Genomic DNA, 137,545 nt, shown 5'->3' with positions numbered 1-137,545 from the left:
GCCTCGGAGTGAGCTGGCCAGGCTTGTGATCGGCACCTGCTCTCTCTGAGTCAGAGTGGGACAGTGGGACTGTGAGCTCCCTGAGGTCAGGGACTGGTCTCCAGCTTCCTGAAAGGAGCTTGCTAAATGGGGGCAGGCTGAGTGCAGAGCCCAGTCTGGTCCTAGAGGGCAGCGGATTCAGGCAGGAAGCTTCAAATCTCAACATCAGGGTCTCCTCATCTGTGCTCTAGTCCTAGAGAACACACAGAAACTCAGAAGATTCTCCAGATCCTCTCCCCCTTTCCTTTGTTTGCTCTGCCCTCCTCAGCTTGACTAGGCTGGCCGCAGGACCTCCCCATCTCTGGTACCCTCCTGGACCGCAAGTCTCCCTGCTTGGTTCCTGGCAGCTCCAGACTCCTGGTCCCTGGGGAGGCAGGGTCTAGGGTACATAGGCCGGCCATATTGGGCCACCTGCAGAAGTCCCCAGAGCTTTGTACAGGAGCCTTCTTCCCCAAGCTGGCAGAAGGGCAGGCAGTAGCCTACATGCTGTCCTCCATCCCTGAGCCCCAGCCAATTGGTTGTGCTAGGTCCATCTTGGTCAGTGCCCCCTCCCCTCCTACCCACCATCATCCATCTTGCAAGCACGTCCTTGCTTCAGACAGATGTCTGAGCATAGATTTTTCCCTAAGAAATCCATGCCCTACCCTACCAGTTTCTGCCTATCCTGCCCTCTCTCCCTCCTATCCCCACACGCCCCCTCCCAGGCCACTGGGCTTACAGCTCTGACCCATGTGGAGGGCCAGCCCTTCCCCAGCCCAGGGAAGGGCCTCAGCAGAGGCAGCAGGGATGGCGCCACGACACATCTGCCCCATAACCTGGCATGCTCTGTGTTCCACCCAAACCACCCTCTTCTCTGTCCCTGTTGCCTGCCTATGCCATCTCTCAAGGCAGCAAGTTCGTTAGGTCTGTTTCCCATTGTGTGGGCGAGGATGTGGTCTCTCTCTTATCGGATGCCAAGACTTGCTGCAACCCAACCCTGCAGCAGAAAGAGCTGTCATCAAGCCCAACCCTCAAGTTCATACTCTGTAGTCTAGAAGGAGGCTCTCCCAGAACCTGTCAGCTTCAATCCCTGTCCCTACTTTACACATCTTTTTGGCCAGGTAGCTTTTTTTTGTTTAATGTTTTTGTAATTGTGGTAAAAATACAGAGAACATAAAATTCTCCATCTTAACCATTTTTTAAGTGCACAGTTCAGTGGCATGAAGTAATTCACATTGTTGTGCAACCACCACCATCCATCTCCAGAAGTCTTTTTATCTTCCCTCAAACTCTGTACCCAATAAACAATAACACTTCATTCTTCCGTTCCCCCCAGGCCCCTGGCAACCACCATTTCACTTTCTGTTACTATGAATGTGGTATCTAATTAAAGTGGAGTCATACAGTATTTGTCCTTTTGTGACTGAGTGGTTTCACTTAGTATAATATCCTTAAGGTTTATCTGCATTGTAGCATGTGTCAGAAATTCCTTCCTTCTTAGACTGAATAATATTTCATAGTATGTATATACCACATTTTGTTTCTTCATTTGGGTAGCTTTTTTCTTAACTACTAAATTAAGACAATCAAAGGAATATAGTCTCAGGGTAAAAAGTCTGAAGAGTTCAGAAGCAGATAAAGTGAAAGTGCACCTCTGTCCTACCTTGTTCTGCTCAGAATGAATTCTCGAAATTTCTGAAGCATAGGACAGACAGGCGTATATCAATTTTTAAAGAAATAGTGACATGCTCTTCACCAGTACTTCTGAAACGTGAGCATGCATCAGGATCCTCTAGAGAGTGTGTTCAAACAGACTACTGGGCCCCAGCCCCAGGTTCCTGACCCAATTGTTTTGAGCTCCATCCCACCCTCTGCCCCCCACCAACCCCTGAGATTCTGGGTCTCCAACAGGCTTCTCAGGATATGATGCTTCCTGAAGGTACACCCTTTGTGGACTAGTCCCGTCCGAGCTGTCCTGTCACCTGCTTTCCCACTTAGTGAATATCAACATATAAAGCTGTACCTCGTCCTTTTTAATCACAGCACACCACTCTGGCCTTTGGACGCCCCAGAACATAGCTAATCTGGGCCTTGTTAATGGACTTGATGTTGCTTCCAGTTTGGAAATAAAACTGCCATGAAGACAGTTGTACGTATACTTTGAACACTGGTAGCATTTGTGACAGTGTATCTGATAAATTCCAACCCCTGAGCCAATGGTTTGTGACTTAATTCTTCTCATGTAATTCCACCCCTTTCCCAGGTGTAGTTGACTTCCCACCAATTCTGAGGATGCCAGTGTTCACCAAACAAGGGCGTCTCCCATTTCCACTGTTGTCAATCAGAAAGAGAGAAAAGAGAATGTTATCATTTCTTAATTTTGATTTCTTGTATTTTGACTGAGGGCAGGAATTTTTACATGTTTACCAGTCTTTATTATTCCCTTTCCTGTCCATGTGCTTTGCCCATTTTTCTGTTTGCTTCTTTTTTCCTTATTGACTTGTATGAACTCATCTATCATATATTTTGAAAATATTTTTTTCTGGCCTGTTATTTGCCTTTAGACTTTAAGATATTACATTTTTATGTAGCCAGTTTTTTTTTTAATCTTTCCCTTGGTAACTCCTATATTTTGTGTCATACTTTCCCCAATTCAAGAACAAATATTTTTTAATTTTTCTTAATGTTTGTTCTAGTAATTGTATGGTTTCTTTTTTATATTTAAATATTTAATCTATCTGGGACTTATTTCAGAATAAGGAATGAAGTGGAGAACCAATTTATTTTTTCCCTAAACAGCTGGCCAGTTGTCCAATTTAATTGAATATTTCATCTTTCTCCTCTGACTTAAAATGTCACTTTACCATATATTCAACTTCCATTTGTACACGGGTGTGTGTCTGGTCTCTGTTCTGTTCCTTTGATCTGTCTGTCTGTGTGCCAGTACCCAACTGTTTTATTACTGGAAATTTGTACATTTCAGTAGCTCTCCTTGCCCCTTATAATGCCTCTTCTCCAGAATTTTCCAAGCTCTTTTTGCATGTTTATTTTTCCAGATGAATTTTAATATAATTTGTCAAGTTCAGAAGATCTTATTGTTTTTTGCATCTTCTAACAGATGTGATTTTCTGATTTCTCAGCCCACAGCAGAATCGAAACAAGTTGAGAAGAATGAGGTGCAGCAGTGGTCTGCCTGAGACCATGATAGTGGTGAAAGTGACAGCTAATAGTGTGAAAGTTGAAGTGATGAGAATCCCTTATAAATGTAGATGCAAGAACTATGAAAATATAGCCATCATGGAATGGGACTTTGGTGTGGGGTCAAAAGACCTTGGATTTTCACTGTATTACAACCAGGATCGTGATGGACACTTGAAACCACAACTCTGAGTCATAAGGACTCACATGTTCTATAACCTCTGATTTAGAAGGCAGGAAAGTGTGTAATAGCCAGTAGTGACTTCCATCCAAAATATCTCTTTTTAAGGTCTCAGATATTAATGTCTGGAAAACTAGTATGAAATGGTTCATTCTTGGATGATGACAGAAGTATGACATATTACTGGTTTCTCTATAGTTTTTGCAAAACCCACCTCCAAATTCCAAGGAGCTCTGGGATTTGAATTTAGTCTACCCATGGAAACAGAGCTGAAGGAAATGTCCCCAGCCTTTCAGCCAGTCCATACACAATAATAAAAAAATTTTTTTTTAAGATTTAGCTCTTACTTAACATCTGCCTCCAATATGTGAGGCATGTTTTGTGCAGACCACATTTTAATCCTCAACAGTCCCACTAGGTGAAGGCTGTGCTCCCGTTAGACAGGAGACTGAGGCTCAGGGCAATCAAATTTGGGCAAGGTCAAGTTAACATGTGACAAAAAACCCTCAATCACCTGCACCCCACATGCCACTAACTAGTCCCCTTCAACTCAGTTCCCCTCCTCAACAGGAGGCCCAAAAGGGGACCAATTCTATTCAAACACCCCTCTGCAAGACCCTGCACTTGCCCTGCCCAAGTCCCACACAGACCAGAGAGGCTTCATCCGATGCCTCACAGTGGCAGGGAGGGTAGGGTGAGGTGTCAACCTAGGCCATCTAGGGAAGGAAGGGGCAGCCTCCAGGCCACTTATTTACCAGCCGCCAGATCAGGGGTTCAGAAAGTCAGGAGGGTACCCTGGGGACGCAGGAGACACTTCCAAGATAGTACTGCCTGCCACAGGCTGGCGTGGCCTCCTTGCACTCCCTGGTTATCCCAAGACACAGACTCTGTGTTCACCATACCACACCTCTGTCAGTGGTGTAGGCAGAGCCCAGTCCTGCCATCCAGGTGCAGGTGACATACAGAGGGAGGAAGTGACAAGGAAAGGCACTCCCTTGGGAGTTCCCCATCCCAGCGGAGATAGAGGTCAAAGAACTCATTTATTTTTCCTTGATAACCATTTGTCAAGAGCCTCTAGGGGCCTTATAGGGCCTGCCCTGGGTTCAAGAACTGAGGGGTCTGAGGGTGAGGGCCTCCAGGCTGAGAGCTCCTAGCGCAAAGGTGGGACGATAGGATTAAGAATCTAGTCCTCAAGGGACCAGAGTTTTCAGTCCTCTGTGACCCCCAGCCCAGGACCCAGCCGACTGTGGGGCAGTGACCCAGAGGAGAAGGGCCAGGGCATCAATTTATTCCAGCACCCAGTCACCATGAAGCGCCCACTGCGCATGAAGGATGTGCTTTTGGGGTGGATGATGAAGAGTCCTGGGTAGAGGTGGGCTTCACTGGAAGGTATACAGAGTGCCACAGGAGAACCCAGAGCGGCGGGGGCCCCCACCGCCAAGCATCCCCAACCTCGGAGCGCCAAGGAGCCGCGCGCTCTGGAGCTTGGCGGGCGCGCTCCGGGCCGGCGCCGCACGCGCACGCGCACCCGCACCCGCTCCCCCGCCCTCGCGGCTCCGGCTCCCGCGCGCGCGCACTTGAGGCCTCCCTTGTGCGTCTCCTCCATTCGCTACGTGCAGAATGGTCCGTCGGCAGCAGCTGCAGCGCCGGGTGGGAGGGGGAGGAGGAGGGGAGGGGGAGGCGGCGCCCAGGTCTGGAGGAGGGGCCGCGGCGGGCCGGGCCGGGAAGATCTGGGGGTAGAGGGGCTGGCAGGGTAGCCCAGGTGGGCGCAAACGTTTCTTCCTCCCCCCTCTCCGTCGCTCCCTACTTCAAGGCCATTCCCGCCAGCCCCCTGTTCCCTGACCGGGCGTCTCGGAACCTAGCTGACCAAGAGCGTTTTTCTCCGAGTCGTCCCGTCCCCAAAACCTAGAACCCAAACCCAAGACAGAACCACTCCTGCTGTCTCCTCTCCCCTGTTCCCGTCCCAGTCTCATTCCCAGGCTTTTGTGTGAGATGACCCAATAGCAAGCCGTTCCCTGGTCCGCCTTTCATAGGGTGGGATCCCTGAGAGTTACTGTAGCCTCACTCTCCTCTCTTACCCACCTGGAGGAAGGGGAATGGACAGGATGGACACTAGAGCCTATTTTCCAGAACCTCCACAAGGGGAAGCTCAGCATCTCACACTCTCCGATAGGATGGCGGAAAGGTCTGGTGGCCCAGAAGAGTAGGCTGCTGCCCAGGACCCTAAGTCCACAGGCAAAGGAAAGAGTGTCAGGAAAGGAAGGTTCCCCACTAGGTTGCATGAATTCACTCACATTACAAGGCTGTGTCCTATACACCTGCATGTAAAGAACTCCCCAGGAATATAATGGTGAGAGACCACCAAGGAGTGGGTCCCTGGGTGATCCCAAGCAGACCAGCTCCCCATCCTGCCAGAAATCCAGATGTGGCCCAAAAGTCCACAGCAGCCCTTCCCACAGGGACACCAGCCATTCTATGCAGCCCCTCCCAGCCCTTCTCCCAGGGTCAGGGGAGGAAAGCTGGTGACCTCCAGTGCCCCTTACTCATTTGGACTGCTGGAAGGGGGCAGTTCCCTCATCCTCTCCCTCTTGCCTGGGGCCACCTGGGTTCAACCTGTGGTATAACCTCCAGCCCTCTGCTGACAGGTTAAGTCTAGATCGCCAGGAAAAAAGGTGTCTGGGTCAGTTTCATTTTACACAAATGAACCCATGGGTCTGGGCTTTGCACAGTACCTGGATCCAGGGAAGCGGATTCCCTCGTTTTTCTCCCTAGTGCTTCCCTCCTTTTGGAGGCGCCCTCTGCTGGCCACTGGGAAACGCAGGAAAGAACAGAGTCCAGATGCACCCATGGAGGGTCTGGAGAAGGGGATGAGAGTCAGAGGAGCAAGTGAAAACCAGCAGCCAGCCAACTGGCCACAGATAAGAGAGGCATGCTGAAGGTGGGGAGTTTTGAGCCAGCTTTCAATGGGCAGAGGAGGGCAACCAAACTGGCAGATAGGGACTCAGGACACTCTAGGGGCAGCCCTGCCTGTGTGCAGAGTCCTGCTCCTGCCCTGGATGGCTCACACCCCCCACTGACTCTGACGGCTGCTGTGGCCCGCCAGGGGGCCCTCCCTCACTGTCAGCCTCTGCTGGGGTGATGTGCTAGGAGCAACAGCTGGGGCTGGAAGCTCTGAATCCTCTAGTCATGGCCGGGCCCCTCAGGGCTGGGAGAGAAGCTCCAGAGGGAAATCTGCAATTGACAAATCCACCCCACCCCCCACCCCCCACCCCACATATACAGGTCTTTGGGAATGGCAGGGATCAAGGTGGGGTATAAGCCTGAGTCACAGCCTGGTGTGGTACTGCCCTGTCTCAGGAAAGGCCAGCCTTTCAAGAGGTAAGACATGGGTCAACAGCCCATCACCCTGCCTCTGGACACCAGGCATCCTCCCCATCACGTCTCACACGTGGGGCCAGGGTGGTGCCAGGGTGGTGCCAAGGAGGTAACAGGGCAGTGCAGGCTGTGCTGGTGCTGGGGCCTGTGCCTCAGGGCCACGGAGGGGCACGAGGAATAGAATGAAGGGGTTCTCACTATAGCAGGAGCAGGGTTAAAGAGAGAAGGGACTGGATGGACCCCCCAGGCATTCAGAGTCTCTCCTGGTGTGTTGGATGAGGGAGCAGCAGGTGCCACCAAAGACTGATAGCTTCCAGAACCTGCCCCTCAAGTCCTCTCCGTGGAGGGTTGCCCACAGGGCCTCAGCATCTGCCCAGGGCTTCACCCAGGTCTTACCGCCGAAGGCATCCCCTGCTCCCCGCCTTCCCAGGCCCCACAAGGGCCCAAAGAAGGCAGGAGGCCTAGCTGCCCAGGCCACTCTCCAGAAGTAAATGGCACTGTGAGCCTCTTCTCTCCCACCCCTCCCTGTTCTAGTCACTGATTCACTGACTTCCACCTTATTGGCCAGGCTCCCTTCCAGACCAGCCAGGGTGAGGAGGACTCCCAGGGGCGGGGATGGAGGCCCAGGAGGGAACAGAAAGCATGGCGCTTTAATTAGAGGTAATTGGTTAATTTACTCTGAAAGCAATGGGGGATGGGAAGGGATAGAGTCTGTGGCCTAATAGGGCTCAGACTCTCAAACTGGTGAGTCTCTTTCCACAGCAGAGCTGACCTAAGCAAACCCACCCACCCAGGACACCCATACTTTGGCCAGATCAGAGTAAGGCCCAGAGCAGACTAGGGTGGTCCTGCAGAAAAAAAGCAGGTGCCCTGGGGTGGTGGGAACAGGCCTGTTGAGATTAGGCAGGTGGAAACTGGCATGAGAAGGACTGCGGAGGTGCAGGGGGTTCTAGGGTGGGAACTGGTCCCTCTCCTCCCCTCTCATTATACTTCCATCCCTCCCAAGGTCATTGCCCCAAACCCCACTCCTCCACCTCCGCCAAGTTAAGGGCCCACTGGCCTTCTGTGGTCAGTGACCTCCCAGGGCTGCGCATCCTAAGGGCAACAGGGCCCAAAGGCTAACTTCACACCCTCCTGCTTCAGGAAATCATTCCAATCACCAGGAAAAGGGACACTAGAGGATAAACCCCTGCCAGGCCCCAGGGGGCGTGTCTCGGCCCGACGCGTCGCCGCCAGCGGCGCGGTGGGGACTCTGGCCGGCAGTCTCCCGGCCCGGTCCGAAGCAGCTGACCCGTTGGCGGTGGGCCAGGTCGCGGCGGGGCCGGGAGGCAGCAACGTGCGGCGCGGCATGTCGCGGGCGCAGCGGCAGGGAAACGTGGGGGCGGGCCGGCGCGCCACCCCCCACCCCCGCCCCACGCGGGCCCATTCATAAAACCCCAGGCGCTGCCCGGGCCTGGCAGCCTCTGTTCCTAATTGCAAATTCATTAAGGAGTTTGCATCTTATTTGCATGGAAATCATTTCCTGGCCCTAAACAGAGAAGCCCCCCTTCCTTCAGCCCCCTCCGCCCTGCTCTACCCATCCATCCACAGTCTGGGAGAGGAGAGGGGGCTTGTCTCTGCCCAGTGCCCGCTCCCTTGCCCCACCGCCCCATTTCCCTGGTGAGGAGTGGGAGAGTGGGGTTGGCAGAGCACCCACCTAGCTGGGAGCCCTGCCTGTGCCCCAGGTGAACCAGCCCTGCCCCAGTGGGCCCAAGTGAGGGGAGGTGCCAGCCAAGTCATTTGCCCCCCGGCCTGGCCATGCCCAGGGAAGGGAGGAGGCGGATGGCGGGCAGCCGCAGCAGCTGGTTATACCTGGCAGGAGTAAAGCTGGTAGGTGAGGCGGTTCGTGCCCAGCCTCACGTACTTGCCCAGCCACAGGCCATGCCCCCACCCCCACACCCCTCACCCCACAGAACAAGCACCCAGTGAGTGCAGAAACAGACACCCAGTCACGGCACACAAAGGCACCCAAACCAGGCCAGACAGATGCCTTCAAAAGCCATTTGGTCTTTCTCCAGCACAGGGCCAGGGTTGGAGGGAAGGGGGCTTCTGTCAGACTTTTCTGAGTAAGGGAGCCTTATAGAGGGGCTCAGCCTCTTATCCCTCCTCTCCTGAAACTCCTATTCTTGTCCCCCAAGTGCTGACCCTACAGGAAGACCTGCCCAGGCAAGGAAGACACAGGGGCTTCCAACCCAGGAGGGGCAGTAGAGGATGAAACCCCTCAGGAAGGGGCACCTAAGTTCCTGCCTCACTGGACTCCATCCTTCCTGTCCCAAGCCTGTGTGGTGGGGGGAGTGCTCCCAATGCCGGTGGGGGATGGGTTGTTGTTTAAACTGTTGGAAACAGAATAGAACTACCTGAAAGACATGAAATCAGATAACCACCTAGAACACATTGTCCTGGTTCTATATGTCCTGGGACAGTGGAAAAAATAATCAGAAAACTTTCAGCATCAGGCTGTAAAATAAAAACCTGCTTCTTGTCCAGGTCATCAGAGTCCCTCCCCGACATGGCCCTGCTTATGCTTGCTGTCTGCCCATACTCCCACCAGCTGTCCCTGAAGTTTCTCTCTTCCATTGCTAGGGTATGAATGGGTGGGCAAGGATGTTCTAGAATACTGACCACACTCCATCCTGAGCGGGTTTGGACTGACTCTACCCTCCCGTTTCCTGGAACAGTTGGATCTAAAGTGTTGTGTGTGTGTGTGTATACAGAGATGCAGGAGGAAAATATTAAGACATCTACTTTTTTCATCTCATCTTTTTTTTTTCATTTAGTATGAGAGTGTTTACCAGGTAAACTATGAAAATATGCTTACATTACAGATGTATGCTTGGGGGCAGGATCAAAAAATCTTTACGGGTGACTGATCTAAGCTTAAGGTGTGGAGGGCAGGTTGCAGGTAGGGGATGGCTTGCCTTGTACATCTTAGTACCTGACCTGAGGAGTGGTCAGCTTAGAGCCTGGCCAGGAGCAGGGACAGGGTGTTGGATAAACAAAGTTCACCCTTAGAATTGTCAAGTGAGGAAACTGAAGTAACTCTAGGGTGGAGAGTTTGCTCCAAGGAGCGCATGAGCTGCCAGAGAGAGCCCCTCATTGTTGCCAACAGGCCTCGATCCTTGTCCAGATGGGTGTCCTTGGCCCCAACACGTAATTGCTATGAGCCTTGGTTTCCTTATCTGTAACATGGGGCTATCCATCATACTTACTATCCCAGGTTGTCGTGAAAATTGAGTGGCCTCCTTTGTGTACAGGGTCTGGCACGGTGTGGATGTTCAGGAAGATTCTAACCTCCCCCTGCCCCACAATCCCAAGTGTGCAGCAGGTGCCCCATAAGGAACCTGTTGAATTGTGATTTACGATCAACATGGGAAGGAAAATTCTGAAGGCAAACAAATGAACCTTTGCAGAGCACATGCAGAGCACATTCCCATGGAAATTAGCAGCCACCCCAGCAACCTCCAGCCCTCTCCGAGCTCACCCACTCCCTGGAGGGGGCAGCGTCCTCCTTTTCTCCACTCTTTCCCTCTTTCTGCACCACCTTCACTTCAAGCCTGAGCTGAGGGTGACACCTGGTGGCCACTCCTATATCTGCAGGACCTAAACCAGTGACACCAGCTAAGGAAGGCATGAAGTTAGGTGAGGGAACCATTCTTTCCAGCAATTCCCCTGCACCTCCCAGTTCCCTCTCAGTGTGCAGGGAACTTCCAGGACGGCTGCTACCCACTCCACCCGGGAACAACTGGAGCTCTGAGGGTTGCACCTGCCTGATGGATGATAAGACGGAGGCCTCTGCCCAGACACTGGCCCCAGGCAGAAAGCAGGGCAATGGCTGCCCTTCCCTCATTGCTGCTGGGCATCATCTCCTTCAGTTCTTATCACTAGGGCCTATTTTCACCAGGCACAGCAAGATTAAGCCACTTGTTTAGGGTCACATAGCTCCTAAATGCCCAAATGATTAAATGAATGGGACACCCGGCAAGCCTCTGGTGGACAGAGAAGCCCAAAAGGAAGTGGCCTGCCACAGGGTTAGAAGCCCCAAGCTCCAGCGCTGTCTTGCCCAATTAGTAAAGTTACCTCCCTCAAGGGCCTTCTGCTGACTGAGCATCAGCCTCATTGACAGCACCATGAAGCATCAGATGGAGCAGCGATTCTCAAACTGGCTGGACATGAGAATCACCTGGGGAGAATTTTTTAAATACTGATGCTTGCCCCAGTAAAGTTCAGCTCCCTAGGGCTCCCACCTGCCCTGAGGGTGAGGGCTCTCCAGAGAAACCAGCCCTCCCTCTCCCAGCATTCCCAGGACATCTTAACTTGTCCACCCAGACCACCAAGACTAGCTGCCTCCCCACACCCTGGACACTGGACAGGCTATTAACCCTTCCCAGAGGGGGCCCAGCATGGTTCAGCCTCCTGAATCTCTGACCTCAGGCCTGGCCTCTGGTGTGGGGGCAGGGGAGGCCATGAGAGCTTAACCCCAACAGGATGAAGGCGCCATAATTAGGGTCAGGCGGTTGGCTCAGCCTGCGGAAATCCCCAGCTTAGTAGGGCTGGGGGGCTTTAGCCTGGGAGGGGGTCAATGCAGAAGTGAGGGGTCAGGGGGGCCCAGGCACGTGGAGACCCCAGGGCCCCTAGCCCCTGGCCACCTCCCGAGAGGGCCCACTAGAAGCTAGGCACAGTTCACCCACACCCTGGGATCACTAACCCCCCAGGGAAGGAGGGAGGGAGGGACTGACAAGCCCCCTGACCCCAGAGGCCCTGCTGCTCTCCCAGGCTGGTCTGTGCCAGGATCAACCCCCTTCCCCAGACTTTGGCAAGAGAAGGAGGAGGGCACCGGTGGGAAAGGGCTATGTGAGCGTTCCCAGGGCAACCCAGGCTTCCCTCCAGCCTGTAATCCTCAGGCCTTGAGTGAAGGATCACTTTTCTCTGTGGAATGTAACACCAAGGGGACAAAATGGGGCAGAGGGACTTGGAGGGGGTGGGCAGGTACCAGAGAGTGAACTTTACTGGGGGTGCTTTCCAGCTCCCAAAAGGCCCTCCAGGAAGTGGTAGCTGGAAAAAGAAAAGAGCTCACCCCAGGGCGCAAGGTCTTGGGCTGGGCTGTAGCTCCCGGTAGACACACCCAGAGCTCTTACACTGGGGGACCTGGGTGATCACTTTTGCTAACCACTCATTTACAGGGGAGGAAACACCTTCTGAGAGATTAGAACTGGCCAAGGTCATGCAGAATCAGAACCACACCTAGAAGCCCCAGCTTCCCAAGAGACTGCCCAGAGTGGGCCAGCAAAGACTGAAGCCTGAGGGATCTAGAGTTCCCACTCACCTGGGCCAGAGCCCCTCTGCCCCCATAGCAGGGCACCCTCCCTCTTGCCTTCCGGGGTCAGAGACTGTGCATGGCAAGTGGAGGACAGTTGTATCCTAGTCATCACAAGTCTGGAATAGCTGAAACCAGGGGCCAGCCCAGTGGCTCTCACATTGAGATTCAACACCAGTTCCTCCAGGAAGCCTTCCAGGCTGATCCACAAAGCACCAGCATTTCCCCTCACCACACCCAGCCATGACCTCCCAAAGGATGTCCGCCCCTCCTCAGCCTCACCCTTGGCCCATGATGGAGGCCCTGCACAGGCTTCGGTTCTGCTCGCTGTGGGCTCTTCTTGACCCCTAAACCCTGGGGGCAGGACCATGTAAGCACAGAAAGTACTGTGCCCAGCCCAGCACTAGCCGCAGGGAGGCTTTGGAGTGAACGGCTCTTGGAAAGAGGGCAGAAGTCAGCTCAGGTCACAGAACCTGGAAAAGACCTGCAGTAGGAAGTAACCTCACAGGTCGTCTGGTCCAGCCCCCATGACCTCCCAGATGGGGGTCAGCCTTCTGTTCTGTCTCAACACCTGCAGAGATGGACATCTCTATTTATTTATTTACTTGTTCATTCACCCAGTGGACCTTACCCAGTCAGTTTCTACATCTCAGGGGCCAAGGCAACCCAATCTATTTCCAAGGGCATGGACTAAATCCTTAACAGATGGAGCTAGAGGTCCATCGATCGCCCTTCCTGGGCCTGGCACAGCACTAAGTAGAAGTAAAAAATGCTCTCCAACAACCCTGCACACATATGTCTATGTCGCATGGCAGCATTTACACAACAGTGAGCAAACCTCAGGTTTCATTTCAGACTCCACAACATCCCAGGGAGTAATGATCCTCCTTGATGAGTGGCAGCTGACTCTTAGGGAGGAGGAATCACTTTGCAGCTGGAAGAGCAGTGGAGCCAGGACTCAGCCTGGACAGCCACACTCCCAGCCCAGCACTCGCTACACACACACACACACACACACACACACACACACACACACGGTCCCAGCTCTCCACCAGCTGGGGTTTCATGTGAAAGACGAGCTTTGCCTAGGGGGAAAGAAAATGTGATTTAGGCTCCTAACTATAAAATAATAACAGCAAAGACAGGCCAGACGCCTGCTGGGTCCCAGACACTGCGCTGTTTGTTAAATGTAGGGGAATCAAGTGGCAAACCGAGAACTCCCACCTCCCCTCCTCTGGGGCCAGGCTGGCGCAGCCGGCACAAGCACGCACGTACACACACACACACCTGGGTGGCGTGAGTCCCTGCACGTCCCAGGAGACGGGGTGCCCCAGCCCCTTCATTCCCCTCTGATAAGCCAGCAGCTTCCAGCAGGACAGGCACGTACTCTTCAGGCTGGCCACATCAGGCACGTGCCAGGCCAGCTGCCAAAGCCCAGGTCCCCAGCCCCTCTGGGCCCTAGAGGGTGACCTCCTCCATGGCTGACCCAGCTCAACCTCAGGAAGGGGGCGATGCCCCAGAATGTGAGGCCCAGAACCCCTACCCAAGTGCCTCCTCAGCCTGTGCTATAGGGCTGGGGCCTAATGAAGAGCCTCAGGCACCTTTTGTGGGCACCCGGTCCCTGGGAACACTCTAGGGAGATGCAGAGAAGTGAGGAGAGACTCAGGAGGTGTGAGGGGGCCAGTGGGGCTCCAGCAGGAAAGGGGGTGACAGAGCAGAAAGTAGGAATGAGCCTGGGAAAAGTGGAGGTGTCTGTGTGAGGTGGAGGTTTGGAATCAAGGAGATGGATGGAGAGGACTTGGCCAAGGAATGCTAACAGGGCAGCTGGAATTTACAAAAGGGAGGACCTGTAGGGGTGTGGGAAGAAGTGACTAGGGAACAGACTCTGGAGCAGGTAGAGCTGGGTTGGGATCCATGTCCTGCCACTTATAAGCTGGGTGACCTTGGGCAGGTGCCTTAGTCTCTCTGAGCTCCTCAACATCACCAGCAAAAAGTGGGTAGTAATTGTACCCAACTCACAGATTTGTAAGAAGTAAATGAAATCATGGGTATAAAATATCAAGCACATGCCTAGGTCACGGGGCCTGCTCAGTTCACAGCAGCTGCCATGAGGAAGTACAGGAAGGCTCTGAGGGCAAACCCCAGGGCTGTTAGAAAGGGGATTTACAGAGCAGAGGGGCGGTGGAGGGCCTGGGGCCACGTACCCTGGGCAACCTCTTTCCTTAGGGCCCCTTGAAGGGTACGGAGGAGCCAAGAAGAGCTAAAGACACCACTGCAGCTGTGCCATCAGCACTCCCGGGGTTCCAGAGGGTCCTGGGAGAGCTGTTCTCCACCCCACACACCATGGCTCACAGGAGGGGACAGGGGTCCAGAGAGGAAAAGGGACTTGCCCAAGGTCACTTGGAGAGCAAAGATAGATGGCAGGTCTGCTAACCCCAAAGCCAGCTTCCTCTTTCCTGTGAGGTACCCTGGCCCCTGTTAAGGAGAAGCCAGGGGCAAAGACCCCTCAGCTCCATGAAAGGGAAAGACCTAGAAGACATGTTCCCTGGAAACAAAGATGAAAGGCTCATACGTACCCACCCAGGCTTGAACAGAGACCTTGCTGAGGCCTGGAGAACAGTCATGCTTCCTTTAAAGCCTGGACCAAAGGCACCTCCTCTGGGAAGCCCTCCCTGCCCAGCAATGGCAGTGGTCCAAGACTGCGTCCTGTAGTGTCCTTTCTGCAGCTTCAGCATAGCCACCACCCTGGGCAGGCATTTTTGAGGCCAGGGTCAGGATCTCAACAAAGCTGGAGGCCCCAGGTACAAGGGTGATCAGCCTAGCACTGGTGTGTGTGGAATGAAGGCGTCCTGACCAGTTGGGGCCAGAGGCCCTGACCAAGGAGCTCCAGACATACGCCCTGGGGCAGCAGCCGTCCTGCCCTGGCCCATCCCTCCCCCATGCTTCAGCCCAGTGCTATAAGCAAGTTTCTGGCACAGACTGTACCCTGTCCCGGATGCCTGGCATTTACCAAAAGGGCAGAGACAGTGAGAAGGGCCTCACCTGTGCCATCCGCTCAGAAAGGAGCCGGGTGGCGGGCAGGAGGGAGAGGAATTAGGTTTCAAAGTGCCTGAAGGTGACAGAATGATGGCGGATGGTCGCCATGTCAGAGCGACAAAGGATTAATATCTAAACTGGATGATACGAGGAATGCCTGCAGAGCAACAAGAGGACAGCAGCCCGACTCCAAAATCAACAAGGGACATGAACAGGCAGTGCAAGGAGACATAGGCTCCCAAAGCTAACAAGTCTAGGAGACGCTGAAAGTCACAGACATCACCTCTCATGGACAGGCAAAAATGAGGAAGTGGGGTGAAGCCCAGCCCCACAGGGATGTAGGGGCACAGGGGCCCTCTGCCCTGTGGTGTAGGCTGGTGGCCACCGTGTATGGGGGTTGGCTGTGCTCAGTCAAGTGAGATACAATTGTGCCCTGGGACCCAGCAGCTCGGCTCATGATCACATCCTGGAAATTTCAGCCCATCCCTACCCAGCAGGTAGGGGAAGTCGTGGCAACTTGTTCTTGAGTGTGGTGGGCAGAAAACTGTGGGGCTGCACAGCATGGAGTACAATGCAACAGGTGGAAGCAACAAGGCTAGACTTTTACAACAGTGCTGCTTGAAGAAGGTCTATCACATTTACCAAAGTAAAAAAAAAAGTTTACAAAACAGCAGCTCCCATTTGCAGGAAATGTACCAACAGAAAGATGGACATCAAATACTATGAGGGGAGAGGGGAAGGCTGTGAGAAGGGAATGAAAAGGAATAAACACACACACTAAACAAGGAAGGCCAGTGATGCCCACGAGCCTGCCAGGAGCGGAGTTAGACAAACTCTGGACCTGAGGCCCACGAGGGGACGGTGCCCGAGGCCTGAGGTGAGCACAGGCTCACAGGTGCGGCCAGAACCTCAGCGGTGGCTCCTTGCCCCCTCCTCCACAGGCAGGTGAGGGGCTTGGCCAGAGTCAACCCCCTGCGCACTCGGAGCCCAGCCCAGCTTGTGCTGCTTTCGTGCCCTTGAGATGGAAACAGAAGGAACCTCAAACCTGGAGCCATGGGGCTCCGCTGAGCTGGACTTGAGGAAATGAATGAGGAGTGGGTTCTTGCCTTCACAAAAGTCTCCGGAATTAAGGGGTTTTCCTTCTTTTCTTTAAGGAATGTCCTTATCTATAGACTTACATTCAAAAATGTTTGTGAAGTGCTGTGGTGTCTAAGGTGTGCTTCAGAGTAACCTAGCGGTGGGGGCGGGGAGGGAGGGGGATTGGCCATGAGCCTGGGAACGAGCTCATTATGCTTTGTTCTCCACGTATGCATGTGTTGGAAAGTGTCTATAGTACTTAAAAAAGAAAAAGTTTCCAGGAAGAGAATCTCTCGTGTGGGGAGACTAGCACTAGACTTCAAGGAACTCCCAGTCTAAGAGGGGAGACACAGCCCTCTGCCCTCTATGTGGCCAAGGCCTCCCTGCCTCTCCTCAGCCCCTGCCCTGACCCTGCCAGGGGCCCTGAGTGGGACAGAGGCATGGTCCCAGCACCAGGGACAGAGCCCCTGGACCTGGCTGTCATCTCTGAGGCCCAAGGTCAGGCACTGGAACCACATCTAAGCAGATCTGGTTCCGGGTCCAGTTCCACCTGCATGTGGCCCCAGACTTCTCACTTTAACAGCACCTGCCTGGAACAGAGGGAACACCCAGTGCGTCCAGCTCTTTTCAGTGGGGAGGAGTCTCCGCCGGCCTAGCCCTTCCCAGACCGAGTCTCTGTCCTTTTTGTGTGTGGTTACTCACCTTCCGCTGCCTCTGCCTCTGTGTCTGTGTAAAAGGACAATCACAGGGTTTGTGGCTGGGAGGTTTAAATGATGCAGTGTTTTATAAATGCTCATACTGTCACCAGGACCAGGGGAGGGAGCTGGCCAGGGTCACACAGCCAGGTAGTGGCTGAGCTGGCTTATTCACAGGTGCAGGACACAGAGCCAGCTGCCATCCACCTCCACCTTCCCCCACCAACCTGCCACCATAAGGTTTGCAGGCTGGTAGATAGAGTGTCTGAATTCAGAGTCCAGGGTGGTGTCCCTGGGACTATGCCCTCCAGCCCCCAGTCCCACTCCTGGAGCCTCTCAATCAGAGGAGCACCAGGAACCCTGTGGGGGCAAGATGCAAGCCAGGGAGGGGAAGCCTGGGGAGAGAGGGAGGCAGAAGCCTCCATCCTGCCCCCAGGAGCACAGAGGGGTCCAGGGACATCCGTCTGGGAGTGTATCTAGACTCAGAGCTTCTGTCAGGGGCTGCTGGGCCAGGAGTCTTAGGCGGGCCCAGACTCTCCTTTCACAACGATAGTAGTTATAATAGTCAACACTTGTATAGTCCTACTACATACAAGGCAGTATTCTATCCACCTTGTGTGTATGATCTCATTTAATTCTCACAACAGTCCTAAGAGGCCAGTTGTTGTCCCCACTTTACAGAAGGGGAAACAAGGCACTAAGGGGTTAAATAACTTTCCCAAAGTCACTCAGCTTGTAAACAGCAGAGCCAGGATTTGATCCCAGGCCGTCTGCCTTGAGTCTGGGCTCTTAATCAGCCCAACACACTCTCAGAGGGCCACAGCCTGGCTTCTCCTGAGCCAGTGCTTCTGGTTTTCCAGGGGTCCAGTGGTGGTTGATACGGGCCAGGGAACTCAGTCACAAAGGGGCACAGGCCATGCTTCCTTCTCCCATGGGAACCTGGGGCATCCAATCCCCATCAGCCTCCTGGGAGCTCAGACGGTGGGGAGGCCAGACAAGGCAGCAGCTGGCACCCCATGTGCACCAGCATGTGTAGGTCAGGGTCCTCACACAGGGCAGCCAGTGCCGGCCCATGGCAGGACCTCCACCCGTCTCTTGCTCAGGAAAGCCAGGAGCAAGTGAGCAGAAAGTGATAATATCAAAGGGCTGGGCTTGAAATCTCTTTCCTTTTTCTGTCTTAATCTGAATCATTCCCACAAAATTAACAAAGGTCCGTAACAAATTACCTGTGAACACCCTCACAACAAGTCACAGCATAGCCCTGGAGAACTTCCCTCCTCTGTTACATGGGAGCAGCTAGGCAGCTCCTCCCTGCTCCCCACCGAAGCTTGTCTCTTTCAAAGAAATGGCACATAGTACAGTGGTCAGGAGCATGGTCTTTGGAGGCAGACAGAGCCAGGGTTCAAGGTGAATGCTGCCACTTCCAAGCTGTGCAACTCTAGACCACACATTAGCCTCTCTGGGCCTCGGTTTTCTCATCTGTAGAGTGGGGATGATAACAGCGTCCCCTCACAGACTTGTTACAAGGTTTAAATGAGGGAAAGTATGTAAAACATTCAGCCTGGTGCCTGGCACAGCATTACTGCTGCTCTCAGCACCAGCCCCAATCAAGCTGTTGGCTCCTTTGAGGAAGGAAATGCATCTTGTTGATCTTTGTCTATCTTGGCATTTTCCCAAAGGGCTTGGCACCGTAGATGCTCCATGTCTTGAGTTCGTTCCCCAGAAGCAGATTCAGAGAGGGTGTTCCGGCTAGGAAATTTCCTAAGGGAATGTTCCCAGGGGACAAAAGAGGGACTGGGGAAGCAAGATGGGAGAGGAGGAGGCCAACAAGGATGCAGAGGGTGCCTTCAGTCTGTCCTGCAAGGGGACTCAGGACTGAAAGTTGTCCCCATGCCAGGCAAGGAAGCTGGGTCTTTCCACCCCTCCACCCCAGTCATTGGGTCAGAGTCACCTTGTGGGGATGAACTTCACGCAATTCTGCTGCTCCAGGTAGTCTGCAGGGTAGTCTGCAGACAGCACGCACAGAAGGGAAAACGCACAGAGGGCAGAGCGTGCTCAGAAATGGAAAAGGGGTTCCAGGGGTCTGCTCTACTCCATAATTGTCTTCTGGGTTGAATGTAAATCAGCCTCCACCCAGCCTTGAAGGGTCGTGGAGCCCTGTGGAGCCCTGGGTGGTCGAGGCAGAGAAGAGCAGCTCTAACTTATCCAGAATCCTGGCTGGTCAGAGCCAGGAGGGTCCCCCGGAGCGGCCAGCCTCTCCCCTAGCCAAGCAAGGGTGGGCCTGGGGCTGCCTGAGATGGTCTAGGAGCCCCTACAATGTGCCCAGCATGGATGGTCTTTGGCTGGTTCGCTCTTTTCATCTTCACATCCTCCTTAGATGTATCCTGATGTAGACATGGAGAGAGGGAGGGACCTGCTTCAGGCCCCCCCAAGATTCAAGGGCAAAGATGACTAATGTCATTAGTCATTAGGAAAATGCAAACAAAACCCACAATAAGACACCATTTCACACCTGCTAGGATGGCTATAAAAAGGAAAATAACAAGTATTGGCAAGGATGTGGAGAAATTGGAACCCTCATACACGGCTGGTGAGAATGTGTAATGATGCAGCTGCTGTGGAAAACAGTTTGGCTGTTCCTCAAGAAGTTAAACATAGAATTACCATATGACCCAGCAATTCCACTCCTAGTAGGGACCAAAAAAATTGAGAACAGGTGTTCAGACAAAAACTTGGACACAAATGTTCATAGCACCACTATTCATGATAGCTAAGAGGGAGAAACCATCCAAATGTCCATCAGCTGATAAATGAATAAACAAAATATGGTCTATTCATACCACAGAATACTATTCAGCCACGAAAAGGGATGACTTGCTTCAGTGTGGATGAACCTTAAAAATCTCATGCTGAGTCATGTGCTAAGCCAATCACAAAAGGCCACATATTGTTCGATTCCATTTATATGAAAAGTCCAGAACAGGCAAATTCATAAAAGACAGAAAGGAGATTGGTGGTTGCCAGGGGCTGGGGGAGGAGGAACAGGGAGTGACCACCTAGTGGGTGCAGAACTAGACAGTGGGAAGAGGTGCACAGCACTGCGAACACACTAAATGCTACTGAACTCAGTATACATCAGTGTACCGAACTGTACACGCTTAAATGGTTAAAATGGTAAATTTCACGTTATCAATATTTTACCACAATTTTTTTTCTTTTAGTTAAAAAAAAAAGTGACTGAAGGGTAAAGCCTGGACCAGACCATTTTGTGAGCCTTCCTTCCACAGGTCTGGGAGTGGCCAACACAGTCAGCGGCAGTGTTTTGGGATGGACAGAACAAACTAAAAAAAAACAAGTCTACTAGACGCTATGCCAACACAGATACAGGACTCAAGTGGTTTTTAAACATTTCTGTGCCCTGGTCCACTGGAGAAATAAAGCTCCAGCCTTGAGTTCAGACAGACCTGGATTTAGACACTGGCTCCAACGCTGGCTGTGTGACTTTGGACATACACTCTTCCTTTCTGGGTCTCAGTTTTCTCATCTGGAAAATGGAGAGAAGACGGCGCTCTCCATGTTGTTGCAAGGATTCCATGGGTTAACACACAGGAAAGGTGGGACGAGAGTGCCTGACACACAGTGAGGGCTCAGCAAGGCTGCCCCTTTCCTCCCTCTCCCGTCCCCACACATGCCCTTGACATTTGTCCCAACCAGATTTCACCTGGACAGACACTGTCCTGGAGGTCATACACACACACAGCACTTGCCCTGACTGACCCTGCCCATGGGATCTGCACCTTCAAAGAGAAAACTAGTTAATCCACAGAAACCTAAATGGTACAGAGAAGTGGAGGCTTTCTGGACTCATCCAAGAAATATTTGGGATGCGAGAAGCACAGCTTCTTCCCTCCAATCATACCACTCAGACAGCTACCTGCTTCCATGCCATTTCCCTACACACACACACGCCCACACACTCCCACACTCACACACATACACACCCCCAAGCCCCTAAGCCAACAATTCTCAAGAGCTGGTCCCTGACTCAAAATGTCGGCATAAAAATGCTTATCAACCCTCTGGGGAAAAACTATTTCTTATTTCTATTTTTTGGTATTAAAATGGTCATTGTTTGAGGATACAACAATAGGAATTTTTTTTAATTATTCTTATGTCTTTCCTTAACAAAGCAAGATGCCATCAACCTTTAGATCAGTTCCCAAAATGACTTTTTAACATTTTATTAATAAATCTTCAAATCCAAGGAGCATGGCTCTCTCTGCCTAACCACACCTCCTCCCTCCAAGTCTCCCTCATCCAGCAGGGGTGAATCCTGCCCCACTTGCTCAGTGGGTGGGTACAGAGCAGGGCCCTGGGGTCTGTCCCTGCCAGGGTGGCTCTCTCCAGCCCCTCCCCCTCATCCGCACAGCAGCCGACTGATTCCAGGCTGGGTGCCACAGACTCGCGGGCCAGCCCCTGCATACCAACAGACTGGCTCCTGCTTCCTGGTGCCAGAGGCTGTCCTCCAGCAGTGGAGTGGGTGACATGAAGCCCTGGCATTGTCCCATTTACCAGGCCTCTGGTTCAGCTTAAGAAAGGACAAGCCATGTTCAGGGACCAGTTTGCCTCTGAACCAAATGAGGCTTCATTAGACTGTGCGGCCCCCTCTCAGCCTGGGCGAATCCCAGCCCAAGCTCCCCAAACTCAGAGGGGCCTGTGGGCATCACTGGGAGCTTCTTGCCTCTCCAAGTCCCTCAGGGTTAGACCAGACCATTCTAGGTCACTGTCCTACCACCCAAGGCCTCTAATACTCAGCTCCGGAAGGAAACCCCACTTAAAATCCCGTGTTTGGCTTGGAAGCAAAGTAAGTGGCAGAGACCTGAGCTTGCCTGGGACACGCCTACTCTGGGAGATGCCAGGCTCAGCCTAACACACAGTAGAAACCATCAGGGACCACGAGCTATGAAGGGGAAAAGAAAGGGGAAGAACAAGGCAGCAAACACAGGCTAAGGCCCTCTCTGGGTCAGACCCACTGCTGCATGCTAAGAATGCAAACATGAGGGAGACACACCCTTGCCCTGAGGGGCTCCCCTTGAGCAAGTGTGACCAGAGGAAGAGGCGAGGCCTGGACTGACACTTATCAAGTATGTTCATCTCCCATAATCCCAGAGACAAGCACCCCACTCTCAGCCAAGTCAAAACGGGGGAATATTACAGCTTGGGATAAACCGTAGAAGGTGATAAACAGTGAGACAAAGCAGAAGTGGCGGGGGGGTGTAGCTCAAGTGGTAGAGCACATGCTTAGCATGCAAGAGGTCCGGGGTTCAATCCCCAGTACCTCCTCTAAAAATAAATAAACCTAATTACCTCCTACTCTTGCCAAAATAAAATAATTAAATAGTGCAATAATCAGCAAATAAAACACTTTTTTAAAAAAAGAAAATGGGGTGGTGATTTCCAGGGTGGTTGCAGAGGGCCTCTCTGAGGAGGTGACACTGGAAATGAGGAGGAGGAGGATGAAGAGTTTTCTACATAGAGAGTGGCAGGTGCAAAGGCCAGGGGCAGGAAAGGACTTGGCACATTCAAGGAAGAGTAGGAGGGCTGGTAAGGCTGGAACATGGGGAGCCTGGGGGAGAGAAGAAGCAGACAGTTCAGGCAAGGCCTTACAGGCTGTGGTGAGGAATTTGGGTTGTGTAATAAGAGCTTTACCCCCATTTAGCAGATACAAAAACCAAGACTCAGAGAGGTTAACCATCTTGCCTAAGGTCACCCAGCTGGTGAATGGCCAAGCTGAGATTCCACCACCCAATCTGATGTCACAGGCTCCACGTTTTCTTTCCTCCACCCACTAACAGCACTGGGCAGGCTGTTCATGGGTGACTGGTACTCGATTCATGACAACTGATTTAATGGCAGGGCTTGGGAGTGGCCAGCTTGCGGGAGATGTCTTTGTGGAGGAGCTGACGACTAAACAGGCCTTTATGAGTGAGGAGGACTTAACCAGGTGGAGAAATGGGAGGAAGAGAGTTCAAAGTAAGGGACACTCAGATTGTTTGAGGGGCAGCGGGGCCACGAAGCATAGAGTCATAGGAAGTGGGCATGAGAAGGCAGGATGGGTTGGGTAATAAGGGACCCCAAATGCCATCAAAGATGCCTGAATTGACTCACAGGCAATGAGAAGCCAAGGCAGGTTCTTGAACAGGCTCAGCTATTCTGTCTTTAGGAAGATGATTCTGGTGCAGGAGCCAGGAAAGGCTGAAATAAATGAAGGAACAGAGCCTGGTGGACAGGCGAGAAGGAAGAAGGAGAAAAGAGGTGAGCCGTGAACTGCAGAGGGAGGTGGGGGGCAGGGTGGGGCTCCTCAGGCCCCAGGGATAACAGCACTGCTGGGGGCATATTTATCCTGATCACACATTACCTCCACCACGTGGCTGGTGGGCATTCAGAGAAACAGAGGAGCTCAGGCAATAGATAGAGAGATATTTCTGCAGATTCAGAGAGTTGGGTAGCACAGCCTGGGACCCCACCCTGCTTGGCTCTGCCTGCCAGGACTGGCCTGGTCCATTCCTGACCCCTGTCGGCCCAGGGCTTTCTATTCACACCCCACAGCCCCCAGGCCCATCATCGTCCCTCAGAGCCCACAGTCCCCATTCCCTGGGAGCATGAAGGATGGGGTGTCCGTTTCACAGGATTGGGTGACCCTTAGCTACTGATAGCATCCAATTCTTAACAGCCCTCACTTTGGGAGAGGCCTGTTGTTTCATTTTTACTCACTTCACATGCACAACATCCCGACAAGATAGATATAATTGTGCTCCAAAGAGGGTGAACTGAGGCACAAGGGATTCTCTGTGCACGTCAACTCTCCTCTGTGCTGGGTCTCCAATCCGTCTACCCTCTTCTCTCCTCGTTGCTCTCGTGAAGATCCTGCCAGACACTCGCATTCCTGCCAGGAGCAAGAGCTCTGTGTTGCGATGTGGCATCTGGGTCTCGGGAACCACCTTCTTGTCTGCAGTGGGGAGGAGCTCTCCTGACGTGGGAAGGCCCCTCTGGGAGGCAGGGCAAGCCAGTCTGAACCCTCCCCACCCCAGACCTGGAAGCTGGACCCAGAACCAACCCTGGCCAGCCCTCCCCTCTCCAGGGCCCAGCCAGGCCCTGCCGCCAGGGTGCTGGGAGCCCTGCGCCCACTAGGTGGCAAGAAGCGCACAGAAATGTGGGCTTGACTGCCGGCTGCCCCTCTCACCGTAGAAGGACCAACTTTTCACTACATGCCCTTTGTATTTATCTCACTTCTATCCCCATGCCTCAGCCCCACCCCACAGTTAACCACTTGTATGTGTTCTTGCAAAAATATGAGTGTGTATTTTCTAGTGTCATGCTTAGTACATTGTGTCCATTCTCACTTTGCTCACTCCACACCGTGTTTTTAAAACCCATTGGTGTTGTACGGGTGGGTGCCCTCTGCATCTATTTGCCCATCTATTTGCTCTGAGGGAGACGGGCACCCACATTCCCTCCAACCCCCCTCAGCCATCCTGCATGAGCATCCTTGCAGATGACCACCCCTGTAGCCCCTCCAGAGAACCCAGGGAGCAGAATTGCTGGGGCACAGCGTATGTGTTGCTTAATTCAGTGCAGCACCACCAGCTGGCTCTCAACTCACCCAGTTCTTGGAAGATTCTTGGGAAAAGGCTCCCGACCTCCTAGGACCACACAGCCTGGCATCCTCCCTGTGGGCTGGCCCAAATCCTTTCCATTTGGGCCTTAGGGCAATTGAGGGGCTGCTGATTGGCGGCCTCTGTCAAGAGCATCCTGTGATTATAAGACCTTAAGTCCAGCTGTGCCCCTGGGCTTCCTCTGCCCACCTCTACCATGTGCTCACCAAGGCTATGCTGGCATGTTACCTGGCCCCCATCCCTGTCTTCAGGAGTATTTCTGGTGCCAAAACCCATTCGTTCCCTCTTTCTCCTCTCATAGAACTACCCCAGTTTTCTGCATTTGCTCAAGTTCTCTGTCTCAGCCCATCCCTTCAATGTGATCAGTTCTGCATTTCCTAGCTGTGTGTCTATGGGCAACTTATTTAGACTCTCAATATCCTTGTCTGTAACATGGAGATAGTAATATTACTACTGATAACAGGCACATAGGTATGATCCCTCTTGGCCACTGCACACAGCCTTTTGACTCACTGCTGCCCTGCTTCCCACACTTTTAAGCAGCTTTAACTCCTCCTCCTCCTCCAGCAAGTCACCTCTGATTGAACCAGATATAGTCCTGAAGCCCTTAACCCAACTGTTACCTGGTAAGAGCTCAAATATTTTGAGGGCTGAGATTTGAAATAACAATAATGGCTATGATTTATTGAGCACCTACTGTGCTAGGAGTTCTTTATCCTACTTCATCCTCACAGGAGCCCTAAAAGGCGGACATTATCACCCCTATTTCACAGAAGAAGTTGGAGCTCAGACAGTTAAAGTGACTTGCCCAAGGTCACTGGCAGGTAATTGTCAAGGTCAGAATGCAGGGTTGTGACATGAAGGCTCTCCCCTACCCTACCCCACCTCCTTCAGAATTCTTTCCTCTTGCCCTCCTTCCCCCGTATACCCAGTGTGTGTGCTGCAGTTGAAAATTAGTTTTAAGTATACACATAATACAGGGATATAGTCTCTTTAGAAAAATTTTAAAGCACTACAGTTAGGGCTGTGTCACCTGGGACCAGGACCACCTACCCTCCCTCAAAGGACCCGGCTATTAGCAGCACCCTGGATGTCATTCAAGTCCCCGTTTCATGCACTTATAGGCATTTTTCGACATGTGTGAAAAATAAGTACTGTTGAGTGATTTTGTTTGATTTTACGTCAGTGGTGTGTGTGTGTGTGTCACTCTTCACCACGCTGTTTCCCATTCAACAGTGTGTCTGAGGGAGCTGCATCTGTTTAGAACTACGTCCTCCTTTCTTGGAACTAGCATGTGCCATTCTGTGGCAGGGATGGGCTCTACTTACCGAGTTGCCCACTACCGACGGCCATCCAGCTCTCATGATGAAAAATGAGGCTGAAATGCCTGTCCATGTACAGGTGTCCTCGTGTGCTGTGGCGTGTCCAGCACAGGCTATGGACGGTCACCACTTCTTGTCTGTCACACTGCCAACGAACAAGTGCCACAGGGATTCTCAACCTAGGAGCCACCGGAGGCCTTGGTGGGGGGGCCCAAAATCCCACCCAGAGTTCTCTGCATGTGTGGACTGTGCTGGGGAGAGGGTCCATAACCATCACCGGGTTCCAGATTTCCAAAGAGCCTCGTATACGCTCAGAAGCGCTGACTCATGCTGCCTTTTGCTCGCAAGGACAGGGCGGGCAGCAGAAGGCCTCTTCCCTCCCAGCGGCTTTGCCGGCAAGGATCCCATCTAGTGCTGAGAGGACCTTTTGAGCCAGGCCTAGGCCAAAATTCTCACTCCACCCCTCGTTGTAGGCAACTTAAGTAACATGCAAGCCTGCTTGCACTTTACAAAGCGAGATGAGTAATACATGCTTCATGAGGGTGTTGTGAAGAGAGAATGATGCCAAGCATCCAGCCCCTCCCAGCCCTACCCTCGGGGCCTCTGTCCCTCAGTCCCCACCGCCTCCGCCTCCAGCAGCACTGCGGAGGCTGAACACTCCAGCCCCACTGGTTCCTGACCCTGGCACTTTAGACAAGCACTTCTCCAATACAAGCTTCAGTTTTCACCTAACACAGGGCAAAACCCACTATGACTGACAGATCCTCCCTCCTAAGGCGTTGGGAAGATGAGGCAGCAGCACGTGGAGCGATGAGAAGCAGGCTGGCGGGCAGGCAATGGTCCTCAATGTGCCTGCTGATTCTCAGGCCCCTGGGCAACACCCTCAGACTCTGCAGGGCACGAAGGCCCCAGTGAGTGATCTGGGTGATCAGGGACGCAGAGGCCAGAGGACAGCACCACGTGATTGCCTGCTCTCCCCCATCGAATCACCTTTCCATCTAAGTCAGATGAACCCCCAAATCCGTCCTCCCTGGGTCTCCACCCAGAGCCCTGCTCTCCATCAGGCAGTTTTGTCCCATGGTCTTGTGGGAGGTCAGCTTCCGTGGGTCTTCTTGTGCTGCGAATGCTGACCTCTTGGTACTCGCCTTGCCAACATCTTCTTACCAAAGACCCCTCACAGCATGGGGAGAACTCGCATCCACAGAGTTGTTCAGGTCTCTCCATCCTCAAAAGCTCCTTGTGTCGCCCTCTAACTGCAGCCACCTCTCCTCTTGAAGAAGTCCTCCATGCTCTGGGTGAGCATCCCCTTGCTCCATCCCCTCCCCACCCCAATGTGGGCTGCCTCTGACCCAGCTGTCCACCAGTGACAGCCAGAGACCCCAAACCCTCTCTTTCCTCTGGTCCTTTGAGCTCCTGCTGGTGCCCCTACTGGCCAAACCCAGCTGGAAATCAGAGGGCCAGGGACCCCTGGTACAGTCATACAGGTCAGCCTCGTGGGCACAGAGAAGGGTGGAAGAGGCAAGTTAAGAAGGGGGAAAAAGTGTCTGTAGATCGGAATTCCACTGACGAGATGTTTGAGGAGGTTCCATAGATGCCTGGCTGCCACTCCAGGAGAAAAGGACATTCCAAGCCAAAGACGGGCGCAGGCAGAGCTATGGGCTCAGCATGGCATGTGCTGATGGAAGGCAGCAGTCTAGTGGACCAGGCTGGAGAAACAAAGTGAGGAGTGGTCTCTGGGTGGGACAAACCCCACTAAGGGACAGGCAGGCAGGGCTGCCTTGGCCTGGGTTTTCTAGCTGAGGAGTGGGTTTGGAGAAGCAGAGACAGGTTTTTCTGGGGGCGAGGAAGGACCCATGCTCTCCATCTGGGAATCCATCCAGTACTGGGTACCGAGGGCTGTGCAGTGAGACAGGGCACCACCAGGGGGCCCACGGTTGGCTGGGCGCAGAGAATGGAAGGCAGAGGCCTGTCTCCTTGTCCAGAGCAGCCATCCCAGGTTGCAAGGGACAGGAAACTGCTGATGACAGGCAGGGAGCGGGCCTCCTGCAGGAGCAGGAGCACTGCCCTTGGCTGGCTGGAGGGAGCTGACCTGAGAGGCAACTGGAAGTGACTGCGAGTGTCCGCAGTGCTCATCTTGCAGCTGCTTCCGGAAGACGACTTTAATAGCTGAGAGAGGGCACCTTACCAAGAAATATTTCCATCACAGTCAGTGCGGCAGAAAGAGCAGGAGCTACGAGGTCAGACAGGCTGACTTCAAAGCCCAGCCTGCCCTGACCGCCTGTTCCCTAACTCTTCTTGGCTGGGGTTTCTCACCCACACCTCAGGCGCAATGATCTCGGTGTCGTCAGGGGGGCGTCTTGGAACAGAATGTGTAAAGCGCCTAGTACAAAACTGGCCCAAAGCAAGCCCCCAACACATTGCTTTCTCCCCAGTACATGGGTGTCTCTTCTTTGCTCCTACTAGCATGCACTAGAGGCCCCAGGGTGAAAGATGGGATTTCTACCCTGAGAACTGCCTCTGGTGGGCGACTGGATTGCACAGTAACTAGGCAGCCATGTGCAGGACTGGGTTGGGGCCCTGGGGATGGAGGAGGAGGACCACTGCGCTGTAGGAGAGTGGGCAGCACTTTGTGAAAACTAGAAATGGACAGGGAACAGCGGAAGAACCCAAAAGTGACTCCAAAGTTGTGAGATTTGTGAAGTAGGAAGGTTGCTGGGACCACTGCTACGACAATCACAGAGAAGGAGCAGGGGCAGGAGCCCGAGCTCTGGGAAGAGGGACTTAACAAGGCGACCCAGCTCCACGAGTGGCTGAGCACGACCCCCAGCTCGGCGCCCCCTGTGTGGACTGAGTCCCTCCACCTGCACGCTGTGAGCCAGGTGCCCCGGTGCTGACGGCTGGCCTAGTGCTCGACCCTTCCGTACTTACTGCAGCCTTCCGGAGTCCCCATCACCTGCTCCACATTTAGGGCTCAAGTTGGGGCAGTGGGCAGATAAACAGTGGTCAAGTGCAGAGTTTCATGGATTCCAGTGAGGGTTTTATTCCTATAATTCTACACTGTTATTAGGAACCAATGTTTTACAATGGCTCCCGGGCGTCCTCTGTCCCCCAACACACAGCAGGTCCCACCTAGTCTTACCCCAGGGGTTTTTGCCCCTTGGCACTATCCCATCGACATTTGGGGCCAGGTGGTTCTTTGCTGTGGGGGCTGTCTTGTACATTTGTAACATGTCTAGCAGTGTCCCTGGCCTCTAGTCACCAGATGCCACCCTAAGTGGTGACAACCAAGTTAGTCTCCAGACACTGCCAAGTGTCCCCATTGAGAACCACTGCCTTATCCCTTGGACAGCTTTCGTTTCTCCTAAACATGGTAAAGATTAAAAACTTAGTCCATTAGAAAACTCATTTATTCTACATCCTTCTGGGTGGGGGGAAATGGGGGAAACAAGACAGGAAGGTGGAAAAGCTTTGCCAAAAAGAAGCAACCGGCAGCCTGGACAGTGATGAACGCAGAAGCCACGGTAGGGGGACACATCACTTTCCATCACGTGCATCTCTCCTTTCTTTTCTTCTCTTACTCCCTGTCTTTCTGTCCCCTGCCTAAGCCTGGGGACTGCTGACTGCCTCCAAGGACATCATTTAAACCCAAGGATTGAGCTGTGCAAGTTCATCTTCCCCCTTCCATCCATCCCCCAGATACTCACCAGTCCTGTTACCCTCAGAACCCCACAGAGACTACTGCCTCCTAAGCTGCTTTGTAACCTTTTGTTGTTGTTGCCTGAGCATTTGAAGGTATTAAAAATTCTGTGTGATTGAAAGTAAATTTAGGACAAGGTATAGTATTTTATTTTTTGGAAAAGAAAGAAACTAAATTCCAGTTAAGGGCTCCTTATTCAGGCCTGGCTAGGTCCCAGTAAGAGATACCCAAGGTATGGCCCAAAGCCACACCTCATCATGGGTTTTCTCCAAGACACCACACATGGATTCTTTGGACATGAATGTGAACTCTAGTTTAATGGGGTTATCAGTCCAGACTTGGCATGGGAAGATATCCTATGAGCAGGAAACACTGGGCATATGACATGGGGGGTGAAGTTCACTGGGTAAGGATCTACCCAGAGATATGCAACTGTGCCCTGTCCTTGGAAATACACCCTAGAATGTCTTAATTTTTGCCAACTCCTGTTCTACACATCTGTACCACAGACTCCTAAACTGAGACTCCAAATTTTAACCTTTGAACTCTCAATATTTTTTGTACATCTACTGAGAACCGGGGACACAGCCGTGAACAAAATAAGACACTGTTCCTGAGCCCATGGGGATTACCGATTTTAAAGAGGTGTGAAAAGTGTGGGGAGGTACCAGGCCCAGCTGGGGCTCCACAGAGTAATAAAAAGAACGCTGGGCCCAACTCCACTGCACACTGATTCAGTTCTCTATCCATAAAATAGGGACCTCAGCCCTACCTCCCGCTCTGCACTGTCACCAAGGCTGGAGGAAGCCTTAGCAGTGGGCTTGAGGGGACATCACAAAGGCGGGAGCACCTGTGCAGCCAAAGGACCCTGCAGGGGATGAGGTTTGCCTGCAGCAGTGTTCAGAGACCACGCGGACCCCAGTGAGGAAGCACCTGCTATCCAGGAGGAGGAGAGGGTCATGAGGTGGGCTCTGAAGCCCTCGGACCCAGTGGGGAACTAAGGTCAGAGGAAAGGCTTCAGACCACAGCATCACAGACCTTCCTCCTGCCGGTCACCACCCTTGGGAACACGCTCAGGGGAGCCGAGATCCTCCCAGCTCCTCACAAGCAATGCTGCTTCCTATCTCTGCTGGTTGGGTGGGTCTGGCCCCATCCAAATGTATTTTTCAGAAAGTTCATCGTGTTTTTAAACTTACTGGTGAGAGAAAGTGCTCTGTGATGCTGTGAGGTGAAAAGGACGGAACCAGAAAACCTGAGATCTGATGGAATCTGCTATTTTCCTCTGTGAAATCTGGGGGGCTGCTCAGCCCCAGAGTCTACACAGTCACAGTGAAAGACCTACGCCACACGAGTGCGGGTGCATGCCACTTCTGTTCTGAAATGAACCCAAGTCACAGGTGGGTTCGCTGAGGCGTGCCCTTGGAGAGAGAAGCACCCTACGCATTCCCAAAACAAAGCACACAGCAACTAAGAGCAGCTACTTAGGAAGCACAAGCTTCTCTCCTGGAAAAACTCACCTGAACTTGAACAGAAGTCATCTATTGGTTTGACATTTACCTGCACACCTACTGTGTGCCAGGTGTTGGGAACAGAGTTAAACACTACAGCCACATCCCTATAGAAGACAACCAGGCCCAGGCCACGCACGGGCACAGGGAGGGGCGGTGCGAACATTCAGGCCCCAGCAAGCGGGCTCACAGCCCCTGGAGCAGCCCCGTCCCCACCAGCCAGTGAGGGGCCACACCTCTGGGCCCTGCCAGGCTCCCTGGCTGCTGAGAAAATGTTTTGAACACAAGTTTGGTTTTATCATCAGAATTTTTTTTAAGCAGTCATTCCTTTTTTTATTTTATTTTTTATTTTATTTATTTTATTCCTAACATTTTGAAAATGCCAAAACTTTGAAAAGTTGAAAAAATTGTGTAATCACTACTCAGATCCATCAACTGATACTTTTTGGAGCAGATATTGTGACACCTCACACCCTAAGTACATCAGCTTCTGACTTTTTAAAAACATAAATACATGATCTCATAAATAAAGTGAAGGGGTAAGGAAGGGGTGGGTATAGCTCAGGGGTAGAGCACATGCTTAGCATGCACAAGGTCCTGGGTTCCATCCCCAGCACCTCCACTAAGAAAAAAAAATAGAAAAATTAAAGTGAATGGGTAAGACTAAAATTAATTTTTTTATCTAACAAAAGAAAAATGTATATACAAGGACTGTCTCTCTGCAAGCAGTTACCTACTAAAAAGCAATTCAGTTCAGTACAAAGGGAAGTCTATGGGACAGGAGAGCTGCAGCAAACACTGGAGATAAATGGAGAACCATGTAAGTAATTCTTAACCGTTCATCTACTGTGGGGACCCAGCCTGGAGAAACAAAACCCACAGACAACCCTGAATCTCATTTCAAGCAAGGGTTTCATTCTTCTTCACTAGCAAACCTTTAACCAGAGCTGGCAGAAAACCAATGAGTTGATGCAACTGGTTAAAGACAGTGCCAATGAGGTAGGTGAAAAGATGAAAGCTCCCCAGCCAGTGTGCCAGCCAGAAAGGGCACTGGGTTATGGGGATGGGGCAGCACCGCCCTCCCCCAGCTCAAGGAATCCACGGGAGGCCAGGCAGCGCATCCCTTGAAAAGGCCAGCACTGCGAGTGAAGGTCTCTCCTTCTCTCCTCTTCCAGCCCTGGGGAGGTGGTACAAAGTCAACAGGGAGCCCAGAGTGGGGAGCGGGGAGCAGGAAGGATGGCGCTGATCGCAGGCCAGATCATCAGTCTTGACTGACCAAGAGTTGTGTCTATTTGTCATGCAAACATTTGGCCTAAAATCAGCTGCCAATCAGTTTCATAATATCCAAGGGTATCTCAATTACTCAAGAGCTCTTATGAAATTCTCAAAATAAAATGAGTTTAAAGTCACTTTCATTCAAAAAAAAAAATAAAGGCGTGGTATGCCTTACAAGATAGCCTGTCAAAATATCAAGCAAATGACAACTGGCATTAAAAAATCCTAAAGAAACTGGCTTGAGGCTGAAAATTGAGAAGCAAACTCATTTTCACTTTGAGTCCAGCTAATTTGGAAAATTACTAATATTTGGCAAAAGAATTCAGCAAGTGTCCAAAATACTGAGGGGAACTGAACTGTGATCCATCCTCCAGGTGGGAAAGAATAAAAAGAAATCCTGAAACTTTTTGTTAAAAGATTGAATTACAAAATGAGGGGAAGAAAAGAAATGCAGCTGCTGGGACAGATTTGAATTTCAGTTAAGTGTTTGATTCCAACATCAGGCAATTTTCATCGAAAACATGAATTATCAGCCGCTGAGAAAGAACAAGAGAGGACATGAGAAGAGGCCAAGAAAGGAAGTGGGAAGAAAGAGCAGGGAAGCTAAGGAGGCTGTGCTCACACCCTGGGGGCTCTCTCCTCTGCTGGGGCAGGGGCCCCCTCTGGCTCTCGCTGTCCTCACTAAAACAAGCCTGGGCTTGAGGGTTTCAGGAGGGAACTGCCTGCCTTCCAGGCAGTGATGGGACCTCCCAACTCCAGAAGAGGTGGTTGGCTTCTGGCTAGTTTTTCAGGAGTGTTGATGGTGACAGGCTGATCTCTGAGCATTCTTTGGCCAGGTCTCCATCTGCAGCCAACGGCATGCCCTTCAGGGTGGCTGGGGCAAGGTTTCGGTCAGTGTCATGCCTGGTGACCCTGGAGGCACGCCCACAGCACAGGCACCAAGACCTCATGCCGTGAGCTCCCCAGTTCCCCAAGGCAGTGGCTCACCCAGAGCCACACAGCTAGTTAGCAGCACAGCCCCGACAGGAACCCAGGTCTCCCAACCACAACCCCCAATGTACAGCCTTCCTGTGTCTTCTTCAGCAGTGGGGCAGCAGAGGGAGTCAAGCCATGGGTGGAGCTGGACGCTGCGGCAGACACTGGATGAGGTCTATGAACCTAGGGAGATGAGGTTCTTTGACGTGTCAGGGGTGGCTTCTTAAGGGCATGGAAAGGAAAAAAACAAAAGCAAGTTTATACTCATAGGGAAACATAATCTGTGATTATAAATATTTCATGAGCAAAGAAAGCGGTACTGGCTGAGAGACTGGGGTGGGGAGGGTGGACAGCAAATTAGATTCCAGTTTGCAAAGTGATAGGGCAGCTGGGAAAGCAGCAGAGCTGAGGCTATTCTGGGCTGTGTGCTGCGAGGGCCTGCGTCACAGTCGGGGAGCGGGCCCCGGCCCCCCGGCCCATGGAAACCACAGCCTTCCAGCAGTCGGCGCAGAACACCTTGAGAGGAGTGTTTAAGCCCACGGAAGACCGGAGGAGGGATGGAGAGGACAGTCATTTGAATGACTCGGGCAAACCTCAACAGCAGGGAGGCTGGAGAGGGGCTGGAGCAGGTCAGCTAGTGCCCTGCAAACCCGTGAGAGGATGGACGCACGTTCTGCTGACTAAGGGCAGGGAAGAAGTGAGCCGACCCCGGAAGGCAAGCTCCCTGCAAAACTGGAGGGCAGCTCTGGTCCAGCTGCCCGACCCAGAGCAAAGGCCATGCCCTGAGCAGGTGGTGCCAGGCTGAGAATGACAGTCCCACCTTTCTTTTCCCTCAGGGCAGGGGTCTCTTCCTCCTGCAGCCTTTGGGAAACAGCCCAGAAAGCAGAGGAGTTAAGAGCTTGCTGAGTACCAGCTGCTGCAGCAGGAGAGATACTCCCCACCGGCAAAGCAGGACCCGGTGTGGGTGATTCCTCCTCCAGGTCTATGAACCCAGGGAGATGACCCAGGGTCAGCTGCTGCAGCAGAGCACGTCAGCCAGTCTGCCAGCCCTTCTGGGAGGCCAGCTGAAGAGTGATGCTAGCTCCTAAAACACGCAGAGGTACCTTGAATCTGGCTTAGTCAGAGGAGCGCTGGGGAAGTCGGAAAACTAAGAGCCTTTGCTTCCTAGCTGTCAGGGATTGGCTGGCGAGGCGCCAAGTGTCCCCACTGAATTTGGGGAAACCAGACTGTTACCCTCTAGAATTACAGCCAGTGAGAATCAGCTCAAGATGGAGAGAACTCGTCAATCACAAAAATAAGACCCCAGGGCATTGTGGGAAGTCAGCAGAAGTCAGTTGGGGCTGAGCTGAAGTCACAGGAGCTGGCTTTAAGGCCAGCTTGACCACCTATTAGTAGCAGGACCGTGGGAAATCATGTTCCCTCTGAAGCTTAGTGTCCTCGTGTAAAACACGGGACCAGCGCCCACCAAGCCCAAGGACTGCAAGGAACACCGAGAATACGTATAAATAAATGCTTTCAAAATAGACACTAAGCACTATTCCAATTTAAGCAATTATTTATACCCAGCTATGTACTCGACATCGCTTGTTTGGACGTCTCAAGGACACCTCCATTCAGGTGCCCAGCTGCTCCTCTCCCCATCTCGGGCCTCTGCTAGACACCCAGGACCAACCATCCAAGCACAGGAGCCAGACACCCGGGACCCACTCTTGGCCCTTCCCCACCATCCCAATGCATTACCAAGCCCAGTCAAATGCACCCCCTAAAGGCTTCTGCCCTCCTCCTCCACCACCCAAATCCAACAGGTCATCATGCAAAGCCTACACTCATCCACTCTGGCCTCCCTTAGCCCCTCTCAACAGAGTCAGTCTAGCTGTATCTCCCCTTCCACCACTCTAACCCTGCTTGCTAAATACTCTGTAACAGTGTTCCAGTGCCCTCAGAATAAGGAAACTTTCCCAGGCTTACAAGGCCCTGCATGGCGGGCCCCACCTCTTCCAGCCCCAGCCTACACACCTCCTCCTGCTCACCCTGCTCCAGCCACAACTGGCTTTTCCTTTGAGTCCCTGGGATTTACCCCATTCCCTCCTGCCACAGAGTTTCTGCACATGCTCTTCCCTCCGCCTGGGACATTTTCCCCTCCTCTCTCACCTAGCTATTGCCTGTCCATTTATTTTTACTAAGGTATGAAGGACATATAGTGAACAAAAGTATATAGCACAATAATTATTTACAGATGTATATACACTCATGTGACTCCCACCTAGACCCAGATTTAGAACACTTCCAACACCCACAAGGTTCCCTCGTACCCTGTGCAGTCTACACTCCTCCCCACCTCCAGGTAACGGCTTTTCCGACTTTGATCACAATGCCTATTCGTTCCTCAGAAGGCAGCTGATGTAGCCCTCTCTCAGGAAGGCTGCCTCCAATCCTTCTGAAAAAGTCTAATGCCTCCATCGCAGGCACTTGGTACACCTGGGGATCTGCATGCGTTGGCGTAATTAGGTGATCCGTGTCCATCTGCTCAGGAGAGCACATGTGCTTGTACTCACCTTTGTTTCCCAGCACCGGCACCTGCGAAACAGGGATGACAGAAAGCAGCTAATGCCTATCAAGTGCTTACTGTCACCACGCACTCATAGACGCTCACTCAATTCTCACATCAACCTATCAAGCAGGTACCATTGTCATATCCCCGTTTTACAGGCAAGGAAATGGAGGCACCTAGTAGCTAAATAACCTGCCCAAAGGCATTAAGTGGTAAGTGGTGGAGTCGGGATTGGAATCCAAGCAGTCCATCTGGCTGCTGAACACGCGTTCTTAATCATCATCCTATGCTGCCTCTCAGGGGCCACTGGAATATTTAATGAGAAGTGCCCAGGATACTTTGAATGAATAATTGAGTGACTTTAGAAATGAGCTGATGAGATTCCATTTAAAAGAACTAATGGAGCCCCCTTGAACCTCCCCAAAGAGACCAACAAATACATAGAAGGGAAACTGTCACTGAATCCCCTCCACAGGCCCACGATGAGGTCCTTTGCAAACACCAGGGCTAGTGCACTTCCCCAGCAGTCAGGATGGGAAGCTGTCTGCTCTGGGCAGGGAGGAGCACCTGGTGCCTAGCAGGGGGCACTCCCCGCGGAGGAAGGATCACTGGATGGGTTCTCGGAGCCTGGAGGTGATGCGCCAATGGAGGAAGTGGTCCCTCTGCTCCCATTCACGCTGACTCAGTCACCCAGTCACTAGCATAACCATGTAACACCTGAAGCCCTCGGACACAGGGAGACACTTGGGGAGGCTGATTGATTAATTAATTAATTAATTAATTAATTAATCAATTTTGGTTTGCCTGGTTAGAAAGTGAGATTCCGCTGGACATTTATAAACTGGCATTTGGCGTGTATCTCAGTTTTCCGGAGCCTGATAATCCTGGCTGAGCTCAAGGGCTATTGCGTGAAAAGACCGCGTCTCATGTGGCACCCTTAACTGCTTCAGTGCCACTTACCCCACACCCACACCCAGAAAACTAGAAAGGGACACGAGAACATTTATTTTCTCAGGACACTGTTTCGCGGGCTCCCTCTCAGCACAGGTGCAGTTCTCGGAAGGGCTCCTTTCACAAGCCCCCTGTGGCCGGGGCCAGGGCTCTGCTCACACGAAGTTCTGAGCAATGGCCAGCACCTTGGAAAACTCGCCTTCCCTCTGGCGCAGGCTGGTTGGGATGGGTATCTTGATTCGGGTCCCCACAGGGTTCCCATTGTCCTCGATGAGCACCACGTTGTTGGAATCAAACCTGGGGGTCATCTGGGGGCCGGGCATGCGATGCCCCACAATGAGCGCCTTTTTCTTCTGCCCCTTGATGGCCAGCAGGATCCGGTCACCCACCTTGCCCACCCCGTTCTTGTTATAGACGTGGATGCAGCGAGGCGGACGATGGTATGGGGTGTTCCCCAGGGCGCTGTTGTCCACCACACGCACCCGTGTCATCTTCTGAATTGCACCGAGGCTCCCAGTGGTGCTGGTGGAAGGAAAAAAAAGCCGAGGTCTGCATGTCGCTCGATCAGGGCGCAGAGGCCTCTGCCAGGCAAGGCTTTGGAGACCGACCGTGCACATGACCAACATGCCGGACAGAGCACGGCCAGGGCCCCAGCAGAGGCAGTGCCTGTGAAGACTTCTCTGTGCCCATGGCAGTGCCCTCGCAGCTCCTTACAGCTGCTGCTGCCTGGTCAGCACCTCAATCTGGATGGGTTTTAAAGAGGACCCAATTTTCTGTTACAAATGAACTTCATGGCAGCCTTAACTTATAGCCTTTGGTTTCCAAAAGGACTCTGAGGATTAAGGGAATACCTTATGGGCCCCGCCCCGCCCACTGCCTAGCCTGCAAAACCTGCTCCCCCAGAATATACCGATCCCCACATGTCCATCTACATGTTGTTGGGAACCAGAGGAGACAAGTGAGTGTGTTTGCTAAGTGAGTCCCTCGACACAACATAGCAGAAACTGAAAATAAGGCAAGATAACAATCTTTTGTTTTAATACATTTTTCTCCACTAGAAAGAGTACCTATTAAGGGCAGAAAAGCTATTATTAAGCAATCTGATTGGCAGTGGGAATTCTAGTTTCCTGACGCCCAGCCCTTAGTGCTGTGTTCTCCAGGGGCACCCAGGTCCTCTCCTCTCACTCCACATGCCCACCCTGGGCAACGTTCCCTAGTCCCCTTCCTTCCAGCTAGTAGAGCCCATCTCCAGCCCCTCTTCTCTCCTATACTCTGGTCCTGTATTTCCACTCTAACTCCGCACGTGTCTTACAGATGTTGCCATCTCAGCAGGTCCCACAGTGACCTCATCACCCCCACCCCCGCAAACCTCCTCCCGCTGCTGCATTTCCTGCCTAGATAGTGGCTCCTCCAGACACTCCAGCTCCCAAGCCATAAACCTCTCTCCATCAATAATCCACTGGCTGCCTCATCCCACTGATACCACCTCCTGAACACCTGTGTCCCTTCCCTCCACCCCTGTCGACACTTCTTTATCCAGCAGCTCACTCTCCCGCACCAAGACCTGCTAGTGGCCTAACCGGCTCCCTGTGCACCTCACTCTGCCAACTAAGAGCCCTTCTTAGAATATAAAACGGAGGCCCCTCCTCTGCTTAGGATTACTCAGTGGTCCCCACTGTCTAACTGTCAACAGCCTGGCCCCAACATACCTGCCTTCTGAGGTCCACCATCTCCTACCACTCACACATCCACTCTGTGGCCCAGAACCCCTGGAGCTCTCCAGGGATGCCTGGCCTTTCGGGGATGGGGCCTGCCCCCACTTCCCTTCTGGGAAGGCCGCCTCCACCCTCCTTTTCTCCTCCTCCACCTCCTCCATTAGCAACCCCTGTCTCAGGCCTTCCAAAGAACTGTACAAGCCTCTATTATTATACTGGCCACGTTTTCTTAGAGTTATTTGTTTCCAAGTTTGCTCCCATGGCCAACTGTGAGAACTCTTCCAGGGCAGGAAGCAATTCTTATTCATCTCTCTGTGACCAACCCCAGGCACAGGGCTCAGTAAACGCTTGTGGAATGAGTGCTCGAACAGGGCCAAAAGGCATGTTTGCCAACAGGAATGCAACCCATGCTCTCTGCCCTGGCTTAGCATCCAAACGGGGAAGGGGGAGGTTGTCACACTTCCATCATGCTTGAGTTTTTGCTAATAAGCATGTGATTTAGAAAAAAAAAAGATTTCATTTTTAAAAGAGAGAGTGTTAATGTACTGGGGGGGTGACAGTGTCGAGAGATGTCAGATTCACTACAAAAGCCTGCAAGGATGGAGATTTCATCTTCCTCCATCTCCCTTCCTGATCCTGCCTCCAACAGAACCTTACCTCTCCCCCTCACCTGGCTTCACCAAATCCCAGCTCCACCTATTCCCTTAGCCTTCCCTGACCCCAAGCCCACCTCCCCCAGTTTCCACTCCTGCTTTAGTCACCAAAATACCCAGCCCTGATGGGAGGCTCACTCAGAAACATAGCTTTAAGAACTTAACGGGAAGTTACCTGAAACAGCGCTGGCTGAGTGCTCTGCTCAAGTGGGGGAAGGGGCCTGAGAGCCCAGTAAAGAAAGCCATGGGATCCCAAGAGGGCAAATCCTGCAGGGAAAGAGGGGGAAAGGATTTATTTCTAAGTCAATGTCCTCACTCAGAGTCAGGGGTTTTTTTGTTTTGTTTTGTTTTTTTGGTTTGTTTTTTATTTTTATTTTTATTTTTTGGTAAGAGAGTGTTGGGGGAAAAAAAAGACTGTTGGGGACTCATGTGGGAGATGGAACTTTGAGCACAGGATCATCAGTCACTAAATATAAATCTTGGTGGTTAAAAGATACACAGATGATTAGATGGAATTCCGGCTACAATTTTGCTGAGTCATATTCTCTCCGGGGTCAGAGAGCTGGAATGGCCCACAACAGTTCTTGCAGTAGGTAGCACCACAGCTCAGAGAATGCCTTCACCATTACATCACTTCCACAGGCAGCAGGAGAGCATGAGTCCTCTGGGACACACCCAGGCAGGGACCACTTCCCAAGCCCTCCACACCTGCCTCCTGGTACCCTTGTTGACACTCACATGCCTCCTGGAACCAGAACTTTTACTTCGTGGGAGAAAGCAGATTATCTGAGCAACTGTCCAGGTTGTCTGTCACCATATCACCTTTCCCCCAAATGTAAAAGCCAGAACACCTGGACAGCTCGTGGTTAGCCAAGTAGAGCCAAAGGATGCCCTTGCCAAGTCATGAACCAAGGTCTCCATCTGGATCAGTCTCCCAAACAGCAACATAACACAGAACTACCTACACCATCCTGCGGCTGAAAGTGCGGTTTGGGAGAGGAAGTGGGAGATGAAAGAGCAAACACCAACCCAACGCTGTTGACTCCAGGCTGCAGAAACTCGAGCCCGAGGCTCCCCAGCGCCAACAAATCTGGCAACTCCCAGGTTCCTGCAACACCTGGGCAACAGGGAAGGGAATGTTTAAGAAAAACCTACAGCCTGTCGACAATTCCAGCGGCAAAGCATGCCTGCTCTTTCATCAAAGGGTTTGGCTACAAAGGGCCTCATTCGAGAGCTCTGTTGAGAAAGCTTCTACCACTGTAGTATTTACACATAGCTTTGCCTTGCACAAGCTCAAAGCACCTCAGATAAGGTTTTATTCAATAAGGGTGAGGGAAAACCTCATTATTCATTTTTACAGGAATACCTAAACACTCCAGAAATGCTTATAAACTACAATTTAGCCTCAAATTGCAAGCTTATTCTCCAGTGTTTTCCTTGAGACAACCCAGGAAGCATTGGCCGAAATGTAATTATGATCAGAAAACTACATGCAAAAACAGGCAGCCAACTTATAGAACTATTAACATCTGATGCACAGAATCAAAGACTATCAGATGAGGCCAGCTTTACCTTTACAGCTCAGTGGCCCTGGGCAAGGGGCTGTGAGCTTCAGCTTCCCCACCTGTAACACAGGGCTTCCCCATCTGAACACCTACTCATAAGGTGCTCGTGAGAAGCTGTGTAAAGCACGGAGCGCGGTGCACGCACACGGTACCTACTACGGTCTTCATCATCATCACCTCACGGCTGTCTCCTTTCAAAGATTAGGAAACTGAGAGACAGACAGAGGAAGGGACTAAAGCCCCATAACTAGCTGAGGGCAGAAGCAGAACCAGAAGTGCCCCCAGCTTCAGTCCAGGGGTCTTCCCTCCACGCCCTATGGCCTCACGCTGCCGTACAAAGCCCACTTCACATAAGGGGCTCAGGGTGAGAAGCAGCTGTAAGGGTCATCTGGTCCTTTTCTGTTTTCTTTCTTAATGAAAATGTATCAAGTAGTTACAGTGTGTTAGGCAGTAGGCTAAATGCTTTACATCATCATCTCATTTAAGCCTCACAAAAACTATGAAATGGACACTATTATTAGCCTCATTTTATATGTGAGGAAATGAGGCCCAGAGAGGTCGCATAGTTTGCCCAAGTCACACAGCTGGGAGTGACAAAGCTGAAATTTGAACCCCAGTAGTTGGCTTTCTGAACCCACGCTCTTACTCAACACAGTTAACATGGTAAATTTAATTTAAACATTAGTATTTTTCCAACTGTTAGATCATCCTTATCCCATCAAGAATACTGATATCTCATGCACATTTCACTCAGACCCAACTCACTGCTTGCTGAATCAACTGAAATGCAGAAGAACACCAGGTAAAAGTTATTCTCTTTAATCCAATTTACAATTCGTAGGGTAGGTGGCAACAAGAGCGTTACACTCTGAGCAATAATGGAAGACTGGCTTTCAGGGGGAAAAGAAAGGAGCTCTGAAAAGCAGTCCTTCTGGTCCAGGCTGCAGTTACCTCCCTCCAATTTCAGCCATGCCTTCCCATCCATCCGATGGATGCTGGCGGGCCCCTGCTCTCACTCCCTGGGAGAAAAGAGGCTCCGGCTCCCCCAGCTCCTCCACTGAGCCCTCACAATTAGTCTGGTGCCACCCAGGTCCCCTTTCCCAAGAACTTGACACCCAGCCTCTCCACACTGCACCACAAGTCCGAGAAATGCAGAAGCACCTGGGGACTTCCCAGAACTTCTCTGACTTGGGAATAACAAGCCCCAATGTTTAAGGTACTTTCCTAAAATAAAATCTGCAGAGCAGTCTGTGCACAGACCCAAACCCAGGCCTCCTCTCTTTGCCTTGCTCATAAGCCATCCCTATAACCTGGGCTCATCTATGTCCAGCGAAATCTGCCCCAGCTCTAAACATATCTCCTCCGAGAAGCTCTGTGTAAGGCTGCAGCATCCGTTGCCAGCAGCGTTGCACACCTAGGATGCCTGGGTGTCCCTAGCCAAAGGAACTCTCACTGGCCCAGCTTTCACTATCCAAATTCAGACACAGAATAAATTTAGATTTCTTTTCTTTTTCTTTCTTTTTTTTTTGGAGATAAGGCTGACATCCCTGAACATTCTAGTTCTTGCTATTCACTATCCACAACTCAGAAACCACAGAGATCTTGACAACATGGCCTCTGAACTCACTACAGGAATTTAGGAATCCCACAGACTCAGGATTATTTGTACTGCCCTCATACACAAGAGTAATACATTCACGTCTCTAGGGAGCACTTCACAAGAAAAGGCCTAATTCAAAGACTTTTCACTAGCTCTTTGGTGGATCTGATAGTGACCTCCAGACCCAAAGGACTTAAAGACATCAAATGAACAGCAGTAAGCATTCCTATGAACTTGAAAGCAGAAAAGGACCAAATATATTTGTATACAGAAAAATCTGTGGTCCCCTCTATTGCCACCCCAGCAAAAGATCCCAGCAGGTCCTGATAGAGTAACAGTGCAATAAATATTTGACGAATAAAATAAACAAGGTAGCCAAAAGAAAGACAGACCCCCCACCTATGGCATCGCACAGGGAAATCCAGACACTGGAGTTCTTCTCTGTGTATCAGGAACCAGCACATCACATGTAAACATGCTTTAGAAGAACCATGGTGCTGGCCATGGAAGATTAGCCCATGCTACATTCACAAGCCCCTGAAATCATCTCCCAGGCCTGGTGCTTCACTGCCCACTGTGGAAAAACACCATATCCCACCACTAAACAAACAACTGGTTCAGATCGGGGAAGAGTAATGGAGGCAGAAATTTACTTTGAAGCAATTTTGACTGCCCCTGATGTTACTTCCTAGCATAAATCCAACCTGTAGACACAGGCTCTGATTCACTTCAGATCAGTCTATATATAATGCTTTGTTTCACAAGCAATGTTATCCTGAATCTTGTGTTTGCACAGGAAGCTAACCCCAATGCTATTTCCTCCTCCAAACTCTCACTCGGAGGAAGCCAGGTATTCAGAAAACTCTAGTGCCAGGGATGGCTTTTCATGCCACTTCCTGGTCAGCACTGAGCAATGCCCTCCAGGTTTAGAGCATGAATCACAACCACTGGGGGTGGGGGGGGGTGCGGAGAGGGCAAGAGAAGGAAAGGAGAGAGCAAGAGAGAGACGGAGAGAAATTACCTAACACAATCCAAAGATCATGCTCATTTTCCATCCTGGTTTAACATTAAGATCTCCCTTTGGTTGTGGAGGCCAGGGAGGACTGTAGATTTCAGGGACAGAGGTGAGTTTTTCACCTAGCATGACCTCATAGGTCCCATTGGAAGTACTCTCTGTGAGGGCAGGGACCAGGCCCGCCCTGTTCATTCCTTGCATGCTCATGACCTAGAACAGCGCCTGGCATACAAACAAGAGTTCAGTGAGTATCTGTTAAATGCATAAAATGCATCTGCAATTGCAATTCATCCTCCAGCTCCAGACAGGCTCCAGTCTGGGGGGGGTGGGGTTGGTGATGTTTCTCATGCCTTTCACCCAGGCTCCTGGTGACTTAGGGGGGCGTCCAAGACACTGAGAGCTCATTTTTAGCTAATTTTAATACACAGAGACTAGAAAAGCAGACAGGAAGAGTCTATGCCTCTGATGCTTTGTCAAAAGCTGCAAAGTATCATTATTTGAGCTTTAGGAATCAGCAAAATGTTGTACTTAGTATCACAGATCCATATATATTTATACATTGTTTCTTCCTGAACAACTGTCATTTTTACTGCCTGGCCTGTTATCTACATTTTAAAAGCTTTTCAAGAGGAATGGGTTCTAAAGAAAAAAGACAAAAAGCAAATAAAAAAGTTCAGCACAATCATAAAACAGTGTTTAAAGGAGATTCTGCTGGTAAGTGACAGAAAAGAAAAAGAAACACTAAGAGAAATCAAGTACAAGGCCCAGCCGCAAAAAGGCCAAACTCTGCTGAGTGTAAGGATGTAAATGCCCTTCTTAAATCACAGCAGGAAAAAGCAGAGGCCTGGCAGCTTTGAGGAATCAAAATAAGGGAATTCCCTGGATCCTCCGCCCTGTCATGCTGACAACACCTCCTATCTCCTGCAGGTTTCACGCCAATCATTCCGGACCAAAAAGTGCTCTTATTTATTTGTTGCTTAAATACTCATTACTATTTTGTCCTGGAAGGATTCTCTTCCAGGAAGTTTTGTGGGTTTTTTTAACCTCACACAAGTGTAACATAATACAAGGCTCAAATTCACATAGATCACTTTCTTGGATGATTTCTTTCCTGAGCACCCAATGGAAAGACAAAAACAAAGACCAACAGTTTTCAGAGGGTGATTTTGGGCAGTTCTAAGGGTTCAACAGAGTAAGTGCCATTTTGCAGATGGAGAAATGAAGTCTGAAGTGTTAAGCGAACTGTTGACTTGTCCGAGGAAGGGTAGAAGGTTGTTTCTATTACACCTGGCACAACACCTGCATGGCCGAGATGCTGCTGTCTCCACTAACAAACCTCCTGGAAACAAACGTACTCCACACAGTGCAAGTACACTTGCTCCTCTGTCAAAGCTGCCACATAATCTTTTAAAACTCAGGAATTTAAAAGCTGTCTTTGCAACAGATATCTACACTACGCCCAGAGTGGCCTAGGACCAGTGCTGAAGCTGACTCTGATCACCCACAAAGGTGTGAGTGCTCACAGCATTTCTCAACAGCACAATGGGCTGTTTCTACTCTGGCTACCAGTAAGGAACTGGTTCTCAATTTGATTCACAAAGAAAAAAATGTTTCAGGGTTCTTATCTCTGTTTATTTACCTAACCTGTATATTTGTTTGCTCCACCTTGTTACAGAAGTATTTAAAATCATGGTTCTGAACAATACCTGACAATTTTTAACTATTCAAGCTGGTTTTTCAATGTGTAGATTTTATCTATCCTAGCTTTGCTCTCCCACCATCCCCACCTCACAGGTATGCAAACACCTATAGTTTCAGAAATAAGTTTGTAACATTCTCGGTATGGTCAAACTCAGAAAAACAGCACAAGGCAAAGCTGAGTTCTACCTAATCACATCCGTATTTCTTTCCTATTAGTACCTCTACCAAGCCAGTGGCAAGGAGCCAGGTTTATGGAACTGTCAGGTAGGCAGGCAGGCAGGCAGGGGTTAGGGAAACAAAAAGCCAAAAATCTGAAAGAAAGTGAATCTCCTTCACCCCTCTCTTCCCTCCTCTCCTGCTCAGTCTGTGACCTTGGAAACCACTTCTCCTGGTCTCAGTGATTCTGTCCAGCAAGAGTCACTGGGAAGAGCAAAGGGGCACAGAAATGAAAATGGTTTAGCTTCACTCACGTAAGGACTCATTCTCAAGTGGAAAATCCCTCTCTGAATTAACCAGTAGGGCCCAGGTCTGCAGCATATGCAGTTTGTTTCCCAGATCCTGACCAGGGAGGGCAGCCTCACTCCCTGATTCTCAGGGCAGCACTATGAGTGTCTCTTTAAGATCACTCAGTCCTGAAAGTGTTTTTCAGTTTAATGTAGACATGGAAAAGTGCGCCCTTTTTCCTAAAGACCTAGATGATTCTTTTTTTAAGTTTTTGACAAGGAGACTTTCCCACTCTGAGTTGTGTTTCCCTGATGAATAATAAGCTATGTGGCACCTTTCTTAGTAAGAGAGCACACCTGACCCATAGCAACATTTCTGGGATCTGAATCATAATCCTCTTGTACAAGCTGGCTGTCATTGTTAATACACGTGTAAAATCGCACCAGGGTAAGCCACAACCCAGAACCAACCATCAGCCTCTAAAAAGGAAGGATCAATGGTAACTTATTTTTGAGATCCTCCCAAGCCCCTACGTGGCCATAAGAATTATCCAAGTAACAAAAACAATAGGAAAATCCATCTTATGTGGGTCCAGGTGTCATCATCGCCCCAGACAGGAGTGGGGCAGGATAGGCTTCAAAGGACTCTTGCATCATGTAAGATTCTAGATGCTGACAAGAGTCTACATAATTATATTCAGTGCCCAACAGAGTACCACCTGAAAAATGGACTCCAGGGAAGGTTTTCACCCTTGATATTTAGGAGCAAAATACAACACTCTGGCTATTGTTCCTTCACAGATTCCACAGTGCCCTTAATTTAATTCTCATTTCAGCCTTTCTGAAATGTTTCCTTTTCTGTCCATCTGTTAATATGTGATGACCCTAATTAGTCACAGGCAGAAATAGATCCAGAACCTACCGTATGTTAACATGCCTAACTGTCAGGCAGTTGTGCCAAACACAGCTTAACCCCATCTTCCTTTCTGTCCTTCCTAAGGACCCAACAAAATCCTTGTGCTGCAATTGCTTCATGAATGAAGAGTGAACTGTCTTTCTTCTAGTGTAGTAACCTCCCTCAAAAGAGACCCACTCTGTTCTTTACTGTATATTCCTGATGTACTAATTGCATCCTCATGGACAATTTTAAGTGACTGAAATTGCAGGCTGATGATGGCAAGAGTGTAAACAGGAGAACACAGGAAACCCGCGTGTCTCAAACTTTTCTGTGACACACAGAAACACATTGCATAATACCTCCTAATATGCTCACACACACTCACACGTGTGTATAGCTGAAGCAAGTGTCAAGAAATAATACTTACCCTTATTAAGTACAATGCACTCTGATATTTTCTATTCTGCTTCATTTTTTTCTTAAATGATAGCCATGATCCACTAACCTGATTTCCAACTAACCAATGGTAGTCAATTTGAATGGGAATTCAGTTTGAACCGCATCAGAACCTTACAGTTGCATTCCACAAGCTAATTGTCTTGAAAAAGCCAGCAAACAGCAGAGACACTGACCAACCACAAGAACCAGACACATGCAGGTAAGCAGTGCCCTTCCTCTGTCCAGCAGCCCAGGTTCAAGTTATCTCCCAACCTTCTAGCTCTTCCCAAGTAACCCAAGGTGACTCTGTCATATGCTCTTTTGTTAACCTCTTTATAAATTCAGTCCATTCAATCTCTTAGGGTGGCAAAGCGCATTTACTGCCTACAGTGAATAGTTCCTTTCTGTCCCCAGATCATCCCCCTTCAAGCCTGAAGAGAGCTTTCCAGGAACCCAAAATTAAATGAACAAGTAGATAGTCCGTTTGTCTTGGTGATCTATTTTGTGGAAGCATGCACACACACAGGCAGCAGACCCACAAACACACACGTGTCTCCCTCTCTCTCCTTTCTCTGTCCCTCTCTCTCATCTTTCCAGTCTTAATCCCCGGCAGATGCAGCCTCTGGTGAAATGAGAAACCAGGGAACCCCCTGGAGCCGGGGGAGCTACTCATCGGCGTGACAGTGAAAGCAGTGGAGTCACTCTCCACACCACACAAGCGCCTGGCAAACAAGTCACAAAGTCATCTCAAGACCCAGGCTGGGAAAGGAAAGAGAGCAGTAGACAAACCCGAGGAGCCGCAACAGAGTGATCGACCAGGCCACCTCGCGAGGCCTGACGGCAGCCTGCCCCTTCCCCGGGAAAGCAGGTGAGCGCGGGCCGGGGACGCGGCGGTGCAGAGGCCAAGGGAACAGGGAGGAGGGTCCGGGTCTGAGGCTTCCATCCCCATCGGGACCCCTCCCGCCGCCCCTCCGCCCCAAGAGGGCCCACGATCCTCCCGCTCCGGCCCTTCCTCACCCGCCAGGGGATTGCGCCTTCCCTACTGCGGGGAAGAAAGGGAACCGGGAAGCACAGAGTTAGGAGCGTGACGTCCCCTCCTCCCCAACTCCGTACCGCCTTCGCCGCCCTGGAATATCCCGCCGCGGGCCCCACTGAGCCGCCTTCCCCCCCACGCGGTCTCTCACTCTGCGCCTGCGCGCTGGGCCCAGCGGGGCGGGCGGCGATCCGAGAGTGCGCGCGCGCCTTGCGTGAGGTAGGTGGGACCTGTGAGGCCCCGCCCCTCCTCCCCCTGCCTCCTCCCCTCCCCCTCCCCCGACACTGCCCGGGCCGCCGCAGGAGCCCGGAGCTCGAGCCGCCCAGCGACTCCACCTCCCCCTCCCCCAGCCCCGCCCCGCCCCAACCTGGGGCTCCGAGCCGGAGCCGAGTCTGCGCCTGGGGGTGAGTACGCGACCCTTACCCAGCCCCCTGTCTTTTCTTTGAGGAGCCTACCGCCACCCTAAGAAAAACCCCGGACTCAGCTGCGCGTCCCCTCCCTTCAACCTCCTGCGGGACCCAGTGGTGCCGCGCGCTGCCCCCAACCCCGCACGATCCTGAGCCTATGAGTCCTCCGACCCCTGCCATGGGTCCAGATGTGCACCGCCCTCTGTCCCCACCCTTGGAGAGATCCCGAGGGGTGGGATCTCCGCCCCCGGCCTTGTAGCGCCGTTCTTCTCCCACCTGCCGGGTCCAGGTGCGCGTCCCCTCCGCGCCCCTCCGCGCCCCTCCGTGGTTCCAGCTGCGCCCCATCAGCCCGCCGCCGCTGTGGGGAATCTGCCGCCCCCGTCCCCGAGTTTTGGATTCCAGGGTTGCCAAGTCCAATGCCCTCGGTGTCTTTTATCTTTTCTCCTGTTCCGGGGGCCAAGTAGCCGACCCAGGGCAGGGGTTCCGGCTTGGGCAAGGACAGGGTTTGCGAGAGCTGGCGCGAGGCCGGCCGCTGTCCCCAGCCACTCCGGCGACTGGTCGGAGGACTGGGGAGGCGACTGGCCCCGAAAGCGTCCTTTCCTTGCGCCCCACACAGTGCAGTTCATTCATGAACCGCCGGGGCCTGTGTAGGAGGGTGCGGTGGGCAAAGGATTCGGACGCGGAACCGGAGTGGGGCAAAGGCCCCATTGAAGGGAGGCGGCGCGCTTTGTCCCTCTTGGCCTTCTTGACCACCTAGGGAGCTTTGGCGCCTTGTTTCCCAGAAGAGAAGGACGCTTGGGAAGTGGAGAGGAGAGGTCAGAGAGGCCGGCTGCCCTTGGGGCTCTGTGCTGCCACCTGCCTGGGTCCCCTGAGTGGAGGTCTGGCCCCTCAGCACTCCACTTCCCTGGAGGGGGAAAGGCGAGGGGTGCACACACGGAGGGTCAGGACTTCTGTACCCAGTACCACTCTCTAGCCTCCCCTTGGGTCTGCAGCAGCCCAAGAAGAGTGAGGCTGTGCCCAGCCCCTCCTCAGGAGGGACCCTGAGTCCTGCCTCCTAGGCACATGTGAGGAGGGGAGTGGCAGTATCTCCTAGGCTGGGGGGGGGGGTGACAGCATGACTGTCCTCCAGGGTACCAGAAGGTCCAGGCCCTGGCATGCCCCAGGTGGCACATGCTAGGGCCTGCTGTTGGCTCACCCAACTGAGTCTTGGCCTATGGGTGCGTGGGTAGGGATGTGGCAAGGCAGAAGGCAGTGGTGAGCAGCTAAGAACTCCCTTTTGGACATCCTACAAGTTTCCTCCAATTTTAACAGTCTTGGAGACCTGGATTCAAATTCCAGCTCTGCCATTCTTTAGGTGTGTGACCTTGACAAGTTACTTAACCTCTCTGAACCTTAGTTTCAATTAAAAAGTTTGTGTACTACCACCTCCTTACAAGATTAATCATAGGAATCAAACTAGATTAGCACAGGTAAAGAGCCTGGCACCCTGCCTGGTAGTTGATCAATAGCAAGTTCTATTCTCTGAACTTCTGGCCCATCCTGGCAGAGCATCACCCTCCCACGCCCCTACCTCCCAGCCTGACACAGATGGATCAGTTTGTTTGAAGAGTTTGGAAACATTACCTGCACTCAGTAGCAGAGTCCCAAATGCAATAAAAGCCCTTAGGTCTAGACAAGAAGCCCACCTAGACAAAGGGAGTCTAGCATATTAAATTCTATATTTTCTTTTATTTTGATTTTTACCAGTTATGCTCCACAAATCAACCCTTTTTGTTCCATATTTTATTGATAGCAGTAGCTATTGTTTTATAATTAATCTGTGCCTTGAACTGTATAAAGAGCTTTACATAAGTCATCTTGTTTAATCTTCAAGACAACCACACGACTGAATTACTATCCCCATTTACAGATGAAGGAACCGAGGCCCAAGGCGCTGAGGTAATGTGCCTCATCCTGGAGCCTGTGCTCTTAGCCATCAGGCTCTGTTGCCTGTCCCCTATCCCTGCCTCAGAACCTGAAATCACCAGCCCAGTGCCTGAGTGGAAGGTCTGGGAGCTATAAGCAAGAGGGACGGCAAACAGGTAGAGATAGGGTGTGGCATTTCTCCAGAGCTATAGCTGGCAACCCCCAGCTTCCTGGTGGAAGTGGCTCCTCTGTTGACTGAGGTCACAACATGCGGTGGTTAAAAGCATACTTGAGTCAGGTTGCCTTGGTCTATGTCCAGATCTATCACAGACTAGCTGTGTGACATTAGGCAAGTTCTGTACCCTCTCTGTACCTCAGTGTCCTCCTAGGGTTGTGATGGGAAGTAAAGGAGATAATATTTGTAAAGCACTCAGAATACGAGTTAAACAGGTATTTGATAAATGCGTTCTTTTCCTACTTTTATCCTCATTTGTTGATATGTTTTTTCCCTTATCTCTGAAGTTGGTAGGAGTAGACCAAGGATACTAATATCTCTTTGTTACAGATTGCAAGACTGAGGCCCAGGTTACATAGTAGCAGAGCTAGCCTCCATCTTCATCTCCTCCAGTCAGATGACACTGCCTTTCTATGATTTCAAGCCCTAAATTAAATCTTCCCAAGTAACTCTGTATGGAAAAACTTTTTTTTCAAATGGAGGTACTGGGAATTGAACCCAGGACCTGTGCATGCTAAGCATGCACTCTACCATTTGAGCTATACCCTATACCCTCCCTCTGAAAAAACTTTTAACTTATAGCTCCCCACCCCTGACCATGCACATACTTCTTGGTGGTAAAATTACCTTCAGTTAGCTAGAAATAAAATCCTCCATCACTCTCTACACACTTCCAGCTAAAGCCTCAGTGTCAGACTAGAGAAATTCTGGGATACTGCTGACTCAGGCAACCAATCGTCTGGAGTGGATGAACTGCACCCCCCACACACACACTCCTACCCCAAATATTCTACCTCAGTGTCTCTTCTCTCAGCTGCTCTCAGTGAAGGCTTTGAGAGCAGCTGCCCTGGATGAAATTCAGCCCAGCAGCCCCGCCCCCACAATTAAGAGCTTGGAGTAACCCTGTCAGCAAGCAGAGCCACCGGCCCTGGCTCCACCCTTTCCTGCCCTGTGACCTCCATTGAGTAGCTTCTCCTTCCTGGGTCCCTGCTTCCTCCCCTGTAAAATGGGGAGTGTGTCCAGCCTTCCTCACGGGGGAGGTGGGAAGAGCAATGCAGTTGTGGAGAGGAGAGTGCTTTGTGACTGTAAAGACGGGGCAGCAGACAGACATGGTGATTTCAGTTACTAAGCATGTAGCTGGACCCTCACCCACCCTGCCAGGTTCCCTTAACGTAAGAGCACCCAGAATGTTCCACCTTCCTCAGAGTGGAGAGGATAGAATAGGGGGAGGGGTGTTGCTCCAGGGGTTTGTACCCATTATATTCTGGCCTGGTGGAGTCTTGGAGTTTCAGAGAGAAACAGGCAAGGAGTGGGTATGGGCTAAATCGATCTCTGGAGTGTGTTGAAGTTAGGAGTTAATGGTGGGGGAGTAATGTAGAGGCACCCCAACTACTACAGCCCCAAGATACCTATACCTAACTTTAACCTCTCCTGGTGCACCTTATGTTTATATACTCAGCCTCCCAGACACACCCACATACACACACATACATAGATCAACACAAGTTTACACATCTAAACACACATTCTCAGTGCTCTGGGATTCTCTAGCCAGAGAACACGTAAGGAGCAGTTATGAAGCTTCTGTGGTCTGCAGAGTCCTGTTCTACGCACATCAGAAAAGCATCAAGGTGTCCTGAAACATGTTCTAGCTTTAGAAAGAAGTTGACCTAAGTTTAAACCCTGGGTCCATCATTTTATGAGCAGTGTGACTTTGGGAAAGTTATTTAACTTCTCTGAGCCCTGTCCCCTTATCTTAAAATGGCAATGATGTCCAACTCAGGAGTGTCGATGATTAAATGAAAAATGTCTGTATTCTTGAAACAGTGGGCACTCCATAAATGGTGCCTGCTACAATTACTAAGTTAATGGGTATTTTTGGTTTGTTTGTTTGTTTGTTTTTTTAAGGCAACTTGGGCTGGAAAAGGAAGAGGGAGGCATAACAGGGCAGTTACTCCCTTAGCCTCCTTAACCCAGGCTTTTCAGACTCCCTAGGACCAAGTGAAACACACAAACAACCCCAGCTTCCCCCTCCATCTGAGAGCTGGTACTTCTTGGCCTGCAGTTGAAATGTTGGGAAGAGGCTGGGGGGAAATCAGGGATTGGTGGGCAGGAGAAACCCTCCGAGCTGCCCCCCGGGGCTGGGGGACTCTAGCTCCCAGTTGCAGTCACCGATTCTTGGTTTGTTGTTCTCTCTCTTTGTCTGGTTTCCTTTCTTCCCTGGAGAACAACCCCCGCCCCTCCGGCAGAGCTTCAGTGTTGTCAGCTGAAGGGGCCCCCAGGGGCCCTCCAGTAGAATGGGGGTGGGGCAGCAATGTCGTGGCCACACTTCTCCGCCCTGGGAGCCTCCCTAGAGCCCTGCTCATCTCGATCCCCAGGCGTTTCCAGAACACAGGCATCCCAGCTGGCTGCCCCTTTCATCCTTACCCATCCACCAGGACCGTTGGAGGGCTGGACAGTCTGGCTGTGGCAGGGAACAAGGCCGCAGGGCACTTCCCTGGCTGCAGGGGGCTTGGGCCGGCTAAGAGGCCCCCGCCCACTCTCCCTTCCTTTGCCAATGGAAAGGCTCGCTACAGGGCACAGCATTCCCAGCCTGCCCTGCTCCAGAGGTAGGAGCAGAGCACTCTGGGAGTTGTAGTCCTCACACCACTCCCGTGCTGAGACAGCTGGAAAGAGGTGAGGGAGCTGGAGGGGAAAAAGGTGTAGCTGCTGCCATGGCCCAGGAAGAGTAAAGAGGAGGGGCTGGAGTGAGCGAGGCAGGTAACACAAACCCAGAAGTCCTGCTTTTTAACCAACCTCCCACTCTGAATCCTTCTTCAGATCCCTACTCTGAGGACAGAGGGACAAGTCTAAAGCTGAACATTTTATTTTGAAACCAATTATATTGGGAAGATAATTAACAGAGTTGAAAACTGAGCAACTGGAACTATGCCATTTTTCTAACAGGGGTAGAAAGAGAAGATCAGGATGAGGTAACTGGCTCTTGACCCATCCACCCCTGGCCTGGAGCCACTCCACTTAGCCTTGGATCCTCAGACCCGAGACCTCTCCTTATCTTCCCTCAAGTTCAGCTCTGCCCCCTGCCTAAGACAGGCAGACGGAGACAGAGGCAGAGTCTGTTTGGAGAATTTGTGCATATGGAGGTGGTGGAAAGTGAATGTTAAGAGACTCACAGACAACTTCCAGCTTAGAAAAACCAGTCTCCCCAGTCCAGATCTGGGCCAAGTTCCCCAGACCCAGGGTAAGGTTGCAGCCCAAGAGCCAGTAAAGGTAAATCCATGTGACTCAACCCTCCCCTCCTCAGGCCCTTATCTCAGAGCCCAGAGCTTCCACTCACCCAAGCAGCCCAGGGATCTGCCCTCACTGTCCCCTCCCCACACCTACCCTGCCAGAGCCATGAGCAGAACCCTGAGGGGACAGGGGCTGAGCCCAGCTGACCACTCTGTCCTCTGCCCAGGAGGACCATGCGGCAGTAGCAGCCATGCTGCCCTTCCTGCTGGCCACACTGGGCACCACGGCCCTCAACAACAGCAACCCCAAGGACTACTGCTACAGTGCCCGCATCCGCAGCACCGTCCTGCAGGGCCTGCCATTCGGGGGCGTCCCCACTGTGCTGGCTCTGGACTTCATGTGCTTCCTTGTGAGTGCCCACATGCTACCCTCCATCCTTGGCACCCACATCCTGTACATAGCTGGCCAACACCGTCAGCTCTAACCACTCTCCCACCTGCTTCTGACTCCCCAGGCTTGACTGCAGGAGGGATGCCCCTCACCCAGCCCAAGCCTAGCCTCTGACCATTCACCCAAGCCAGGGTCCTCCCCTTCTAAGCCAAGAATCCTGCCCCTCTGCCCTGCCCTCCTGACTAGTCCAGTGGGTGGGCAGCCTCTCCTCCTGCCAACCACCCCCTCCTTCCTCAGGCACTGCTGTTCTTGTTCTCCATCCTCCGTAAGGTGGCTTGGGACTACGGGCGGCTGGCCTTGGTGACAGATGCAGACAGGTAAAGCCCTGGGACCCGCCCCTACCCCTACACACAGGTGCACACACACATACCCGCACACACAGATTGGAGACAGCCAGCTTTCTTGCATCCTTACTTTGGTGGGGGGATGAGAGGGACCAGTCCCAGAGTGGGCACGGGACGCAGAGGGCCTGCAGCTGGGCCTTTGTCCTTTGCCAGCTCCCAGGGACCTCCACGCCCCCGCTAACCCTGTCTGTTCTCTGTCCCCAGGCACCGGCGGCAGGAGAGGGACCGAGTGGAACAGGAATAGTATGTGGGGCAGCAGCCCCCTCACCCTACTAAACCAGCTTTCTCTTTTCTTCTCTTTCATGCTTTCCTTCTCTTCCTGCCACGTTGCTGGTTTCTCTTTTCAGTTTTCTCCTCTGCAGGCTCATGTTTGGATTAACGCAGGTGGTGTGCTTTGCAGAGCTGGGGGCTCCCCAGCTTGTCTCTGCCTCACTCCCCAGTCTCTCCCTTGAGCTCTGCCTGGGAGAAGTCTGTCCCCAAGTGCCCAGCACGCCAGCCTTCATGGCCGTGGCTGGCTAGGGTGGAGGAACCATCCAACCCACAGAACAGTCACCCTGTTGGTCGCAGAGACAAGACTGGGTGTCTCCAGTGGCTTCCCGCCCACTAACAGCTAGTTCTTCATATTCCAGGGTTCTCTGCTCACCCCCTCTGGAGGCCTGGGAGGGGGGCTGCCAGAGAAGCCTCAGTCTGGCCCTCTGTGTCCTGTCACCATCTCTGTCTATAGGACTGGCGTTGGAGCTGCAACAGCTGCTGGGGTGGAGGAAGAGGGAGGGTTGGGGACATCCCCCAGCTCCCCTCAGCCCCCGCCCTCTGGGGCTCTCCTGGTCCAACCTGTCCTCCATCCCCCCATTGCCCTGTGTTGGCTCTGTCCCCCCATCCCCTGCTGGTCAGCTCCGGAACTGCAGGGCCAGCTCACATTCTTCAACCTCCACTGGGTGATGATGAAGACTTCCCCCTCCCTTTGCCCACTGCCCGGCATCAGTGCCTCCTAGGTCCACCGGGTCCCCTGAAGGGAAGGGGTGGATTTAAGGGAGGCAGGGAGAAGGCAGTCACAACCTCCCCACCCTCCGCCCTGCTTTCGCCTCTGTGCTTTTTGTGCCTTGTCTGGCCCCTGGAGCTCTGGAGTGGGAGCCCACCCACTTCACCCTGCTCCCCAGGGGCTTAGACTCACCAGGCTCTCTGATCTCTCATCCTCCCCCACCCCCAGTGTGGCTTCAGCTATGCACGGGGACAGTCATGACCGATATGAGCGTCTCACGTCTGTCTCCAGCTCCGTCGACTTTGACCAAAGAGACAATGTGAGTGCCCCCCTCCCTAGAATTCTTAGCACCCCCTCCTCCAGGGGAGGGGGGCTCAGCAGCCTCCAGCTTCCAGTGATACAGAGTCAGGGACCTACGGAGAGTGGCCTTCTCAGCAAGGTTGATGCTCATCCAAGACCCACAGGGCTGCCCTCCAGACCCAGAACTCCCAGCTTTGTCTTCCACGGCAGCCTCCAGACCAGCCTGAGCCTAACATCCGTGACTTCTGAACATCATTTGCCCCAGTAGGGTTCTGTCCCCCCTCTACCAGTCAATCCTAAGAACCCCTTTTTCCTTAGCTATGGTTCTAGAAGTAATAATGAGCCTTCCAGGCCCACCTAACAAAACATACAGAATCCATTGTGCTGCCCAGAGTCTGCAGGCTGGCAGCCCCTGGCTGCGTGGGGCCGGCTGACCTGCTTGTGGATGGGCGCTGAGGGGCGGCAGCCCCTGTAGACAAGGCATGTACTTGGTGATGCATAGCAGACCACAGACCCATTTTATGTCAGACCCAACTCTCTGGCATTATCTGCCTAGCCCCCTATCATTCTGCCAGGGTGAGTCCTGGTCAGAGTGGCCCTGGTCAGTCCAGCTTAGGCTGGGGGCCCTGGGGGTGGCAGCTCCTATAGCCACTGTAGCAGAAGAAGCCTATCAGCTTCCTGAGTTGGACTCAAACTGGTAAGTGGCACAGCAGAGGTGTCGCCCCAAATGGTCCCCAGACTCGGGTGATGTTGGCAGCAGGTAGCACAGTCTTACATCTTGGCTGGAGGGCACCTCTCTCCCCTTTCCCATGTTAGGCCTGGCCCTTCTCCCTGTAGGAAGTTGGGGGAGGGTCTCTGTCCAGCCCTCTCCCATGTATCCCCACCCTGCCCTGAGTGGGGTCTCTGTCTGAAGGCAAGCCTAGGGGTTTGAGGGGAGGAGACTGCAGCTCACAGTGACCCTGGTTTGGTCACTCTGGGTATTCCAGAAGGTAGGTGGCAGGACCTCAGGCAGCGTGGCCCACCCCTCAGCCACACTGCAAACCCTCCGTGTTAGCTACAGCTCTGAAGGTCTCTCCAAACCCCGAATCCCGCCCATCCCCACCCTGGCCCACACAACTGTAGGTTCTGCTGCCCTCCTGGGTATTTGTGGGCATGAGAGCCCGCAGATAACCCCATTTGGCTTTGGTCCTTTTTCTTTTCTGAGGGCTGGCACCTTTCCCCTCCCCTTGTCTGGGGATGAGCTAGTCTCTGTCGAGGGCTGTGGGAGTTGTGACAGGTGAGCCACAGCCTGGCGGTGGTCATAAAGATGGTGTGGGGTGGAGGGGATGCTTGAGGGGAAGGGAGGCTGGGGTTGGTGGGATGGGGTCTCCAGCTGATAGCCCTCTGTCCCCCCAGGGTTTCTGTTCCTGGCTGACAGCCATCTTCAGGATAAAGTAAGTGAAAGGTCTTCAGGCTCTAAAGAAAGAGAGAAACAGAAAGAGAAACTTCAGACCTGTCATCTCCCTACAAAGATCAGAGGCCAGCAGCTTTGAGGGCATTAGCACTCCTAGCCAGCTCAACACCCTCCTCCCTACTCCAGGAGGCCAAGCCTTGGAGTCCAGCCCCTGCTGTCCCCCCAGGCCAGCCTCACCTTACCCCCACGGTCTCCTGTGTGCCCCCCTGCCTGGGGGGCCTGCTTTGCCCTCAGCTCTCCCTGCCCCTGCCACCCCATGAGAGCAGAGGCTGGTGCTGCCACCTCACAGCCTCCGTGCAGCCAGCGGGTGGGGGCAACAGGCAGGCTGGGAGCAGCCAGCCAGCAGCAGGCAGGAGCCAGTATCCAGCAGGCAGAAGTCAGGAGATGGAGCCAGAGTGCGGCAGGCAGGCAGTGAGCCCTGAGAGAGGCAGGAAGCCTGGACAGGTCAGCACCGCCACTGCCCCCAGCCCCCCTCGGGCCCCTCCCCAAGTCCAGGGGGCCTCACCAGCACCCATAAGGCACCACCACTTCCCAGATCACCCTCCTCTCTCCCGCCTCTGCCTCTTCCTGCTACCATCCTGTCTTCCCTTTTCAGATCCGTCCTCTTCTCCCTTTTCTCTCTGGTCCTCAGGGCTCTTCCTCTCTGCAGTCTTCTTTTTCTCTCTCTTTCTTTTTCTTTCTTCCCCCTTCTCATCCCTCTCCTCCTCCTCTACTTTCTCTTTCCCTCCCCTTTTCCCTGCATCCTTCCCTTCTCTCCCTTCCCTTCTCTCTCCTTCTCCCTCCGCTCCCAGAAAATAGGGGACCCAGTGACCCCCCTTTCAACTCCGTCCTGCTGCCAGACTGGCAGGGGCTAGGGCGGATGTGGGAGGGGGGTAGGAAAGGGCAGTCACGCTGTAGCCTCTCTGTCACCCTGGTCCTCCCCTCATCCCTCTGTCCCCCGGCACCTGCAGGGATGACGAGATCCGGGACAAATGTGGGGGCGATGCTGTGCACTACCTGTCCTTCCAGCGGCACATCATTGGGCTGCTGGTGGTCGTGGGCGTCCTCTCCGTAGGCATCGTGCTGCCTGTCAACTTCTCAGGGGACCTCCTGGGTCAGTGAGGGCCAGGATGGGTGGGGCAGGGAGAGGAGGGGGCGGGAGGGGGTGTTCCCTGACCCCACTGTCGTCCACTCCCTCCTCCCATCCTCCAGAGAACAACGCCTACAGTTTTGGGAGAACCACCATTGCCAACTTGAAATCAGGGTAAGGTTGTGAAGCTGGTCAGTGAAGCCTGGGTCTGTGTCCAGAGTCCAGGCTGGAATGGGGAGGGGAGGAAAGGAGGAGTGCTTGGGGGAGAGGTGCTGAGGCTGCAGAGATGGCTGTGGGGCCCTGAGGGCTTGGGATGGAGACAGAAGGAACGGATCCCAGAGATGGCCACTCAGAGAAGAGGGGTGTGCAGCCTTGGGCCGAGGAGGGCTGGCTGGTGGCAGTCGGAGGGCAGTGTAGCCAGAGGCCAGGGCATGAAGAGATGATCTCTGGGGGACAGTTCAGCTGGGACGGAACAATCTTGGGGTCTAGAGGATGTGGGGTGTGGGGCCCACCCTGGGAGGGGATCAGAAGACTGGTGACACTAGAGAGGCCCTATACCAGGGTTTAATTAACACTAGGGTGTCTGAGAGTTTTCCCATCCCTGGTGGCTCTATTCACCCCTCTGCCCCCACCCCCCAGGAACAACCTGCTATGGCTGCACACCTCCTTCGCCTTCCTGTACCTGCTGCTCACTGTCTACAGCATGCGCAGACACACCTCCAAGATGCGCTACAAGGAGGACGATCTGGTGAGTGGAGCAGAGCCCGGCCCTGCCCCCGAGCCCAGCGCCGCCCCTTCCCTATGGGCCTCCTGCTGGAGTGCTAAGGGGGGTCAGCCCCAGGGTGAGGCCAGTGCATTTGAATCCTGGCTCAGCATCTCAGGAGCACCCATCCTGCCAGTTAAGTTACCTCCCCCAGCCTGGGTTTCCTCATCTGTGGGATGAGAAAACCACAGTACCTCTCCCGAGGTGGGTGGGGAGATAAGGAGAGGCCATGCATGGAAGGCATCTGGCAGGAAACAGCTGTGGCTGATGTTCTGTGAGTGCATGCCAGCCACTGAGAGTAGTCCCTCCCCCAACCACCCCACCACATAACCCCTCAGGGAGCAAGGGGCCAGGGGGCTTTCTTCCTGCTCACTGCCTGATTTTATCCCAAGGCCTCCTTCCACTCCTGTCTGCTCCTCTCCATTCCCCTTATCCCCCACCCTCCCTGCATTCTCCGGGAGCCAAGCCTCAGGAAGGCAAACTGGCCCCCTTTCTCCCCAGGTGAAGCGGACTCTCTTCATCAACGGAATCTCCAAATATGCAGAGTCAGAGAAGATCAAGAAGCATTTTGAGTGAGTAGTTCCCTGCCCCTCCCTTGCCGCAGGACCCATGGACCCTCTTTGCCTTCCAACTCTGAGAGCATCCTCATACACCCCTCCCTCAGGGGTCTGGGGTTGCAGTAGGGGCTGGGGGTTAGGCTAAGGAAGAATTCTCTGAGTCCAAGGCGATCTAGCACTTGGATGATAGGCCCCTCCAAGAACAGGAGAAATATGAGAAATATTTAAGGGAGTCCTCTGGGCCTCTCCTCCTGGCTTGAACTGGGTCATGGATTGTCCACCCAAGCTCCATGGGCCCTCGAGGTGTGTGGCTGTCTCAGAATTGCATGTGGCACTCTGCAGTCTGGGTGCAGACTAGCAGAGCCAAGTGCCTCGAGTTTCATTGGGCCCTCAAGGGGCCCCAGAGAACCTGGGCCGCATCTCTTCTGAGGCTCTTTTCAGCTGGAGGTCTGTGTTGGGGAGGAGGGGTGTACACACCTCCAGGTGGCTGGAACAGCCTGTGTACAGGATTGGGGGTCCCATCGTGCATTCATCTGTCCACTCAGCAACTTTCTCAGATGCTGCCGAGCTTCAGTCACCGGGGAGAGCCTGGGGACTGTAAAAATGAGTAGAAGACCACTGCGCTCTTGGGAGGTTCGCAGTGTGGAGGTCAGCTGTAGGGGCCAGTCCAGGGTCTGCTCAGAGATTGGTCTAGGGTGAGAATTAGGAGCTGGCCAGCAGTCCTGATAAGGGACATTGGTGGTCTGGATCAGGGCTCCGTCTCTAGTCAGGATTAGGACTTAGTGAGGTCAGTTGGCCTGGATCAGAGGTCAGTCATGGCCCTGGATAAAGACGGGATGGGAGTCAGTGCCCAGTCAGGTCAGATTCCAGGTCCCCGTGTTACAGGAGATTGACCACTTTGTGAGCAGCCTTGGTGGGTGAATACTCTTTCATGCAAGATGCATTTATTGGTCACCTTCTGTGTACCAGGCATAAATAGATTAGAAATGGTCCCTGCCCTCATACAGTTCATAGAACAGCAGCCAAAATTAGATCATTAATCGTTGGTCAGTATGAGAGAATGATTTGGGGTCCCATCTGGGGTTCAAGCTGTGCTCCGCATTAGGGGGCAGTCTGGGTCAGGATTAAGGACAGTGTGTGCTCAGAATTAGGTGACATCTTAATGTTACCGTCTAAGTGGAATCAGCTGTCAGCTGGCACTAAGTCCTCTCATAACAGTTATCTTTTGAGTACCTGCTGTGTGCCTGCACTAGAGCAGGAGCTTGGAGATGCAGCAGGAACAAAAAGCCCCTGCCCTCATCTGCTTACATTCTAGTGGGACGAGGCAGACGATAAAGAAATGGACTAGTAATAGACACTGTGTTAAGTAGGGGTAGGTGCTAAGAAGAAAACCAAAGCAGGGAGAGGGACAGAGTGAGAGGGGTCAGGAAAGGTTTCTGTTTCCCAGGGGGTGGGCAGCGGGGCACAGACAGGGTGACACTGGAGCGGAGCCCTGGGCACAGTGAGCACACCTTGATTCAGCACACATTTGTCATACACCGACTACGTGCTTCATCCCAGGGAGACAGGGAAGAGCCAGACCCGATCAGCACCCAGGGGAGCTCATGGGCCAAGTTGACTGCTTCAGGGGTCAGTCTGTGGGTTTGTCCAGGAAACTGTCTGTGATTAAAATTAGCAGTCAGCCTCTAAGCAGGGGCTGGGAGGCCACAGTCCTAGCTGAAGTTTTTAGGATCAGTGGGGTGGGCATCATGAAACAGCCATTTCATTGACCCATCCATTCAGCTCAGCACAGCACAGTAGGTGTTTACTGAGCACCTACTGTGTGCGGGCTGTTTGCCCAGGCTTGGGTATGTGATGCGAGAGGCAGTCCTTGTGGAGCCCCTGGGCTAGGGGCTCTGGGGTCCAGGTCTGGGGTCTGTCTGGATTGGAGGACTAACCCAACAGAATCAGGGGCTGTCCTGTGTGCAGAATCAGAGAACCTGTGTGGTGGGGATTAGGGGATTAGAGATTAATCAGGTGAAAATGAGAGCTCAGCCAGCCACAGAGGGGAAGGGAAGGCCCTTCCACAGAGGAACCCTAAAATGGTTTGAGCAACAACAGTGCCAGGAGAAAAGCCTAGAGCCTCCTGGAAGGTACTTTTCAAGGACCCCAACCCAGATTAAGTTTCCAAATTCTCATGGGTTTGTGCGGTCCATCTTGTTACTTTAGAACCACGTTTCATACATCTTTAACCTTTGATGTTTCTTCCATTAAAAAAAAATACGGAGTCTCAGTCTAAATTAGGCATTAGGATCAGGGAGCAATGTGTGATCAGGATGAAAAAGGAAGTGCTCCTCCACACATTCTGCAAGCATCCCTCGAGCCCTTCCAGGTACCAGGAGCCAAGAGTCTATCTGGTCGTCTCAAGCTGGGGTCAATCTCTGGTCAGGGTTAGAGAGTCAGTCTTGGGTCTGGGTTGGGGTCAGTTGATGGTCAAGGCTAAGTGTTGGACTGTAACCAGGTCTTCTGGGAACAGGGTTAAGAGAACAACCCGTGACTAGAAACAGTTTCTCTCAACTTAAAGTTCACCAGCTGAGAATCTTCCTCAACACCCTGTAGGTATATGCACTCAGGTCCAAGGTCAGCACCCTCACCTCCATGCACACACTCTCCCTATGCAGACAAGCATGAGGAGGAATTTCGAAGTTTTTTTCTTAGAGAACTGTCGTTTTTGCAAACTAAGAAAGAGGGAGCTTGAATTGGGGCTGTGTGTCTTGAAGGCGATGGGGTCATGGAGGAACGTCTGGGGCAGGGGGGCAGTGTCCCTGCAGAAGATGATGTTGGACTGTGTTTCAGGGAGGCCTACCCCAACTGCACAGTTCTTGAAGCCCGCCCATGTTACAACGTGGCTCGCCTTATGTTCCTTGATGCAGAGAGGTAATGGGGCTTGGGTGGGGGACAACACCCGAGGGCCCCCTGCCCATTATGGAGAGTGTCTTGGCTGCCACTCAGAAGCCTGGCTCCCTTCCAAGTGTTTCCCACGGCATTTGATTGGAGTGCCTGTCAGTTCAGCTCTGGAAAGAGCTGGGCCTAGACATTAGAGTTTGTTGTGAGAGGAAAGGGGCCTACTGTCCCCACCCCTTTTGAGGGCATACCCTTTCTGAGCTACAGTGTGAAAACTTTAGGCCAGATTATAGGAAGAACTTCTGGCCCTCAAGGGATGGTGAGGAGATCTTGGGCTGGGGACATGTCTGAGCCATGCATCCTAAACAAATGCAAGAGCAAGACGGCCCCTGTCCTTGGGATATGGACTCTAGGACTCCCGAGCTGGGCTACCTGCCCATCCTCCGGCCAGATCCAGCTGGGCAGTGGGTGACTTAGAACCTGGGTCCCACAGGAAGAAGGCTGAGCGGGGAAAGCTCTACTTCACCAACCTCCAGAGCAAGGACAACGTCCCCACCATGATCAACCCCAAGCCCTGCGGCCACCTCTGCTGCTGTGTGGTGCGAGGCTGCGAGCAGGTAGGGGATGGGTTGGCTGTGGGGCAGCCCAGCCTCAGCTCAGACCTCAGGGCCCCCAGATTCCGAATAGGGGCGGGGGGGTGGGGGGGTGGAAGGTCCTGGGAGATAGGTCACAGCAGAGATGGATGCACCCCATAGTGGGGCCTGTCCCAGCACCCAGGAATACACACACACACACAGACACACACACACACACACAAGTAGTCCTTGCACATAAATACCCCAAGGTGAAGAGACGCCCAGAGGCAGCCAGGGTGGGGCAGGGGCTGCAAGCGGGGGGCAGCCCCTCCCTCAGCAGATCCCCATCTGTTCCTACATCCTTGAAGCCCTAGTCCCACTGTTGGGCTTCTCCCCTGTCCCTACAGTGACCAACCAGGTTTTCAAACCCCAAATCAGAAACAGTCAGCCACATAGAAAACAAACCTATGGTTACCAAAGAGGAAGAGGGGAAGAGGATAAATTAGAAGTTTGGGATTAATAGGTACATACTACTATATATAAAATAGATAAACAACGAGGTCTTACTATATGCCACAGGGAACTACATTCAATATCTTGCAATAACCTATAATGAAAAAGAATCTGAAAAAGAATATATATATATATTGCTATGTTGTACACTAGGAGCTAATACAACATTGTAAACCAACTATACTTCAAAAATAAAAAAGGAAAAATCAGTCAAGAGGATAGCTTACACTGTATTTACTAGCTCCGTGGCTGTAGGCAAGTTTCTGGACTGCTCTGTCCTGTTTCCTCGTCTGTAAGATGGGGCGGCTTGTACCTACATCCCAGGGTGATTGTAGGGATAAGCGAGTGAACACACAGAGCTCAAAGCAGTGCCTAGGCTGCAGGGGGCTCTGGGGTGGTGCTGCGGGGACTGGTGGCTCTGACCAGGGCCACACCTCGCCCGCCCTGGCAGGTGGAGGCCATCGAGTACTACACGAAGCTGGAGCAGAAGCTGAAGGAGGACTACAAGCGGGAGAAGGAGAAAGTGAACGAGAAGCCTCTGGGCATGGCCTTCGTCACCTTCCACAATGAGACTATCACTGCCATGTAAGCCCTGCCTGCCCACCGCAGCCCCCAGGGACCAGCTGGGGCTCCAGGCCCTGGTAACCATGTCCCCCTCCCCCAGCATCCTGAAGGACTTCAACGTGTGTAAGTGCCAGGGCTGTGCCTGCCGCGGGGAGCCCCGCGCCTCCTCCTGCAGCGAGTCCCTGCACATCTCCAACTGGACTGTGTCCTATGCCCCTGACCCCCAGAACATCTACTGGTGAGCAAAGGGGGAGAACAGGGCAGTATCGTGGGGCCGAGGTGGGCGCCAGTGGGGGAGGAGTGGGGAGGAGAGGGAGTCCCTAGGTGTCCCTGGGGGCAGATCAGGCATGCGGCCCTGGAGTGATGCCTCCCCACCTTCCCAGGGAGCACCTCTCCATCCGCGGCTTCATCTGGTGGTTGCGCTGCTTGGTCATCAATGTTGTCCTCTTCATCCTTCTCTTCTTTCTCACCACCCCGGCCATCATCATCACCACCATGGACAAGTTTAACGTCACCAAGCCTGTGGAGTACCTCAACGTAAGGCCCATGCCCAACCCCTCCATGCTGTGTCCCAAGATGCAGATAGCAGGCCCCAAATCCCTCCTCGGGGGAAGCCAGATGCCGTCCTGCCCAGTCTCGCTCCTGTTTTGCTTTTCCAGCCCGGCCCCACTAAGAAGGTCCCACACGGCCATGGGCTGCCAACCTCTCTGTGCACTTCCCGCAGGCTCCCTGCCACCCACCCCCCCAGGAGAGGCCTCCCTTGAGTTTGTACATACCTAGAGGGGCTCCTGGGGAAGAGAGAGAGCCTATGTCCACTCCTAACTGACCCTGTGACCTCAGGCTAGCCCTTCTCCAATCCCTTGGTCTCTCCAACTGAAGAATGAAAGGTTCAGACCAGATCATTGGCTTCCAAACTTGGACTCTAATGCCTTTACCAAAAGGAATCTTTCATGAAACCCAATGAGGAAAAGCAAGATTGCTCAGATGGCAGTAGTGAGGGACCACTTCTGCTGGTGTCCCCTAGTGAGAACACACAGCCCTCCTGCCACACACACAGAGCAAACCTCCCTGGAGCCTCAAAAGTTGACAGGAAGGCGCTTTGAAAATCACTGAGTGATAAGAGCATAGTAGATGAGACCCAGGGTGCCTGGGTTCCGATCCCCAACCAACTGCTTACTAGCTGGATAATTTACTGCATCTTATTTTGCCTCTCATCTGTAAAATGGGGTAATAACATTGTTGTAGGGATTAATACATGAAAAGCACATGATCGGTGCTTGGCACATAGCAGGTGTTCAGAAATGCTAACTACTAATATTGCTCACCATGGGATTGCACATATGGCCCTGGCCATCCCCCTCACCCATTGCCCTCTAGATGTTCTGGACTTCTGACATGCGGCCCTGAGAGCTGGGGGACCCAGGGCTCAGTAGAGGAGGGGCAGGTGAGCAAAGCAAATGAGGCTCACTAGACTGCCCCCACCTGACGCACCCCATGCTCTCTGCAGAACCCCATCATCACCCAGTTCTTCCCCACCCTGCTGCTGTGGTGCTTCTCAGCCCTGCTCCCCACCATCGTCTACTACTCTGCCTTCTTTGAAGCCCACTGGACACGGTGAGGCACCCCTCACACAGCACCTCCCTGTGGCCCTCCGCTCTCAGGCTCCTTGCCTGGGCAGTCCCAGAGCTGGCAGGGGAGGGATGGTGACCAGCACCCTCACCTCGGGAAGCCCCCCTCCTTCCCAGGGAGCCCCCCAGGACACCACACTAGCTGGGGGAGAAGGCACGGGGGCTGGCTCACCTGACCTGTGCCCCCGTGCCCCCGCCCCAGCTCCGGAGAGAACAGGACAACCATGCACAAGTGCTACACCTTCCTCATCTTCATGGTGCTGCTCCTGCCCTCGCTGGGACTGAGCAGGTGGGCTTCGGAGGAAGGGGTGGGGACTGGAGTGGGGGGCTGCAGGAGGGGGCGGGGGAGCAATCCAGGCTCCCACCTCCTCTACAGAGTCGGGAGCCCAATGTCTGGGGAGCATCCCCAGAGCTCGTGGATGGAACTCGCCCCTCCCCTGCTGTCCTGGGCCATTCCAGCCACCCCTACCTCTCCTCTCCTGTCCTCTCCTCTCCAGCCTGGACCTCTTCTTCCGCTGGCTCTTTGACAAGAAGTTCTTGGCTGAGGCAGCTATTCGGTTTGAGTGAGTAACGAGGGTCCCCAGGGAAGGAGGCCAGATGATGGGGGTGGGTATTCCCCCACAGGAGGGTGCAGTAAAGCTCCCGCTCCTGCGGCAGAGAAGAGAAGGGGGCTTATATCACAGCTGGGCAGGGTCGTCCCAATGGTTGCTGTCTAGGGGTCTCTGGATTCTGAGGTCACCCCTGAGGTGTGTTCGGGGCCTTGAGGCCCTTGCTCTGAGGGTTTCTATGGCAGCCTCTGGGGCTTGTATCCTGAGACTAACCATGGGAATCTGGAGCTTCACTGCGAGGTTGAGGGGGGTCTGCAGTGGGATCTTGGTGGGACTGTGGGAGGGACATGGGGGTTCTTAGAGGTACCCCTGAAGGTCTGTGGAGCCCACACCTTTGCGTATCTATGGAAGGCTCTTGGGATCACACTTCGGAGCACGGGTTCTGGGAACACGTCTGAAGTCTTGGGCTGTTACTCAGCATGTGCCTGTGGAGTTCTCCATGGGGCCCCTCCCCTGGGAATCCCTGTCAGGGGGTCTAGGGGGACACATACTAAGTCTCTATATAGGGGTGCAAGCTCTGGGGGACTTGCTGTAGGCCCTCTGTGGTAATCTTGGGCTCATACTTGGGGTGTCATGGGTACTGACAAAGGTCCCTGGGTTCCCTCTCTGGAGATCTCTGTCCGAGGCTACAGACTCTAGGAGTAATTCTGGGTGAAGTTAAGGTCTAAGGCAGGGAGCCTTCTGAGTTTTCCTGGGGCTCACACCTTGGCAGGTCTCTGGGGTCTCATGAGCGTTTGGCTGTGGAGATCTCAGGCAGTCATAGCCTGAAAACTGGTGGCCTCAGGGGTCTTGAGCACTGTCTCCGTGAGTCTTTATGGGGCTCAAGCCTCTGGGCTCGCTCACACTCACACTCACACTGAGGGTGTCTGGGGTTACTTTGGCGACATCTGTGGGCACTCTGGCATCTGCCTTTAGTGTTCATACCCCAGGGGACTGGGAAACGGGTACTTTGAGGGCTCAGCTGGAGGGTCCACTGAGGTGGAAGAAGACACCTTGAGGGCACAGGCATGCTGGCAGTGGGCACGCGGCCACTGGGTCCCCCAAGGGTGCAGAGCTGGAGCGCCTGGTGCCCGCAGGTGCGTGTTCCTGCCAGACAACGGCGCCTTCTTCGTGAACTACGTCATTGCCTCGGCCTTTATCGGCAACGCCATGGACCTGCTGCGCATCCCGGGCCTGCTCATGTACATGATCCGGCTCTGCCTGGCTCGCTCCGCCGCCGAGAGGCGCAACGTGAAGCGGGTACGGCCCGCACAGCGCCCCCTGGTGGACCCAACCAGAAACAGCGGCAGCCGTGCTCGAGTGTTGGGGCACAAGGGTGCTGGGAATCCCAGAGCCGAGTTCCATGGCCCTGGGTTATCCCCTTCCCATCTGGGGCCTCAGTTTTCCCACGTGTACAGCGATGTGTTGACATAGCTAACCCTGAAGGCCCTAGCCAGTGCTGACAGTCTAGTGTTCTGTAATAGGTGTTGGGGGAGGTCTGTGTCTAGACCTAGGGTCCCTCTGCCCTAACCCACAAGAGGGCTCTGGGCATCCCATTCCCAAGCCCACCCACCTGCCAACCCCTGATCCCTCGAAGGCCCCTCCCCACACCCTGTCACTGTACCCACCCTGACCTCTGTCTCAGCCATAGCTCCTCTCTCCATCGGCTTTGCCCTGCCCTGCCCTACCCTGGACACTGGGTTCCTTTCCCTCATGGCTTCTTTCCTGGCCCCAGGGTTCCTGTCCCCCTCCCTCCTCCCTCCTCCCACCTGCCCTGAACCCCTCCAGCCCAGCCCTCCCCCCCTCCCCTCCCTGAGCCACCATCCTGCCCATCTCCCCCCCAGCATCAGGCCTACGAGTTCCAGTTTGGCGCAGCCTACGCCTGGATGATGTGCGTCTTCACGGTGGTCATGACCTACAGTATCACCTGCCCCATCATCGTGCCCTTCGGTAGGCACCGCCGCGCCGGGACCTGGGCCCTGCTCGGGGGGACCCAGGATCTCTCCTGCTCCACTCTAGCAAGGCAGGCCATCTGAGTGGACAGGGCCCCGGCTGGGAGACCCGCCCCTCGGGCCTCCCGCCAGGTCCCTGGCTCAGTCTGGGGCCTGGCCTGGGGGGAGGAGGGGAAAAGCCATGTCAGCTCAGGCTGGACCCAGCTGGTGTACTGGGCCCTTGGGCCAAGTCTCCCCAACACGGCCACACTCACTCACCAGTGCCTTCACTCAAGTGGATGTGCTTGGACACGTCACATACCCACTGAGGTGTGTACACACACACACACATGCACACACACACACACACACACACACTCCTACACAGGATCCATGGGCACACATGTACACAGCTCTATAAACTCAGGAATTTGGATTCCGGGGTGGGATTTCATGGAAATACCCCACTGTAGCTAAACCATGTGACTTGGGCAAGTCCCTCTTCCTTCTGAGCAAATTTAGCAACGTTTCTCTTCAGCCTCATTATTACCCCTACTAGTGGCCTCTCCTTTCCCCCCACTAACATCCTAACCCCTTCACTGCCCTCCCTGGTTATCAAAGGCAGAAAACTCCCAAACTAACCACCTTGTCTTCATTTTAAATTTCCCATTCCCTCAGCCTCCAGGAAAATAGAACTTACCAGCTAATTAATACTCATCTGTTCAGGGACAGGGATAGAAAAAATGATATGGGTTTTACGAGGATGTTTGTTGACCCAAACAAAAGGCTTTCTAATAAAATTCCTAGTGAGGGGCTTCAGAGGGAAAGGGTCGAAGCAGAGGAAGCCGAGGTTCTGTGGCCCTGCAGGGAGCTTGGGGCTCTGTCCTGCACTGGGACTGGGCAGAAGAAGGGGAGCCAGCCCTTCGGTGACCTCAGAAGGCCCAGGACAACCATGATGGACCAAAAAGGTCCAGCAGTGCTGGTGCCGAGGTCAGGGCCCGTGTGGCTTCCCCCAGGGCTCATGTACATGCTGCTGAAGCACCTGGTAGACAGGTACAATCTCTACTACGCCTACCTGCCGGCCAAGCTGGACAAGAAGATCCACTCGGGGGCCGTGAACCAGGTGGTGGCCGCGCCCATCCTCTGCCTCTTCTGGCTGCTCTTCTTCTCCACCATGCGCACAGGTGAGGGCCACCCGCCACCCTTGGGACCGGGGGTGGGATGGGCAGAGGAGAGTCCCGCCAGACTCAGGCAGAGCAGGCCACAGGAGGGGGAGCGGGGGTCACAGGCCAGGGGCCTGGGAGAAGCCACAGCTATGGGAGTGTAGGACTGCTCTCAGAAGGGAGCAGAAGCCCTGGGAGGAGCCCAGAGGAGAGGAAACAGCCCATTTTCTGCCTTCCCCCCCACACACCAGGGTTTCTAGCCCCTACGTCCATGTTCACATTCGTGGTCCTGGTCATCACTATCGTCATCTGTCTCTGCCACGTCTGCTTCGGACACTTCAAATACCTCAGTGCCCACAACTACAAGGTGTGGGGCGAGGGGGGCAGGGGGAGGGCTGGGAGCTGAGGGCAGGGGCAGCAGGGATGACAAGAGGGCATGGGGTCAGGGTTGCGGCTGAGGGCAAGGGCGTTCCCCTCACTCCGACTCATCCTGGGCCTCTCAAGATTGAGCACACGGAGACAGACACCGTGGATCCCAGAAGCAATGGACGGCCCCCCAGTGCTGCCGCTGTTCCCAAATCTGCGGTGAGTGCCCCGCTCCGTGGCCAAGGGTGGGGAAGGGCCTCTGGTGGAGATTCAGCCCCAAAGCTGGGTGTCCCATTAGTTGTCCAGAAAGGGAAGCCTGTTCCAGACACCGGAGTGGTGGGGAGCAGGGGCAGGGAGATGTCTGGCTTCACCGGGTGGGAGCTGCACCACCTCTTCCTGGGAGGAGGACCACTGCCCCTCCCCCCGCAGGCCCTGAGATTCCGCATCACCCCCTCCCCACGAGGGGCAGCTGTACACACTCACCCCCGCAACCTTCCCCTTTCAGAAATACATCGCTCAGGTGCTGCAGGACTCAGAAGTGGATGGGGATGGGGGTCCTGGGAGCTCAGGGGACGAGCCCCCGTCGTCCTCGTCCCAAGATGAGGAGCTGCTGATGCCGCCCGACGGCCTCACGGACACAGACTTCCAGTCTTGTGAGGACAGCCTCATAGAGAATGAGATTCACCAGTAAGGGGAGGGGGGCCCTGGAGGCCACACCCTGCCCCCACCCCCTCGCCCCACCACGGACACTAAAACGCTAATAATTTATTAGATCTAAAGCCCTTTCCTCCCCCCTTCCCCTGCTTTCATTAAGGTATTTAAACCTGGGGATTTCACCGCTCTCCCCCACCACAGAGGGAGGGAGGGAACCCCCAACCTCAGTGAGGAGAGCCCCGAGCCGGCCCCGGGGCAAAGAGGGGTGTGGACAGGGTTCCCCCAGATCAATGCCCCCCTAGGCTGGTATCGTGGTCAGGAAAGGGTTCATGAGAGCCAAGCGGGGTACCTGGTGCCATGGCTGGAGACCTGGGGGGGCAGGTGGATCAGGGGCTGCCTCCCCAGCTCTTATCTCTCCCCCAACTCCCCCTGGGATCTGGCACTCCAGGGAAGTGGAGCCTCCAGCCCCTACGGGGTTGCATGAGAGGGGAGGGGGTGCTGAGCGGGAGGAAGAGTCAGGCCCTGAGCCGGGGGGGGTGACCTGGGGGTGGGGGGTGGGCATGGCTGACACTGGAAAATGGGTTTTTGCACTGTTTTTTTTTTTTTCCTTTAAAATAAAAATGAAAAGCTCAGAGGCAGGTGTCTGATTTGTGCTGCTGCCCTGGACACATGGCTGGGGTCCAGCCACCCTTCTGTTGGTCTGGAGGACCTGTGGGGTCTGAGTCCCTACATGACCTGGGCAAGAGACTTCTTGAGTAGAGCCTCAGTTCTCCGTCCAGAAGAGGAGAGAGCAGCAGGACGGGCCTGCTATATTCACAGTGCCAAACTTGCCGCCACCCTTCCCTGCATTTCTGTCACCTCTGCCTCCGCCCCCTGCCCTGAGGAAATTGTAGAACCAGCGAATGCAACTTGTACACAGTGGAGCTAGGACAGGGTGGAAGAAAATCTTAGGATGTTATGGGAGCTTAAAGGCAGGATATCTTGTCTCATTCAAACCTTTTACTGTTCATCTGAGAAAACTGACGTGGAAAGAGGAGTGATGACTCAAGGACCCACAATTAGGCCCAGATGGCCTGCATGGTACCAGGTGCCTTCCCCGGAGATTGTTGAGTTAAGCCAGAAACACCATCATCACCCACTCTGAGGCATGCCAATGGCCTAATTATGCCAAGAAGAATGACATGGGTTGAATTGTGTCCCCAAAAAGATATGTTAAGTCCTAACCCCCAGAACCTCCACATGCGACTTTATTTAGAAATTGGGTCATTGCAGAAGTAATTAGATAAGATGAGGCCATGCTGGAAATGGGCGGGTCCCTAACCCAATATGACCGGTGTCTTTACAAGAAGAAGAAGAGAGACACAGAGAAGGCTACGTGAAGACACAGACGCACAGGAGAATGCCATGTCAGTGGCTTCTGGAAACAAGGCTTTCAAGGTAAAAAAAAAGTCCAGTTGGGTGTCAGGGACAGTCCCTTCCGGGAAGACTTGGACTGAAGGAGAGGGACTCAGACTTGTCCTGAGTGGACAGCCAGCCTGGTGGTGGCCTCTGAGGTGGGGGTGCTGAGTCTCCCATCCCTGCAGGGAGATGGCCCTTGGACTGGTGGGCGGAGACCGGGCAGATGAAGAGGGGCTCGGTTACTGACAGCCCAGCCTGTGGGGGACAAGTGGGAAGGAGGCAGCTGTTAAAAATGTGCCACTGACTGAAGAATCCCACTGCAATTAGAGAGTTCTGAGGGGAGTGGTCCTCTGGCCCCTCCCCCCAGAACCTTCAACTGTCAAGCACCAAGCGAGCCACCAACATGCTGCACTCCCCAGGTAGGCACTGTTGGGGCTTGTCCCACTCCCGGCCGACTAGGGCCTAACCCCAGGAAAGGGGCTGTGTCCCCTTGAGGGTGACTCCTCCATCAGACTGGATGCTCCTGAGGCACAGGAGCTGAGCCTCTTCCTCAGACAGTTTGGGGAAGAACAGGCCACAGACAGACCCACCAGGAGCCCAACCTCGTTGTTTCCACTGAGAGGCTGGAGTCAGAGGACAGGGTCCAGCCACCCCACTGTCACAGCCACCCGAGAAAAAGGCTTTTGTGAGCGAAGCCCAGTGGCTGTTAGAGAAATAAGGGGCACCCTAGACCCAGCCTCCAGGCTTCTTAAAAAGTGTAGGCCCAGGGGGAGACACCAAACCCCGTCTAGACAACACCTTCATTTCCTCTCAGCTCTGGAAATTGACCTGTCCCTAAATCTACAGGGAGAGGGGAGCTGCAGCCCCCACCCCCAGGGATGACTGACTCCCAGTCCGAGGGGGGAGACATGGTACACACACAGGACAGAAGGAGTCCTATCCATTCACGCCTTGTTTCCACTTACTGCTCTGGCCTCTGCCTGTCCTTCCCACAGCCAGCCTTATCTGTCTGTCTGTCTCAGATTGCCCAGGACCCTGGCCCTGGAGATGGGGCTGGGCTCTGTCACCCCCTCTGGAGACATTTCTGTGGGTAACTGTGGTGGAGTGTATGTGCAAGTCCTCCCTGCCGGCGCTGAGTCGGGAGCTCAGACCTGGAGGATTGAGAATGCGGGATCTTAAGCAGATTTGGAGTCAGGACAGTGAGCAGTGACTCCTCGCCTGGGTGATGATCGGCAGAGGGCTCCAGGGAGATGAGCGAGGTGGCGTTTAACGCTCACCGCCTGGGTGGGCCCTCTGATGTTCTCAGTTTTCTTGGACACCAGTACCTTCTGTGATCCTTCCAGACCCTGGAGCGCTTCGCACACTCATTCCTGGGGGCAGCTGGGCAGGCCTCCAGGCAGCCCCAAGGTGGAAGGGCTGGAGGCTTCCCTCACCATGTGGGGCCTTGGGCCATTCACTCAACCTGGGTTTCTCCCCCTCCACACTCCTGGGGGCAGGATCTCTTTTTGTCATGAGGGCTGTCCCGAGCACTGTGGGATGTTTAGCAGCGTCCCTGACCTACACACATCGGATGCCAGTAACACCCCTTACCCCACTCCCCAGCTAGGACAAGCAAAAATGTCTCTAGCCATCTCCAAGTGTTCCCTGACAGTGTGATCGTCGCCGCCGCCACCACCCTCAGTGAGAACCGCTGACTCACCTTCTCTGGGCAGGCCCTGGGTTCCAGCCACCCCCGTCACTTGATGGCAACGCTGGGTGAGGACCAGGCAGTGAAACAAAACAAGTTTTGAATTCTCCTCCTTCTCCGGTCCTTCCTCTCTGGACTCTCTTCATCCCCCAAGGTCCCCTTCACAGCCTTTCCCCAGGTTCTCTGGGCAGAAAAACAAGCCACTTATTTTCCCCCCACCCCCACACACATACTCCACATGCACACAGACACACAAATAATCCCCAGACACACATATTCTCCACGGACATGCACGCACACATACTCCACAGACACGTACAGAAACAGAAACGCAGACATACAGCCACACACACCTTCTCCACAGACACACACACACACTCCACACACACACATTCTCCAAAAACACAGACACACACACACACACATACACTCCACAGAGACGCGCACACTCACACACACCCTTCTTCATTTTCCCCTAGTCTGATGGCGTAGGAAGGCGCTTCCCTGACCATTCATTCCTAAGAGAAGCCCAGAGGGCTTGGGTTGGAAGAGAGAGCTGGAGGGAACAGGGTGGGCAGGGACTGGCGAGGGGAGGGGGAAGAACTCCCAGATTCTGGCTCCACCCACCCTCTTCCCTGCCCCGCACCCTGATCTTCCAGAACCAGGAACTCATGGTGTACCCCACCCTCAGGAGAGCGGGTGGGCTTAGAGTAGAAAAGGGGAGTCAGTTAGTACCCTCCAGAACCTCCCTGGTAATTCTACCAACCTGGTGGCTCTTTCTGGGGCCCCTCTTCCTTGCCTCTGTGGCCTGTGGAGCTGAACCTGAGGAGGGGGCCTGGGGAGGTCCTCTCTGTGCGCCAGGCAGAGGAGTGTTTGCTTCTGACTCCTCGGTGCTCGCACAGAATAAGTGCTCCCTGTGGGAGAAACTAAGATACATAGACCTCCTCCCTTTCAGGAGCCGCCAGGAACATCATTCAAAATATTTATCGAGTACCTACTGTGTGCTCGATACAGCAGCAGGAATACAGCAGCAAACAAAGCAGGCCAAAAAGTCCCTGCCTGCGTGTTTCATTCTATGAGGGAGGCCACAGATAAACAAAATATATAGTATATGGGGGACTAGAGGAGGAGAGTGGCCGGGGGTGGGCAGGGCAGGAGAGAGAGAGAACATAGCTTCGCAAACATAGATGAGAGATTACTGGGGGAGAGTACAGCTCAGTGTTAAGGGTGTGCTGAGCATGCACGAGGTCCTGGGTTCAATCCCCACTGCCTCCATTAGCTCTGAAAGCGTTTCCAAGCCCCTGCTGGGCCAGGAACTGCATGAGACCAAGGGAACCTGAAGGTGGACAGGGGGCCCCATCTCCACTCTTGAGAACTCATCACCTCAGAGTGAACAGACAGACCACATCAGACAGGCCAGCAGGGATGGGTGTCCAAACAAAGGAGAGTGTTGGACACCAGGGCGGCCCTGACTCCACACAGGCGTGTCCAGGAAGGCTTCCCTGAGCAGGTGGCATTGAGCAGGGACTTTTCCCAGTGGACAAGATGTGTGCCTGGGAGCAGAGGCACAGAGGCGGAAACAGTCAGTGCACCTGAGAAACAAAGGCAATCTGTCCTCCAAGGCGCTGGGCTGGTCCGTGGCAGCTGGGTGTTTGTCAGGCTAATAAGCTGAGGGAACAAGGGTCCTTCATGAAGCCAGCGAAGTCCCAGGAGACACTGATAAGGGACGGGTTTTCAAGGTTCATCCGTACCATAGCATGTCTCAGCACTTCATTTCTTTTTTTCATTTGAGGTACAGTCGGTTTACAGTGTTGTGTTAGTTCTGGTGTACAGCATAGTGATTCAGATATACATATATTTTTTTTTCATTATAGGTTATTGCAAGATATTGAATACAGTTCCCTGTGCTATACAGTAGGGCCTTATTTATCTATTTTACATATAGCAGTTTGTATCTACCAATCTTTATTTCTCTTTATTACTGAACAATATTCCATTGTACATCGTATAGTCTTCATTTTATCTGTTTATCTGTTCATCAGCTGAGGGACATCTGGGATTTTCTCCACTTTTTTGGCTGTTGTGAATAACACTGCTATGAGCATGTGTGTACAAGTTTTCGTGTGGACATATATTTTCATTTCTCTTGGGTATATGTACCTAGCGGTGAAATTACTGGATCTGGATCATACAGTAATTCTATGTTTAACTGAGGAAACACTAGACTGTTTTCCAAAGTGGCTGCACCCTTTTACATTCCCACCAGCAGCATACAAGGGCTCCAATTGCTCCACATCCTTGCTGACACTTGACATTACCAGTCTTTTGGATGAGAGCCATTCTAATGTGTATGAGGTGGTATCTCTTTGTGACCTTGACCTTCATTTGTCTGCTGACAAATGATGAGCATTTTTTTCATGTGATCATTGGTCATTTGTGTATCTTCTTCAGAAAAATACCTATTCGGGTCCTTTGCCAGTGCTTTAATGGGGTTATTTGTCTTTTTTTATTATTAAGCAGAGACTGTTTTCACTGACAAGGGGATGGTGGCCCACATCAACCAGAGCCGACTCAAGGCCAAGGGCTTGGGCCAGCACCACAACGCCCGGAACTACGACAACCAGAGCTTTGAGGAGCTGCGAGCAATCTGCCTGCGGAAGGGGGAGCTGTTCGAGGACCCCTTATTCCCTGCCGAACCCAGTTCACTGGGCTTCAAGGAACTGGGCCCCAACTCCAAAAATGTGCAGAACATCAGCTGGCAGCGACCCAGTGTGGGCACTGGGAGGGGAGGCAGAGACTCACGGAGGGTGGGGGTGGTAGTGACGCCGCAGTCCCCTGCATCATCTCCACTCCCCCACCACCCTATCCTGGCCCTGGGCTAGACTCCACCTCCATCAGGGCCAGGGACAGCTGTGGACACACTTCAGCAAAACCTCTCAGATAACCCCTGAGAGGGTCACTCATCGACCTTTGCTATCAAAATCTAAACTATGCCAAGCACTCCTCCTGCCCCCTCCCTGTCCTCGTTTCCCCCTAAAACTCAGAGGCAGGTGTCATTTCCCAGGGAGGTGGGAGGGGGTGTCCTGGCTCTCTGAAACCTTTATTCCCTCACTGCAGCAAATCACAAGCAATCCTCAATTCATTGTGAATGGGGTCTCCCCGACAGACATCTGCCAGGGGGTACTCGGTGAGTGGGAAGCAGGCAAGCTGGGGGGCAGGGGTGACTTGGGGAAGAGGGCTGAGGTCGGGGAGTGCCAGAGTGTCTTCTGAGGCTGGGGAACTGGGAGCCCTAGGTTCAGATGGCCTCTTCTGTTTCCCTGCTCCTCCTCTCGTCTGGATTGCACCCTCACATGCTACCACTGGGGAGTAAGCCAGGGTGCCACACTGTCCTGCTCCCCAGCAGGCTCCCAGACACACCTTCCTCCCCAGACCAGTCCTATCCCTCTGTTGCCTCCAGACCCCCTCATTGCATCTTTAGGGATACGGCCAAGGGGAGCTTCCTCTGGGGCTGAATTCTGTCCCATTTGTGGCAGGGAAAAGGACAGGGTGTGGGCAGGGCAGAGGCCAAGGAGACCTCAGGCCCCACAGCTGCCGCTGGGGCTCACTAGGCTGGAGGGGCCCTGGGCTGAAGAAAACTTGCTTCTCCCTGGGTGCCATTTTGACAATGATTGGAATGTCCTTAACCTTCCTTTTCCACCCTCTGCCTCCTTCCAAGGGTACCTCAGGCAGTCAGGAGGGCTTGATAATCACAGAAGCTTTCCAGTGTCCTCAGCCTTAGCCTGGCTCAAGTACCCACACTGGGCACCCTGCCCACAGCCCCACCCACTCATGATCTCCCTGAGATCCCGGGAGAGATGACAACAGATGACCTCTGACCAAGAATATTGCCCCTGTGTCCCAGCTAGGGTATAGAGTCCCTTGGGTCTCCAGGATTATGGGGGTGACATCAGGGAGAGGCATCTTGATCGCTACACCAGTGTCATCATGGGCTAGAGGTGGGGGGCCATGGGGAAGGGGGCTGGCCTTGTTTAAGACAGAAGGTGATTGGCTGTCTTCCGAAGACGGCAGGTCCCAGAGGGAGGAGCAAGACCAAGGCCAAAAATACCTTCTCCCCAAATCCCAAAACAAATGCAGCTGGCCCTAATTTGTGACTCTCCTACTTAACGGAAGAGGGAGAGAAGCCCCAGCACCTGTCCCTCCTGCACTTCTCCCTACTTGCTTCCTCCCCGAACCCTCCCTAGTGGGAGGGCGGAGGGAGGTGCATCTCTATGGAGGGGGGCCACAGAGCCGCTCCAGCTCCTCTCACACACAAAAGGGAGTGCTCAGGGCGAAGCCCTTCCTCTGTCTCTCCAGGGGACTGCTGGCTGCTGGCTGCCATCGGCTCCCTGACCACCTACCCCAAACTGCTGTACCGCGTGGTGCCCAGAGGCCAGAGCTTCAAGAAAAACTATACTGGCATCTTCCATTTTCAGGTGAAGAGCATTTGAAAGCCAGAGTTTATTTGTGGTATGTTCCTCTGTGTGTGTGTGTGTGTGTGTGTGTGTGTGTGTGAAAGAGAGAGAGAGAGAGAGAGAGGAAGAGAAAGAATTAGTATGTACTCTTAAGTTTACCTTTTTTCTCTTCTTTTTGAAAAATGACATTCATTAGGGTGGATTTTTGCCTAATTATCAGAGAAATATCTCACTACAGAAATTGTGTTAAGCTAACTTTTTAAAGCCAAAGAAAATAGTTATCAGTTCCTGTCTCTCCCGTTCCTCCTGCTTTTCTCTCTCTGTCTCTGTTTCTGTGTCTCTCTCTTCCTCTCGGTAGATACACACATATGTATATGGACATGTGTGTATGTGTATGAGTGTATATGTCATTGCGGTCTCTGTCACATAGTTTTTGTAATCTGCTCTTTAAAATTAAGCAACATGTGGTCAAGATCCTCATGTCATAAAATCTTTCTGAAAGTCACAAGAGTTTTCAAGACCTCAGAAATCCTAAAGTCCAGGCTAGGTCAAAAGGCAGGTGGATCCCTCTGAAGGCCACGGCAGAAACCCCGGAGACGAGGCTGGGGGCAGATTCAGGCCTTTGATTGCCTTTCTGGGGAATGGGCTCTCTGTCACTGCTGTGTCACTGGACCTGCCACCAGGAGGCGCTCGTATAACAGAGTCATCACACAAGGAGGGGTGTGTGAGGGGTGTGTATATGCATGGATGTGTGTGGGTGTGTGTCTGTGTGTGCATGTGTGTGTACGTGCTTGGCCCCACACCCCACTGAGTCCCACCTTGCTGCCCACAGATTTGGCAGTTCGGGCAGTGGGTGGACGTGGTGGTGGATGACCGGCTGCCCACAAAGAATGGCAAGCTGGTGTTCGTGCACTCAGCCGAGCGCACTGAGTTCTGGAGTGCCCTGCTGGAGAAGGCGTACGCCAAGTGAGTGCCCCAGCCAAGGGACTGGGCTTGCCTCCAAGCCTGCCCTGACAGCTGGCAGCGACGGGGGCATCTGGAATCAGGGGAAGAGGCAGGGGGACAGCAGGGCATTCCTCCTTTCCCTCACTGCGCCCTCGGATGTCCAAGCTCACTACTGCCTCACAACTGAGCCCAGACAGTGCCTTCTTTGTGCCCACAGGCTGAATGGATCCTATGAAGCACTGTCAGGGGGCAACACGGTCGAGGGCTTTGAGGACTTCACGGGGGGTGTGACTGAGAGCATCCAACTCCAGAGCCCCCCTCAGAACCTGCTGAGGATGCTTAGGAAGGCCATAGAGCGATCCTCCCTCATGGGCTGTTCCATCGAAGTAAGTTGTGCTTGGCCCTGCCTCTGGGCCTTTGCACCTGCTGTTGCCTTCACCTGTAAGTTTCTTCCCCCAGATACCTGCAGAATTAGCTCCTCTCAGTCACATTTTGATTCAAATGCCCCTTCCTCAGGCTGGTCTTCCCTACCTCTCAATCTAAATTAGCATCTCCGAGCCCCATTTCCTCTCTACTTTGTTTTGATTTTCTCCCCAACATTTATCACCATCTGAAATTGTCTTACTTACGTATGTATTTATTCACAGCCTATCTTCTCCAGACAGATTTCACATTTCATGAAGGCAGTGACCTTAAGTCCTGGGACTTAAGATGGCACTTGGCATGCCATAGAGACCCAACCAATATTTGTTCCAGTAAATAAGTAAACCCAGAGTGCCATTGTATGACCCAGCAATTGCATTCTTGGGCATCTACCTCAGAGAAGTGAAGACTTATGTTCGCACACAAGCCTGTACCCAAATGTTCAAAGAAGCTTTATTCATAATAACCAGAAACCAGAAACAACCTAGATGTCTTTCAAGGGGTGAATAAACAGACTGTGGTGCATACATACCATGGGAAACTACTCAGCAATAAAAAGAAATGAATTATTGATACATATAACAGCTTCGGTGACTCTCAAGGAAATTATGCTGAATGAAAAAAGTCAGTCCCCAAAGGTTCCATACTGTGTGATTCCATTTATATGACAGTCTTGAAATGACAAAACTTTTAAAAATGGAGAACAGATTAGTAGTTGTCAGAGGTCAGGGAAGAGGGTAGTAAGAGGTGGATGTCGGTTATAAAAGGGAAACACAAAAGATGCTTGTGGTCATGGAATTGTTCTATATTTTGGCTGTGGTGGTAGATACAGGGAACTACACGTATGATAAAATTGCATAAAACACACACAAATGAGGACGAACAAAAGTGGAGACATCTGTATAAGACTGGTGAATTGCGTCGACATCGGCATCCTGGTTCTGATACAGGACTCTAGTTTTGCAGGAAAACTACCACTGGGGGAATTTGGATTCGGGGTGCACAAGATCTGTGCTATTTCTTACAACTGATGTGAATCTACAATCATCTGAAAATACCAAGTTCAATTTTTTAAAAAATGTACCCAGAGAGTCCCCGCCTCTCTTCAGGTGCCCCTGTCCCTCTGACCAGATCCTGAGTTCCTTCCCTTCCTCTCTGTTCATAGATCACCAGCAACAGCGACTTGGAGACGTTGACCCAGAAGATGCTGGTGAAAGGACATGCTTACTCAGTGACCGGCCTGCACGACGTGAGTCTGACCACTGCGCCCCACACAGAGGGGCGTGAGGAGGAGGGCTTCTCCCACCCTGCGTGCCTGACCTTTGCCCACTCCCCGCCCAGGTGTTGTACCATGGCAGGATGGAAACACTAATTCGGGTCCGGAATCCCTGGGGCCACATTGAATGGAATGGAGCCTGGAGTGACAAGTAGGTGTCCCTGACCAGCACTCTGGGGTGAGGGGTGGCGTGCACAGCAGGCCCACGAGCAGGGCCACGCTGCAGAGGGGTCACCCTGGCGCCCCGTCTGGGAGGACACCTGCGCACAGGGTGAGCCCCTCCCCTCTAGACTCTGCATCTAACCAGGACCCCAGCAGGTAGACATTCAGGGGTGAGGGAACCCCTGGGGGAGAAACCAGGTGCCTCTAGACCCTCGGCCCCTCCCCTTCCACTGCTTGTCTCTGCTCCAGCGCCAAGGAGTGGGAAGAGGTGACCCCAGACATCCAGAGGCAGCTGCTGCACAGGAAGGAGGACGGGGAGTTCTGGTTGGTGCTGCTTGAACAGGACCTCCTCCTGTGCCCACACCCAGTCCCTTCATCTCCCCACCACCTTCCCACCCATGCCTTGGATGTGGAGGCTCCAGGGGGCACCTCTGGTGTGGGTGTGCCACTGATGGGCCCTGGATCCCCCTCCACCCCAGGATGTCCTACCAAGATTTCCTGGACAACTTCACCCTCCTGGAGGTCTGCAACCTGATCCCTGACATGCTCTCCGAGGACCACAAGAGCTGCTGGCACACCACCTTCTACGAGGGCAGCTGGCGGAGGGGCAGCACCGCGGGGGGCTCCCGGAGCTACCTCGGTGGGTGGGCGAGGGGACTCAGGGGGCCCAGGGTCACAGGGGTCAGGGTCCAGCTGATCCCACTGGGCCCTGTTGAGGAGGCGGGCATGTGGCTGGGAAGCTGGGCCCTCCTGGGAAGGGCAGAGCCGTTCTGACCTGCTTCCTCCACAGACACCTTTTGGACCAACCCCCAGTTTAAGATCTCACTCCCCGAGGAGGATGACGACCCGGAGGACATAGAAGCTGTCTGTACCTGCCTGGTGGCCCTCATGCAGAAGAACTGGAGGCAGGCAAGGCCCAGCGGAGCCCAGCTGCAGACCATCGGCTTTGTCATCTACCCGGTGGGCACCCAGCTTGTCCCCCAGTCACTCTTGTTCCCCCAGGGGTCACTGCCCCGCACCCCCAGCCTGGACTGGGACCCCTTCCAACTGCTTCCACAGCCCTGGCTCTTTCTTGAGTGGTGCATTGTGCTTTCGAGACAGGGCTGGTAGTTTTCAGATTTTTTAAAATCTGAAACACTTGGGGAGCACCTCCTCTGTGCCAGGCTTTGTTCCAAAGTCCTTTTGAATAGTAACGCCTTTAATGAAGACGATGGAGATTGGGAGCCAGAGAAGTGAGGTCACTCATTCAAGCTTATACATCCAGGTCCTGGTTTCCAGGCCCTCGAGACCCCTGCACCACCCTCAAGCCTCCCTGCAGATGCCCCAACACGAGCGTGGAATCTAAGAGCCAAGAGAAATCCCCGACGAGTGTTTCCCAGCCCGTGCTTTGCAAAATCCTAGGAATGCCCATTCATCCATTCACTTATCCAGCCTCCAGTGCCTCAGTCGTGAACAAAAGCATATGCGAGCCTTGCTCTCCTCCTAGGCTGTGAGTCCCCCAGCTTGACAGAGACACCCGAAGTCATTTCCAAGGTCAAACCTGGCCCTTCCGGAAAGGCCTCTTTTCTCTACCCCTACCCGAGTCTCACAGTGCCATCAGCATCTTACAGGCTCTGGTCATCTCTACAGGAGAGCAACCTACTTATCTTGGTTTAACCCACCTTTTTATAAGCTTACGTGTGCTCATTCCTCAACTTCAATAATCCCCTATTAACTGCCTGCAGGAGGTCAGAGCTCCATGGAAAACGCACCCCCAGATTTTCATCCCAGCTCTTCCACTGCTCAGCAGTGTTAGGCTGAGCAAGTTCTCTCACCTCTGGGGAATCCGTTTCCCATCCTTAACCTGCAGCGGTAAAAATTTCCCCTGGCAAAACTGCGTGTTAACTGTACTTTGCTGTGCAAAGCCAGGACTTTCAGCTGTCAGAGCCCACGTCCCTCCCTCCCCACCACCAGCGCCCCGGTGCCCTATACATCTCCAACACACACACGCACGCACACACGCACGCATGCACACACACACACATATGTACACACGCACACCTCTGACTTCCACAGGCCTGAGCTCCTTCACCATCCTGGTGATCTGACCCTCTTCTCTCTTCTCTTCCCAGGTCCCTAAGGAGGTACAGAAGACGTGAGGCTTGATCCTGGGAAGACACCCACCCCACCTCCAGCTGCACGTGCATGAGCCAGGGGTGGAATTTGGTGAAGGGCTTTGGGGGACACTGGGTCAGGGTTCCAGCACCCTTGGGCCCTGGGTGGGAGTCAGAGAGGGAAGCTGGGGGTGGCATCCAGGCCCCCCCACAAGCCTGCCCAGCAAGGCCTCACCGTGGAGGTCCCTGTCTCCCTGCCCTCCCTTGTGGGCCCTGTACCCACCTCCAGGACACATACAGTTTCAGAACCTCCAGGACATCCACTTGAAAAAGGACTTCTTCATGAAGTATCAGGACCTCGGCTTCTCAGAGATCTTCACCAACTCGCGCGAGGTGAACAGCCACCTCCGGCTGCCCCCCGGGGACTATATCATCATTCCCTCAACCTTTGAGCCCCACAAGGATGCTGACTTCCTGCTTCGCGTCTTCACAGAGAAGCACAGCGAGTCTTGGTGAGGGGCCCCACCTCACTTCTCCAAGGCCACCTGCCCCAGAGCTGCAGGAAGTCAAGTGCAGGGAGCAGTCATCTGGTCCCCTCCCCCTAAATCTGTTCCTAATTCACAGTCAGAGAAACTGAGGCATCGGGTGGCGAAGTCCCAGGTAGTAGCAGAGCCAGAACCAGAACCCAGATCCCTCGGAGCCCGTCCCCTATTACCTCAGCACATGACATGACGTCCCCGACCACCCCACCAGAATCCCTGGCTCCCCGACCCCTGCTAACTCCAAGCCTTCTTCCACTTTTGCTCAGGGAATTGGATGAAGCCAACTGCGCCGAGCTTCTCCAAGAGGTGAGGGGAGGCTGTGGGGTTGGGGGATTGGAGGAAGTGTGTGGGGGTGTGGAGGAACTCTAGACTGGGTGCCAGTCCCACCCCTTTTCCTCCAGGAGAACATCTCCGAGAATGACATAGACCAGGACTTCATACGTTTGTTTCATATAGTGGCAGGTGGAGAGGTGAGAGACAGAAGGCTTGAGGCTGAAAGGAGGGGGATGGGAGCTGAAGGGGCCAGAGCAGGGGCTCATGGTCCCCCTTCCTAGGGCAAGGAGATAGGCATGTATGAGCTACAGAGGCTGCTCAACAAGGTGGTCTCCAAATGTGAGTCTTCACCCACCCTCCCTCCCACAACCTTTCCCCGCAGCCTGCACCCCCACCTTAACCACCTGGCTCCCACATCCCGAATGTGCCCTGCTCATGCCTCCTCTTCTCCTCCCTCCCCTACTCCCCGTCCCTCACAGTCAAAAACCTCAGAACCAAGGGCTTCAGCCTGGATGTGTGCCGCTGTATGATCAACCTCTTGGATGTATCTTCCTGTCCAATGGGCAGTCTTGTCTGATGCTCCCCTGCCCCTGCCCCCCTACCCCCAGGTAGCCACCTCTGTCCAGCCACGCCCTCCTCCCATATGGGGATCAGGCTCTGTGGTAGCAAAAGAGGCCAGTTCCTCTGGCTGTTACCACAGTTACCATTCGGGATCCTTCGGTCTTGTGCCCCCACCTCGGTGAGTCCCTCTGCCTCCCAGCCCCCAGGATGCCCTCCCTGCCCCCTCCTCTGATATCCTTGACCAACCACTAGAAAGATGGCTCTGGCAAACTGGGGCTTCAGGAGTTCCGGATCCTGTGGAGAAAAATCAAGAAATGGACGGTAAAGGGCATTGAGGAGGCAGTTTATGGGGATGAGAAAAAGATCTTCAAGAGGGATGGAGACTAGTATGGATGGAGCTGGAAAAGGAGCCCCTGACTAGACAGACAGACAGACACACACACACACAAACACACACACACACCCCAGGATGGAGCTGTTGATGTGCTGGTATGTTAACTAGTCAAAATATTCAATAACCAGTATAGCGCAGGTATCAGCCAGCATAAAGGACACAGGCAGAGAGCCCTGGGCAGGGTGCTAGGAGATAACCCTACAGTCACTGGGTGATAGGAGTACTGGGGGCTCAGAGCTGGGCCATCACAGGGGGCCCCGGGAGACTTGGGTAGCAGGTGTGAAGCTTTTTGTCACTTCAACCACCATGCCATGTGCACGGTCCTACCCTATCTGTCTGTCCCTTCAGGACATCTTCCAAGAGTGTGACCAAGACCACTCAGGCACCTTGAACTCCTATGAGATGCGCTTGGCAATTGAGAAAGCAGGTGGCCAGGGGGCAGGAGAGGGCTTTGGGGCAGGGAGCAGGGAGGCAGCAGTCAAGAGGCCTGGACTCTCCTCCTCCGCACCCCTCTCTCTCCCAGGTATCAAACTGACTAACAAGGTGACACAGGTTCTGGTGGCCAGGTATGCAAATGACAACATGATCATTGATTTTGACAGCTTCATCAGCTGTTTCCTGAGGCTGAAGGCCATGTTCAGTGAGTCAGGCACCTGCCCACTCCCCACCCTAGGCCAGGGGACCACTAGTCTTCTCCCACGTGCCCACATAAGAGCACCCCCTCCAGAACCCCTGCCCCTTACCGGGCACAGATCATCTGGGTTCAAATCGCAGCTCCACCACTTGCTGGCTCTGTTGCCTTGAGCAAGTCATTCTATCTCTCTGTGCCTCCATCGCACAGATGTTACACATCCATAAATGTAGGTAATAGCACTGCCTGCATAGGCTAGAGGTACAGATTAAATTAGATAGTGTTTGGAGAGCACTCAGAACTGGCCCTCATTTGTTCGCAGCAAGTCCTTATCATTGAGTCCCTGCTCAGTGGGTTTAGCTGGGGAGCAGGGGGGAAAAGCTTCTTACACCCTTTCTGACATCCTCCCTAGTGGCGGGAATGGGTCTCGCCGACCACTGACTCGGCTCCCAACCCTTCTCAACTTTGCCTCTTCCCCAAAACAGCATACTTTCTAACCATGGACCCCAGGAATACTGGCCATATTTGCTTGAACCTGAACCAGGTACATGGGAGGGATCTTGGGCACCCCCTACACTGCCACGGCTACACCCGCCCTTTGCTCTCCCGACATCCTGCCCCACACCCACCGCCCCCCTCCTCTGATTGTCTTCTCTCCCCACAGTGGCTGCAGATAACCATGTGGGGATAGAGTCACTGCCAGAGCCAGGCTTCCTACCACCACCACCGGCCCCCCGGGGGCTCTGGCCTGGGGAGGGGGTTACTCCTTGCTGCCGTCAGCTCTGCAGTCTCTGCTGGTGGAATGGGCTCCAGGTAGTAGTGCCTGGGCCCCAGACACCGGGCTTACTCCAGCAGTGGGACCTCCAGGCCCAGTCTCCCAGCTCAAAGTGCTTTCCTTTAACACTAGCCAGGCTTCTGGCTGGATTTACCCTACAGTCTCCCTCCCTGTCTGAGTACATTTCACTAAAAATTAGACGACACTTCCCCTGTATCCCCTGGCTGGGAGGCTGGGAGGCTGGGAGTCTGTGCACGCCTCTTGTGCTGCTCACATCCTCCTGCTTCAAGGCCTCTCTTTTCCCCCTCCCTCCTGTGCATTATTATAATGAACCACACATGGTACTGGCTTCTGTGTCTCTGTGTTTCTGTGCCAGGAAAAGACGGGCAGGGGTGTAAGTCATTTGCTCAGGACCAAAGGAGGGGACCAGGTAAGCTCTCAGTTGGGAGTGATACCACCCTACCTCCAGGAAGCATTTAGAAATGTGTGGTTGTCACAGAAGCTAGAGGGCGCTGTTGGCATTTATGGGCAGTGGGGGGAAGCGGGGGTTGCTAAGTGCACAGGAGTCCCTGTCTGTGAACTATACAGAGCGCAGCACATGGGAGCAGCAGGGCCCTGAGCCTGCCCTCTCATCTCCTGCCTCAAACTGGGGACTCCAGAGGTCAAAATCCTACATCTGCGGGAGCCAGCCTGTCATAGAAATGAACTCACCTTCCTGGGCATGAGGAAGGGAGGGGTGAAGACAGCCACAGGTGAGCTCGTTCCTGCCTTAAATGTGTTCAGATTCAAATCATTCTGACTGTTAGAAAATTGCTTTCTGCCAAGCTATTGTCCTCACGGGTTGGTCCACCAGTCCTTGACCTTGGAGTCTGTGCCCCAGACGCCCCCTACTCCCAGCCCCCAGCCCCCTGCTGCAGTGGGAAGACCAAGGCCACCAGCAGCGCCCCCCCCCCCCACTTCTCCCGTCCTTCCCGCTCTCTCCATGGCTTCCCGCTCTAAGGAACTGGGCATGCAGTCTTTTCAGTGTCTTGCTTGGAGATAGCCTTCAAACTCTCTTAAATTAAGGACGAATGAATCTAAATCCTTCTTGTGTCTGTATACTTTCAGCCTCTCTTCCTCCTTCTAAGCCCGCCTGTCCCTCTTAGGCTTGGTAGGGGGCTGGGATGCCAATCCTTTCTGGATCCAGTGACTGATTCTTTGCACCAGCCCTCCCCTCTGCCTCTCTGGCGACTTCAAAGACTAAACCCAGTCCAGTTGCTCCATAGCCTCCCCCACCGCCTCCAGAGGGATCATTTCCAGCTCCCGCCACCTCCTTCTCCCATCCTCTTCCCTCTGCAGCCTTGTCTGAGAGAGAATGTCACGCTCTGTTAAGGAACGTCTTAAAGACTCATGCCTCCATGCCTATCTTCCATCACCGCCTTTTCTCTACGGAGCAGCTCAGGAGCAAAGGTCCCAGGGTGGGGCAGGGAGCTTTGGGGGAGGCCAGAAAACTAGCAGGCCCTTTGCACTTCTGAGAGGACCAGGCAGTCCAGCTGACCCCACCCCTTCCTTGTCCCTTGCCCTAGCAGAGGACACTGCCAGCTTCTGGCTGGGTGGCCTTAGGCAAGTTATTTTACTTTTCTCATCTGTCAATTGGGGGTGACGTGCCTCTCTCACAGGGGTGCTGTATAGACGACTGAGATTGTGGGGGGTGAAGCACTGTACTCCCCACAGAGGGTAAACTCATCATTGTTACCCCAAAACTGGGTTTGCCTCTTGGTGGATGTGGAGCCAAAAGACAGCCAAGCCAAAGAACAGGAAAAGAAAGGATTTATTATTTGCAGCAATTAAGGAAAACACCTGGCATCTTTCCCAAAGCAGTGTCTCCCAAGACAGCAAAATTGGGGAAGGTTTAAGCTAAGAATACATGCTTATTCTTGAAGGGGTTTGAGCAGAGGAGAATTTAGCATGGAATTGGGGCAAAAGTCAGCAGAGTCCAAGGTTTAGCTGATTGAAGGCACGAGGGTCAGAAAAGGTCAACATTGGCTCCTCTCTCTCCCTTTTCAGAGATGGCCCACATTCTGTCTGGACTGTGTACCTACTTTTAATCTGAGCACCCAAACCCCACACCTCATGGCCTTTCTCTTGCCTTTCAATGTATCTCTCTGAATAATCAATCTACCTTCACTTAAAAAAAAAGAAAGAAAGAAAAGAAAAGAAAAGAAAAGGTCAACATTATCATCCCTTAGACTCCAGTTATCTGCTGGTTGAGAGCTTCAGGCTAATTTTTCTTCTTTTTTTTTTAGATGAAGTACAATCAGTTTACAATGTTGTGTCATTTGCTGGTGTACAGCGTAATGTTTCAGTCATACATATACATACATAGATTCTTTTCATATTCTTTTTCATTGTAGGTTACTACAAGACATTGAATACAGTTACCTGTGCTATACAGAAGAAACTTGTTATTTGTTTTATATATAGTAGTTAATATCTGCAAGTCTTGAGCTCAGTTTATCCCTTCCCATTCACTTCCCCCCGGTAACCACAAATTTGTTTTCTATGTCTGTGAGTCTGTTTCTGTTTGTAAATAAATTCATTTGTGTCTTTTTTTTTTAAGATTCCAGATATAAGTGATATCACATGGTATTTTTCTTTTTTTTCTGGCTTACTTCACTTAGAATGACAATCTCCAGCTCCATCCATGTTGCTGCAAATGGTATTATTTTATTATTTTTTATAGCTGAGTAGTATTCCATTATTATACACACACACACACACACACACACACACACACACACACACACACCACATCTTCTTTATCCATTCATCTGTTGATGGACACTTAAGTTGTTTCCATGTCTTGGCTATTATAAATAGTGTTGCTGCGAACACTGGAGCACATATATTTTTTTGAATTAGAGTTCCCTCCAGATATACGCTTCACGCTAATCTTTACCATTGAAACAGAACTGGAAGTCTTTACAACTTCGCTTGTGTTACCTCTCTTGCCTAAGTTGTTTGTTCTTTTGTTCCCTTAAGATCATTATTACTGAGACCTGTTCAAGGGCAAGCACTGTGACCTGGCTTAGATCCCAAAATGGCTTAGGCCTTTTAAAATGGCTTCTCTTATGTCAGAAAGCCTTATCTGGTTCTTTTCCTCCTGGGACCCCCAACCCTTTCTGCTTACATCATCTCCAGACTTAGATTCCAGCTGGGCCTGGTACGCAATTTGTGCTTTGAACAATTAAAGGGGGCATCATTCACCTAGATTGTGATGCGGGGGGCACCCCCAGAGCTTCCTCCTCCTGCCAGTCGAATCTGGTCTCTGCATACACATCTTCGCCAGCCCCTCCTGACTCAAACCTGGTTCACTTGGCTCCTTCCCCAGCCTAATGCCCAGGACATCCTTGCCATCTCCCAAGGGGCTGGAGCCAGCCTTTCTCATCGTCTCTTCTGGTCCTCGGCATGGGGAGCTTCCTCTGTGCACGGCGGTGGTTCTGCTGGGGAAGGGTCCTCCACCGTGCCATCTGCACCCTGCACAACACATGCTGGGTGTCCTCGACCAAAGTCACGTGTGATGGGGAGCTGATCTCTGGATGACTCACCGCCACTCTCCACAGCTGCTGCCCGCCACTCCCATTTCCTTCAGACCCCTCTCTACAGCCTCCAACTGTACTACAGAGATGAGGCCCCATCAGGGGACAGAGGTCCATCAGAATAGCTCCAGAGCTTGGTTCTCTGGTCTTGGAGAAAGTGGGGTCACAATGTGCTAGAAATCTTGCCATTTGCAACATGGATGGACCTTGAGGGCAGCCTGCTAAGTGAAACAACTCAGAGGAAGACAAATATTCAATGACCTCACTCATATGTAGAATCTAAAAATAATTGTAAAATAATTTAAAAACTGAACTCATAGATACAGAGAATAGAGAATAGATTGGTGGTTGCCAGAGGTGGAGGTGAGGGGCGAAGGTGGTTAAAGGGAACAAACTTCCAGTTATACAAGAAAGAAGTCCTGGGGCTGCACTGTATGGCATGGTGACTACTGTTAATAATACTCTATTGTGTATTTGAAAGTTGCTAAGAGAGTAGATCTTAAAAATTCTCATCACAAGAAAAAACACATTGTGTAACTGACTATACTTCAATTTTAAAAATGTGTAACTATGTGTGGTGATGGACATGAACTAGACTTACCGTGGTGATCATTTCACAATATATACAAATATTGAATCATTATGTTTTACACCAGAAACTAACATAGTGTTATATGTAAATTATATCTCAATTTAAAAAAAGTGTGCTAGGAAAACCATGGAATCACATGCAACAGTTAGAAGCAATTGTCTAGTAGCCACACAGCTAGAGGTGCAGAGCTTGAAAACATGCTGAGTGGAGATTAGTAAAGCCGAATGAAGGCAGTGGCTTTATTTGTTTTTTACATTAAAAAAAAGGTGCTTTTAACAGAATATAAAGTGTACCATCTTAGCCCTTTTTAAGTGCATAGCTCAGCGGCATGAAGTACATTCACATTGTTGTGCAACCATCCCCACCACCATCATGAGTAATGCTGCTTTTGTGTACAAGTTTTCGTGTGAACATACATTGTCATTTCTCTCCATAGATTCTTATACATCTTTCTAGAGTTTCTCTATGCAAATATGTATATTCTTATTTCTCCACCCTCTTTGCACAAAAGGTGGCATATTATACACATCGGCCCCCTCCTTTATCTTGGGAAGACTTCAGATAAGCTAGGGGAAAAGGCTAGAAGGATCCACGCAGTAATAATTAGCTTTGGAGCTATCAATATGAATTCATGTTCACCTTAATCTAGGTACAGAGGGTGATATAAAACACATCTATAGATACGTGTATATACGAGGGTTGGTATACACGCACGCATTTCCTTACTCCGCCAGCTGAGAGGACCCCAAAGCAACAACACTCCAGCAGCAACAAGCACACCTAGTGTTGGGTCAGGCCACTCAAGATGCTGTTCTCTTGCTCTCTGTTCATCCCCGGCCCCTGCTGGACCAGAGCCTGCTTCACCTACACCCTACTCACATGACTGACCTTCCTACATACTTGCCCCAGGCCCCAGCTGGTAATTGTTCTTATCAAAAGGGCGGTGAGAGGCGTGTCCATCTGCGGGTTTCCCTGGTAAGCAATGCGCCAACCTGACGTCAATTCCTCGTAACTGCTAACTTCTCCCTGCCCCCAGGAGCCAGTCAGCCCTCAGGAGCTGCTCCAGGACCTTGCTTCAGACAATAAGCTCCCGTATCCATTAAGCCACTGATGTCTGTTGCTGACTCCAGGCTCCTCCTCCTGTCTTGAAGCTGGGCAAGGACAGGTCTGTGGGGTGTAGCCCAACCCCTAGTGGCTAGTACTCAATTTCTAATAGCACTGTCAGATGAACCTAGGACTTCTTGGAGAAATGTCTGGTTCTAGGACTGGAACAGGAAGTATACAGGATGAGCCTGGAGGAGCATCCTGTAGTGCCAGAGGGTACGGAAATGCTAATAAAATTAAAATAAAATAAAGCACAAACAAAAGAAAATGATGGAAGCACGTCAAAGGTGGAGTGTAATTCCCCACCCCTTAAGTATGGGCTGCACATAGTGACTTCCTTCCAAAGAGGACCGTATGGAAAGTGAGAAAAAGAGTAAATTTACGGCAGAGAATCACGACAAACACGACTCCAGGCAGGTGAGCGAGGTTAACACCAACCGTCATTAACCATGTTGCTAGAACAGACCCTTGAGATAATGTGATGAGAATGGCATTTTACTTCTGTGGTTTCCTTCCCCAAACCTCAGTCTTATCATAAGAAAAACATCAGATGAATCCCACTCTAGGGACATTTTACAAAACTTCTGACCAATACTCCTCAAAACTGTCAAGGTCGTCAAAAACAAGGAAGGTCTGAGAAACTGTCACAGCCAACAGGAGTTTAAGGAAGTAAGACAACTAAATGTACTGTGGTGTCTTGGATGGGACCTTGGAACAGAAAAAGGGACATTAGGTAAAAACTAAGGAATGAGTGTAGGTTTTAGTTAATATTATCAATACTGGTTCCTTAATTGTAACAAGTGTACTGTGCTGAGGTAAGATGTTAATTACAGGGAAATTGGATGTAGGGTACATAGAAATTCTCAGGACTATTTTCACAATTTTCTGTAAATCTAAAATTATTCTTTTTTGGTTTTTGGTGGGGGATAATTAGGTTGGTTTGTTTGTTTTAATGGAGGTACTGGGGATTGAACCCATCTAAAACTATTCTAAAATAGTTTATTTAAAGAAGTAATTAAAAGAGGGGAAGGTATAGCTCAGTGGCAGAGCACCTGCTTAGCATGCTTGAGGTCCTCGGGGCAAGCCCCAGTACCTCCATTTAAATAAAAATGAATCAATAAACCTAAAAAAAAAAGAAGAAGTAATTAAAAGCAACTCAAGTGCCCACCAATAGATGAATGAATAAAGAAGATGTGGTATATACAATGGAATATTATTCAGCTATTAAAAAAAGAATGAAATCTTGCCATCCGTGACAATACAGATTGAACCCAGAGGGTATTATGCTAAGTGCAACAAGTCCGACAGAGAAAGACAAATACTGCATGAGCTCACTTATATGTGGAATCTAAAAAATAAGACAAATGAACAGACAGAACAGAAACAGAATTGTAGACACAGAACAAACAGGTGGTTTCCAGAAGGGAGAAGGGTTGGGGGAAGAAAGAAATAGGTGAGGGAGATTAAGAGGTACAACTTCCAATTGCAAAATAAATGAGTCACAAGTATGAAATGTACAGTGTGCTGAATATAGTCAATAACTATGTAATATCTTTGTATGGCGACAGACCGTAACAAGACATCGTGGTGATCATTTTGAAATGTGTAGCAATACCGAATCACTGTGTTGTGCAACTGGAACCAGCATAGTGGTATAGGTCAATTATACTGTAAAAACAAACAGACAGACAAACTTATAGAAAAAGAAATCAGATTTGTGATTACCAGAGATGGGGAGTTGGGGAAGGGGAATTGGATGAAGGAGTCAAAAGGTACAAACTTCCAGTTATAAGATAAATAAGCACTAGGGATGTAATGTACAGCATGATAAATATAATTAACACTGCTGTATGTTATATATGAAAGTTGTTAAGAGAGTAAATCATAAGAGTTCTCATCATAAGAAAAAAGGTTTTTTTTCTATTTAACTTTGTAGCTACATGAGATGTTGCTATTGTGATAACCATTTCATGATATATGAAAGTCAAATCATGCTGGACACCTTAAATGTATACAGTGTTGTATGTCAACTACATCTCAATAAAACTGGAAGGAAAAAAATTTAATAGCAAAATAATAAAAAAAATCTCTAGCTGGAAGCTATTGGCATGAATAAAAAAATAAACAAAAATTTAAAAGTAATTAAAATACATACCTTGGAGATATTTTTCTATGAGTGTATGGAGACCTTCCTTATGATTTGTTATAGCTGCGTAGTATTCCACTATAATTAAGTCTCATCATTTATTTATATCAGCTCTTTTTTTATTGTTTCAATTTTTTAATTAAAAAAATTTTTTTCAGCTCTTTATTGAGGGTTGTTTCCAATCTACTGTACATATGTCATCTTATACAGTGGAAGTATTTCTATAGGATAAACTTTTCTATAGTTGGATATTGGGCTAAAGAACATATACATTAGTAATTCGGATACACATTAAATTCCCCTCCATAAAGGTAATACCAGTTTACACTCTCACCAGCAATATGAAAGTATGTATTTCCCCATCAATGCAGTTTGTGGTCAGATTTTTGCATATTTCTGATATGATGGAAGAAAAATGGTTTCTCAGCATCTTTGTAATTTGCATTTCTTTTACTGCAAGTAAAACTGAGCAAATATTCATGTTTTGCTTGCATTTTGTTTTCTGTGAGCACTTTATAGTCTTTGCTCATTTTCATACAAAGATTTTGTATTTTTTCTTAGAAAATTCTAGCAGTTATTTATATTTTAGAGATTTGACCTTGTCTGCCTAGGGGCTGCAAATGTTTCCCTTTATCATTTGTCTTTCCACTAGGTTTTTAATGTCTGCCCCGAGGACTCTGTCCCTTCACTCCAGCAGAATCCCCCTCTCCAGGCCACCTGCCCTCCTCCCTCACAGCCATGTCCCAAAGCTCCTCTAGTTCCTCACTCTTCCTAGTGACATTTGACCTCTTGGTGACATCTGACTCTATACTGAGGACTCCTCTTCTGTGAAAATGACATTTATTGTATCTTTTGTTGACTCCAGGGTTTTCACGTTCTCTTTAGGACATAGAAAACACAGAGAAGCACACAGAAAAAAACGAAATTCACCTTATATTCCACCTCCTAGGATAACTACTTCCTGTTTATCAATGCATATGCCTGTCTGTATGTGTTTATCTACAAAATAAGTTTCTTAGATGTATCCAGTTCCTTTGGGAATCTGTAACTGCACTTGGATTTCTCCTTGTACCTATTCTGTCTCCACAAGGAGATGAACTTGAGGTGCTGACGTCGAGGGGACTCTTCTCCCCACCCCCCGCCCTGCACACCCCCACAGCAGCCTCACTCCCTCGCTCTCCCAGACCCCTGGCCACGTTTCTCCTGCCCCATCCCCACCATCTCCAAGCTTAACCGCTGCCCACACTCCTGCCAGAAACATCAAACTCTTGGTTTCACTGGGTCTTCAGAACCACCTTGGTGGAAACCTGGGCTCGTCAACCTACCGGCCCCAAACATGCTGATTTCCCTTCTATTAGTGAAACCAGTCAAGAGGAACATCCAAGACTCGCCCAGGCATTGTTTCCAGCCCACGTCTTGCGCACACCAAACATTTCCCGAATTCACCCCCACTCTGTTTGGCGCCCTGTCCTCACGCATACTCTTCCTCACGTGGACTCTGTCCCCTCCCTGCATCAGGTCTTCCCACGATCATCGTTTGTCACGTGCTGCCCATCCTCTGCCCCAGCGCACCTCCGCCTTCCCTTTCATCCCGAGTCCCTCTGAAGTCCTCCCCCTTCCCTGGCGCAGTCCTCCCCGAGGCCTCCTGAGAAGCTGCACATACACACAGCCCAGGCTCCGCGCTGGCCGGGTGCCCCGGACTTGCAAGGTGCCAAGCACTTCCCCTGGCAGCGCATTTATCTCTCCGTATTGTAATTTCCTGTTTACTCCTGTCTCCCAACTGACCGTACACCCAGGGCAGGACTGTCTTTGTCACTGACGTATTTCGAGTGCCTGCACGTATGTATGGACACTAAATAGGCTTGTTGATCAAGGAAAGGGATAACTCTCCCGGCCAATGTGACCACTCCCCACTTTGAACCTTCAAAGCTCTCCATCAGGGATGCCTCCTGGAGGGCCACAGTGGCCCTGCTGGAAATGGTACGCTCTTGGAGACCCAAGATGTGCAAACTCCTTCACCTTGGCTGTCCTCCCACCACCTTCTTCCAACTGCCACCGAGGTGCTCCCTGAACCGCAGTTTACTCATCGGTCCAGAGAAGGGAACGCTTGGGGAAAATTATAAGAACTTACCTCCAGTGGTACTGGGATGTATATTCCCCCAAGCCCACAATTCCAGGTCCACCAAGCATTCTTGGGATGAGGTTTTTGATCCCTTCCCTCATAGTTTCAGAATTCCCTCACCAAGAGAGATGGGGGTGAAGGAGGGGAGGGAAGAGGCCAGCCTGGGTTGGGGAGAAGAGAGATAAGGAGAGTTTGGCTGGGCCCTTCTGGGTCTGTGGCTCAGGGGGCAGGCTGTGCTCCCCCGGTGGCCATGGAGGTGGTGTGGCCAGGTCACCTCCACATGAGTAGCTTCCCTGGCCTTCCTCCTGTACCTGTCCTGTTCTCACTTCCCAGATGCCAATCTCATCCCTGGCACAAAGCACTGTGGGGGCCAGAGAAGGGAGGGGAGCAGAAAGAGGCCAGCTCTGGACACCCAAGGAAAGACTGAGGACAGAAAGGAGGATGTCCCTCATGGGAGAGCTAGAAGCAAGAGGCCTGCCGCCCCCCACACCATGATCCCTAACTGTTAGGCCACACTGCCTTTACTTCCAGAAGGCCAGAAATTGTAGGAGGCCGGGAGGAAAGAGAGGGCAAAAGATGAAGAGAGGTAGGGAAGTCGAGGTGAAGGGGACCAATACATGCTCCACTGTTATAAGAATGATATGCAGAATAAAAATAGGATGCAGAGGGTATTTTGCCATATTTCCTTTAGCTTTCTTCATTTTTTTCTTTTTTTTAAGGGATAATACATTACAGAGACAGCTATAATCCCCTCCCCTACCTGTGGACCATCATTTCCTGTCCCGTCTCCCTTAGAGGGAGCCATTCTCCTGAAGTCCTGTTCCTACTCTTACTATATGGGCATATGCGGGTATGGATCCACAAAAATATATACTACTGCTCTTGTGTTTGAAATTTTTACCTATGTGGTATAATTTGGCTTTTCCCACTTGGTTTTGTCTTAACATCATGCTTTTGAAACTTATCCCAGTTGATACAAGAGTTAGTGTATTCATTTCATCTGCTATGTATCTTTTTTTTTAATTGAAGTGTATTTGATTTACAATGTTGTGTTCGTTGCTGGTGTACAGCATAGAGATTCAGTTATACGTATATGTAGATATTCTTTTTCATTATAGGTTATTACAAGGTATTGATTATAGTTCCCTGTGCTGTACAGTGGGATCTTGTTGCCTATCTATTTTATATGTAGTAGTTTGTATCTGCTAACCCCAAACTCCTAATTTAACCCTCCCCTCCTCTTTCCCTTTGGTAACCATAAGTTTGTTTTCTATGTCTGTAAGTCTGTTTTGGTTTTGTAAATAAGTTCATTTGTGTCATTTTTTTCTTTGAACTTCCACATGTAAGTGATATCATATATTTGTTTTTGTCTGACTTTATACTATTCCATTTTGATTAAGTTTATGATTCTGTTCTTCTGTTGGACATTGAAATTGTTTCCAGGTTTTTTTGTTGGTGATGGTGGTGGTGAGTTTTTTCAGTTTTTAAATTTTTATTATTATTTTTTTTTTCTCAAGGCTTATTTGTTTATTTTTATTGATGTATAGTCAGTTACAGTGGGTCAGTTTCTGGTGCACAGTCTTTGTTGTTGCTATTACAAAAAGCATGAATGGACATCCTTACACACGTCTCCCTGTACACATCTGTGAGAATTCCTCTAGAGCCATACCTAGAAGTAGAATTGCCAAGTTCCAGAGAAATGTGTGTTTCCTGCTTTCCCAGATATTGCCACACTGCCCTCTAAAATAATTGTGTCAATTAACCCTCCATGCAGTATTCCACGGTTGTGAAATTAGAGCTTTTTCCAGAGTTTGTACTTCCCTATAAGCTAGTGTGGATAAATAGCTTTTCATATTTATGGACCAGTCATGTTTCCTCTTCAGGAAACGATCCACCACAAATCCTTTGTGGGGGTATGTGGGTGTGTGTGTATGCATGTGTGTGTGTCCTTCTCTTATTGATTATAACAGTTCTTTATTTATGATTGACACTAAATCTTTTTCAGTTATGTGGCTTGCAAATTTCTTCTCCCAGTCTGTGGGGGACTGGTCTTCCACTTTGTCGCAGATGTTTTTAATGGAGAGTTTTTGAGTTAATATTGAAGCTGGGTGATTGCTATCTGGGGGGCCATTATACTATTTTCTCTGCTTCTTTGTAGTTTTGAAAATTATATTAACAAAAATTTTTGTAAAAACCTATAAAACAAATAATTCTCTACTCTCCAAAATTCCTTCAGATCAGCTCCTATATACATAGTTTTACTTTCCACATTTGGATCTCTAATGCTACTGGAATTTATTTTTGTGGTTGGTGTGCCAGAGGATCAAATATTCTCTTTCCCTCATGGATGGCCAACTGTCCTGGCTCTATTTTTGACTCTGAATGTCCCTTCTCCTCTGACCAGAAATTTCCCCTCTGCCCCAAGTGTCCTTGGGTCTCTTTCTAAGCTCTCTATTCTGTTCCTTTAGTCACTGTCTCACATCTTGCTGCACTGTTTTAATTCCCATGTTACCAGACTGGCCAGAATGGTATCTGTAGAGCCAGATGGATTTTACCCTCTTCTTTTTCTTCTTCAGATTGACTTGGCTATTCTTGGCCCTTTTTCCTTCCATGTAAGTTTTATGATCAGCTTACCCAATTCCAGAAAGGAAAAAACCTAATACTGTTGGGTTAATTGGAATCGCACTGAATTTCCAGATTAATCTGGGGGAGAACCAACATCTTTCTAGCACGATAGCTTCCTGCCATTACCTGGGCACATCTCTCCATGTGTGAGGTCTTTTTTTGGTCCCTACATAAAAATTTTCTTTTCTCCATTAGGGTCTTGCTCAGTCTCTGTTAGATTTGTCCTTGGGACCCACGGGGTTTACTGCTCTCCGTGCCGCCCCCTGATATCAGCTGTGCCAGGCATGTCCCTCCTCACCCCCTCCCCCAGCACCTTCATCCAGCCTTCCTCCCACTGTCCAGGGAGCAGCTGTCTTGCTCCAACAGCTGACTGTTCCTGTGAGGCCTCGCCGGCATGGACAAGGCGCCCACCTCCCGCCTTGGGACCTGTCAGCTGAGTCCGGGGAGAGGGACAATTGTTTCAGTGGGGACAATGAGCTGCATTCTACACAGCACCCCCCCAACCCCCGCCAGAGCAGCTGTCCTTGTGGGCAGGGTGGGGCCCCACCTGTCAGCTCTAGTTGCTTTTTCAGGACCCATCCCCTTCCTGGACCCATTTTTTCTCTTCGGGTCTTATGATCCTGTCTAGTGTGTGTCCTGTGGCCCAATTGCCTGTTCATGGGTCCATCATTGCCTGGAACTGGTGGGCATAGGGATGGTGGTCATTGGTAAGGGACTGTCCCTCTCGAGGGGAGGAGCGTTCTCTCAGTTGTCACCCCATTCAGGCCTCAGATCCTCACAACAGCCCCACTCAGGGTCCCAGGCAGAGAGATGCGAGGATAGGTGACAGGCCTGAACTCCCAATTCCAAGCTGGAATTCCGCCCTGCCCGGCCGACTCCTCCGATGCCTGGCTGGCCTCCACCCCTGCTCCTCAGAGCCTGCTCCCCTCAGCTCTCCCTGCCTCTTCTCAGAGTCCTTACTTGCGGGTCAGCACTGCCCTCAACTCCCTGTAACTGGGAAGGGCTGGGACCAGTGCTGATTCCCCAGGGGTGATACGGGGCGCCAGAACATGGCAGAGCCAGAGCCCAGGCCTCCATTGCTTCTTTGGGTGTTAACTGAACCCCAGCGCCCACTCTCAGTGGCTGTTCACAAGCCTCAGGGTGCCTCGTAGTAGGCCTCTAAGGAGCAGCCAGTAGGGCTGGTCTCAGACATGGGGTGCTCTGGGAGGGAAAACCCACAAATGATGGAAGGAAGGAAACTCTTGTTTATTGGACACTCTCTAAAAGCCCAGCTCTGAACCTAGCAATCTCTCGTCTCTTGATCCTGTCAGAAGCAGGTTCTATAATGATTCCCATTCTAGGGAGGAGGGCCACCACACAGCACAGCTCCAGGGGTCACTCCTGTCCGCAGTGGTGCAGCATGCCATCTGGTCTGCCCAGGTATCAGAGCAGCCCTGCGTGGGTCCCAGAGCCAGCGTGTGAATCCAGGTCGGCGTGACCATCGGGGGCACGCTGCATCTCCCTGCACAGGTCAGAGCAGAGGGAGCAGCCCGTGTGGTAGAGAGCTCTGGACCCCTGGATGGAGACCAGCAGAAACAAGTGGGAAGGACCGGAGGCCCAGTACTCACAGGGCTCATGAGAACCCATCAGCTCTATTACAGCTGTCGGTCTGCCTGTCTGTTTATCTGTCACGCTGCTGACTCTTGGACGCGTGTCCTGTGTCCTCGGCACCGCGCACATGCTTTTGTTAACATGAATGACCCAATATACGATGTCTGTGCATGGGGGTGGTGGGGGTGCCCAGGACGCATCTGGGCAGCCCTGAGAATCAGGGAGTGGACCAGGGAGGAGGACCTCAGTGGTTATAAGTTGGCACTCAGATACTTTAAAAAAAATTAATTAACTTTTTGCAGGGGGAGGTAATTAGGTTCATTTATTTATTTTTAGTGGAGGTATCAGGAATTGAACCCAGGACCTCCTGCAAGCTAAGCACACACTACCACTGACCTACACCCTCCCCCTCCTTTTTTTTTTTCAATTGTCTTTGAGGAACAGAAGATTTGGCCAATTTCCTTCCCAGCCAGTGGAGGGTTGAGGGCAGAGGTCAGGGCCATGCAGGCAGGATCCATTACACGAGGCTAAATCAGGAACTAGAAGGAACTGCTCTCTGGCAGCTTTGTTACCAGAAGGGATGACTGTCCTTCCAGGAAAGGCTGAGGAAATCCTTAGCAGAGCTGTAGGTTTTCTGCCTTGGGTCAGTCAGGCCAGGGTGGGGAGGGGTGGGTGTCGGGTGGGTTTAATCCCAGGTAAGGATGGGAAGGAGATGAAGGGAATTAATCCCAGGAGGGAATGGAGGGGTGGGGGCGGCTAGAGAATAAACTAAAACCAGATCCAGGCCCCAGACCCCTCCCCGACCTCCCTTCCCAATCCCTTCTGCGGTTTCCCGTTGTTAGGGGAGATGGCATCCTGTTTCCTTTACCTGCTCCAGGCCCTTGGAGCCCTTCACTGTTTACTCAGGGCAAGGATGGGACAGGAGTCTGGCCCCAGGCCCAGGGTCCAAGGATCTCACAGCTGGAAGATCCCACAGCAGCAGAAACTGAGCTGGGAGGGGTGGAGCACGACTCACCCAAGGCATAGCTACTTCAGATCTGGGGCAGCACTTGGTGGGATGTCCATGGTTCCCTCGAGATTATGTACTTTGGAGAATCCCAGAGAGAACCTGACTTCCCCTCCTGTAGGCTCAGTGTGGTCATTTCCTCCCCTCTAAGTGGCTCTGTCCAGGTGTCCTTAGGGCTCCCACACACATCCTGGGAATGTGTTTGGATCCACAGAGCTCTGGGGCTCAGGAGCACAGGCCCCAGGATAAGCAGGCCTGGGTTGAATCCCATCACAGAACCTTTATTCATTCTTACAACAAATGTCTATTTGCTGTCTAAGTGCTGGGGACACAGCAGAAGATTAAATACATATGCGTGCCTACTCTCATGGAGTTTACACTAGTGAGGGAGGCAGATAATCAGCAAGATAAGGAAGGAAGATATCTGATGAGATACAGCCTGTCAGAAGGATTTGCTGAGGAGATAAAGCAGAGGTAGGGATGGAGGGAAAGCAGCAGGAGATGGGGTAGAGGGAATGTGCTGTTAAATAGGATGGATGGATAATGTTTGGGCAAAGACTTAAAAGAGGTGCGAGATGGAGCCCTGTAGATAACTGGAGACCAAGCCATATAGGCAGGAGCAATAGTAGGTGCAAAGGCCCTGGGGCAGAAGCACATCTGGCACAGTTAAGGAGCAGGAGGCCAGTGTGGCTAGAGAAGAGTGAGAGAGGCAAGGACTAGAAGTTGAATCAGGAAGCCAGGGGGAGGTCAGACATCCAAGGCCTTACAGGTCACAATTAAAGCCTTTGACTGTAACTCTGAATGAAAAGGGAGCCATTGGACAGTTTCAGCAGAAAAAGGACAGGCTCTGACTCATGATCTTATAAAGATCATTCTGGTCATTGTGTGGAAAAGAGAAACAGAAACACCAGTTAGGGGACTACTACAATAATTCAGCAGAAAAATGACAAATGCTCAGACAAGGGTAACCAAGGTGGCATTGGCGAGAAGTGGTGAGATTCTGAATATTTTGGAAGCAGAGCCACCAGGATTTACTAATGTGGGTAGTGATGTGATGTGATGTGATGACTTTGAGGATTTTGTCCAGAGTAATTAGAAAGATGCAGTTGCCACTTACAGAGGTGGGAAAGCCTGAGGGAGGGGCAGGTCTGCGGGAAGTGTCGGGGAGACCAGGCCATTTACCTGCTCTGTGACTGTGATTCAGGATAAGTTGCTTAACCCCTCTAAACCTCAGTTTCCTCATCTGTACAAAGGTCATAATAGTCGCTCCCCTGCAGAGCGGTGGTGAGAATTGAGATCATGAATTCACAGGCTTGACGCATATACGAACTCAATGCACATCCCACCCACAGCCCAGGGATGACACCGGCCATCACAGCACCTCAGGAGGGGACAGAAAGGAAGGGAAGACACCACCTATACATCTGTACTCTAGCTCCTCTCCCCGCTTTGTCCAGGTAGAAAGGGGATAGACCTTTTTGACAAAATTAGAAGTTTTCTTTCTTCAAGGTCTTTATGATTCGGGAGATGGTGATAATACTAATGGCAGATGGTGGTGGGATGATGATAAACAAACATATGCCCATGACCTTGCCCTTACTTTCATGGCCATTATTCACTTTCATGGCCATTATCTCATCTGAGTCCAGCAAGGCAGAAATTATACCCGTTTTATGAAGTAGAAGAAGGAGGTATTTAAAAATAAAATAGGGGAAGGATATAGCTCAGTGGCAGAGTATGTACTTAGCATGTACAAGGTCCTGAGCTCAATCGCCAGTACCTCCATTAAATAAATAGATAAATAAACCTAATTACCTCCCCTTCCCCCCTAAAAAATTGAGTAAAAACAAAATAAAACAAACCCCGGTGGTCTCTACCTCAATACCTCGTGGAACTTTATTTAATCTTCAGGGGGGAAAGTGGGTGAAGATCTTTGGGTCCTGACGCGGGTATCTCACTTCCTGTCCCTGAGTGGAAGTGCCGCCCAGCTGTGTCCAGCTGGGCCCAGCTGTGAGATGAACTGTGACCCAAAATGCCTGTCCTGGTCCTACTCTGTCTGGGCCACTCTGAGCATGCCCAGTGTGTGGGCTGCAGCCTTACTGCTTCTGAGGTTTTGGGTCAGTGGGTCTCATATACTGTCCCCTTCTAGTTACTCCTTCCAGTGACTCCCAGTTACTGAGGTAACAGACCAGGGGACTGGAACCCAGGAGAATCAATGTGCCTCAGATCACACCATTAGAAAGGACAGTCTGGTTCCAACTCTGAGGTCTGCACCCAGTGGGAAGAATTCCTGCATATGTTCCTTCCAATGCTTCCAGCCCAGCTGCCCCCTCCCCTCCATATACCAGGTGCCAGAACACAGCTGTCTCTTCCAGGCTTCCCCAGCCCAGGCAAGCTGTCCTAGGGTGGGGCTTAGCTGGGTGGGACAGCCCTGGAGAGTGTCCAGTGAGACTGTGTCCCCCGCAGGCAAATTCAGCCAGACTTTGATGCTGAGCAGCAGTTCTGACTGGTGAGAGCTGCTGCCTGTCGGGGGGGTGGGGGGGTGGGGGGGTGGGAGACTGCACTGGGAGCGTATGAAGTGTCAGGTCCCAGTGGATCAAGGGCCCTGAAAAGAAAACTTAGAATTGCCCAGGGAAGAACTCCTGCTGGATTGACGGAGAGGGATTAAGGACTCCCAGGTGACTGAGGGTGTGCATGAGGAGGGGAAGTTTCAGGGGACAGTAGGAGCCCCTGGAGGCTGAGAATGGTGAGCTGTAGGTCTCAGTTCCTGCTTTACTCTTGCCTTGGCTCCCTGTCTCCATCTGTGCTATGGTTCCTGCCCCAGCCACCTTGCCCAGAGAAAGGGCTTCAGGAAAGCAAAAATGACCCATGAATTGAGATCTGGGAGTGGGAGGGCGTAAACTGAAAGAGGAGGCTTAAATCTTGCCCACCCCATGTCTTTGCCAGGTGAGGAGGAAGCGGGAAAGGCAAACCTAGAGTCTGGATCACCTTGAAAGTCACTGCCCTGGCCATGCCTGCTCCGCTGCTTCCGCTGCTGCTGCGAACACTGCTGGCCCGCCTGCTGCTGCCCGCTGTCCGCCTGGCCCGCCGGCACCTCCTGCCCTTGCTGCGCCGGCTGGCCCGTCGCCTGGGCTCCCAGGATATGCGAGAGGCTTTGCTGGGCTGTCTGTTGTTCATCCTCAGCCAGAGACATCAGCCAGATGCCGGGGAGCCCTCCAAAGTAGCCCGCCTAGAGAGGAGGGAGAGGCTAGCCCCCCAGAAATAAGGCCATGAATCCTGGGAGCAGCTGTATCCATCAAAAAGCTTTCTTTTGGAATAAGACGTCCTGCCACCATCACTGACTGCAGCCTGCCCAGTGGGCCAAAGACATGGTGGGGGACTGAGCATGAGAAGGGTTTGTCCAGGACACGCCTCCCTACTCCCAGCAGAAATGACGGGTAGAATGTTGTGCATTTAGCAGAAAATCAATCCTTATCCCTCCCTCCCTGCATTCTTCTCAAGAGCTTGTCAACCACCTCTGGCCTCTGGGAGGAGAGGAATTGACTGGGGACTTGAGGTCCAATGAGGGACAATGCCTGACCCAGGGACAATTCCGTTAATCCAGACTGTCTTTGACTCGGGATTTACCTTAAAGTAATAAGACTTTGGTTACCTTGGAAGTCAGTCTTGCTCCCAAAGCCCAGCACACACCAGGTGCTCAATAAATACTTGTTGGTTTGAATTCTTGGGATGCCTTTGAAAGTCTTGTCACACTCCTGCACTGCAAGACAGTCTAACCTGTCCAGAGGGCAGGAGTTGGGAAACAACGCAAGGCTTCCTTTTGCTACCCATTCCATTGCCCCTCTCAGTCCACATCTCCTGGAAGCTGTTTCTCCTGTCTAACTTGAGTCCGTATATCACACTGTGACCCAGTCGTCTTGGGTCTGGCTCGCCGGCCCAAGGTAAGGAGGTAGACGTCCTTAAGCCAGAGTGGAGACTCTTCTCAGCCAGTGGAGTGGGAAAAGGGAGATTTGTTTGCTCAGGGACCCTGTGGGCAGTCACCCAGAGGAGCAGTGTAGAAATGCGTACTTCTGAGGGGCACTCTGCCCAGGGTGGGATCTAGAGGGTGTCAGGTGGGTAGGGTGTGACCTGAGGAATTCACCTCATCGTTTCCCCTTCCCAGCCGGAGGCCCCTCGGGGTCAGAGGAGAGCTGTCGGAGGTATTTGCATGCCAGCCTCGGATAATTTGCTTACTGTTTCTATTCAATACTCTTCCTTTCCCCCTTCCCCCAGCGAGTCCTGGGCTCTCGGTTCAGTGGGGGAGAATGAGGAATACAGGACCCTTTCAGGACCCTGAACCCGTCAGCATGCCCGAGAGAAGGTTGGTCTGGGAAGAACCGAGATCAGAGCCATGCGCCCGCCCCAACGCCGGCCCTGCGGGACTTTCCTCTAGACCCCAGTTTCCCCTTCCCCCCACCACCCCCGGCACCATCTGCTTCCTCTCAGAGTCTCCAAAGCCAGTGCACGTGTTCGGCCCCTATGGGAGGGCTGCCTGGCAGGAGGGGCGGGATGAAGGGGGTTCAAGTCCTTTCTTTCCTGCTCTGGGCCTCTCCTGCCGCCGACCTCCCGGATCGCTCCCCACTCCAGTGAGGCGCCAGGCGGGACTGATGCCGGGATCGTTCCTTGCAGCCCCTCTCCCGCCGAGCAGCAGAGACCGGTCAGACCCGGCGCGGGCTGCGATTTCCGGGTACAGGGAGGGCCCCAGCCCCGAGGTAAGGAGGCCAAATGGGAACCTGGGGCCGGCTGGCCCGGGAATTTCCGTTCCCGCTCCCCGACTCCGGATGCCCCCTCCGAAGTCGCAGCAGGTGCTCAGGGAGCAGGGGCGGAGCCGCGGCGGGGCGGCGGGGGGCTGTGGCGTTCTCCCCCGCGGGCGGGGCGGAGAGCGCGGTGGGCGGGGCCCTCGTGGGGTAGGGGGAATCAGTGGAGTCCGCACCTGCGGCTTCTGGCGGAGGGGATCCTTTCTCGGACTTTGGAGGCCGCTGTTAGATGACTGCCCTACCCTAAGTACGTGGAGATGTTCGCGAGATCAGAGACGTGCCCAGAGCAGAGGGTAGGGGCAGAGGTCTGAGAAATGAAGCTGGAAAACCAAGCGCAGACCTAGTGAACAGAGTCGAATCTTCTTGAACCCTGACCCAGGTACCCACCCTCAAGTACACACCCTCAAGGAAGGTGAGAGACTTGAGATGAATCTGACCCCTGAGAGGGCCGGATCCTGTCTTAAGTTTAGATGATGTTTTGTTCATCATGGATTTTTTGCATTAACTTTGAGGGTTTTTTAAATATTGCATTAAAACATTATCTGGATTCTGGAATCTTTGGGTATCCCCCGCAAATTTTGCGCCTCAGGTAAGTTGCCTCTCTGGTCTCTCCCTTGTCTCAGCCCTGCTACAAGGCCGCGGAGATAGAGTCCCCAAAACAATTGAGAACATACAGTTACGAGGCGCGCTGGTGACAAACCTCCCAGCCAAGCAAGCACACTTCCAACAAACACAGATAGAGGCAGAGCTGGGGAAAGATAGGACTGTGTGTGAGTCGATGAGGCAGGCTTGGAGGCTCTAAGAGGGAGGAGGGAGTCTGGGGCAAGCCACAGTCGCAAATAGGTGAGGGATAGGGTCGGGGTGCAGCTGGATCCACCCTTCACACCCCTCTCCTGTGCCAGAGACCTGTGAGAGCCCAGGGAGGGAGGGAGCCATAAGACTGGCTGGGCCTGGCTAGAGGAACTCGGGCACAGGCTACTGTGAGTTGGGGCTCTGAGGCTGTCCAGCAGAGGGCCTTGGCACTCAGCAACCATCTCAGCCTAGGGAGGCGGCTCCAGAGGAGTGTGGGTGCTGGCTGGGGGCCCAGGCAGGGAAAGTGCCAGACGGGCTTCTGTCCAGCAATAACAGCCCTGGCTGTTGCCATCCAGTGAGCAGGCCAGGCCTCAGCAGGGATGGGCAGAGGAACCAGCCTTCCCCTGTCTGGCCTGGGACCCTCACCACTTCCCTCCAACTTCTTTCCATTTCCAGCCCCCTCTGCACACAATTGCAGCCACTGGCCACCAGCCTGGCGGAACTGTTTGACCATTAAGGCCTGCCACCCCCGCAGGCCCAGAGACGGGAAATGAGGATGGGGAGAGAGACCGGGGCCAAGCAAGAGGGGAGAGGAAGGTCAGGAAAGGAAGAGAGAGAATCTGGACAAACACAGGGTAGAAATACGGGGGTAGACCCAGACATGAAGCTGCCCTCAAGCCATGGGGCAGTGCCTAGAAAAATATCACCCATATCCCTCTTCCTGCCCTCTGTTTGGTTAGGGCTGGGGGGTGATGGTGTGTCATGTCTCTGTGGAGCTCAGAGCCGGAAGGCTGGGAACAGCCCTTGTGGAGTATCTTGGGGTGAGTCCACTGATCCATCCTAAGTAGAAAAACTAGCCTTCCCTTCAGGGCCCAGTCTGTTCTCTGGGGAGACGGGTTGACTCTGCCATATTCCTGTGATGTTAGTACTGCTAATTGTTAATTAGTGTCTGTGGCTTCTCCAGGGTACAGGCCTTTTGGGTAAATGGGGCAAGCGGTGGGGCTGGATTGGATTTTCTGTCCTCAGCACCTCTGCAGCCTTTGGATTGTTCTCCAGTACTGCTGTAGGGGGCAGTGATCCCCCGTCCCCAAATGTACTGACCACCAAAAAAGGAAGGAATCCTTCCCCCTCCCTGGGAAGTACAAGAGTTCCTCAGCATGCCCTACCCCCTTCCTCCTCAGCCAGGGAGGATGTGGGGCTCAGCAAGGCTTCCTCCTCCGAGTGTCAGGACCATAGGATTCACTCAGGATGTAAGGCTGTTCCCGGCTGTTTCTCTTCCATTCCCAGCTGTTGCCTCAGCTTTTCCAAAGTTCTGGATTTAAAAAGGGTGAATCATTAGGAGGCTACAGGGTTGTGCCTTGGGGCCCTCTACCCCCAAGGGGCACACATCCCTCTCCAAGTCAAAGTTGTGGGTGTGTAAGTCTTAGAGGTGGGAAAACCAAGGTGACACATCATACCGATTCTGTCGGAGGGATCCCACGGAGTGGGGGAAGCAGAGGGTAGTCTGAAAAGAAGAAAATGGTACTGAAAAGGGAGAGGGGCGCTGGAAAGAAACGGTGTAGTGTGGAAGAAAGTGGCTTGAGAGGGGGCTTGAGAAGCGATAATGGAACATCTTGGGTGAAGTATGGACATGGCGGGGCCTCCGGACCTGTCTGAGCAGGTTTGTCGCTGGGAGAGTCCCGAGACAGTTGTGTAGGAGTTTTGTGTAACCCCAGCGCGGAGACCAGAGGTACCCAGTGTGGGCCCCATGTGTCCCGTGATGGGGCAAAGTTTGGCGTGGCAGGGCCCTCAGAGGTCCTAGCTACAGAAATAACGCGAGGTGTGGGCCAGGCGGCGCTGGGGGTCGCAGGGTCTCGGTGCGGGGCGGAGAGGGGCGTCCAAGGCCGTCCGCAGCCTCCCTGCAGGGGGCGGGGGCGGCCCGAGGCGGAGCGGGGCGGGGCCGCAGCAGGCGCCGGGGAGCGGATGGGGGCGGGGGCGCGCCGGGGCGGGGCGAGCGGAGGGCGGGTTTGAATGTGCTCGGGCGGGCGCGGGAAGCTGCCGGGAGAGCTCGCCGACCTCCACGCGGGTGGACCCCTTCCCAGCAGGTGCTGCCCCGAGCCGGGGGCCGGGGTGCCGGGGACCGCCGGGGTGGAAGGCGCCGCTTCCCGTCTGCCACGAGGGCAGGGAGGCCAGGCCTGGCGGCTGCGCTGCCAAAAAAGGGGACGCCGGGTGGGGCCCCCGCGGGGAGCGTGCGGAGCCGCGCAGCACGTGGCGCGCTGGGGCTGGAGCGCAGGTGCATCCTGCCGGGACCCGGACCCGCAAGGACGTGGGCGACCTGACTCCCGGGCCTGAAACCGGCTGTCACCGAGCTGACCTCCGCAAGGGACGGGCGAGTTGATGGTTAATCTCGATCAATCTTGTCGTTGGTACCGGGGAGGGGCCGCACCATTAACTGCTCTGGGTGCGGGGAATGGGGATGTGGGCGAGCAGAATGGAGGTGGAGGAGCTGTTTCTTTAACCCCTGCCTTTTATTGGCGGAACTCGTGTCCCTGGCCTCCCCTTCCTGGGCGCGTCCTCATTTACTCCCAGAGAACAAGGACATACACACCCCAGATTTTACTCCCAGGGTCGAGCGGTGGTAGATGAGGGCTGGTCCCACCCCTGTCTCTTACCCCTCTTGGGGCCGCCCCTTTGCCCATTCCTCTCCGGTCACCTCCAGACCCTCTTGCCTTGTCCTCCCGCCTGTGCGAGCTCTGCTTGCCAGAATGTGTGAATGGGATGGGGGAGTGCCACCTGACACTCAAGTCAGGCTGGAGATGACCTTGGCCTCTATCTTATTTTTTCTGCTTAGATGGCGTAGAGTACCCCCACCTCTGAGTGTATGGGGCTGGCTGGGAAGCAGCCTTTACACCTCGCTTCCCATCCTGGCAGGAGCCTAGAGTAAGCTGCACGTTGTGTTTGAGTTACAGCTCACCCATTCACTAGCTCTGTTATCTTAGGCAAATGACTCAACCTCTCTGAACTTCAGCTGCCCCCATCTGTTCAATGGAGAGAGTTTTGTACTAGCTTATGGTGATTGCGAGGGTGTCCAAAGGCAAGAGAGGGTATCTGTAGGTAGTGGCTGGCCCCTTATGGGATCCAGGGAAGTGGAGAATTTGATGCTACCACAAGGATATCTCTAGAAGCCATGGTGCCTGAGAGGTGTTGGGGGTCCAGGGTTGGGGAGGTGCTCAGTTGGGAGGTGGCTGCTTTCAGGGCCCCATCTCAGGCAGGCCAAGGCATGGCTGGAGGGACACCAGATGCTCTAAGCTGATATCAAATCCCTGTTTGTTGCTGGGCAAAGACAGACAAAAACAAAACACCTGGGCTGGCCAGCTGACTCAGTGTGCGGGCAAGGGGAGCAGGCTGCCCCTGGAATTGAATTGTGCTTAGGACTGGAGTAGGGGCAACTGAGAACAGAGAGCAGGGGTATAGCTGAGGGAGAGGGCAGAAATAAATACTTCTCTTAGTCTAAGACAGATTTTACTGAGGATGGGGAGATGCTCTGTTCTCCACCCCAGTTTCCCATCTGTGTTGAAATGCACCTGCTCTTTACTGCCCAGTATCTTGCTTGTGGGGGCAGAAGGTGAGCACAGGGTAGGCTGAGGTGAGAAGCTGGGGGTTCCCCCATGCTACCTAATAGAAAACCCGCATTCCTAGCCTCATCTGCCCATCCCCCCAGGTTGAGCCCTCTTACCCCCATCCTTCTAGAGAATGTAAACATTGTTGTTCCCCATTCTGTCCCAAGTGCCTACAACAGTGCCTGGCTGGCACTCTGAGATCCTAGGTCAATATCTGTCAAAAGGACAATGGAAAAAGACCTCTGCCTCCAGCTGGAAGGGTGTAGGTCTGCTCCTCCCCTCCCTGTCCTGCAGCCCAGGTGTGGGCTGGGGGGTTGAGGAAGGCCTCTGGAGAGGCTGGAGTTTATTCAGGGAGGGGTTGAGAGGAATTACTGGGAGTGGTAGAAAGGCCCATTTAGGTCCTTTCTTGGGGTCCCCAGGGCTGGCCATTGCAGTCCCTGGGGCCTGGAGCACTGGCTGCACCTGTGAGTTCACCCACCCCCTAAGCTCCCCTGCTGAGACTGCTGGCTGTCTTATCTCCCAAGCTGCAGGGCTGGGTTTTATCTCCCTGGTCGTGTGTGTTCAGAGAGGCATCTCAGAATAGGGCTGCTCCCTCCCACAGCGAGGCCTGGTGAGTTCTCTCCTGATACGCCGCCGTGTGCCTTCATTCTAGACCCTTACTCAGGAGGAACCCATGGACAAGGCCTGCTGCCTGAGCTTGAGCTAGGACCACTGCCCACGGACTGCCCGGGACCCCTCTGCCCTGACCCTTCTGCTGGCAAGTCTGGGTATCTGGTGAGTTCTGACCCAGGGGGGTGAGGAAGCCAGTCTTCACCCAGAACGGCAGTCCTGGCTCCAGACCTGGGCCCACACGTGGGGGATATGCCAGCACATGCCTTCCTGGCTTTCCATGCCATCCAAGGGAAAACTGTTTCCTCCGCTGGTGCCAGGGCACCTCCCCCTGCACAAGCAAGTGAGAAAGGAGCAGGGGAGGGATGCTGAGGGGGGAGGCTGGGTGCCTTAGGGCTACGCTTTAGTCAGGCCTGTGCCCCTATCCCTACGGTCTTCTCTTTAACTTAGAGAAAGGGGAAGAGGGCAGGGGCCTGGGAGTGAGTCAGAGAGGAACTGGGTGGGGGGGTGACCCTGGAACCAGGAATAGGGGTCAGGGGAGGGCTGTGTCCCCACACCTGTCCTGAAGTATTTTCCTGGAAAACTGGCCAGTAACTAGGAAGCCTTCGGGCACTGGCTGGGAAGGACCATTAAGATGCTACCAGTAGAGAGGCTGGAGTCTGGGGTGCTGCCAGGAGGGGATAGGCTCTCCAGAGGCTGCCCTAGCCATGAGCTCAGGGACCCCTGGGAGGGTGGACATCAGACTTGCAGAGGGACCTGGGGAGGGAGGTTTGGCCTCAGTCATCTCCCCTGCAGCTGCTGCTTCTGCTGATCTGTTTGCTTTGCGCCCTCCCTCCCTCCCTCCGTCTCCTTTCTGTTTCCCTCCTGTCCCTTCTTCCATTATCGTCACTGTCCCTGACCCCTTTCATCCTCTTCCCAGCCTTTGCCTGTCTCTCCCTCCCTCCCAATCATACTTCCTCCTCCTTCCCTTCTGCTCTCCACCCTCCTGTTTCCCGCATACAAACTGCTTCAGCTGCTGGATAAAAATAGCAGTGGCAGCGGCCAGGCCAGGCCAGGCCAGGCGCCAGGTAGAGCCTAAGCGGGCAGGGAGGCGCAACAGGATGGGCCAGAGGGGTCAGACTGAGCAGTCCTGAGAGGCAGGGCAGGTGGGGGGGGCGCCTTCTGGACTCCTCAGCTTGCCTGCTCTGTACGCCCTGCCCCCCCCCCCCAATCTGAAGAGGCCTGTGGGGAAGCAGGGCCGAGACAGGGCCTCACACTGCTTCTGCCCCCAGCAAGCGCCAGAGGGAGGAAGCTGTCAGCCAGGCATAACCAACGCAGTCACCATGACAACCAGTCACCAGCCTCAGGACAGGTACTGGGGGACCTGGGGCTGGGAGTCCTGGGGAGTGGAAATGGGTCTCCATGGGGCTGGGGGCTGTGCCCTTGGGAGTCTGGGGTTGAGTAGCCTTCCAGCCAAGTAGCTGTGAGTTAGGTCTGCACCAGGGGTGGGGGCCTGCACTGCTGAGGCTGGGTGCTGGCTGGGGTGTTTGGGGAAGGCCCAGGGCGGGTGGGCGGGAGCCCCTCCCTGGCCTGTCAGTGTTTCCACTGTTGGGCTCCAACCGCTTCCGGCTCCTCCCGCCACCACCATGGGGAGACATTTGGCAGCACCCCTCATTCCAGAGTGCATCTGGCAGAGCTGCCCTCTCCCTCAGGGCTGCCCCGGGGCCTCTGCTTCAGATGACCCTGGCCCACCCTGGTCCTCGCACTGACCTTCCTCTCACTCCCCCACCCCCGGAGCCAGAAGTTCTCCCCAGTTTAGACCCACAGCCGTGATCGTGTGTGGGGGGAGAAGCTGTAGGGGGATTCAAGTTCTCCAAGGAGTCTGGGACCCTAGAAAGCTGAAGCCACGCCTGGAATCAAAACCATCCTTCCACTTGGGCCCCCCAACCCCATCACCTCTCCCCTGCCCATCCTATCTCCCTGGGCCAAAGGCCACAGAACTAGGGCACTTCTGGCTGCAGGACCTTGGGCGCTAATTTGATCTCTCTGGGACAGTTTTCTACCTGTAAAGTATAAGTACAGGCCCCAGGTTGTTTGGTTGGTCCCCTCCCTGGTGTCCTCCGTTCCCAGACTGCCTGCCAACATCCCCTTGCCCCAACTCTGGTGGCAGCTGTCTGAACCCCTCTGCCTTCTCCATCGGCCTTGTCACACTCACCCAGCCCCACTTTTCCCTTCTATCCTGAGTGCCTTTGGCTGGGAGTTTCCCCTGTCATTTGGGCCTCTGAATCAAGCCTTCGCCTCTCTTCAAGGTGGGGAGTGTATGAGGAAGGTGGGGGGCTGCAGTTGTCAGGGCTCAGGTCTTCTCACTTGGGGCACTCACCCAGGGCCTCTCTGTGTGGGGCCAGGCCCTGTGTGCTGGCTAGACCCGTCTCCTCACTGTCTTGGGCTTGTCCCTGTCAGCTCTGTGAAGAAAGTGGGTTTTATCTCTGGGGAGAGCATGGCAGACACATTTGGAGACCACAGTGGGAAGGCCCAGGGTTGCCTGGGGGAAGCTGTCCATCCCAGACAGGCCCTGAGGCGGAGGGCTTGGGGCAGTGCCCTGGCCCAGGCTGGGCAGCACTGTTTACACTCTGGGGCTCGGATGACGTGCAATGGCCCGGTCTCTCCTGGCCTGCCCTACATGGTGTGACCTACAAAGCTGGTTCTGTCTCGGCCAGGAGAAAACCTCTCCCTCACTTCCCAGCTGTCCCAAGGCACCCTGCCTGCCTTCCCCACTAGGTCCACAACGGTCTGGGAGTTTCTTGACCTCAGAGTCCTCTTTGGGGAACCACACAGTCCTGCGCAGACAGCGTAATCACTTCCAGCCTGCCCGGCGGGGGTGGAAGACACTTGTGTTCGCTCTCTCATTCACCCGCTCACCCCCCCAGCTTTTAGCAGAACCACCTCTAGACGTGTGGGTCACACTGGTTCCCAAGCCTGCAGGGTCCCCCGAGTCTTTGGGTCTGAGAACCAAGGTCCTTTCAGCCATGCCCTTCGGTCCCATGTCCCTGGCCCCCTCCCCCTCAGGACTGGTCTTTCCCCCATATCAGGTCACCTCTCCCTCCACAGACACCCTCAGGAGGACACATGCCCTGGGCCCTGGGCCCTGGGCCGGCTAGAGATACTAAAGCTGGCGGGGGAGGGGCAGCCCCGGTTTGATCGAGGAAGGAAGGTGGAATGGTGTGTCACCTGGCCCCTCTTTCCTCTCCTGTCCCCAGGTACAAAGCTGTCTGGCTTATCTTCTTCATGCTGGGTCTGGGGACGCTGCTGCCCTGGAATTTTTTCATGACAGCCACTGCGGTGAGATGGGGGAAACGGGCTCCAGGGGGCATGTCCCCTGTGCACGTGGGGCCTGGATCTGCACTTGGGGGCACAGAGAGAGAGATTCCAACACTCATGTCTGCAACCTTCACAGTATTTCACAAACCGCCTGGACCGGTCCCAGAATGTGTCCTTGGTCCCTGCTGAACCCAGGGAGGACATCCAGGCCTCGGCCACCCCGCCAGCACCCTCACCAGAGCGGAACTCCCTCAGCTCCATCTTCAACAACGTCATGACCTTGTGTGCCATGCTGCCACTGCTGCTCTTCACCTGCCTCAACTCCTTCCTGCACCAGAGGTGAGCACCTGGGCCCCCAGCCTGAGCCCTCCCTGCCCTCTCTGGGCCAAGCCCCTGGCTTCACCACCCGCCTCTGCTGCTGCGGCCTCTCCGGCAGGATCCCCCAGGCTGTACGGATCCTGGGCAGCCTGGTGGCCATCCTGCTGTTGTTCCTGATCACTGCCATCCTGGTGAAGGTTCCCCTGGATGCCCTGCCTTTCTTTGTCATCACCATGGTCAAGATCATGCTCATTAACTGTAAGTGGGGCTTGGGGAAGGGGGGACCTGGGCAGAGATCTCCTCCCTCCGGAGGTCAGGGTTCAGAGACCTGAGTGGGCACAGACCAAGGCAGGGAGTGGGTGCAAAGGAAAGGGCTACTCAGTGACAAGACTTGCTGGGAGTAAAGCGGGAATTGCAGGGACTGTTTTACCAGGGGCCCCACCCACCCACCCCGCTCCCCCCTCCCCCCTCCCCTGCTGATGCCCACCCTGTTCCCCAGCGTTCGGTGCCATCCTGCAGGGCAGCCTATTTGGCCTGGCCGGCCTCCTGCCCGCCAGCTACACAGCCCCCATCATGAGTGGCCAGGGCCTGGCGGGCTTCTTTGCCTCTGTGGCCATGATCTGCGCCATTGCCAGTAAGTCTTGCTGTCTGTCCACCTGTCGTGCTGGTTGTTGTGGGGAGAAGGGATGGGACCTGGCTCTAATCACTGGCACCCTCCACCCCAGCTGGCTCGGAGCTGTCAGAAAGTGCCTTCGGCTATTTTATCACAGCCTGTGGGGTTATCATTTTGACCATCGTCTGTTACCTGGGCCTTCCGCGGCTGGTGAGCACATGGATAAAGCCAGGTTCAGGGTTTTGGGGAGTCCAGACCCAGGGGTGTTCCGAGGACAAACCTGGGGGAGGTGGGAATTCTGGAGATTCTGCCTCTGAATCCACCTCCCTTGTCCCCTCACTTGATAGGAATTCTACCGCTATTACCAGCAACTCAAGCTCGAGGGGCCTGGGGAGCAGGAGACCAAGCTGGACCTCATAAGTAAAGGTCTGAGGAAGCTGGAGTGGAGGACGGCCTGCCCAGCAGGGGGTGGCGTGAGCAGAGGGCAAGAATGAGTGAGCTGCAGGGATGCCAGAGGGACCGGGGATGGGCTGAGGGGTAACCACAGTAAATAAAGGTGGGGAGAGAGAAGATGGGGGAGCTCCTGGGGGACCTTGAACGCCTGAGGATGTTGGGAAGCAATTGCAGATTCTTGGGCGGGGCATAACCTGACTTAAGGCACCTGGGAGAGGTCAGGACCCAGGGGACTCCTGCAGCGTGGGTCCAGAGGTGGCCTAGGTTAAGCGTTAGGGTGCGACTTTACACCAGTTAAGGGGGTGTCCACCCCAACTAACTCCAGCCCTTTTGGAGTGTTTGTGTCATCTCCTGTTGCTTGGTCCTTCCCACAACCTGAGGATCTTTCTACAACCTGTCACCCCCCAGGAGAAGAGTCAAAAGCAAGCCCAGAGGAGTCCAGAATTTCAGCCCCCAACTCTCAGCCCACCAACGAAAGTCATTCTGTCCGAGCCATCCTCAAAAATGTATGTGGGGCATGGGTATCCTGCCGCCTACCCCTCACCCTCTTTCTCTTCTTTTTTTTTGTTCCTGATTTCCCCACCCCACCCTCCTCCTCTCCTGGCACTGCCCATTCCCTCACTTTCTGATCTGAGACTGGCCACTTTCTGAATTTGTGCGTGCGTGCGCGCGCGCGTGTGTGTGTGTCTTGGGGTGGGGAATCTTGGCTCTTTCATGATGCACAAGCACCGTGAAGACCCGGGCCTGGGTCTGTTTCCTCCAGATCTTAGTCCCGGCTCTCTCCGTGTGCTTCGTCTTCACCATCACCATTGGGATGTTTCCTGCTGTGGCTGCTGAGGTCAAGTCCAGCATTGCGGGCACCAGCGCCTGGAGTGAGGACACCATGGGTTCCAGGATGGGGAAGGGACAGGAGCTCAAGCAGGGCTAGGAGTCTGGGAGAGGGGAGGCTGGGCTGCTTCCTCCCCAGCCAGACTCTCTTGGTCCATTTGCCATTCCCTGGGCTGGAAGGAAGCACCTTCTCCATCTTACACCTGGGAAAACTGAGCCCCAGTGAGGGTCACAGTTGCTAGATCCTGCCTCTCTTGAACCTGATAACCCTCCACTAATCTACTCTTTTCCTATTCCAGGAAACTACTTCATTCCTGTGTCTTGTTTCTTGACTTTCAACATCTTTGACTGGCTGGGCCGGAGCCTCACAGCCTTCACCATGTGGGTAAGTGGAAGAAGGGGCCCCACACCCCTGTGGGAGGGGAGAGTCCAGTCTGAGACCCAGGGAGGGAAGCAAGAAAGTATGGTAGTAGAGGGCCATGCTTTTGTAAAAACCAAGACATAATCTATGTACGGTAAGGTGTACAAGTTGTAGGTGTACAGCTTAATAAATATGAATACATACATGTAAACGTACACACGCTCCTGACAGCCACCACCCAGGTCAAGCTGTTGAACGTTTTCAACACTCCAGAAAGCTTTACCACGCCCCCTTCCGAAGGGTAACTAGGCTTTTTGAGGTTTCACTTCTGACCCCAAGGGGCCCCAAAGGGAGCCCTGGGGGTCGGCCAGCCTGACTGAGACGCTGCCTGGTCCCCACAGCCGGGGAAGGACAGCCTCTGGCTGCCAAGCCTGGTGCTGGCCCGGCTGGCCTTCGTGCCCCTGCTGCTGCTGTGTAATGTCCAGCCCCGCCGCTACCTGGCTGTGGTCTTTGAGCACGACGCCTGGTTCATCTTCTTCATGGCCGCCTTCGCCTTCTCCAATGGCTACCTCGCCAGTCTGTGCATGTGCTTTGGGCCCAAGTGAGTGGGGAGTGTGGCGGCCTCAGGCAGGGCCTGAAGCTTCAGTGGCAGGGAGGCACTCAGTAGAGGGAGAGGAGGCACAAGGAGACTCCCGAGCCTGGTTTCCAGGCTGAGAGAGGACATGGCCGGGGAGGGCACTAGGGGCAGTGGGGGTGGGGAGGGGGCTCTAGGGGTCAGGTGAAGAAGTCCCCCAGGAGGGAAAGTAGGGTAGGTGGGTCAGCAGAATTGGATGCTCTGGGTGAGGCTGGGGTGGGGGCCATCCTAAGGTAGGCTCGCCTTCCCTCCTTTAGGAAAGTGAAGCCGGCCGAGGCAGAGACAGCTGGAGCCATCATGGCCTTCTTTCTCTCTCTGGGCCTGGCACTGGGGGCTGTCTTCTCCTTCCTGTTCCGGGCAATCGTGTGACCGAGTATGGACGGAAGGACAGCCCTGGCCATCAGCTCCTGCCCGCTTCCTCCTTCATTGTGGGCAGGGGTCGCCTGGAGGATTTCTCTTCTAGCTGATTGCTGCTTTCTCACGGCCTGTGCTGGGCTCAGCATCCCGGCCCCGAGGAGAGAGCTTCTGTGGATGGACAGTGGGGACATTGTGGGCCTGAGGGTTCAAGTCAAGGGGGGGATGCAGGCTCTGTGTCTGCTCAAGTGCCCTCCTACATACTTGGCTCTGACTGATCCCTGCCTGAGCAGAGCCGCAGAGGCTCCTTGGCTCAGAGAGTGTGTGTCTGTCTGTCTGTCCATCTGCCTGTACCAGGGGTTGCTAGGGGCCAGGAATGTCTGTTCTAAAGTCCGATCTGATATTTCCGCCCCCTTCTCCCCACGTGCCTCTCCCCCGCCACCTCCCCGTGTTCCTACCCATCATGAACCCTGTACAGTTGCCATTTTACTGCCTTTTTTTAATACTCAAGCCAGGTGCCTTCAAAGGCTCTCTGATTAAATAAACTTTTTTTTTTTCCCCCGTGGCTCCCTGTGTCCTCCAGCCACGGCTTCATGCCCAGCAAAGGGTAGAGGGACGGCAGCCTGAGTCTGGGGGGATGAGCATGACCCAGCTGGGCCTTGGCCAGCACTGGACCTGGGCCAAGGCATGGGGGCTGTTGGTCCTCTTAGCCTCGGAGGGGCTACAGTGCCTCCTGCTGGGGCCACAGAGGAGGGGCCGGGCAGGAGCCAGGACACCCAGACTGTTGATCGAGATCTGGAAAGGTCATTTTCCTTTGCTGCTTCATTCCTTCTTTCATTCCCCTGTCTGGGGATGGAGGCAGTGCTCCATCTTTCTTTTGTCTTCACTGTCACCATCTCCACTGTGTCCTCACTCCGCAGCCCCAGGAGTGAGTTCTCTCAAACTGGCCAGCTCCACCTCCCTGCCAAGCTCCTGGTTGCACTCCCTGGCAGGGAGGGGATGCAGCCTGAGGGTTGTCCCCTACCTGGCACTCTGCCCTGACACCGAAGCGCAAACTTCCTGGGGAACAAGGAGCCTGTGTGTCCTTGGTGAAGCTGGGCCTTCCCCTTCTCTTCCCAAACTCTGGCCTAGGGAGGTGTGAGGTGGCCTGGCACCATGAGAGGCCTCAGTGGAGGGGGCCGCACCACTGGGTCCCCCTTCTCAAAAGTGATTCTTCCCGATAGGAAGTGGAACCAGAGCTCTGGCCACTGTGCGCCCCCCGCCACGTGTTGTGCCCCCCCCCCACCCTTGGCACTTATGTCAGGGCTTTGTTTCTCACTGTTTCATTTAATTGAAGGCTTCAGGCTTCATTAAGGACTGTTAGCACATTTTCAAGGGTCTGATGTGCTCTGACGTCCTAATAGGGAGTTAAGTATTTTGTCATACTGGGAACCAAGTCCACACATATACTCCAGGGCACACGTAAAACCAGGATACTTAACCTAAGGTTTGTGGAAAACAAGATATTCCTTTTCCATCTGGTTCAAAAAGCAAGCGGCACCCTGGGTGTTCTCCAGTCTCCACAGAGCCCTTAGGCTGTGAGGCTGATGGAAAACGGCACCCTTGCTCCACTCCCTCTCAGTCCACCTCGACTTCCCCACGGTACCCCAACCCGAGAGACCTACCGGGCTCCTTCCTCAGCACCACAGCTCTTCAGGGACCCTGTGTTTTCTTCCCTGGGTCCCTTCCCTGCTTCCTGCTTGGCCTTTCAGGACTCCCGCCAAGCCTCATCCAGCCCATCCCACACACGGCCACAGAGTAATCTGAAAACAGATTGAGTCACGGGCTGGTGTCTTTCCCTGGGGCATGCCAAGCGTTTCCTGAGCCTCCGCCACCACCAGCAACAGCCAGTCTGCAATTCCTGCCTTCTCCGCACCTCAGAACTTTTGTAACTGACTTAACACTCTGATTTTACTCCAGCGACCAGTCATGTTTTGCAGGTACAGGTCTACAATCTACTTAATGTTTTCACTTTTTAACCTGCAAATTTAAGCTGCCTGTTTCCAGAAGTACTAAAAATGTTTGCTTCCTCGCATCTGCTTGTCCCTCCCCACACAGTCTTCACAGCCGGACCTAGCTGTGCTGGCTGGGTGGCACCCACCCTATGGCCTGTGCCCATAGGATAGAGGTGGATGTTAAGGAGGTTTCTCTCACCCCAGCAGTGATTTGAAGGACAAAAAAAAATTTTGATTACAGTCACTTATTTTTGTACTGAAATTGATGTTGAAGAAAATTACTAAAATATTTTCTCCAAAAATTTTTCTAATGTAAATGCCGAAAAATGTGGGTTTCACACATGATCTCAGTGTCTTCACCTGAGAATGGGGAGAGCTGAGGGTTAGAAAAGGTCCTGACGGCCCGACTGCAGTGATGGCTCCCGACCACAAGGGGGCGCTCTGCAGACAGCACTGCCTGTGGGAGGCAGCTCTGGACCTCCCCACTTTTCCTCCCAGCACTTTGCTTCCTATAAGGTGGGCAAGGGCAGAGCGAGAGTCACCCAGGTATCCCTCATTCTGCCATGACTAATGCTGGTCATCACCTTGTGACGTTTCTGCTGCAAGCTGTGGTCTGTGTATTCAGCTGCTGTACCCCCTGGGGTGGCTGCCACTGCACACAGACATTTCCCTCTTTAACCTTATATGGTGAATTGTTGAAGCTTTAAACCTTTGAAAAGCCAAGAGCCCCAGTAAAACTAGCAGTCCTTAAAAATGGGAGTGAAGCCTCAGGTATATCTGATGGATTGGAATATGTGTTTCTCTTCTTTGGGATGAATATGGAAAGAACGTGGTGAGGCTACTATGAAGTGGGGATGCTTGACAGGAAACCCCCAATTGGGAAAATTATTCTCAATGTTATGTTATAGTGATTCAAAATGGGTGTGAGCAGAAAAGTGCAGAGTCACTTTAAAGAGATAGGCTGGTTCTCTGGCCAGCAGGCCCTGCCTAAGACCCAAGTCTTGACACAGGAAGAGGGGCAGGCTGGTGGTGAGGCCCATCTGGCGGGTGGGGCAAGTTGGCAGGGAGTGTGGAGATGGGCATCTCAGGCAGAGCCCATGGTTCTTGCTTCCTACCCACCCCCCGCCCCCCAGCCCATTAAGAGCCTGAGTCCCAGCTGGGACTAGCTCATCTTCACATGACCTGGCTTCCTGTGTGGGTCTCCTCCAGGAAGTATGTGCTCACTAGATCCCTCCACAGCCTTGGCAGCCCTAGTGCTCCGTACCAGTGAGCCAGTTGGCTGGCTGGCTCCAAACGGCAGGGCAAGTGCTAAACGAGTCAGCAGGACCCCACAAAGTGGGGGCTTCTGTTCATCACAGCCACCCTCTCCCAGGCCTTTCTATGGTTGGGGGGAGGGGTTCCGATTTACAGCCTAGGATTCCATCTTGTGCCTGCCAAATGCCACCTGTGTGACCCTGGACAAGTCAACCATCCTCTGTGGCCCAGATCCTTGTTCTTTAAACAGGGTGACATGCACAGACTTACTAAGGAAATTGAGGGACTCTGCAGGGGAGTCTGGGTGCAGGAGGTGAGGCCCCTTAAAGATACGTGGTGCCAAGAGTCATTAGGACCCCCTCAGCCTGGTGCACTCCCTGCCCCCTTCCCACCTTGGTCTAAGTGGCTCGCTGCTCCTCCCTGCACATTCTTGGGTCTCCTCCCCAGCATCTTTGAGAACTAGGCCTTATTTCCTTTGCCCCAGCCAAGTGCGAACCGCCATTGGGGTCCCTGCCTCTGGCAGGGCAGCGAGAACCGCAGGGCCGGGCCGGGAACGGAGAGAGCCCGGGTCTAGCTCAGCCCCGCCTAGCGGCGAGCGAGGAGGGAAAGTGACATTACCCGTCCCGCGTGTGCCCCCTGGCGGGAGCGCGGCCCTTCGCAACTGACCCCAGGCAAATGGGGGGTGGGAGCCAGGCTCTACTGCTCTTAAGTCTGAGTGACCTTGAACTACGCACTTTCCAACTCGGAGGTGTTCATCTGTAAAGCAGGGGTAATAATACTTGACTTGCCTACCTCTCCCTGTTGTGAAACTCCACTGAGTTAATGAATAACGTTCACCTGCCACTCGGCTCACTGTCTTACATATATTGACTTCTACGGTCTCCTAATAATCCTACAAAGTGGTGACAACTGCCATGCCCATTTTACTACAGGGAACTGAGGCTGCAAAGGTTAAAGGATGGAAAAATATTTTGTAAACTGCAAAGCACCAGGTAAGTATAATTCTCTGTCCCTCTATCCCTGAGTCTCTCTCTCTCTCGGTCCCTTTCTCTGATATATGCGCACACAGATGAGAAAGTTCCCAGGCAGTGAAAGGTACAAGGCCTCATGTGACAAGGTGGCACCATAACACAGGCTTTGTGCACCTGCCTCCAAAACATCCCAGAGAGTCATCTCTTTTCACATCCCAGGGATCCCAAACATCCAGGCATCCCGAAGTCCCATGTCATCCTTCCCAGGTGAAACCAGTGAGGGCTTTTCTGATGTGTAATCTGAGGCCCTTCTGTTGTGAGTTCCTTACTGTCCAGCCGCACTACCACAGTCCAGCCAGTCCCTTATCTGGGTGCAGGTGGGCCAGGAAGGCACTGGGCCCAGCGAATGACCTAGAAATCCATCCAGCTGAGACCTGCACATTGAGGAGTGACTTGTGCCTGGGGCAGGGCTGGTGGCAGGCAGAACAGTTAAGCAGGTCAGGGTTGTTTGTGATGCCACCCAGCCCCTGCACCTTCCCTTGCCTATAATCTGCTCTGGACCGAACTGATTTGGGGTTCCAGTTTACCTTCTTAGTCAAAGGGGGCCTGGAACACTGAACAACGCTCAAGACAAAGAGGGATGCCTGTTGGGTGTGATGGCAGGAGGAGGACTGACATTTTGGGGTTGGGCTGACAGCAGCAGCAGGTAGGCAGGACTCCACCACACCCGTTAGGCCACAGATACTCTGGATACTCTGCCCTTAGGGAGTCAAGAGATGCTGATACGCATATAAAAAGCAAGGTTACCAAAGATGCCCCATTTACCATTCCAGAATGGCCTAGACCACAGTTTCTGGCTTTCTTACCCCACTCCCCTGAGAGATTTTGTTCTCACCTGACTTTGGCCATCAGCCTCTGCCTCCTGGGCGGCTCTCCTTGGTGCTTCACAATGCCTCTAACAGACTTCCAGGCCCCTCCAATCCAGAGTGGCCCTCCTCCCCTCTCCTCAGTCCACCATCCTGCCATCCAGGCACACATGGAGCATATGTAACTATTAACCACATCCTCCATAAGTCAAATACAAAAGATCAGTATCATTGTATGTCTACAACATAATGAAAAGATAATATAAGAATAATTGAACATTTTAAACACTTTTGAATTATCAATAAAGATGCCATAAGGGGAATCAAAATCTTTAAAACTGAGTTATAATAAAAATACTGTATATTGACACTTGTGGGATATAGCTAAAATACTACTTGAGAAAAAATCCTAAATCCTTGCATTGGAAAAGGGGAAAGGTGGAAATTGAAAGTGCTAAACATTAAAGTTAACAAAATAGAAAAAGAAGAACAGAACTGACCCAAAGAAAGTAGAAATCATGAGAAACACTTTAGCGGAAATTTCTCAAATAAAAGAAAAAAGTAAAGAAATTAAAGAATTAAAGAAGCAGAAAACAAAGTATGTCGATCAACAGAAAACAGATAAATTTCTGGTGAAACTGTTTATGAGAAAAAAGGAAAATACACAAAAAACAATTTTAGGAGTGAAAAAAGGGGACATACTTAAGATAGAACAGAGATTAAAAAGATAGTCAAAGGAAATAGAATGCCATAATCTTTAAAGCTTTCAAGAAACATTCAGAAAAACTATTAAACAAAATTGACTTAAGGCATAATAGAAAATCTGAGTAGTCCTAGACCATTAAAAAATTTGAGTTCTTAGTTAAAATGTTTTCATACAGAAAACAACAGTCAGGCAGTTTTATAGGCGAGTTCTACAGAGCTTTAAAGAAATAGATACTTTCAGTCTAATATTAGTAGGTCTACTAATGGATTAAATCTATAAATAGATTAAGGGAATTTTAAAGAATATTCTCAATAGATGCAAAAAAATAATTTTGATACCTATTCAGATAAAAATATATGTTAGAGACAGAAAGACTAAGTATGCCCAATGATGAAGTGTTAGAAACACTCTTCTTATTTATATATTTATTGAAGTATAGTTGATTTATACTGTTGTGTTAGTTTCTGGTGTACAGCATAGTGATTCAGTTATACATACATATGTATTCTTTTTCATATTCTTTTTCATTATAGGTTATTACAAGATTGAATATAATGCCCTGTGTTATACAGTAGGTCCTTGTTATTTATCTATTTTATATATAGTTGTTTGCATCCACTAATCCCAAACTCCTAATTTATCCCTCCCCCACCCATTCCCCTTTGGTAACGATAAATTTCTGTTCTATGTCTGTGAGTCTTTTTCTGTTTTATAAATAAGTTCATTTGTATCATTTTTTTAGATCCCACATATAAGAGATACCATATGATATTTGCCTTTCTCTGTCTGACTTCACTTAGTACAATAATCTCTAGGTCCATCTATATTGTTGCAAATGGCATTATTTCATTCTTTTTAATGGCTGAGTACTATTCCATTGTTATATATAACACATCTTTATCCAGTCACCTGCCAGTGGTCATTTAAGGTGTTTCCATGTCTTGGCTATTGTAAATAGTGCTGCTGTGAACATTGGGGTGCACATATCTTTTTGAATTAGAGTTTTCTCTGGCTATATGCCCAGGAATGGAATTGCTAGGTAACTCTATTTTTAGTTTTTAAAGGAATCTCTATACTGTTGGCCATAGTGGCTGCACCAACCTACATTCCCACCAGCAGTGTAGGAGTGCTCCCTTGTCTCCACAACCTCTCCAGCACTTATTGTTTGTGGACTTTTTGACGATGGCCATTCTGATCTGTGTTCAGTGATAAGTCATTGTAATTTTGATTTGTATTTCTCTGATAATTAGCAATGTTGAGTATTTTTTTCATGTGCCTCTTGGCCATCTGTATGTCTTCATTGGAAAAATGCCTATTCAGATATTCTGCCAATTTTTTTATTAGGTTGTTTATTTTTGTTGTTGTTGTTATTACTGAGTTGTATGAGCTGTTTATTTATTCTGGAAATTAAGCTCTTGTCAGTCGCATCATTTGCAAATATTTCTCCATAGGTTGTCTTTTCATTTTGTTTTTGGTTTCCTTTGCTGTGCAAAACTTGTAAGTTTGATTATGATCTACTTGTTTATTTTTTGCTTTTATTTCTATTGCATTAGGAGACTGGCCTAGGAGAACATTGTTGCAATTTATGTCAGAGCATGTTTTGCCTAAGTTCTCTTCTAGGAGATTTATGGTGTCCTGTCTTATGTTTAAGTCTTTAAGCAATTTTGAGTTTATTTTTGTGTATGGTGTGAGGGAGTGTTCTAACTTCATTGATTTACGTGTGGCTGTCCAGTTTTCCCAACACCACTTCCTGAAGAGACTGTCTTTTCTCCATTGTATAATCTTGCCTTTCTGTCGAAAGTTAATTGACCATAGATGCGTGGGTTTATCTCTGGACTCCCTATTCTGTTCCATTGATCCATATGTCTGTTTCTGTGCCAATACCACACTATTTGGATTACTGTAGCTCTGTAGTATTGCCTGAACTAGGGGAGGGTCAGGCCTCCAGCTTTGTTCTTTTTCCTCAGTATTGCTTTGGCAATTCTGGGTCTTTTGTGATTTCATATACATTTTAGGACTATTTGTTCTAGTTCTGGGAAAAATGTCATGGGTAACTTGACAGGGGTTGCATTAAATCTGTAGATTGCTTTGGGTAGTATGACCATTTTAACAATATTAATTAGAAGCATTCTTTTTCTGATCAGAAATGAGACAGGGATGCCCAGAATCACTATTTCCACTCATCATTGTTCTGCAGGTCCTAGTTGGTGCAGTGTAACAAGAAATAAGAGATTCAAGGGTTAGAAAGGGAGAAACCAAAATGCCATTGTTCTCAGATGACAGCTAGGGTTGTACCTAGAAAACAGCACAAAACTGATGGACAAATTAAGAATTAATAAGGTAGTTTACCAAGTTGTGGGATCAATACACAACAATCAAGTGCTTTTCAAACTCTCTGGGAAACAGAAAATGAAGGAAAATTTACACTTGCCATTGCATCAAAAAATAATATACCAACAATCAAATGAGCAAAAGCTGTGCAAGAGACTTATCACGCACGTACAGCAGAATATGGAAACTAGACAAAGAAATGGGGCCCAAGTTGGCCGTGCAGACCTGCTCCACTGTCCAGTGGATCTGAACGTCAGGTGTCAGGTCTGTTGCCCTGGGGGGATGTCAGTTCAGGGTATTCGGAGGTGTAAGCCTGGTGGTACTGGGAAGACGGGAACTGACAGAGTATATCTGGCAGGCGCTGAGCTTGGGAGGCTGCTTGTTCTGGGGGTTAAGGACCCAGAGCTACTCCCTGTGCTGATACAGTCGCTGACGTCCCGATGCCCCAGTTGCTTTATTCATCTCTTGCCCTTTACCCCTCAGCGGCTTCCCCGACCCCTCTGAAAGGCCAGTGGTGCACGCTAACTAAGAGACTTCCCAGTCCGAGCAGCAGCAGGCGGCCTCTGCCCAGGCTGAGTCTCTGCTCCCTCGGAGACCTCACTTCTTACCCAGAGCAGGGGTCTGCAGCGCTTTTCTATAAAAGGTTAAGGGGGTAAATATTTCAGACTCTGCAAGCCATGTGGTCTCTGTCACAACTATCAACTAGCCAAAGACAACAGGTAAATAAGTATGTTTCAGTAAAACTTTATGGACACAAATTCAAATTTCATATATTTCTCACATGCCAAAATATTATCCTTCTTTTGATTTTTTTCAACCATTAAGAAAATGTAAAAACCATTCTTATCCACAGGCCATATAGAAACCAGCGATAAGCTTGCCCTCTGCAGGCCATAGTCTATCAGTCCCCGCTTCCTCTGGATGCCTCCAGCAGCCGAAGGTCAGGTGGGTCTTTGAGGCCTGGGTAGGATAAAAAGTATCTTGGGAACATCTAGGGTTGCAAGTGCTGCTGGGAAAAATAGGCTTCTGGAGAACCAGGGGTTTTTAAGCCATCTTCAATAGCCTTCAGTGGCTTCCCTCACCCTAAGTTAAGGTCAGAACTACTTAGCAGGGCATTGTGGCCCTCTGTGACCTGACCCCTACCTGCAGGGCCACTTTCAGCTCCTCCTGCCTCCCTCTAGGGCTCCCGGGCTATGGTCCCTCTGTCAGGGCTGTGCCTGTCCATGCTTTCCCTGGGGCTGGGAGCCCTGAGCCCCCTTCTCCAGGCTGAGCTGGGAGACTCTGATGTGCCTCCCACACTGCTATGGTTCACACTTGGTCTGCTGCAGCTCCCCGCAGTGGGCTGAAGGCTGTCTTGTTCATGCCTCTCTGCCTCTCGCCACGCAAGGCTCACAGTCAGGGCTTAGTGAGTGTCAGAGAGCTGGAGAAGTTATCCTGGAAGACTTCCAGAAGAGAAGAGAGAATTTATGTGCTGGTGCAAGATTTGAAATTTTCCCATTAGAAACCTTCTGAGGAGTCTCTATTCCTGACATTGGTCCACAGGAGTGATTCTTGCTTTGCTTTGGACTTTGGCCCTGGGAGGGGAAACAGCATCCCCACTTCATTTCTGGAGCAGGGAGCAAGGGAGTTAGTGGAGCAAAGGCTCTGAGCTGACCCACCTTGGGATTGTCCCTGAAGCCTTCCTCTCCCAGTTCCTAGAATGTGCAGACTCACTTCTACCACTTCACAGTCCTGTAAGATGTTGTCAACACTTTGTGAACTAGGGAGCAGACGTTTAATTAACTAGGCCCCATGTGCCCAGAGGGAGGGAGGGTGTGTTGGAGGATGATGCTCCTGGTTTGCAGTTTCCATCAGGAACAGCGCATCCTGTTGCCTTTCCAGCACCTATGCCCCTTCCCACACTCATTGGCTTCTCTCAGCCACAAGCTTCTCCCAGGCCATTAATGAATGGGAATGGAAGTGTAGGAAGGAGATGAAATTGTAATGGTAACAGGGATGATGACGTTTGGAGTGTGGGGCAAGGAAAAGGAAAGCAAGGGTCCTTTGTCCTTTAGAATTCAACACATGAACAAAGAAAAGATGAAGGAATAAGACTGCGCACCAGGGCTGCTGAGGTAAGTCTGTGGGTGGTGGTGGGGAAACCCCTCCCCAGCATTCCAGGGGCCAACAAGTGGGCCACGAAGCAAGTTGCTGGACAGCCACGAGATCACAGCGCGGGGAGTGTCCATTCTCTACTGGAGGGACTGTGGGTCCAGTAGGCTTCCGAGATGAGGTCTTGGAAAGGCAAGGACAGCTACTACCTGGAGGGCACGCGACAGGGGCAGAGCCAGGCGAGACAGAGGCTCCCGCAGCTCGCTGGGCAGGCCCATGGCCTGGGAGGGCTCCAGCACCAGAGCTGAAGGGGAACAGCATGGTTCTGGCTGCCTAGAGCCGGCCAACCTCTGGCCAGCGTCTTCATCCTGCCTCCAAAAACCCTGACACCCTGAGAAGGTCCCTGGAAACCCTCTCCTCCCCTGATTTAGGGCAGCTGCAGAAGGAGGGAAGAGTGTGAAAAATGAAACCAGATTGAGAAACAGCTCGATTGTCATGTCCCTACTTTTCACACACGTAGGCAGCTGCAGAGGCTGGGGAGGGTCCCTCGGGTAGCTACCCCATTCCCAATTCTCTGAAGGCGGCGCCCGCAGAGCTGCCTCAATAGCCCCTGTGCTGTGTGTTACTGATGGCGGGGTGTCAATCATTCCCTTTACGCTCCATCCCACTCCGGACGCAGTGCCGGGCTAGCTGGGCCTGGCAGGTGGGTAAGACGGTCCCACCGCTAGTGCCCTAGAGTAAAAGGAGTAGGGCAGCCCAACCCTTCCCCCCGGCACTAGCAGAACCGGCGCGGGGCGGAGCCGCTGCAGAGACACTGACCTAGCTGCAGCGGGCGGGGCGGAGCCTAGAGGGAAGGGGCGGAGCGGGGGCGGGACCACCGAGGCGGGCCTGGAAACTGCTGGAAGTGTGGTCGTACGAAGCCGTCGCTCCTTCCGCCGCGCTCAGGCAAAGAGTCCCCTCGCCAGCCCCAGCCGGCGCCCTTTCCGCAGCGGGAGCCGTGCCCCGCGGCGAAACGCTGTCCCTGTCCGCTGTACCCGGGAGGGCAGGGGGCCGGGGGCTGCCCAGAGTTGGGCCTCGAGTTCCTCACCACCCATCGGAAAGACCCCTTCCCCTTATCCAGCTGTAGGAATGTGTAGGGGATATTCTAGCAGGGAGGTCGAGCCTGGGAGAGTAGGTGGGAGTGGTCGGCCCTTTTCAAGGCGTCCCTTGAGGTTGGTATTCGGGTGTGAAGGCACCTGCCCCACAGGTTTTTAACGAGATCAGTGGGGATTGTCGCCCCTAGATTCACTTCTTACGCCATATGAGCATTCCCAATATCTAGTTCTGGTGGTGTCCTGTCTTTTAGAGCACGGGGACGGAGCTATGAAAATGAGTAAATACGTGTGCGCTCCGACTGCTTTCTCCCTTGACCGCCCCCCTCCCCTATTTTGGACCATGACGTCAAGGTGGGCGGGCGTCGGCAGGTGCGCGGCTCACAGGCATCCTCCTTTAAGGCGGAGGGATCCGGGGGCGGGCCGCTGGACTGTGCTTCGCCTTATATAGAGCGTCTTGGGGCACACACCCGTTCTCTTGAGTCACTCCCGTCGAGGCTTGTTGCTCCCGGTGAGCCGGACGCAGTCCTTGCCCCCTCAACTCTTTAGTGCTTGAGATTCTTATTCTTTAAGGTAAGGCCTCAGTCTTTTTCAGGCTTTTCTAGTTTGGTCTCTCTTTCGAGTTGCTGTATCCTTCCTCCCGACCTTTACGAGACCCAGATTTTGTTGTCCTGGGGAGGCTTTTGGGGATAACGCTGCTAATTTCGGGGGTGGATGGGAGGGGGCTTTCTAGTTAAGCTTCTTTTTCCTTATGTGTTTGGTGGTGGGCTTTCTTTTAGGCGGCTGCTAGGCATGGGCGAGGTGGGCCGTGGAGTGGGGCTCGGGTAGTGGGCGGTTGCACGTGGTGGCCGCGCCGGCCCGGGACGCTGCCATGTTTGCCCCTCCACTTCCGGACGCGGCTACGGGACGTCGGAGGGTCCGTAAGGCGTGGGGTGGGTGCGCCCTCAGTGTGACCTAGCTTACCCTGGTCTTGGCCAGGTTTTGTCGCCTCTCTTATTGGACGGGGTCTTCAAGTCTTTTCGGGTCCGTTCCGTGAGGGTTTGCGGCGAGGGACGCCTGTGGTCCATCGTGCTTTTCCCCTTTAGCTCTTTCCTGCGGTCCCGGTGGAGGGAGGGGGCAGGCTCTGGGATTCATGGATTCATTCCTCCCCCGCCCCTCCCCAAGAACTGAGATTGTTCTGGAAGCTTCTGGAGCCCGGCGCCCCGCCCTGGTGCCCGGATGCTGGGGCGAAGGGAGGCTGCGCGGTGGCGCCCCCTCCTCGCGTGGCCCTGGCGGACGCACGTCCGGCAGTGACGAGAGTCGGCCCATCAGACTACAGCCACCATCTTAGTTGTGTTTGGTTTGGTCCTGCACATCAGTCACGTGTGCTGCCGGAGGGTCACATTGGAGCTCTTGCTTTATCGATTCTTTGTTTTAATATAAGTCTCCTGGGCGAGCATCCTACTGGTGTCTCACGGGTTACCCTACCTTAGTATGTGAGGCAGCAATCCTATACTATCTCCCTGGAGATACCTAGTGGGGGAGCAGTTTCAAATCATTGCCCTTTAACAAAAACTTGTCACCTTGGGGGTTCCCCCCCACCACCAAAAAAGAGTAGTAGAAATACAGTGCTTTGCACATTTAAATGTGCGTATTCACCTGGGGTTCTAAGTTCGAATTCAAAATACAGGGGTTAGGGGCCCTGCTCGGCGTGCCTTACAAATTACCAGGTGATGCTGCGGCTGCTGGTCCATGGATCGATCACTTAACAGTGGTTTGGCCCCAAAATACCTTCCGAGAAATCTTAATTCTTTTGTTTTAAAGTGCTGGGTTCCTCTCCAATTGTCTTCTGACTAAAAGTGCAGCCTGAAATCTTTATAAAGAAAAGGATTTTCAGTCGCAGTACCCAGTTCAAGGCAATTTGAATTCTTTAATGTCTTTTTTGTAGATAAATTTTTGACCTTTCTTATTTTAGATGCCTGAGGAAGTGCACCATGGAGAGGAGGAGGTGGAGACTTTTGCCTTCCAGGCAGAAATTGCCCAGCTCATGTCTCTTATTATCAATACTTTCTATTCCAACAAGGAGATTTTTCTTCGGGAGTTGATAAGTAATGCTTCTGATGTGAGTGACCTGAGCATCTTTATTGGTGTTGGTTTTGTTTCAAAAAAAGGGGGTAGAAGGTTGGTTTGGCACTTTGTGGGAGTCACTATTAAAGGGGGTTATAAAATTGCTGCAGTTCCAAAAAGGTTTGTGTTGCCTTATGAGGCAAATGGGATACTGTAACTGATTCCCAAACTGTAAGTTAAAAGGTAATCAGATTTGAGGGACTTCTGTTGTTTTTGCATGAGGAGATGGGCTCTAAGAAAGCAGAATCGTTAAATTGCAGTTTGTATTTTCAGGCCTTGGACAAGATTCGTTATGAAAGCCTGACAGACCCTTCCAAACTGGACAGTGGTAAAGAGCTAAAAATTGACATCATCCCCAATCCCCAGGAGCGCACCCTGACTCTAGTAGACACTGGCATTGGCATGACCAAAGCTGATCTCATAAATAATCTGGGAACCATTGCCAAGTCTGGTACTAAAGCATTTATGGAAGCTCTCCAGGTATGTGGTATTTCAGTTAGGCATGCACTTTGCGTATTTATTGATGTTGGTTTGCTATTTATCCAAAACTTTTGAGTTCGACTTTTTAAAATTTTGGCAGGCTGGTGCAGACATCTCCATGATTGGGCAGTTTGGTGTTGGCTTCTATTCTGCCTACCTAGTAGCAGAGAAGGTGGTTGTGATCACAAAACACAATGATGATGAACAGTATGCCTGGGAGTCTTCTGCTGGGGGTTCCTTCACTGTACGTGCTGACCACGGTAAGTTGGCTTTCCTGTTAGGGTGTCTGAGTTAGAATTCTGGAGAAACAGTAATAAAGGTCTTGAGCACCCTATTTGTAAAATGGTTGTTTTTCTCTATACTTGTGTTTTGTGTTATCTTACACTTGATTCTTATGGACTGTTTCTAGGTGAGCCTATTGGCCGGGGTACCAAAGTGATTCTCTACCTTAAAGAAGACCAGACAGAGTACTTAGAAGAGAGGCGGGTCAAAGAAGTGGTGAAGAAGCACTCACAGTTCATAGGCTATCCCATCACACTCTATGTGAGTATGTCGCCTGATCCTCTAGAAAATTGCACGAACCTTGGTTTTTTTGCTTTCTGTATTCTGAAACGATCCCTGCTACTTCCAGCTGGAGAAGGAACGTGAGAAGGAAATCAGTGATGATGAGGCAGAGGAAGAGAAAGGTGAGAAAGAAGAGGAAGATAAAGATGATGAGGAGAAGCCCAAGATTGAAGATGTTGGCTCAGATGAGGAGGACGATAGTGGCAAGGATAAGAAAAAGAAAACAAAGAAGATTAAGGAGAAATACATTGATCAGGAAGAACTGAACAAGACCAAACCCATTTGGACCAGAAACCCTGATGACATCACCCAGGAGGAATACGGAGAGTTTTATAAGAGCCTTACCAACGACTGGGAAGATCACTTGGCAGTCAAGGTAAGAAGCCTTGCTTATTGGCTCAATGGGAGGAGCAGGGTGTTGGTGATAAGACATGGAACTTGCCCAGCTGGTTGGTAGCTGGGAATGGTGATTGTGATGAATTCCCCCTCAGGTGGACCCCTTCCAGGGTGGAGAAATGACATACATCTTCCCCAGTGACCTCACTGTATCTCCCAGGCAGCCTTACCCACCCAGGGTTCTGATTTGACTGTTTACTCTTTGACCCAAGGATTATGTATAGTTTGTACCATGTTGGATTCATTTAGTGCATTAGGGCTTGATTTTCTCAACAGCTGCCACAGTATCTGCCCTATCCCTAGTGCTTAGGGGAAGATCTTTGTTCAGATAATTTGTTGTTAGGACTAAAAATCACTTATCTTGAAATACAGAGTTGGCTTATCTGGGGTTTTCTTTCAGCATTTCTCTGTGGAAGGTCAGTTGGAGTTCAGAGCATTGCTATTCATCCCCCGTCGGGCTCCTTTTGACCTCTTTGAGAACAAGAAGAAAAAGAACAACATCAAACTCTATGTCCGTCGCGTATTCATCATGGACAGCTGTGATGAGTTAATACCCGAGTACCTCAGTGAGTATCTTCTTGGCCGGTTGTGGCTTGGTTAAGTCCTTTTAAGGCTTTCTGCATTCTGAAGGGGACTTAAGTCTTCGTCTTACATTAAGGATCCTCTGCACTGTAACAAGAGAAGGTTTAGTGAGAAAGTGGGTCCTATCTTGAATGTAGAAGACCCTCTATCTTTTGTAACTTAGTTTTTTTTCCCTGTTTGATTTCAGACTTCATCCGTGGTGTGGTTGACTCTGAAGACCTTCCCCTGAACATCTCCCGAGAAATGCTCCAGCAGAGCAAAATTTTGAAGGTTATTCGTAAAAACATTGTTAAGAAGTGCCTTGAGCTCTTCTCTGAGCTGGCAGAAGACAAGGAGAACTATAAGAAATTCTATGAGGCATTCTCTAAAAATCTGAAGGTAAGGAGGCAGCAAATACTGGCTTACTTAATAATTACGATGGATTTTGTTTTTTATTTACATAGAGTAAGTAGTAGTAAGTTATTTCCTAGTAAGATTTTTTTTTTCCTCCTCTAACCCTTAAAGCTTGGAATCCATGAGGACTCCACTAATCGGCGGCGCCTTTCTGAGCTGCTGCGCTATCACACCTCCCAGTCTGGAGATGAGATGACTTCTCTCTCAGAGTACGTCTCTCGCATGAAGGAGACCCAGAAGTCCATCTATTACATCACTGGTATGTTGGAGCCTGGGTCTAGTCAGAGCCTCTCCTCGGGAGAGGGGAGGACATTCAGGGATACCTGGGAACTGGCAGTATGAGGCATTCTGGTCCTTGATCTACGGTCAATTATCCTACAGGTGAGAGCAAAGAGCAAGTTGCCAACTCTGCTTTTGTGGAGCGAGTACGGAAGCGGGGCTTTGAAGTGGTGTACATGACAGAGCCCATCGACGAGTACTGCGTGCAGCAGCTCAAGGAGTTTGATGGGAAGAGCCTGGTCTCCGTTACCAAAGAGGGCCTGGAGCTGCCTGAGGATGAAGAGGAAAAGAAGAAAATGGAGGAGAGCAAGGCCAAGTTTGAGAACCTCTGCAAACTTATGAAAGAAATCTTGGATAAGAAGGTGGAGAAGGTAAACAGTTGTGGAGTTAAGTTCTCTTGTAATAAATGCCTTCGGGGTGCTCTCTCCTCAGCCTCTTGTTGCTACACCACATGTGGTTTTAGTCAGCCTAATTTGTTTAGAGCCATTAGAGAACTTTTTCTCTTTTAACTAGGCAGATTTAAGGTTGCTGTTCTTCTAAAACTCAGCAAAGATGAGGCTTTTTTTTCCCTGAGAATAGAGCTTCAAAAACCATTTTTGCCTTCAAGTGGTGGTTTAATATAAACTGAATGTTTCTGACTGTCCACAGGTGACAATCTCAAATAGGCTCGTGTCTTCACCCTGCTGCATTGTGACTAGCACCTACGGCTGGACTGCCAACATGGAGCGCATCATGAAAGCCCAGGCGCTTCGGGACAACTCGACCATGGGCTATATGATGGCCAAAAAGCACCTGGAGATCAACCCAGACCATCCCATCGTGGAGACCCTGCGGCAGAAGGCGGAGGCGGACAAGAATGACAAGGCCGTCAAGGACCTAGTGGTGCTGCTATTTGAAACCGCCCTGCTCTCTTCTGGCTTCTCACTTGAGGATCCCCAAACCCACTCAAACCGCATCTACCGCATGATCAAGCTGGGCCTGGGTGAGTGCCCTCGTCCTCTTGAGTGTGGCAGTGACTTGGGAATTGGTCTTAGGGGGAAGATTTGACTTAATGCTTTTTGGGTCAATTCCAGTGGCATTCTTTTCTGATTTTTAGGCATTGATGAAGATGAAGTGACAGCAGAGGAACCCAGTGCCGCTGTTCCTGATGAGATCCCTCCCCTTGAGGGTGATGAGGACGCCTCTCGCATGGAAGAAGTAGATTAAGGAGTTTTTACCTGCAGACTTTGTTCCTTCTCTGTATAGTGTCCCCCTGGCTCTCCCAGCAGCAGCCCTGCGTGGCCCCAGCCCACCTGGTTCCCTCTGCTGATGTCTAGTGGTTTTATTTCTGTCTTTCTAAGGCAGGATACAAGGGCCTCGAGCCCTGTCCCTTCCCACATTTGACATAGGGTTTGGGTGTTGTGTTGTTGTGTTTGTTTTTGTTCTGAAATTAAAGTATGCAAAATAAAGAAGATGGTGTTTTATACAGTTCTGCTCTTGTAAAGTATATACAGTACTGCGTTTTGAGTTTCCCTAGGTTAAGACTTAACCTGCCATCACCCTGAGAACAGGTTACATGGTACATAATAGTACATCAAAAGCTTTTTTTAAGGCTTCTTTCTTAACAGTGGTACTGGGAATTGAACCCAAGACCTTGTGCATGCTAAACACAGGGCTCTATCCAAGCTATACCCTTCCATCAAAGGCTTTGTTTAAGTTACACAACACTGACTGGTAGCTTTGAACTATCCTGTAACACCCTTTCCAAAGCACAGATGGATCTTCCACTCAATTGTGTTGACTTTACTATGGTAATAAAAGGCACACATGTAGAGACTGTTGAGTTTGGGTCTTTTCCTGGGTTGGTTGGATGAGGCATGAGGGCATGAGCTGCGGTTCCCAGTCAGTCACGTGATCACAAGGGTAAGCAACTGGTACAGGTTAACAATTTTTCTCGCTTCAGTGGTTTTGCCCAACTACAGGCTGCTGATGTAAGTTCTAGATAGGCTAAGCTACCGTAGGCAATCTTAAGTTGGTTTGTACTTGGAGTCAACCAAAACACAGGACCAAGCCTGTTGCAGTAGTTTAATAAAATAAAATTATAAGAGCAAAAAGTTACATTTCCAAAGTACCAAAACCTGCACTGGCTCACGGAGCAGAGCCTAGGGATCCAGGAGCGATAGGGGTGGCATTGCTGGGTGACTCCCCACCCCCTCCCCCAGCACAGCACCAGCTCTCACTCTCCTGGGAAAGCAGCATCTGGAGCCTACACCATTTGTGCTTCTCACCAGAGGAAGAAACGCAGGTCTGTCAGTCTGGAAGGATGGGTATTCAAGGTAGGGCTCACGCACAGGTGAAGCGCTGGCAGAGCCAACAGGCAAGACTACAGGGACCTTGAACGAGGCGCTTTGGAAGGTGTCTTGACATACCCCACCTGCATCTCTACCTTAGGACTCCTGCTTCCTAGAGGGTGGGTGACAAGGCAGAGGGGAAGGCTGCCTTCTAGCCCCCCTGCCCCCAAATGCAGAACTGGTTTGCAATACTGAAGGAAAAAACCTGCACTTTTTTATCCTTGAGCCGGCCACCTCAGAAATTTACTGGTACCTTGAGAGGGTCCTAGTCACTTCATCCCTCAGGCCCGTCAAACCTTCTGCACAGACGACTCGACTTGCACTGCCTTCTTTCCCCGCTGCTTTAGACGGCCCCGGGCATAGACTCGGAGCAGGAGGGCAGCAAAGACCACAGCCACCCCAAGCCCTCCCACCACAGTGACAGTGTGGCCATAAAGGAGGCAGGAGAGGAGGATGGCAAAGGCCTGGCGGAGGGTCATGATGATGGTGAAGACAGCAGCCCCAAACTGCCCAATAGTGTAGAAGATGAAGAGTTGGCCGCACGCAGAACAGATAGAGAGCAGCAGGGTGTGTGCGGCAAATTCACCATATCGTCCCATGAAGCGGATCCCCTCCAGGAGGGCCCCCTGCTCTAGAAGGGAGCCCACTGTGAAGAGGCAGGAAAATAAGTTGACCCCAAACATCATCTGCACTGATGACATCTTGTAGGCAAACAGGGCATCCTGCCAGTTGGAGGTGAAGCTGTCAAAGGCGATGTAGCCTGCCAACAGGATGAGGCCTGAGAGCGTGGTGGCCGGGGAGCTGTGGGGCTCTGGTCCGCTGGACAGCAGAAACATGCTGACCCCGATGGAGATAAGGCCGGCTGTCAGATATTCCCAGTGTTCATAGCTGCGCCGGGACACCAACTTTCCCATCAGCATAACAGGGATTACCTTGGAGGCCTTGGCCAGCACCTGGGTGGGGAAGCTGACGAACTTGAGAGCTTCATACTGGCACCAGCTGCTGAGCACATTTGATAGGCTAGCAAAGGAGTACCGGTACATGGGTGCCCCGTGCCGGGGCTGCTTGCATAAGATGCAGTAGAGGCCAGCCACGATCAGTGCCAGGACTCGGTTCATTAGCACCAGGAACTGTGAATCCGAGAAGCGCTCACCTGGCGAGGTGGCTGTGGCCCCATAGCTGCGGGTCATCACTCTCTCCTGCAGTACTCCCCAGGTCAGGTAAGACACCTGAGTGGGGAAGAGCGGAGACAGGAGAAGATAAGCAAGAGAAGGAAAAGATAGGCCAAACAGGACCCCAACAGTCTCCTTCCTATCTAACATGATTTAAAGGACCACCTATGTATTTGGGTTCCTCTGTAGTAATCAGAAGTTTCCTCTCCCCTCCCAAACCTGGATTCACCTTGTAGGGAATCAAGGGTGTGTGAAATGCAACAACAAATGCTTTAGGACTGACCAGAGTCTGTCCCCACAGCAGGGTTTTTTAAAGCCGACTCCATCCCAAGTATTTCCCTATTTTCAACCAATTCCAGGAGGCAAGAATTCTTAAAGAGGCTTGGACACTTACTAGTTCAACAT

General features: G+C 52.2%; 7 protein-coding genes across 29 annotated transcripts in view; 5 read left to right on the top strand and 2 right to left on the bottom strand.

Annotated features, from left to right (window-relative positions):
- Positions 1 to 36,922: 36,922 nt before the first annotated feature.
- Positions 36,923 to 48,904, bottom strand: MRPL14 (mitochondrial ribosomal protein L14). 3 transcript variants are annotated; one of them, XM_006201956.4, is made up of 3 exons: positions 48,633 to 48,904; positions 39,432 to 39,523; positions 36,923 to 37,410 (listed from the first exon to the last, which is right to left on the bottom strand). In XM_006201956.4, exons 1-3 carry the CDS (start codon positions 48,699 to 48,701, stop codon positions 37,044 to 37,046), a joined length of 528 nt encoding a protein of 175 aa, XP_006202018.2. In that variant the 5' UTR covers positions 48,702 to 48,904; the 3' UTR covers positions 36,923 to 37,043. The 3 variants fall into 3 exon arrangements, with proteins under 3 accessions (XP_006202018.2, XP_072801022.1, XP_072801021.1); XM_072944921.1 differs by lacking the exon at positions 48,633 to 48,904 and adding an exon at positions 48,030 to 48,160; XM_072944920.1 differs by lacking the exon at positions 48,633 to 48,904 and adding an exon at positions 47,934 to 48,067.
- On the top strand, positions 47,529 to 71,137 carry TMEM63B (transmembrane protein 63B). 4 transcript variants are annotated; one of them, XM_015237395.2, is made up of 24 exons: positions 47,529 to 47,784; positions 53,954 to 54,136; positions 54,415 to 54,494; positions 54,726 to 54,764; positions 55,729 to 55,819; positions 57,196 to 57,233; positions 58,204 to 58,346; positions 58,445 to 58,496; positions 58,962 to 59,070; positions 59,587 to 59,657; positions 62,478 to 62,558; positions 63,019 to 63,142; positions 64,065 to 64,198; positions 64,278 to 64,415; positions 64,561 to 64,714; positions 65,685 to 65,791; positions 66,008 to 66,094; positions 66,303 to 66,368; positions 67,490 to 67,652; positions 68,237 to 68,342; positions 69,340 to 69,507; positions 69,738 to 69,853; positions 69,991 to 70,071; positions 70,358 to 71,137. In XM_015237395.2, exons 2-24 carry the CDS (start codon positions 53,978 to 53,980, stop codon positions 70,541 to 70,543), a joined length of 2,493 nt encoding a protein of 830 aa, XP_015092881.1. In that variant the 5' UTR covers positions 47,529 to 47,784; positions 53,954 to 53,977; the 3' UTR covers positions 70,544 to 71,137. The 4 variants fall into 4 exon arrangements, with proteins under 4 accessions (XP_015092881.1, XP_015092880.1, XP_072801019.1 ...); XM_015237394.3 differs by lacking the exon at positions 47,529 to 47,784 and adding an exon at positions 48,222 to 48,353; XM_072944918.1 differs by lacking the exon at positions 47,529 to 47,784 and adding an exon at positions 53,719 to 53,737.
- A 1,144-nt stretch (positions 71,138 to 72,281) lies between these two features.
- On the top strand, positions 72,282 to 91,743 carry CAPN11 (calpain 11). 12 transcript variants are annotated; one of them, XM_072944909.1, is made up of 25 exons: positions 72,282 to 72,323; positions 76,109 to 76,362; positions 76,709 to 76,778; positions 77,945 to 78,063; positions 78,875 to 79,008; positions 79,205 to 79,373; positions 80,576 to 80,659; positions 80,752 to 80,837; positions 81,098 to 81,172; positions 81,328 to 81,488; positions 81,639 to 81,808; positions 82,960 to 82,971; positions 83,242 to 83,453; positions 83,750 to 83,789; positions 83,885 to 83,953; positions 84,038 to 84,095; positions 84,236 to 84,300; positions 84,570 to 84,638; positions 85,060 to 85,138; positions 85,235 to 85,277; positions 85,828 to 85,886; positions 86,007 to 86,155; positions 86,494 to 86,547; positions 86,777 to 86,869; positions 91,324 to 91,373. In XM_072944909.1, the coding sequence occupies exons 1-24, from the start codon at positions 72,308 to 72,310 to the stop codon at positions 86,840 to 86,842; spliced, it is 2,313 nt and encodes a 770-aa protein (XP_072801010.1). In that variant the 5' UTR covers positions 72,282 to 72,307; the 3' UTR covers positions 86,843 to 86,869; positions 91,324 to 91,373. The 12 variants fall into 12 exon arrangements, 10 of the variants coding, with proteins under 10 accessions (XP_072801010.1, XP_072801009.1, XP_072801011.1 ...); XM_072944908.1 differs by lacking the exon at positions 86,777 to 86,869 and having other exon boundaries at positions 91,324 to 91,743; XM_072944910.1 differs by lacking the exons at positions 86,777 to 86,869; positions 91,324 to 91,373 and adding an exon at positions 87,456 to 87,503.
- Positions 91,744 to 103,890: 12,147 nt separating this feature from the next.
- On the top strand, positions 103,891 to 104,145 carry MYMX (myomixer, myoblast fusion factor). The gene has a single exon (XM_031688361.2). It carries the CDS (start codon positions 103,891 to 103,893, stop codon positions 104,143 to 104,145), a length of 255 nt encoding a protein of 84 aa, XP_031544221.1.
- A 1,308-nt stretch (positions 104,146 to 105,453) lies between these two features.
- SLC29A1 (solute carrier family 29 member 1 (Augustine blood group)) lies at positions 105,454 to 118,101 on the top strand. 4 transcript variants are annotated; one of them, XM_072944906.1, is made up of 15 exons: positions 108,513 to 108,552; positions 109,299 to 109,387; positions 110,720 to 110,841; positions 111,948 to 112,027; positions 113,913 to 113,994; positions 114,110 to 114,312; positions 114,410 to 114,549; positions 114,791 to 114,925; positions 115,017 to 115,114; positions 115,252 to 115,330; positions 115,766 to 115,863; positions 116,121 to 116,229; positions 116,485 to 116,570; positions 116,948 to 117,147; positions 117,438 to 118,101. In XM_072944906.1, the coding sequence occupies exons 4-15, from the start codon at positions 111,999 to 112,001 to the stop codon at positions 117,547 to 117,549; spliced, it is 1,371 nt and encodes a 456-aa protein (XP_072801007.1). In that variant the 5' UTR covers positions 108,513 to 108,552; positions 109,299 to 109,387; positions 110,720 to 110,841; positions 111,948 to 111,998; the 3' UTR covers positions 117,550 to 118,101. The 4 variants fall into 4 exon arrangements, with proteins under 4 accessions (XP_015092876.2, XP_072801008.1, XP_072801007.1 ...); XM_015237390.3 differs by lacking the exons at positions 108,513 to 108,552; positions 109,299 to 109,387 and adding an exon at positions 105,454 to 105,631; XM_072944907.1 differs by lacking the exon at positions 109,299 to 109,387 and having other exon boundaries at positions 108,460 to 108,552.
- An 11,069-nt stretch (positions 118,102 to 129,170) lies between these two features.
- On the top strand, positions 129,171 to 135,105 carry HSP90AB1 (heat shock protein 90 alpha family class B member 1). Its single transcript, XM_006201950.3, has 12 exons — positions 129,171 to 129,411; positions 130,793 to 130,939; positions 131,218 to 131,424; positions 131,525 to 131,684; positions 131,834 to 131,967; positions 132,056 to 132,364; positions 132,785 to 132,950; positions 133,154 to 133,344; positions 133,471 to 133,618; positions 133,741 to 134,009; positions 134,287 to 134,620; positions 134,735 to 135,105. The coding sequence occupies exons 2-12, from the start codon at positions 130,793 to 130,795 to the stop codon at positions 134,842 to 134,844; spliced, it is 2,175 nt and encodes a 724-aa protein (XP_006202012.1). The 5' UTR covers positions 129,171 to 129,411; the 3' UTR covers positions 134,845 to 135,105.
- A 912-nt stretch (positions 135,106 to 136,017) lies between these two features.
- Positions 136,018 to 137,545, bottom strand: part of SLC35B2 (solute carrier family 35 member B2) — a 3,086-nt gene continuing 1,558 nt past the window's right edge. For 3 of the 4 annotated variants that reach the window (XM_072944904.1, XM_072944905.1, XM_006201948.4), the window contains exon 4: positions 136,038 to 137,197. In XM_072944904.1, coding sequence (XP_072801005.1) covers positions 136,259 to 137,197 — 939 coding nt within the window. In that variant the 3' untranslated portion in view covers positions 136,038 to 136,258. Of the gene's footprint in view, positions 137,198 to 137,545 lie in introns of all 4 variants that reach the window. The other variant, XM_072944903.1, reaches the window with a different exon arrangement.

The sequence above is a fragment of the Vicugna pacos genome, chromosome 20 (genome assembly GCF_048564905.1).
Source record: "Vicugna pacos chromosome 20, VicPac4, whole genome shotgun sequence".
Lineage (NCBI taxonomy): Eukaryota > Metazoa > Chordata > Mammalia > Artiodactyla > Camelidae > Vicugna > Vicugna pacos.
Note: the sequence above shows the minus strand (reverse complement) of the source record. Positions and strands in the feature narration are given on the sequence as shown.

Excerpts from the sequence above, each read along its gene's own strand:
- TMEM63B (XM_015237395.2), top strand. The coding sequence starts at position 53,978 with ATGCTGCCCTTCCTGCTGGCCACACTGGGCACCACGGCCCTCAACAAC. Across the intron at positions 59,071-59,586 it reads GCTACAAGGAGGACGATCTG|GTGAAGCGGACTCTCTTCAT; the intron begins GTGAGTGGAGCA and ends CTTTCTCCCCAG. Across the intron at positions 66,369-67,489 it reads GAGGCAGCTATTCGGTTTGA|GTGCGTGTTCCTGCCAGACA; the intron begins GTGAGTAACGAG and ends TGGTGCCCGCAG.
- MRPL14 (XM_006201956.4), bottom strand. The coding sequence starts at position 48,701 with ATGGGGCGCAGCTGGAACCACGGAGGGGCGCGGAGGGGCGCGGAGGGG. Across the intron at positions 39,524-48,632 it reads CGCGCACCTGGACCCGGCAG|GATTTGCCCTCTTGGGATCC; the intron begins GTGGGAGAAGAA and ends CTTTCCCTGCAG. Across the intron at positions 37,411-39,431 it reads CTCAGCCAGCGCTGTTTCAG|CACCACTGGGAGCCTCGGTG; the intron begins GTAACTTCCCGT and ends TCCTTCCACCAG.
- HSP90AB1 (XM_006201950.3), top strand. The coding sequence starts at position 130,793 with ATGCCTGAGGAAGTGCACCATGGAGAGGAGGAGGTGGAGACTTTTGCC. Across the intron at positions 132,365-132,784 it reads AAGATCACTTGGCAGTCAAG|CATTTCTCTGTGGAAGGTCA; the intron begins GTAAGAAGCCTT and ends GTTTTCTTTCAG. Across the intron at positions 134,010-134,286 it reads TGGATAAGAAGGTGGAGAAG|GTGACAATCTCAAATAGGCT; the intron begins GTAAACAGTTGT and ends GACTGTCCACAG.
- MYMX (XM_031688361.2), top strand. The coding sequence starts at position 103,891 with ATGCCTGCTCCGCTGCTTCCGCTGCTGCTGCGAACACTGCTGGCCCGC.
- SLC29A1 (XM_015237390.3), top strand. The coding sequence starts at position 111,999 with ATGACAACCAGTCACCAGCCTCAGGACAG. Across the intron at positions 114,926-115,016 it reads CATGATCTGCGCCATTGCCA|CTGGCTCGGAGCTGTCAGAA; the intron begins GTAAGTCTTGCT and ends CCTCCACCCCAG. Across the intron at positions 115,115-115,251 it reads ACCTGGGCCTTCCGCGGCTG|GAATTCTACCGCTATTACCA; the intron begins GTGAGCACATGG and ends CTCACTTGATAG.
- CAPN11 (XM_072944908.1), top strand. Across the intron at positions 84,301-84,569 it reads GTATGATCAACCTCTTGGAT|AAAGATGGCTCTGGCAAACT; the intron begins GTATCTTCCTGT and ends ACCAACCACTAG. Across the intron at positions 85,139-85,234 it reads CTTGGCAATTGAGAAAGCAG|GTATCAAACTGACTAACAAG; the intron begins GTGGCCAGGGGG and ends TCTCTCTCCCAG.